This window comes from Cryptomeria japonica, chromosome 3 (genome assembly GCF_030272615.1).
Source record: "Cryptomeria japonica chromosome 3, Sugi_1.0, whole genome shotgun sequence".
Taxonomy (NCBI): domain Eukaryota; kingdom Viridiplantae; phylum Streptophyta; class Pinopsida; order Cupressales; family Cupressaceae; genus Cryptomeria; species Cryptomeria japonica.
Genome location: NC_081407.1, coordinates 156,956,421 through 157,100,599, shown reverse-complemented (window position 1 = coordinate 157,100,599; position 144,179 = coordinate 156,956,421). Strand labels below are relative to the sequence as shown.

The 144,179-nt window shown below is 36.3% G+C and overlaps 2 protein-coding genes across 2 annotated transcripts; one reads left to right on the top strand and one right to left on the bottom strand.

Moving 5' to 3' along the window:
• Positions 1-10,711: 10,711 nt before the first annotated feature.
• On the bottom strand, positions 10,712-11,263 carry LOC131031008 (uncharacterized). Its single transcript, XM_057962006.1, has one exon. It carries the CDS (start codon positions 11,261-11,263, stop codon positions 10,712-10,714), a length of 552 nt encoding a protein of 183 aa, XP_057817989.1.
• Positions 11,264-43,506: 32,243 nt separating this feature from the next.
• On the top strand, positions 43,507-133,826 carry LOC131874015 (laccase-12-like). Its single transcript, XM_059217220.1, has 6 exons — positions 43,507-43,590; positions 131,484-131,576; positions 131,675-131,856; positions 132,494-132,738; positions 133,259-133,336; positions 133,462-133,826. Exons 1-6 carry the CDS (start codon positions 43,507-43,509, stop codon positions 133,824-133,826), a joined length of 1,047 nt encoding a protein of 348 aa, XP_059073203.1.
• Positions 133,827-144,179: the final 10,353 nt, after the last annotated feature.

Sequence of the window (144,179 nt, the reverse complement as noted above, 5' to 3'; positions counted from 1 at the left end):
ACCTGCATTATCTTGAATGACGTGGAAACAAGCTCATCAGTTGCCCAAAAGAGAGAAATTGGAGAAAAGCAGAGGAAATTGTTAAAGAGTGATAAATACATAGAGAGTATGCAATACAAACAAACAATGTCTAGAGATGTATTTATCACTCTTTAACAATTTCCTCTTCTTTTCTCCAATTGCTCTCTTCTGGGCAGCTGATGAGCTTGTTTCCATGTGTCGCAAGGGGCCTTAAGTGGTCCTAAGGGGTCACTCATGTGTTCTAACACATACGCGACCCCTTAGGACCACACATGACCCCTTGTGACACCATTTGGTCCTATGTGGTCCTAATAGGTCCTAAGGGGTGTACATGTGTCGCAAGGGGTCTTAAGTGGTCCTAAGGGGTCATGCATGTGTTAGAACACATGTGTGACCCCTTAGGACCACATATGACTCCTTACGACACCATTTGGTCTTTTGTGGTCCTAATAGGTCCTGGGTGTACATGTGTCGCAAGGGGCCTTAAGTGGTCCTAAGGGGTCACACATGTGTTAGAACACATCCGTGACCCCTTAGGACCACATATGACCCCTTGCGACACCATTTGGTCTTATGTGGTCCTTGTTGGAACCCTAAATTTTGCAATTTTTAGAATTCCAGATTCCAAGACAAGGAACAAGAAATTATATATATATATATATATATATATATATATATATATATATATATATATATATATATATATATATATATATATATATATATATATATATATATATATATATATATATATATATATAAATAAAATAGGTACAAGTAATATGTTTTATATTTGTTGCACAATATGAAACCATAACATAAACACAATAATGGGCATAAAAAATGGATTGTGAAGCACCAAAGGGGGTATTTACATCATTTAAAGACCATTTATCCATTATATACCCATAAAATAGCCTTAAAACACCTCTAATATGCCTAAACAACTTGTAAAGTGACAATTAATTACATAAACTAAGGCAATTTCGGGATTTGGAATTATTTTTATTTAAAAGGGGGGTGTCTTTTCACCCAAAGGGGTATGAAAACCCTTCAACCACATATATATGTGTGATGTAAAATGTAAAGAGGGGAGAATAGAGATACAAGAGGTGGAGGCAATTTTGTACTTTTAAACTTTTTATCAAAAATAAATAGTTGCATTTTCTTTCTCATATGTGTTGAGAGTTAACATATTTTTAGAAGGCAGTTGCTTGTGATATTATCTAAAGGAGATAAGGTTATTTGTGTTCTTCCAGTGAAATTATGTGTTTCATATTGTAGATTTGGATCAAAAAGGTTTACTTGTGAATTGTAATTGTTCCCTGTATTTCTTCCTTGGATGGTCTCTTAAAGTTGGGGTTAAATTCATTCAAGTGGTTTACAATATAGACATTGAAGTAGAGCTCATAAGAAATAATAACTGATAGACTCGCCGAGAGGGGGTGGGTTTAAAAACTGTCTCATAAGTTTACACAATAAGTCCTGAAGAAATATAATACTTTGTAGCCCAAATAAGAGGAAAGGCACAGATCATTTGTAAACAAACCCTTTAACCATACCAATCACCCTTTACTTTTAAGCATTAGGATTAGTAGAGTAGGTATAGTAGGTAATTTAGCCAAAGTGTAACATATATACTTTTGTAAGATACATAGATCAATACACACATCTGAAATCAGTTTGTTTAAGAAACTTATGCCATTTTGAGACTAGGAGATATCAGATTAAGACACTAAATCTGCTATAAAAATCATTAGCTAAAGGAACAACTAGTGAGTAGGTATACCCGCCTAGGTCCTGCAGAGCCTAAAGTGAGAGAGTTAGTAACCAAATAGGTTCACTCTATAAGTTGGCCAAGTCAATTGGAGGGTTTGATCATAGGAGTTGGCATTTCCTTAGAACCTATCGAATCTGTTGATTTGAGACCCAACAGTCCTAATAGGTCCTAAGGGGTGCACATGTGTTGCAAGGGGTCTTAAGTGGTCCTAAGGGGTCACACATGCGTGACCCCTTAGGACCACATATGACCCCTTGCGACACCATTTGGTCCTATGTGGTCCTAATAGGTCCTAAGGGGTGCACATGTGTCGCAAGGGGCCTTAAGTGGTCCTAAGGGGTCACACATGTGTTCTAACACATGCGTGACCCCTTAGGACCACATAAGCCACCCTGCGACAACATTTCGTCTTATGTGGTCCTAATAGGTCCTAAGGGGTGCACATGTGTCACAAGGGGCCTTAAGTGGTCCTAAGGGGTCACACATGTGTTCTAACACATGCATGACCCCTTAGGACCACATATGACCCCTTGTGAGAACATTTGGTCTTTTGTAGTCCTCATGGGTGCACATGTGTCGCAAGGGGCCTTAAGTGGTCCTAAGGGGTCACACGTGTTCTAACACATGCATGACCTCTTAGGACCACATATGACCCCTTGTGACAACATTTGGTCTTTTGTGGTCCTAATAGGTCTTAAGGAGTGCACATGTGTCGCAAGGGGCCTTAAGTGGTCCTAAGGGGTCACACATGTGTTTTAACACATGCGTGACCCCTTAGGACCACATATGATCCCTTGCGACAACATTTGGTCTTTTGTGGTCCTAATAAATCCTAAGGTGTACACATGTGTCACAATGGACCTTAAGTGGTCCTAAGGGGTCACACATGTGTTCTAACACATGCGTGACCCCTTAAAACCGCAAATTGTTTAATAATTAAAAATAAATAAATGCATCCCTATTAATGAGCTATTAGAGTCCATTTTTCCATAAATATTAGGATGGAGTCAAATGGAACTTCCTCTATGGACACTTTTATATTGGGAGACTAATGTTTTCCCTAGGCTCCTTTCAATTAATTTGCCCCTCGACAATCGTGCATTCATCATTTAAGTTATTGTTTTAAGAAAGTTGCTATTAAATTTTATTTTTCTGTGGTCATTGCTAATTTCTGATTAGTTGCGGGGCTTTTCCCAGTGGTCTTTTCTTTTCCCATCGTATGAGCTCGCTGCAAGTATTACTTGCACCCGGCTCAGAAATTCCCATGTCCATTGCAGTGTAATAAAAAAAAAAAAACTGCTCTTTTTCAAACAAAACTACTATTCGCAGGCAGGTTTTGACTGAGGAAAAGAAGACATTTTCTGGGCAATCTCCAAGAGAACTAAGTCCATAGCTTCAACGCCTCCCATTAATAATCATTGTGCTCCATGAGAAAATAGACCTATCTATGCTTCCACATTTTGCATTCACGTTTTTTGGGTGGTCGCATAATAAAAATGCACTGTTAGATAGAATGCAAGAGCTGGAATTGTTTGATATAATGCCTTAGTTGAATGTTCAAAATGAGAAAATGCAGATAGTAGTGTTCATATCGTTAGACTTTTGTTTGATTTGTGCAACAATTTCATGTCCTGCTTCTACGACTAAAGTGTCCATTCAGTTGATGAAGCAAAATGGTTTAGTTGCACCTTTCAACCTTGCAAAAAACACTTCCATTGAAATAAAATGCTTTAGTTGCTTTAGTATCCCTCTACAGTCATTGAATATAATCTTGTTGAAACTGTTCGCAACTATGGAACAACCTGCACAGATGAAACGTTTAAGATTAGATTTTAGTTTTTATCTTTATTTGCAAATTTACAGGCATGACTTTTAATTGGAAAGACAGATCAATTGAATCTCTACTAGTCTGTTATTTCTATTTTAGATGGTCTCAATTGGATTAGTTTCCAATGTTCCTGTAAAAGGCTAAATTAATCCTATGCATTTTGTATTCCTGCAATGATGAGAAGTTGAGTCTGTCAAGTGAGAAATAAAAGAATAAAGTTTGCCTTGGAAAATATCTGACTTGAAAATGTCAAAACATTTTAGAGAAAACCCCTATGCAAGGTCAAAGTGGCATTTGATCATTGATATTACAGAAGTTTTTCAAAAAGTGTTATACACACATCTCACTCTGTAAGTATGTTTCTATAGCCAAATCTAGTGAAAAGATTTTTCCAAAAAGTGTTATACACATTTCACTCTAAGTATATTTCCATGGCCAAATCTAGTGAAAACATTTTGCTGATTAGTGCAAAACATATTCCTTGACTGCAAATATGGCAGTGATTTTGCAAGGTCATGTAAAGGCCTCTGAGCACCCCAACTGGCCAGTAGAGTTTCTTACAAAATATCAAAAACATGAATTCCTGGATTTTTCTAGTTTAAATAGAATTTATTGTCAGCCATTACTTGACCAATGCACGCTTTTCAATGATTTACACAGTTGTCTCGCCTAAAGTAAAATTTGTAAGCAGCTTCATAGAGCTGAGAATAAATAAGCTAAATTCTTAAATTATTCTGTGGTGAAACTTTATTTTCCCTCTGAATCAGGATGCCATAGAATTTGGAATTTGTAGAAATCTTGAAAGATTCCCTGCCAAGTGTGCTATAGTCTAGCAAATTTGCAAATGCAAGTCTTAAAAAGGTTCCTTATATAGTTATATACGACATAACCTGTAGATACTCTTGGCAGGGTTTAAGTATTGCTAATATACCCATTGTTTAGAATTATAATAGCAATCAGCTCGAACCCATTTTCCTAGGAAATAGCTTATATATGTGTCTGAAATCTTTTGCAATGCCACACTTTTATCCACTGATTGCTTCTAGATCTTCTAATACAAATGTGTTTTTGGCCATGTTCAACCATAGTCGGTTTGTAGGCATCAAAGATCTTTTGTGGTTCACATCTATTGGTAACGTCTACACCTCTTAAATACAAATCTGTTTTATTGTCATCTTCAGCCCTGGTCATCTATTTCCATCCAGTTGTACCTCATCTATCTCCTTGGGTTCGCTTTGATCCCTTTTTAGTGTCTCTAGATTTCCTTGGTCTTTTGTATTTCATGATCTTCCCCCCTTCATTTTCCTTTAGAAGAAGAGGAGAGTTACTTATGAGCAAGTGATCCCTGAAGCAATCCAGCTCTAATCCGCTGAGCAACATTACGAACTACACCAGGTCCATGGGGTATGAAGACTGATAAAGACTTAGAAAGTTAGAATGTGCTCCAATTTCTTTCATTGTGCCAAAATACTGTATCGCCAACACCATTTCCATCACATAGTTTGCAGTTGTTCAAGGCACATTCCCTTAAAAATCAAGTACACTCTCTCTCATCCCATGGACAATTGTTTGTCTTTAAGGAGCAATGAAAACAACTAAGAGGCAACACAAAAAAGGAGCAATCATTGTGATTGTGACTGCAGCTAGATAAAGTGCAAAGGCAAAAGACAGTCCTCTTAATAGAGGACAGTCAAAATTATTGAGAACAGTGAGTAAACCATACATGGACAATGACAATATGAATACATAATAAGGGAAATTGAGTGCATGTATTTAGAAATAAAAATATACAAGCTGAATTAACCAAACACAATGCAGAAAAAATAACTTTGATATAATTTTCTCTCACAATTTTTTGAGACTATCAAACATTCATACTTTCTTTGAAGGAAATAGAGTGACAATGCGCTAAACCTTAAAGTCTTTTTTCACAATGTGCTGTAATCAAGCCAATGAGGTCTAGAAAATTTTAGACATCCAATTGCAATGCTCTGCTTATCAATTTTACAGAAAAGCCAAACTAATGAAAATATTTAAAAAGAAACTGGAACAATGCTATGCTTATCAATTTAAAAAAAAAACCAAACTAATGAAAAGTGTTAAAAACAATCTAGAACACTATCACTTGCTGCAAAAAGGAACAGACTAAGGCATGGATTACAAAGCTTGAAAAATGCAATGCTCTGCTTGTGAATTTGACAAAAAAAGCCAAACTAATAAAAACATTAAAAACAAACTGGACCAATATCACAGCAGTAACTACCACATTCTCCATGAATTATCAAATAAGTTAGCACTTGGCCTAGAATCAATTAGAAGTGTATGAGAAGATGACCTATATTTGTCTATTTGACACCAAAATTATTAATTTCTTAAAACAAAGTCAACTGTAAACCAGAATATCAGACATGCCCACAAGGCCAAACCAGAATTAATGTAAACACACATTCAGCAAGACTTAATCAGCATAAGGTGAAGCAGAAGACATACAAGATCAAGTAATGATCCAAAGGATGTTCCCCTTTCATTTCTTCTTTTGCCTTGGCAAATCGATCACGAGCATGTCTGAGATCTTGCGTACTGATACTTACGCTCCCTAATCTTAAAATTGGCTTCCTTTGGACTGTTGCTGTTTTTCTAGAAGAGTAATGAGCCTTTGAAGATCATTAGTTTCTTGTCCATAGTCGCACACCATCTCATGCAAAGTGGTCCTCTGTGATATTGCCTTCTTCATAAGACCAACATTAAGATAAAAACAAAAACGATAAAATCTTGCATGCATTACATGGACATGAAGCCAACTTTACCTTATTTTGCTTTCCAAAGAAGGTGAAATATAATTCAAAGACCTAGTCTGGTAGAGGAAAAAAATAATAGCCTATGAAACTCATTAGTAAATTGCTAAATTGTGCATTGGCAAAAATTTCTGCAAAGTAGAGTCTCTTTAACATTTTTTATATTACTAGTCTGTTGTGTATCCCTTTAACTCTTTTTTTTTTGCCCCAAAAGCTCACTAATTTTAATCTTGCTAATTTTGCAGGGTTTTAAATGCAAAATCTCAAAGCAATCAAGAGTTACACAGCGAAGCTGATTCAGCAAATGCTATGCTGAGCATAACCAAATGAAATTAGACAAGTCCCTTAAAATTTGATATTTTGTCAGTTCTCATCTCTCCTAAAATATTAAGCGTATAAAAATTTTCAGAACCTTATCTTACAATTCGTAAGCTCTACATCAACTAAGACATATGAATATAAAACACCTCACATTTTTGTTGTCACAAAAAATCTCTATCATGCTAGCTGCAAAATACTCCTTGATATTATAATTTGAAATTTCTCTACTGCATGTTATGGATTCAAAGTTTGCAAAATTATTCTGACCAAAAAAGTGTTGGTAGCATTTTTTACACCATTATTTCTATACTCCTTTCGTGTATGTTATTCTAATTTTCCTAGGAGTTTCTAAAGAAATAAAGAGACGGTTTCCATTTCATTTCAAACTTTCTATTGGTAATTGATGCAATAGAATTTGCATGAAATAAACAAGAACAGTTTAATCTATTTTTAGAAGGCTACCAAATTGTTTGTATCCTGTGAAATATTATATAGCAGCCACACCGGTACTACTTTATGCAGGCGAGAATAAAGTCCATGTGTATTAACAAATCATTTGATTTTGTATCAATGTGATCTACTCCAATCTCTTCGATGATGTTTTTTCACAGTTTTGCCACCTGAACCAATCATAATATTCGATTTTCCAAGCTAGATCCTTAAATAATAGATAATAGGAGCATACATAGAGAACCTTCTTGAAAGAGCTAGAGAACGTTTGGACATTTCAAAAAGAATATGGCATATTCTCTTTCTTTCTTGGACAAGAGTTTGCTTCATTATTGGTACTATAATCTCTATCGTCTTTAAGCCCATTTGAAATGAGACGATACCTGTCTCCTTACCAACAACCTTGAAATCCATATCACCCAATGCATCTTCAGAGCTTATAAAGTCAGAATGAGTGGTGTACCATGTACCTTGCAATCCATATCACCCAATGCATCTTCAGAGCTTATAAAGTCAGAATGAGTGGTGTACCATGTCCCGAATGAGTGGTGTATAAAGTCAGAATGAGTGGTGTACCATGTACCTTGAAATCCATATCACTCAATGCATCTTCAGAGCTTATAAAGTCAGAATGAGTGGTGTACCATGTCCCGAATGATGTGGTTGTCTTAGTGGTACTTGTAACAGGTTCGTATTCTTTCCATTTTGAAGCATCCAGGAGAATATCAAACATTTCTTAACCCATTGTTGAGTTGATGTGAAGGAGCTCTGAGCCCATTGAACTTATAGGAAAGAAACACAAAATGTTGCAAATAGCTGGTAACACATTATGCCAAATAGTTCATGTTCGCTGTCTATGTGTCATATTTTGCTTATGTATCTACCAAGGTAGTTGCAACTATAGAAACTGACAAAATCTATTTCATAATACTTTGATGGATTTTCATACTCTCTATTCCAAAGCCTCCATTTTGACACAGGCGTGTAGAGGCCAAGGATTTTGGCTTTCAACCCATCATTCATGGTTCTCTATTACAACAAATGTGCCCTCATACAAGCTCGTTGCTGAAGCTGTTCATACAGCACAATGTAATGTTGTCTATGCTTATTCTGAGCAATATAAATTAATATGTTTCTTTCTTCTTTAATTTCTGCTCCCCCTATTTCCTACAACTGATATACCTTATTATGCAAATACAAGTTAGTGTAAGAGCATGAACTAAGTGGTTCATGATTCTCTGGACCACACTCCCACCAACCCCTACAACTGCAACTATAAACCTACCTTGTTACAAATCTCAATTTCTTTGCAAATGGCAGGGACTCGAGCTGCAACGCAACCCTTGTATAATTAGAAATTTTGAGTGGAAATTTGTGGGAGCTGCGTAAAAAAATCATAGAAGGAACCAATATGAAGCATAAGTACATGCTTTATTGTTTAGGTTACATGTGTATGCTCGTTACTATGTCAAGAAAGTGCAAATTGAAAGAGATTCAATACTGCTAATAAGCACAATTAGAAACATGAACTCACCTGCTTGGAAAATCAATAAGATTTTGTTGTAAATTTGATCGTTGTTGGACACCTTGATATATGTCACCATCAAACATATTTATAGGGAAGATAATATAGCTACACATTTCCTTCCAAACCATAGAATAATAATGCATGAGGATCAAACAGCAAGTGATTCACTTTGGTAGGGGAAAGCTATTGAAAGGGTAACATGATTTAATCTCCTTGTTGAAGAAGATTTCCCCATCCTCATACTTTGCTGAAGGTAGTGACAGTAATAAATGTGATCTATCATTTAGAAAAAATAATACACATACTGAAAGTAAAAGTGAGTATAATCACTCTTAAAATCCATACAGAACCACTTTAAGAATCCCATGCAAAATTAATCTTCCGATGCCCCATTGAGTACAAAATAGTTCTGTTAATAATTTATACAATGTTAGTTATATCTTGGCTTTTGGGATCATTCATCCCTAATTTCTAGATGGACACGATGGTACTTAAAGAGATATTAAGTAGCCTTCATAGGTGGTATATCTGATTTGTTCATTAATGTGTTAAAAACCAGCACTATGATTATTGTGTATACCATCAAGCTGGTTTTGGGTGAGCCGTTTTTTTGTAACAAAGCATAGGTACAGAGTCAACACTAACATTTCTTCCATGTTCTCTGCAGTTCTCATGGATGGGAGAGAGATGGAGATCGTCAGATCAATGACTCTAGCAATAATCAAACTGAAATGGCACTTGGAACCAAGCCAGGATGGGACTAATTTCTTCAAATGTGCCTCAAAGATTGCTCCTTCAGACAGGCCTGACTAGTCTTTTGCAATTCCAGAGGATTATAGTTTTTTATTGAAAGGAAATAGAGTTCATTCTAGAAATTTGGAGTTTAGTTTTTTATAACCTCTTTAAGTTATGTACAATAGATCCTTATTCATAGTGCGGGAAAATTAAAAGTTGAACACATGATTTGAATGGTCTCAAAGGAAAGTCATAATAGAATGTGCTAACTGCATTCTATAGTTTGGGCCAATCTTTTATTTCCTTTTGTTAAATATTGGCAATCACTTTAGAAATTTTTAAAAATGTATCTAGACTCTTGGAATTTTCTTCAATTACATATTTTGTAGGGTTTTTTTTTGGGACAATCTTTTATATTTTAAATTTTTTGATATTTTTGATCTGGTTATTTAGACTATTTTTATTGATAAAAAAAAAAAAATTGTTAGAAATTCTAATGTTAACTTGGAATTCAAAAGAACTTGAAAAACCCTTAATGATGATCTAAAATCCAAAAAAATTAAAAGATACTGAATTTTAATTCTGACTTGAATTTCAATGGAAAAATCCTAATGTTAATTTAAAAGCTACTTTTTTTTTGAAGCAGTCTTGTACATTTTAAAGCTTTTGATATTTTGGGTTTGGTTATTTTGTCTATTTTTATCGATAGAAGATAAATAAATTGTTGGAAATCTTAATGCTTATCTGAAATTGAAAGGAATTTGAAAAAGCTCTAATGCTAATCTAAATACAAAAGAATTTGAAGATACTACATCCTAATGCTACACTGAAATTCAAAAGATCCTGAAGAATGCCCTAATGCTAATCTAAAATCTTAAAGAATTTACATGTAAGATGTAAATTTGATGGCCATATAACCATATTCAACATTTTTGTGATGAAATAAAATTAAAATATTAAGAAAATTATCTCATTTAAATTTTTTTTTTGAATAGACCACCAAATTTCTAATAACAAAATAATATTTTAACATTTAAAAAATAAAATTACATAAATAATAATAAAAAGAAAACTGATCAACTGCTTGCATCTACTCTACTATACTACCACAAATTCTAAAAATCAAATAACCAACAATAATCTTATACTTCATATAAATCAAATATAATGATTAATGATTCTATTATTTCCATCTTTAATCATTAAACTAGGTTAAAATGGGTTAAATTGGGTGAACACAAGATGAACTATAATTAATCTAGCCCGTACAGCACATTGCTAGCACCGAGAGCATTGTCGATCATTTTCCCAAGATTTCTAGATCTAGCCTCAACCAGAGGAGCTAATTGTGAAGCCAGCTTCTTTACCTCATCATTACACATACCTACAAACGTTAAAGCCCCACTTTGTAAACCGTTTACAAGACCTGGGTCTTCTCCCATTGGATTTCTCAGAACCGATAACGAATTAAGAAGATCAGACACCGCTTCTTCATAAAAAACTACGCATTCCTTAAGGGGTACAGAGGAAACGCTGCCATTTTTCTGGCCTTCACTTCCGTTGAGACCCAAAATAAACTGCTCAACATTTATCGATTCATTGTACGATATGTTTGCAGTTATCACAGCCAGCTGAGAGATGTTTGCATTGAGAGCCCCTGGATAGCCAGTTAACGATGCAAGGCAGAAGTTTTGATCCAATGTGCTCTTGCAAACCTGACGAATAGTAGAGATTGAGGAAGCAACAAACGTGAAAGTGGTCACCATGATCACCATTAGAATCACAGATTTAGCAATGGAAGCCATTGTTGATAAAAACTAGCAGAGAAGTGGGGCAAAATCTGTGTAGCTGTGTAAGGCATTGTGAGTGGTCGATTTCATTTATAGCAGGTGGTGAACGGTTACCATGAAACAACTTTTGGCGCTGATGAGTTAAATTTCCTGTAACTGGCATACGTTATGAACTCTATTTTGAGCAAACATATATGATTGAGGTCTTGACAGTGCATTATTATCGGACTTATCCGTACTAGATAGTTAGTGATTGCTAATCTTAGCAGCAGATGTTTCTTGGCCCCCATTGTGATTGCTAATCTTAACGGCAGATGTTTCTTGGCCCCCATTTTTAGGTCTAATTGCTTCTAGATTTTTATGCAGATATCATTTTTTTTAGCTGGGAAGGTTTGGATATTTATGTCAAGTTTTAATTAGTTTTGGATTTATTTTGATAGTATAAAGTTGGATTTATTTATTTTATTGGGAAAATAGTATATATTGTTATTTCTAGTATCTCCCTTCGTTTAGGGTGTGAACTTGTTTGCATTCAATTTTTTTTTTTTTTTTTGGTATGTATGTCTATTATTAAATGTCAATAGAATCTGACACACTTATTTTTTTGGTGAATTGTACTATTAAATATTAATAAAATTTAGAATTTAATACACTATTTTTTTAAAAATGTAGGAGATTCTAAGAGGCACTTCCAAGTCAAGAAGCTTGAAAATAACAATTTGCGTTTGAATACAAATACAATTAATTTGAGGACTAAATCAACTAAGATAGATGAAAGAACTAGTTTTAGAGCTAAAGTAGGAGGCACTTCCAAGTCAAGAAGCTTGAAAATAACAATTTGGGTTTGAATGCAAATACAATTAATTTGAGGACTAAATCATCTAAGATAGCTGAAAGAACTAGTTCTAGAGCCAAAGTTGGATTTATTATGTGGTTTTATATGTATTAAGAAGTTTAATGTTATATCATGAACATAAATCTAAAACAAAATCCATATATGTATATAGGTTATCTATACTAATGCTATCTCTATTATTATATATTCTCGCACATTCATAATTTATTTTCTTTTAAAAAAAGAAAAAAAGAAAAAAAGAAAAAAAGATCAATATATGCATTTGAGATTGTATAAGGAAGAACTTATCATTATTTAATCAAAATAATGGGAAACCGCCAAGTCTAATCTAATTAGTTAAAATCCGTAACATTAATGAAAGTATGCTTAAAAAATTCAACAAGAAAACAAGTTGGAAATATTAGAAACCCCCTATTGAATTTATGCATGTCGTGCTTCCATTGTTCTTTTGCTTCTTGCATAATGTTGGCTCTCAGAGTCGCACTAGAAAACCTACAGAATATGGACACAAGAATTCAAAGACAATGGTTGTTGAAATAGGGAAATTGATACTAAATTTATAGATTCTGGAAAGTCTAATTGGATGGATGAGATTAGATCGAGAACTGAATCACTTAACGACTAAGATTTTATGTGATAGGTTGGTGGGAGAGAATTGCTCATGCTGATTGAGCTTGATTGATAGATCAATTGGCTTGATGGAGGATATATTTGGTTTGATTGGGATTTAGACAAAATTGATTGACCGGTCAAGAAATTTGATTGAATAGTTAATAGGATTGATTGACTAGATGACTAAATTGATTGAATTGTTAATTGAATTGATTGGTTAGTTAGTAGCAGTTAGATTTTTGGCATGTGTTGTAGGAAATTAGCATGAAATGTAATTTAATTTGAATTTTGATTTTCAAAAATGTTAAATGAAATGAAAATTAATAAGAAATGAAATTAATTTTAATTTAGAAAAAAATTGAATTGATTTGAAATGAAGGGAAATTAAATTAAACAAATTTTTGTAATTTATTTAATTTGGAGGACATAATTAGATAATTAAATAATATAAAGAAATTAGATAATTATGAGAAAATAAAAATTAAACTTAATTAAATAATAAAAAACCATTTAATTAAGGTAAACAATCATAATTAATTAAATAATAAAATTATTTAATCAATTTTAGAGAGAAAAGGTTAATTGATTAAATGTTTTGAATGAAAATTGAATAATTAGTTTATGATAAAAAGGATGAATATTAATTTAGAAGAATAAAATTAGATTAATTAAATAATTTAAAATTATTCAACTAATATGGAGGAATAATTAGCGATGTTAGGAATGGGACAATTTTACATGTCTACATTTTGTCCTTTGAAACAATGTTCAAAGGAATTTTGTTTCAAAGAAAAAGTGATAAACTCTACCCCAGTATGCCCCACCGATGGTAGGGTATAATTATGGCCCCTTGGAAATATGGTTGATTTTTTTGAATTGAAGACCAATTTAATGATAATATGACCATGATTACATGTTTTTAGTTTGGTTAAGTTTTAAGCTCGTTTGACTAACCTATAAGGCATTCAAAGTTGATTTTAACCGAGACCATAAAGGGTGGAAAACCTAATTTTGGCTCCAAATTGGCTATAAATAGGAATTTTGAGGTTCATTTTGCTCATTTGCATTCTAGGAGCTTGGAGAATTCAGAGTGAATTTTGAGCATTCTAAGAGCGATGGTGGGTATTGAAGTGCGACAACACTTGTCCAAGAAGGTTCGATCGTTCATCCGACCAGAGCACATGGGTGGTATGGTAGGTACTCTGACTCGACTTGTCAAATTTTCCCCTAATTTGTGTTTCAAAATTATTTTGTCTTATTTTTTAATCTTTACTATTTTGCATTTTGCATTTGAAATTTTTGCATACATTTTTATTCCAAATTTCTTATTGACATTTTGCATCCGTTAATTGTTTTGCATTTGACTATTGCATTTCATATTTGCATCGCTATGATTTTTCATGTGTTGTAACAATGTCACATTCATTTGTATGGTTTCACAATGTGCTAACAATTTCACATGTTTTAAGCATTTTGCATATGTCATAACTTTTTTGCATTTGTCTGTTGTAATTGCATTGAATTTTGTAATTGTTGTCTGTGTAATTTTTTTTTTAATCATAGTGAGTAATTTTGACATGTACATTAGACATTTGAGGATTTTAGGGGTATCTTGTTCTATAATTACATGTTTTTATAGGCTATGCTTCTTGTTCTTGGTATGCACGAGAATAAGCCTAACGGCCTTACATTGCACCATCAGTTAGATGATGAGGAGCGAGCCTTCTTTTTATGTGTCAATTTATCACATTCTTTACATGCTCAAGGTTACAACCAACAGGGGCTTGGTCACTACTCTTGTAGAGAGAGGGCATTCAAAGACATGTTCTTTCCATTTGCCGACTGGGGAGGCCTTTGTGACACTTGAGGATGTGTGGATTATGCACATTCCTATTCATGAGGAGAGAGTTACCTATGATCATCGATTAGGGATAGCCACCTTATGTGAGTTTGTGAGTGTTAGATGCATGAACTTAGGATGGAGGCAATGTATGAGATTGGATGGGATCACATGATGAGAGAGTATGATGATGTGAGTATTGAGTTATGTAGTTTTATTGTAGGTACTTTGGTTCCAGATCAATGAAATCGTGGATTCCTAGTGGGTTTGGGGAGGGTATTGATAGGGATGATAGGAGAGAGTCAAGTTTATGCTTGGGGCCCATGTGTTGAGGATGCTTTATTATCAGATGCATATAGTCACTTATTTGGGTGCTCAACTAGTTAGTTGTGGCATTATGCTCCTCCAAGTATGCGCATGGGAGCACAAAGCTATTTTTAGGTTAGTGGTACATGTTGAGTTAAACGCTAAGGATCTGTATGCATATTGATGCACTGCAAAATGGGAGATTGTTAGACAAAAACTTGTGGTTGTATAACACATAAGAAGCACAAGAAACAAAGAGAAATGTTAGTGTTAATCAACCAAAGACTAATCTAAGCAGGCATACCAAGAGAGACACTAAAAACATAATGAAGCATTTAACTATGAAAATAAATGAAAGAAGACATCTCCAAATGCCTTCCACCATGCTTGTAGCTCCTCCTCCCTTGTTCCTCTCCTCTTCAAGTTCCAAATTAGTGTAGCTCTTAGCAACTTTTTGCACTATGGATGCCTTATGGAGGTTCAAGATTGAAATGCTTTAACTATGCTATGCAAGTGTAAAACAAACTAGTTATGATATGCTATGAAATGAACTAAGATTTATTTTAATCCAAAATGATAATATATTAGTGATTTATGCTAAATGCTCTTCTCTAAAATTGGCTATAAGTTAAATGCATACAAGTTTTCAGGATCTGGATTATGAAGAAATGAGCTCTATTTATAGGAAAAATGGAGCAATAGATGGTTGAGATTGAGTAATCTCAACAAGGGTCAGGATTGAATGGTTTAAGATCCATGTGAGGGCTTTCAATCCAATCCCAGGATGACAAGTGTCAACATGAGATGGGTTGACAGGAGAGGGAAGAAGCATTAAATGCTTGACATGACCTGAGGGTTAACTTGGGAGGTAAGGTTAAGGTTGAGTTGAATGGATAAATTTATTATCCAAAGAATAATGCTTTTATCCAATGGATAAACTCTTGTGCAAGAGTTAGTGAGGATAACCATGGTCAAAGCAATAAATGCTTGAGAAGACACATGGGTCACATGAGGGTTGAGTTAGGGGTCAAAGTCTCTAACCATGGGTGTAAGTGGATTTAACCATAAATGGTCATGTAAGAGCCATTAGTGGTTTGGAAGACTTTAGAGGTTAGCTTGTTGGACACATAAAGCATTTAATGCTTTTCAAAGACTTTAGAGTCTTTGAGAAGTGACTCCAAGTTGCTTAGGAATGCGACAATAATTAGGGGATGAATTAGGCTAATTAGGAAGGGGTTTAGAAGAATCTATCTAAGGGGTTTAGGATTGCAAGTGGGTTTGGTGGGTGAGGGAAAATAGGATTTTTATTAAAATTAAATTCATTTATTTCAACAAATAGGTGCAACTTGCATTTTTAGGAGAATGCAAGTGGGGGGGATTAAATGATTTAAATAAATGTTTTATTTAATTTATTTAAAAGAGGAAAGAGGGTTAAATTGAATAAATAGAATTTATTCATTTTAATTGATTGTGAATTTGGTTTAGTGAATTAATTAAAATAAATTGAATAATTTATTTAATTAATAGGATAATGTTTGAAGATTAATTAATTAAATATTAATTTAATTAACTGATGGCTAGTTGGTTTTTAATCAAATAAATAAAAAATATTCATTTAATTAAAATGGACAGATTTATGTGACTACATTTGCCCCTCTTTGAGATGGTGCAGTTTATCGCATCGTTTCAAAGAAAGAAAAATAGGTGTGAAGAAATATGCCCCATAAAATGTTAATTTAATGGGTGGTATGCCCCCTCGAGAGATGGGCTGAAAATTTTGAAAAATCAAGTAATCTCTTGAAAAAAGAATGAAAATTGGCGAGGTGGCAGAAGAGAAGAATTTAGCAATATTGGTGAAAAAATAGAAGAAATCGGAGATAAAATGGAGAAATGAGAGGCTCTGGAAGTTCACGGGGACCACGGTGGTGAGCGGGGTAAAATTAGGGCTACGACGAAGGGTATATATGGGGGTGAAGGGGTAAAAACATGGTCATTTGCATTCGTCTCCATAGTGATTTTTGAGCTTTGATAGTGACCGTTTTGAAAGAGCAAGCAACAGTTAAGATGCTGGTACTGATAGCAGATCATCGACTAGAGCGAGTTCGTCGATTCCAGCGGCTAGATGACTACGGACCAACGATATGTGAATTTGAAATTTTAATTTTTATGCATTTTTGAATTTTTTTTTAGCTTGTCCAATTTGAGTCAAAACAATAGCGCTAAAACTATGTTTTGACGTTGTTGTCAATTTAATTAGCGCTATTGTGCCACTATAGCACTATTGCATAGTGTTTTTAGCGCATTTGCAAAGTGTAGCGCTATTGCATAGTTGATTTAGTGCTTTTGTATGTTTAGCGCTATTGAGCATGGCTTGTAGCGCTTTTGTTTTTATGTGGCGCTTTTGTATAGTTGTTATAGCACTATTGGTGGTTGAGTGCTATTGTGTAGTTGGTTTAGCACGGTTGTCAGCATATTAGCGCTATTGTTTGCAAAGTAGCGCTATTGTATAGTTGTTATAGCGCTATTGTTTGTTGAGTGCTATTGTGTAGTTGGTTTAGCACGGTTGTCAGCATATTAGCGCTATTGTTTGCAAAGTAGCGCTATTCTTAGGAAAATAGATGCCCCAGTGTGTTTGAAAGAGAATCTCCTGATGCCAATGATGGATGAATGGAGATGTGAGTTGTTTTGAACTATAGCAGCTCTGTTGAGACTTAGGTCATTAGGATAAATGCCTGTTGTAGTCTAGGTGTGCCATGATTGCTTACCTGTTGAGACCCAAAGATACTTGATCAAAGTATTTGTTGATAGTCTAGGTTTAAACTTAAGAAAGTTTGAAACAAAACAACTGATGATGATGATTGATGCACATGTGTAGGAGGAGCTTTGCGTCTTACAGATGCGAGAGAGGCATCTAGCCACACAGGTGTTGCAGGATCGATTGATAGAGGTCGAGGTTCATTGCATTGCAGTGACAGGCCTATATGATGTTACATATATGCCCATGATTTGGACGAATCGCGATTTGATCACAGCATTGGCACAGTGGTGGCATAGTGAGACATGTACGTTTCACTTAGTGTAGGGGGAGATGATGGTTACACTAGAGGATGTATGGCGCATTCTACACATTCCCATTCAAGGAGAAATGGTGATGTATGATTGAGCTTGGGGGACAGCAACAGTGCAGAGATTTTTTGATGAGGATGCATTTATTGATGATGGCTCAGTAGCATGGGAGGATATAGCTGCATTGTATGAGCCACTACCATCTATGTTATTAGGGATTGTTGGGGGACTGCTATGCCCAGATCGAGGGTCACATGGACTGGCCGTTGGGTGGGGCAAGGTTATAGAGCAGATGATGACTAAGGGGACCCGCTTTGCATGGGGACCATGCATTCTGTTGCACTTATATCGGGAGCTACATGAGGTAGTATACCGAGAGGTGAGCTCATTGGGAGTGGGGATCACTCTTCTTCATATTTGGGCGTGGGAGCACCTTCCTATGACTCGACCAATGAGTCTGAGATTTAGGGCAGTAGACCAGCCCTATGTATATATGTATGGCGGTATGATGAGTCAACCCCACATGGGGAAGTTAGAGTGGTGGCGACGGGCACTGGACGATTTAGATACAGTGATCTGGAGGTCGTATATTGAGTGCGAGCCCTATGAGGATGATGCAGAGGCCTTGCCATATGTGTTTATGAAATGATACCTCATTGGTAGGACAACCTACAATGTGGAGAGATAGGTACCTGGGAGAGTGCTGAGACAGTTTGGACGGAGGCAGGTGTTGCCGAGTGGATCTGGAGAGTATGCACGGGTGGTCCAAGAGAGGTTTCAGTGGGGGCCAGTATTACCCTATGATTAAGCATTGGTAGATTTTCAAACTCTACAGGCAAGACCATGGCAGATGAGGTCGGGGATGGTAGATGCAGGGGTGTCAGATGAGTACACTCAGTACATTGCGGCACATCCGATTCCTCGGATATCAGATCCAGCAGAGCCTATTCCATATTTCGAGGAGGAGAGTAGACAAAGATGGAGGAGGAGAGGAGGTCACGTAGGTTGACGAGGGAGAGAGGATGGAGGTGGCGGAGATGGAGGAGGAGGTGATGGAGGAGGAGGTGGTGGATTCAGAGGTGGAGGTGGGGTGGTGGATGGTTACAGTGGAGAGGGAGAGGTGGGTAGCCTTTGTGGTTATCACAGGGACCTTTGATGTAGGGAGGCATGAGATTAGGTGTTAGGGATGCAGGGGAGAGACAAGCACCTATGGATACAGGGGAGGGAGCCATTGGAGAGGCACCTATGGATACAAGGGAGGCAGCTACTGGAGGAGATCTGCGAGATCATATGATATTAGTTTTGCAAACATGGCTAGAGGATATGGAGGCGGAGGTGGCAGCTAGAGATTTGCAACTTTTTGCATGAGAGTCAGAGCTGACTGTAGTGCCGCGGTAGAGAGATTAGGTCGTTGACAGGGTTATCTAGTTACAGGAGAGAGTTCGAGCCTTGGAGGGAGTATAGGGACATGGGCCATTGACTAATTCCCTGGTGAGAGAGTTGCGGAGAGCAGGTGCAGAGGTTGATTACTGGCAGGGCTTGTATGAGTAGGAGGTGCCATCTAGTCAGTGGACACTGAGTTATTCACAAATGTGTTGGGAGAGATCAGAGTGGTCTCAGAGGATGTAGAGTCCTCCACAATGAGGTAGTGCAAGTGGTGCAAGGGGTAGTGGGGGAGCAGGTGGTGATGGTGGTGCAACATTTGGTTAGAGTGGCATTTGAGAGAGCATTTATGTATGTTTTTACATTGTCATTTTGGACTGTATCTTGGATGGCTCTTGGTAGTCGATATTTTGGACTTCATTGTACTCTAATACATGTATGTTTTTGCGATATGAGATGATATATGAGGAGATCCCATACTTTGTGATGATATGCATGTTGATGATATGTATGGATTTTATGTAGGATGATGATCTATGATGTATGCTTAGATGGATATTTGTGCTTTCTATATGTATGCTTTTTATGAGATGATTTATTTATGCATGGTTTATGATGATTTAGTTAATTTCTATATGCATGTTTTATGAATGTGATGCTAACATGTGGATGCAGGTTGATATTCATGATTTATTGGTGCAATGCCTTATGTATATAATGCCATGATGATGATGTATGCATAATGAAATGATATATAAATAATACTTGTGCTTTTATGTTGATAAGATGATGATATGCAGTGATGTTTGATGTAATGTATAAATGATTTATGTAAATGCATTTAGATGGTTAAAATGAATGCAATATGGATAAACAAATGTAAAGTACAAATGTTTATATGATGATTTCTAAATGAAGGCATATGAAAAATGTATAAACTAATGTTGAGACAAATGGTTTTGTTATGATTTGAAATTTTGATAAAATATGACTAAGAAAAATGATAATGTGATGATAATGTAACTCATGAATAATTGCACCTTAATGCAATTAAAAGGATAATGAATGCATTCTAATGAATCCTAAATGAAATTTGTTGCAAGATGAAAATGAATGAGTATAAGAATATACGAGATGGATAAATGAATGCACTTAACTCATGGATAGATAAATAAATGCACGCAACTACAGAAATCGACACAAATGTATGGTAAACAAGTTTAAATGATGATAAATGATGAGTGTAAATGATACTAAATGAATGCACAGTAATGGCTAATAATGGTAATAAATATAATGATGATAATTTTTCAAAATGAATCTAAATGTCATGAGTTTGCAATGATGAAATGATGTAATGATACTAATGCAAGTACATGATAATGAACTATATGTATTTAAATGCGACTAAATGATATGAAATGCGCTCTAATGAATGGCTAAAAATAAAGTTAATAAACCTACATGCAAGCATATGATAATGAACTAGGTGTGTTTAAATGCAACTAAATGTAATGAAATGATGATGTGGTCATGATAGATGAATGCAAGGTTGTTCAGACTTTGCATGATGCATTGATGATGTATCAGAGAACTCTGTCATGATTGTATCCAAGACCAATTCATTTTTCAAATAACTTCTCATTATTAATCTTGTTCACACTTGCATACAAAAACCATTCATATGAATGATGAATGATTAAATGGATGGGTGATATGCAACGAAATGCAATATAAACAGATGAGATGTAATGACGATCCATAGTGCTTTATTTTCATCATTGAGAATGGTAGTATCAATCTTGGACGAGGTAGTAGGAACCAAGGATGGAGCATTGTACCTACAAACAAACAACATAAATAAAGAATAAAGAATATGGACCCTCCATAATGGTTCATGCTCATATGGTCGAGGTATATGCTATAGTCAGCAAGCCGTAGTGATCCATGATTGTATTTTGCATAAGATCACGTAGCTTAGTGAACTTCCCACGTAGACACCATTAGTACATGCCCCAAAATTTCATTGGAATAATTCGCAGAAGATACACAAACAAAAGTGATACTTAGGAACCATCCCGACCACTCTAATCACTTGTGGATATCCTGGAGTAGCATAGGAACCTAATATAAATGAATAAATAACCTACAAATCAATAAAGTATTTGATAGCTTTAAACAAAATTTTCTTGTCAAAGAAAATGTGATCTTGTCTTTGTTTTGGTAAGGAAGGATGCATCCTTGTTAAGACAGTGTGCATGTCGATGTTGATTGTTTGGTTGATGCAATAAGTGGTCATTTGTTGGAGTATTTCATAGTGTTTATTTGGTATCTGCTTGGATGCGTATGTACAATGCGTTGCCATATTTTTGATTGATTTTTGATGCTTTATCATGTTTTTGGATTTTGTGAGTGTTTTTTGAATGTTTTTGGTAAGTTTGTGATTGTTTTTCGAATGTTTTTGGTATTTTGTGAGACAGTTTTGAATGAAGAACTCAATGAATCACAAGTAATGCAGAATCCACTTCCATCAATAGGCTAAGGGAATTTCCCCTAGTTTAGACATGACTATGAAAAAGTGGGATGCAAGACGTATGAAGTACTATCCTTGATTGCAGATCAATAACAAGCTATGGTTTGAATGATGGATGAGTGAATGCAATGAATGTGATCACAACAAGTCTGGAATACAATGGAGCCATAGCCTTTACGAGTGACACCATTTTGCCAGGTTTTCACCATCGCACTTACCCAAGGTGCCACTGGAGTGGTTTGTTCATTGTTTGGATGCATGATTTTTCTTTACTATTTTGATTTTTTTGTATTTTCTTCAGGACATTTATCTGAATATTTTTGGTGTTTTTCTGGTATGTAAGGGAGCCTGATGCTTTGTACAACTTATGTATAAAACCGTTTGAGGTGCATGCTATTGATTGGATCTGCTAGTGGTTCTCCTTTTGAAGTAGCCAACTGATATGCCCCAGACCCAAATATGACAGTGATAACATATGGACCCAACCAGTTTGATTCAAACTTTCCCTAATGTTTTATGTTTGGTTGGTTACAAGGATTCTCTCAAAGAACAAGATCACCTACCTCAAATGTGTGAGGTCTAACTCGATGATTGTAGCTTCTGCTCATGCGCTGCTGATAGGCTTTGAGGTGATTGTATGCAGCTTGTAATTTCTCATCAAGTAGCTCTAAATCTTGGAGACGTGAGACTCTGTATGCATCATCATCTATGAAATTATGCAAGGAAACCTATACAGATGGTATCTCAACCTCAATAGGAAGGATGGCTTTTGCACCATAGACCAGTGAGTAAGGAGTTGTGCCTATAGGGGCTCGAATGCTAGTTCGATAGGCCCATAGTGCTAGATTTAATTGAACATGCCAACACAACCGACATCATTGACTGTCTTCTTGAGGACTCTCAATATATTCTTGTTCGATGCTTCGGTCTGACCATCTTGATTTTTGAAAGGAAGACCATTATCTGTAATGACGAATATGGGTACACCATATTGGTAAATGATGTAATTAAGGATGAATGAGGCGATCTGCTTGTCAGTGACTTGGGTAAGTGGAACAACTTTGACCCACTTTGTGAAGTATTCAATGGGGGTAATAATGAATTTATGGCTGTTGGATGAAGATGGATGAATCTTACCCACAAGGACAAGTTCCCATTGACAAAAAGGCCATGGTGTTGTGATTGGTTGCAATTCCTGTGCTGGTGCATGTATCAGGTCTCCATGAACTTGGCACTTCTTGCATTTTCTAACAAAATAATAGGAGTCTTTTTCCATGGACGACCAATAGTATCCAGCGTGTATGATCTTTTTTGCTAGGGATGGGCCGCTTGCATGAGTTCCATAAATTCCTTCATGTACCTCTTCCAAAGCCTTTGTTATCTCATCCTGTTATAGACATCAAAGGAGAGTACCATCAAGACTGCGTCGGTATAGGGTTTTAGCAATGATGGTATATCGAGCAGTTTGGTGAATGAAGGTTTTATGTTGGTTATTTGATTGGTTAGGAGGAAGTGTGTGATTGCGAAGGTAGGTGTATAACTCACCATACCATGGGGATTCAGAACCGACAAGGTGACATATCATCTTGGATTCAGGGATATCATAAGCGGGAATCCAAAGCTGTTCCACCAAGAACTCGTAGCGTGTTGAATTCTGTGGAAGATCTAGGAGAGATGAGATGGTAGCCATAGCATCAACAGCTCGATTCTGATCTCGAGGTATCTGCTCAAAGGTGATAGTAGTAAATGATGCCTTTAAACTATCCACCATTTGTTTGTACGACATGAGTTTGTCATCCTTGGTCTGATATTCATCTGTTACTTGTCAGATGACCAATTAGGAGTCACCATATATTTGTAGCTCTTTTAACTTCAATTGGATAGCTAGTCAGAGTCATGTGATGAAGGCCTCATACTCAGCTATGTTGTTCGTGCATGGAAATGTGAGCTTGTAAGACTTTGGGATGCTGTCACCTTGAGGTGTGATAAACAGAATGCCTGCCCCCGAGCCATGCCTAGTGTATGAACCATCAAAGTATAGTTTCCATGGTGGTGCTTCTGTGATCATGAATATCTCTTCATCTAGAAAATTGGAAATGAGAGGATGATCACCTCTGAGGGGAGCATCGACCAACTGATCTGCAATAACTTTACCCTTGATAGCCTTACGGTCCACACACTCGATGGCAAATTCACTTAGAATCATCACTCATTTAGCCAAGCGGCCTATCAATGTTGCTTTGCTGAGAAAGTACTTTAGTGGATCAATCTTGGCAATGAGTTGTACTTTATGTGTTAAGAGATAGTGCCTTAGTTTAGTGGCTACCAAGATTACTGCTAGGCAAGCTCACTCAATAGGTGTGTAATTGAGTTCATAGCCGACCAATGTGCAAGAGATGTAGTAAACAACACACTCTTTCCCTTCTGCATTATGTTGTGCCAGTAGTACACCCAATGCTGTATTTGTTGCTGAAATATAGAGCAATAGAGGTCTATTCAGATCTAGTGGGATCAATAGTGGTGTATTCATGAGATAGTCTTTAAGCATCTGGAATGCTTGATGGCATCTGGTATCCCATTGAAAGCAAATGTTCTTGTGTAATAAGTGTGTAAAGGGATGACACTTATTTGCCAGTTGTGCAATGAATCATTCGATGGATTGTAGCCACACTTGGAGTGTCCTTAACTGACTGATATTCTTTGGAGGTGGCATGTCCATGATTGCTTTGACCTTTGCTGGGTCAACCTCAATGCCTTTGCTTGAGACAATGTATCCTAGAAGCTTCCCTGAGGTTACTCCAAAGACACATTTCTTTGGGTTGAGGCGAACATGATATTGTTCCAGTCTATCAAAGATTTTATCTAATATTTCCAAATGACCTTCTCTTGTGAGTGATTTTGCTAGTAAGTCATCAACATAATCTTCCATTATGGTATGCATCATATCATGAAAGATGGTTGTCATTTCTCTTTGATAGGTCGCTCCTGCATTCTTTAGACTAAAAGGCATTACATTCCAGCAATATGTTTCCCATGGACATGTGAAGGCTATCTTATGTTGATCCTCTAGTGTGATCTTTATCTAGTTGTACCCTGAAAAGCCATCCATGAGAGAAAGCATGGCACATCCTGCTGTTAGGTCTACGATTATGTCGATGTTTGGTAGGGGAAGTCATCCTTAGGACATGCCTTGTTTAGATCTTTGAAATCTGTATAGATACGGATGCCCCCATTCGGTTTGTTGATAGGTACAGTATTGGATATCCAATTTGCATAATCAATTGGTCTAATGAAACCAACATCTAGAAGTTTCTTAAGTTCTGCTTTGACTAGTACCGCAATCTGTGGGTGCATCTTGCAAAGCTTTTGTTTGATAGGCTTAGCTCCTTCTTCTACGGTGAGATGATGCATGACCAAATCAAGATCAAGCCCAGGCATGTCTGCATATGACCATGTAAAGTTGATCTGACGCTTCTGGAAGAATTCGACAAACTTAGGCTATTCCTCTGGAGTTAAAAGAGATGCCAGATGTATGTGGTGATGAGTTTTAGGAGTCCCTACGTTGAATTATTTTGTCTCTTCAATAAGGATTGTTGATCGTTCCTACTATGTACTAGAAGGGAGAATGTCAAACCTTTCATCCTTAGGCACCTTAGAGAGGTTTTCACTCTTGGATACGCTCTTTCTTTTTACTTTTGTGGGATCAAACAGTGCCATAGTGTGGTTTTCACTGGAAGATCCATGTTTTATTGTTATATTTTTGCACCTGAAAGGTTTGGCATCTGCCCCAAAGTATGCTGCGCTATTAAGTTCAATGGAAAATCGAACTTTGTGATCCCCGCTTGGTATGTTATCTCGTAATTCCAAAAAGTCAATGATTGCCTCATCATTTTGGAAATGGTCAAGACATGGGGGATTAGGTTGGTTCCATTCAATGAGTTAAGGATGGATAATGGGCATTACCTCATCAATCAAGTTAAGTTCATGAGATTTTTCAGTGAGGGTCAAGACGTTATGGTGAAGGTCGTTGATGGTACTGTCCCTGTCAGAATCAAGCATAGGATGTGACGTAGGGTCTATGGAAGATGTTTCCAATTCAGGAATCCAAGAGGTCTTTATTTGTGCTTCTCCGTAAATAGGGATGTCTTTGCAAGTTGGAGGTAGTGATGTGTCTTCCTCATATGAAGTATTAGGCTGGATGGAATCAAATTCCCACTCATGTGAGTCGGTCTTTGAGTCACTTTCTAGTATCCGATTACTATACCATACTGGGATGTCCTTTGAGTTAAACACTATATGTGTGATCAGTTAATGTACCATTGTAGATGAAACGATTGATGCTATAGGAAGGATTATGGGGATCAATGAATTCGATACGAGGAGTATCAGTGTTGTTGAATTTGCTGCTTCTACTAGAATTGCTAGTGTTGTCGATACTGTTGGGGGTTCTGATACTGCTAATGGTGTTGCTGATGTGGTTGTTGCTATTGATGGAGTTGTTGGTTTGATTGGTGGGATGATTGGTGCTGCGGATGATATTGTTGGGATCTTTAGCCTCAGTGGGGCAGTTGGTATGGTGCTTGGTGCTACTAATATAATCAAAGGCGACCTCTTTAGAGTTTTAGGTTGATATAGAGGTTTGCTGGGTTTCCCTTTGAATCTGAGCTTAGGAAGGATCTCCTTTTGAAAGCCTAATCCCATGTTATCTTTGGGATTTAACTCTGGCTACAACGGGTCATGTCATCCTTGCTTGCGAGGTCCCAAGGCACTCTAACCATCATAGCCCATTCTGCATAATGAGAAGGCCTTTTCCATATTGATCTATGGGAAGCTTAGCTTGTGGGATGTTTGTGGTGATAGGATCTTTATAGATCCATTCTGTTAAGTCTTCATCTCTGGTCTCTTCTTCTTGATTCTTTTCGAGGATGAAAGGCGTTAAAGTGCATACTGGCTTGACCAGTGGCATTTGAAGTAACCTTTGAGGTTTACCATGAGTTCTAGGAGAAGTGGGTAGTTTCCCAACACAAAAGAGTTGGCTGAGATTGTATTCCCCAGGACCTTCCTCTGCCATTTTCATTTTGAGCTTCTCTTGCTTGGGTATAGTGGTGTTTGAACTAGAAAGAGAAGCTGGACTTACATATGATGTGGATGGGATAACTTCTCTGTTGTTGGGAATGGTAATCTCTGGTTGATGGTTGATATTGTTACAATATGCAAATGGATTTGCATCACCCAGGATTGTAATTTCTACACCATTATGAGGAAACTTCATACATTGGTGGTAGGTCAGGGATGGAACGACTTGCATGGCGTGTATCTAAGGTCTTCTTAACAACAAATTATATGGTAGAGGAAGGTCTAGAACTTGACATATGATGTGCTTCATCACGGGGCCCACTCGGATTGGTAACACCACTGCTCCTTTGGATGAATGCTCAACATCATCATAAGCTTTTATGGTTATCTTTTTGCGGGGATCCATTGATTCAACTGCATACCCCAATGCGGTGACCAATTATAGTGTACAGATATTTAGGCTTGCTCCATTGTCGATCAAGACTCGCTTGATCCGATGTTGGTTGATAAATCCTTCAATATGGAGTGAGGCATTATGAGGTTGCTGGAGGGATGTATTGTCACTTTCAGAGAAAGTTTGACATGGTGATGACCTTAGATTTCCAACCATAGCTTGGAATTGATCTGTATTTAGATTTGCAGGGACTGACGCCTGTTGGAGAGCTTGATCCAAGATTGTTTTATGAGATGGGGATAGGCACAAAATCTCTGAGATGGAGATAAGTGTAGACATCTTATCTAATTGTTCTACAAGGTTATACTGCTTTGGGATGGAAGGTGTGCCTTGTGGAGTTGCTTTGATGGTGATCTTGTTGCGATGCATAACAACATTGTAGGTAGAGTTTGGATTTTTGATGGTAATGGTTGCAATTTGTTCATTGACATCATATAGGTGGTTCACATTGTAATTATAGGTGGCTCACGTATAATCAGTGGTATCTGTGTTTCGCCCTGAAGTGGAAGGACCCCTTTGATCTTGTGATGGAAGTGGATTTTTAAACATAAGATGATCATTGTTTTCTTTTTTTGAGTCATGGCCTTTAATTTCAATCTCACCTCGGTCAATGAGATCCTGAATAAGATCTTTCAATCTGTGACAATTGCTTGTTTTATGCCCTTTCCCTTGATGGAAGTTGCAGTGCTCATTATCCCTCCACCATGAAGGTTTGACCTGGGGTTTGTAATTGGATGTTTTTGGTAAAGTCACCAGATTTGAAGAGACCAACTAACATAACATTGTTTCAATAGGTTCCCCTAAGGGAGTGTACATTCGTTTTTGTTTATAATTTTGCTGGCATTGTCTTGGTTCTTCTTGCGGTATATTGTGTCCTTGATTTGGTGGGGGAGGAACCATGTTGGTCTTAGGAGGGGGGTTTTGCCCTGCAAAGCGGACCATAGGTTGTGCACTTTTAATAGTTCTTGCATCTACAACCCCATCATTGACAATGTTCTTGTTTTTATTCCAGAAGTTAGGTTTATCACTGTTGAATCGCGAGCGAGGTGCATCTTTGGGTTCATTGTATATTTTGATAAGCCCCTTTTTGATGAGGGCCCTTTCACATTTTAAACCTCGTGTGATCATGTCGTTGAAAGACTCTGTACCTTTCATGTCTAAATGAAATTCCATTTTTTTGTTCAAGTTGGAAATAAAGATTTCCACTAGATCTCTTTTAGGTAGCTGAAGGGAACGTCTGCTAGACATTTGTTGCCATCGTTGCAGGAAAGCTGAAAATAGCTCCCTTGGTTTTTGCTTAGTGTTACATAGATCGGCCATGGTGATATCACGTAAAATGTTATGTGAGTAATGTGTAATGAATTTCTGGACCAGTTCTTTGAATGTCCTAATGCTGCCTGTTAGTCAGGAGGGAAAACCATTGCGTGGTTGTCCCTGCCATACTTTGGGGAAAGAATCACATTAGGTATGTGTCCTCGTATGCCACTTATAGGCATGCTGAATGAAATTCTCTAACATGATTGCGAGGGTCTCCTTTTCCTCGATACTTTTTGAACTTAGGTGTTTCAAACCCTTGTGGAAAAGGTGGCATATGCAGATTCCTTTCAAAGGGATAGGGACAAATATCATTAAGTGAAAACTGGTTTGTTTTCACACCACTATGGAGTTGTTGGGCTAAATTCTTGACTTGTTGCCGCAACATGTCTATGTCATTTGGAGGAGGAGGAGGTGGGGGATTTCCTTGATGAAGGTTGTATCTGATATGATCTCGACCTCTTCATCCTCATTACGACTTTGGCATTCCGATACTTGCCTTACATGTGCAATATCGAAATCAGAGGGTAGTTTGGCTCCCCCTTGGGCAAGTCATAAAAAGTGAGCATCAGCGTTGCTCAAGTATTTCATCAAAAAGTTGATTGAAGAGAGGGTTGTGTTGCGCCCTTTCTATTGCTGCAGGAGTAGGAGTACTTGGATTTTCATCATTTGCATTTCCTCCAAGGGCATCTTGGAATTCATTGAGATTTTCCTCCTCTTCCTCTTCAATTTCTAGTTGTCTAGACCTTGATCTGGTTTGAGCCATTTTGTTTACAAGTTTTTGTTGAAGTTTGGTGAAAATGATGATGAGTTGGTGATGGAATGAAAGATAGCACTAAAGGTAGATGCTACCAAAGTCCTTCCTTGAATTGCTTGTTGTGTTTTGTTGATAATGTTTGATATGATAAGGTTTAGAGAGATTTGAGATGTGTTATAGACCCAACTACCTAGTAATGAGAGGATTCACTCATAGACTAGTTTTAACCTGTGTAGAAATGCCTCTTAGGATGAGTTTATCCTAGATGTAGAGACACTCCAAAAAGTGATGTATTGTGTTTGATTCAAGCAATATCGAAAGAGAACTTAGGACAAAACCTTTTGATGTTTTGAGAGTTGGAATGGATTGATGATGTGTGAATGTGAGAATGGATGAAATGTTAACTTCAATAGAAACTCTGTGTCACAAAAGGAACAAACTTTTCCTCTTCTCTTTCGGGGGTTGGTGGTTCTTCCCTAGCTAAGTTATATGTGATGCAAATGTCTGGAAATAAGGCATTATTGATTTTGTCTCCCTTGTTTTGATGATAGCTCAAAGCTCTATATTGAGTAAAAGCTTTGTGGTTTAAAGACGCTTGATCAAATTCATTAGATTTTCCTTGAAGATATAGACGCATGTGACATAAGAAGGTTCTATGTGAGACAAAGATTTTTCGATTAAGATAGAAGAATTTTCTTCTTTTGATGAAAGCCTTTGAGCTCAATGGTCTTTTCTTCAAATTGATGTGTTGATGAAGATTCTTCTTTCTCAAGATGTGAAGAATGGTCATATAGTTTGATACTTTTGTTGTTTGTACTTTGTTTTTGATCTTTGTTGGTATTTTGAAAAATGTTTTGAAATTTTTTGTGTTGGATGAATACTTGTTTTGGAATTGGATTTTTGATTTTTCTTTGACAAGAAAACAAAGCAAGCACACAAACACAAGAATGTTGCCCCAAAGGGCACAAGTAAGGGTGGGTCTAGATCAACCCAATCTTTGGACTTTTATGACCCTTTCCTTCCAAATGTTTTTGAGTATGTTTTTCCAAAAAGCCTAAAGTCGGCTCAGTTTATCACTGGTCTTGACACAAAACGAAGATACTTCAAACACACTTTATTCCTAAGGTCAAATGGCTAGTTACGATAATTTCAGCCCACATATTGATATTTCATCAACTTTGGTACTACATACCTTATGAATCTTGTTGTGGCAGGTAAGGATGTGATAAACTAAGTCTTGCATGAGCATAACAAATAGATGATCTCTATGATGGGGGATTCACCACTTTTATTAGGCTACAAGTAACCTTTCAAAAAGCTATGTTTCTACTAAAGGAAATATGTATGGTGAGTATCTTGGTAGCAAAACCTTCTATGCTCTTGCACTGAATTTATCACAAATATCCTCAATCAATAGAACGGGTGGGCTACTACATAAAGGTGTTTAGTAATTTTTGATGTCTTTGGACATAAGTTCATTCTGCAGTGACTCACTTAAGAGCCTTGTAACTTATGGTGGGGCCCATTTGTCCTTTCGACAAGTTACACTGTAGGAACAACTATACCCAAGGCTACAACTTTCGCTCACACCTGGTTTCTATAGCGGCTTGAAGGATTTACTGCGCGAGGTCATTCCCAAGAGTGATGTGTCTCTTAGTAGGCCTCTCTTAAAAAGATAAACTTTGAGTGTTACTAACACTTTTCTCTTGCACCTAGGACCACGAAAGCCAAGGGAGAGGATAGTGTGTGTTAGAAGTAGGACCACTCGACAAACTTTTTGCACAAGTGTGCCAAACACAAGATACACTTGTTCTTTTTAACTTATCATTGCAATGGTGATCTAACTATTTGGAGATGTTGCTCCAACATTCATGGTGTTCTTTTTCTCCTTCAAAGGCAATATGTTGAGTAAACTAGGAAAATTAAATCTTGGTCAACTGAATGAAAAGCAAGTTTTCTTGAAGTAAATCGCTTTGAAAAACAAAACAAGTTGATTATTATTTTTATTTGCCCAAAACAAAGTGTGGATTGTGAATTTTAGCTTGAGTTGATGCAAGAAAATCAAAATTTGTTTTGTTGAGTTTTAAACACCAAAATAAGATTTGAGTTCCCTAACTTGCAAGAAAATCAAAGTTTGTTGTGAATTTTAAAGCACCAAATGAAATTTGAGTTGATTTTAACTTGCAATAAAATCAAAGTTTGTTGTGAGTTTTAAAGCACCAAAATGAAGTGTTTCAAAATGATTTTAACTTGCAAAAGAAAAGTGAATTTCTAAAATCTTAAGAAATAAAATGGGTTAGTTCAAACCTGCACAAGAAATAAAAAGTCAGTAAAATCCACATACATGGTGGGCCTCTTCAAGCCTAAAAAGTTTCGATTTTTCGGTTACAAGGCATTTTTTACAACACTTTGTTACAATAGCGCTACTCTGTGTGAGAATAGAAGTGCTATTTAACACAAAAGCGCAACAACAAGTACAAAAGCGCTAAACTAAATTATTACACAGAGAGCCAAAAATGCTAATATTGGAACAAAAGCGCTACTTAAGGGTCAATAGCGCTATACTATAAACAAAAGTGCTAATTTTGGGACAATAGCACTATTGGGGAAACAATAGCGTTAAAAGACCAAATTGCGATAGCGCTAAAGCGTGAACAAAAGCACCAAAGCGTGACCTGTGTGTCAATTAAAACAGTCAAAAAAATTAGTAGTTTAAGAAGGTTGGTCTTCGATTCACGCTGGGTTCACCAAATGATGCATTGCAAAATGTGAGATTGTTAGACAAAAACCTGTGGTCGTATAACACATAAGAAGCACAAGAAACAAAGAGAAATGTTAGTGTTAATCAAGCAAAGACTAATCTAAGCAGGCATACCAAGAGAGACACTAAAAACATAATGAAGCATTTAACTATGAAAATAAATGCAAGAAGGCATCTCCAAATGCCTTCCACCATGATTGTAGCTCCTCCTCCCTTGTTCCTCTCCTCTCCAAGTTCCAAATTAGTGTATCTCTCAGTAGCTTTTTGCACTATGGATGCCTTATGGAGGTTCAAGATTGAAATGCTTTAACTGTGCTATGCAAGTATAAAACAAACTAGTTATGATATGATATGAAATGAACTAAGATTTATTTTAATCCAAAATGATAATATATTAGGGATTTATGCTAAATGCTATTCTCTAAAATTGGCTATAAGTTAAATGCATACAAGTTTTTAGGATCTGGATTATGAAGAAATGAGCTCTATTTATAGGAAAAATGGAGCAATGGATGGTTGAGATTGAGTAATCTCAACAAGGGCTAGGATTTAATGGTTTAAGATCCATGTGAGGGCTTTCAATCCAATCCAAGGATGACAAGTGTCAACATGAGATGGGTTGATGGTGTAGGAGCACCTAGTTGAGTAAAACTCCCATTTTTGAGTATTTAATGCTTTCATATTTATAATGTCTTGTGTTAGGTTTATTATATTGTTTTAGGTTGTTATGTGTCATGTTTAGTGGTTTTTATCTCATTTTGGGCTCAAGAGATCAAGTTTTGCCTTTCAGGCTTTGAGTTGACAATTTTTGGCAAAAATGTGCAAAATTGCCAAAAAGGTCTTCTAATGCTTTCCAAAGCATTGAAACATGTTTGATAAGTGTTTTTAGGCATATAAAAGTTGTTTAGACAAGTTGACAAGGTTAGATTGTCAAAAATGCGTTTTAGAGCAAGAAATGTTGTCATTTGGCTTGAAAAGTTGTCAAAATTGTCATTTTCTTGCAAAATGAAGTTATGAAAGCCTCATGTCCATACTAAGGCTTGATAACCAACTGGAAAAACTATAAAAGGCCTCCCTTTTCCTTGGAAAGGGTTGGTGATTGTATGAGCAAGAGATTTTTAATGAAATCATGAAATTTTGGCTTTTATGACTGGTTTTTGCTTCCTTTATGAAATAGTCTGTATTGTAGCTCCATAGTCTGTATTGTACCTTTGGAAAGTGCACATAATAGTTATATAATTCTCTCTAGTTTATTTTTGTATTGGTTTCTCTTGTAAATGGGATTGTACACAATTATTTGCAATCTGTGTGCTTGCTGCCTTGTTAAGGGTTTGAAGTTCTAAAATGTCACCACTTGACTAATCCAGGTTTGGGATCCCACATAATGGATTTAATCAAGTTGGAATCCATTTATATACTGTACATATGCTCTATTTTGTGCCAAAAGTGTGGTTGGAAGAAGGACTTGAGTGGATACTAGGCAAGTGTGGATTGCTTGGCTAGTAGCATGAACAAAAACTCAAGATTTGCACCCAAAAGCAATTTGGAGTGAACAAATGAATGGGACAGAGGTTTGGAAATATGGCCAAGGATGTTAAACATCATCTTTATGTGTTAGAATATCTTGTTCCACTTAATCATTCTCTTCTTGTAAGCAAAACAGTGAGTTCACTATTTTTGTGAATTGTATTTGTCAAATGCTCACGGAGTGCTTAAAAGCATGATCCAAGCCTTGTAACTATAAAGGCTATGTAATAGGAGAGTTTATAAATGTTTTACAAACCTCATGGAAGTATACTTTCAAGTTCAAACTCCTTTTCATGCAGGACCAAAGAGGTAGTAGCAGATTGACTGGTAAAGGGACATTTTTCACTGTGACAATGATAATTTTACTGATTTTTCACTTGTTTGCCAAGTGTTTGGAAAAATGCTTGGATGGAAGAGGTAGGGGAAACATGTTGAAGACATGTCAGAGGTCTTAGGAAGATATAGGCACTTTTAGTGGTGCATAAGAATGCAAACCTAGTGTTTACACTTCCAAAACCTCCAAAATCCTACAAATATGCCACAAATAGTGGACAGTCCTTATTTTGCACTATCAGAGGCCTAAACCATGAAAATATGTTAGAAAATACCTCCAAACCACTATCCAAACCAATTTAGTAGAATGTTTTGACCATCATTGAGTAGGACAAGCAAAAAAAGTGGCAATTACCCCTCCACGGGCTAGTAGCCCTTTTGACTGCATAACACACAAATGACTATTTTTGACAAAATGATCAAACCCGATTGTAACGAGGAGTTGGGGGATTATGAAATGTTAGGAGAACAATCCAACATAGTGAGATAAGTTTCATATGGAACCTTGGATAGTGCATAGCTTTAGTTGGAGATTTTGACCTTGTGGTTGGTGCATTTGAGCAAGCCAAAGGCTATGAGCCTAAAACTAAGTTGGACTATCAAACCTTGAACAAAAATTTGCTACCCCACATGTCCATGTTGGAGTCTCCTAGTGCACTCTGAAACAGTGTGTTGAATGTCAAAAGAGCAGGGTTTGAGAATGAGTAGTTGGGTGGAGTGAGCAATTTGAGTAGATTTGAGCATGGGTGTGAGCCATCACCAAAAGGGGAGTTTGATAGGGAAGTGATACATGAAGTGCTTGGCACTATAACCACAAGAATGATTTTGTAAACACATACAATAGCCTGAAACAAGTTTTTTGGGTAACAAATTGAACCTCTTGACCAAAACTGGCCTTTTGAGCACTTACCTAGCAACCTCCATATCATAGTGGTATCAGAGCCAACAAAAGATTCAGGAGGAAAGGAACATCGGGGAAAATGTGGTGACTAATGCAGAGTTAGCCAAGAAGGTTGAGGATCAAGAAGAGGAAAATAGGGCACTCAAAGAAAGATTAGATCAACTAGCAGTGAAACTAGCTGAAGTAGAAGTCAAAACTGAAGAAGTCCATGATAATGTTGAAGATCAGGGTAAAATGATGGCAATAGAGGATGAGGTCCCCATGCTTGACCCTGTCATTGATCAAGAACCATTCTTGAAAGCCTTGAGAGATATGAGTGGTAAAACCTTAGAAGGAGTGGCTCTTTTAAGTGGGAAGATGGATCCAAATGCTCTTATAGAGTGGATTGAAGGTCTAGAAAACCATTTTGAATGTGATGGAGTAACTGAAGCACAAAAGGTTAAGGTAGCAAAATCAAGGCCGAGAGGGGTAGCCTTAACTTGGTGGAAGTTCATCCAAGAGGAAAGGGTGAAAAGAGGTAAGCAACCAATAGCCACCTGGAAAGCAATGGTAGCCAAAATAAAAGAAACCTACCTTCCAGAAGATTATGAAATATAACTTCATAGGAAAAGACAAAATTTGAGACAAAAATGCCTAGATGTCAGTAGCTACACTGAGCAGTTTCAAAAAATGTGCATGAGATTTAGAGTAGTAGAGGATGAGAGTATAAAAGTGGCAAGGTACTTGAATGGGTTAAGATGGAACATCCAGGAAGAGATGAGCTTGTTATGCCCACAAATAGTACACAAGTGCTATCAATTGGCACTTAAGGTGGAAGAGAAAAGTAGGAGAAAGCAAGAACAAAACAATAGAGGAAGAGGTAGGGGAAGAGATGGTAGAGGCCATAGAGGTAGTTTTGGGGGAAGGAGAATAGGTCAACGATCCTAAGGAGAGTCTAAACTTCTAGAGCAAAGTGGGGATTCTTAGAGAAAACCCAACTATAGGGGTAGGGGATCAAGCAACCCAAGTAGAGGTAGATCTAATGGACCAGGGAGAGGGTCCTACTTCTCAACTATGAAGTGCTATAACTACCAAAAGTGGGCCACCCTGCCTATAGATGCTCAAAGAAGCCTAGTTCATCCTATGGTGGTGAGAAGAGGGTAAACTATTTTCAGGAAGATGGAGGTAATACCAGAACTTTAGCATTGAACCACCTAGCTTCAGAAGATGGTGAGAGTTTAATGATCACAAGGGTGTTAATGAAGAAGCCACACAGTACAAAGGTCTCACAAAGAAGAGCATTGTTCAGGATTAAGTGTAAAATCATGGGAAAAGTGTGTAAGGTTATCATAGACTCAGGGTCCACAAATAACATCATATCAGAGGAAGCAGTGAGTAAATTAAAACTAACTAGGATGTAACACAAGGAGCCATACAAAGTCACATGGTTAAATAAGGGACAACATGTGTTAGTAGTAAATGAGCAAGCCTGGGAATATTTCTACATAGGTGGATATATAGATAGGATCCTATGTGACATCCTTCCTATGGATGCTTGCCACCTACTATTGGGTAGACCATGGCAGTTTGACCGAAAAACACACCATGATGGGGAAAGAAACTCCTACTCATTTCAGAAAGATGGAGTAACCTAAAAGATTCAATCCCTCATTGAAGAAGGAGAGAGCAGCAACAAAGTACCTAACATCTTGTTAGTGAATGAGAAAGAGTTCATAAAAACACTAGAAGAAGGTGAAGGAGTAGGATTTGCACTCATAGTGAAACCCAAAGAAGAAAAGGTAGAAAAGAAAGTTGAGATACCATATGAGGTGCATCAAATCCTTGATAACTTCAAAGCAATAATCAGTGATGGTACACCTACAACTTTACCACCTCCTAGAGCCATTAGCCATCAAATTGACTTCATACCTGGAGCCTCTTTGTCAAATAAGGTAGCCTATAAGATGACCCCTGAACAAAACAAAGAGTTAGCAAGACAAATACAAGAGCTCTCAGACCAAGGGCTGATTAGGAAAAGCATTAGTCCTTGTGTAGTACCTACAGTGTTGGCACCTAAGAAGGGTGGAACATGGAGACTTTGTACAAATTATAGAGCCATCAACAAGATCACCATTAGATATTGAATTCCCATACCCAGGGTAGAGGATTTGATGGATTGTTTGGGGGGTGCACAATATTTCAGTAAGATTGACTTGAAGAGTGGTTACCGTAAGATAAGAATCAAAGAGGGGGATGAATGGAAGAAAACTTTCAAAACAAATGAGGGTCTCTATGAGTGGCTTGTCATGCCTTTTGGACTCTCTAATGCTCCCGGCACATTCATGAGACTCATGAATGAAGTTTTATATGATTTCATTGGCAAGTTTGTTGTTGTGTATTTAGATGATATTCTTATTTTCAGTAAGACTAAGGAAGAGAATTTGAAGCATTTAGATATTGTTTTGAGACAATTATCTGATGAACAACTAACCATTAATCTAGAAAAATGTGATTTCTTGAAGCAAGAATTGGTCTATCTTGGTTTTGTTGTATCAAGAGGCAATCTGAAAATGGATCAGTCTAAAGTTGTAGCAATAACCAGTTGGCCAACTCCTAGGACAACCAGTGATGTTAGAAGCTTCCATTGTTTGGCACAGTTTTACAGAAAATTCATCAGGGGATTCAGTGAGATTTGTGCTCCAATGTTAGAAACCATCAAAGGGGGTGTAAAGGTAAAATTTCAGTGGACAAGTGCAGGCAATAAGGGGTTTGAATTATTGAAAACTAAAGTAGCTACTCAACCAGTGCTCATTTTACCTAGTTTTGATAAGCTTTTTACTATTGAATGTGATGCTAGTAATATTGCTATAGGAGCTATTTTAAGTCAGGAAAATAGACCAGTTGCATTCTTTAGTGAGAAGTTGAATGATGCAAAGAAAAATTACTCTTCCTATGATTTAGAGCTTTATGCATTAGTACAAGCACTTAGGAGATGGAGACATTATCTTCTTCCTAAAGAGTTTGTTGTATACATAGACAATTAGGCACTAAGTTTCTTGAACTCACAGGATAAATTGAATCATAGGAATGTTAAATGGGTAGAATACTTGCAAGCTTACACTTTTACGCTTAAGCATAAGAAGGGTTAGTTGAATAAAGTAGAAGATGCTTTGAGTAGAAGGTTGTTAACTATTCATGAGATTCAAGTTCAGAGCATTGGTATTGATAGTTTCAAAGACATGTATCCTACTGATGATGATTTTGCTGAAGCTTATAAAGTTTGTCAAGATTTTGAGAATAATTTCCATGGTGCATATGCTAATTTCACTTTGCAGGATGGTTTATTATTCAGGGGAGGACATTTGTGTGTTCCAAAAGGTTCTATGAGAGAGAACCTCATTCAAGAGAAGCACAATGGGTGCTTAAGTGGAAATTTCAGTCTCAACAAGACCTTAGAGCTGGTTCAAAGGTTCTATTATTGGCCTAAGATGCAGAGAGACATCAGGAGGTATGTTGAGTAGTGCTTGGTATGTCAGAAAGAAAAAGGTAATTCCTCTAATGTTGGTTTATATCAGCCTCTTCCCATTCCACATAGGCCTTGGGATTGCATTAGTATGAATTTTGTGGTAGGATTACCTAGAACTCAAGTAAGATTTGATAGCATCTTTGTAGTAGTTGACAGGTTTAGAAAAATGGCTCATTTTATTCCTTGCAAGACAACACATGATGCAAGTCATATTGCTTATTTATTTTTCAAAGAAGTTGTTAGGATTCATGGTTTGCCTACTAGAATTGTTTCAGATAGGGATGTTAAGTTTCTTGGTCATTTCTGGAAAACATTGTGGAAGAGATTGGGTACTAATCTCTCTTTTGGTTCATCTTATCATCCACAAACTGATGGCCAAACTGAAGTTGTGAACAGGTCTCTTGGAACATGCTTAGGTGTTTGACAAAGGAATATGGGCAGAGTTGGGATCAACTCATTCATCAAGCAGAATATGCCTACAATGATAGTGTCAACGGTCTACAGGTAAAAGCCCTTTTGAAGTTTTTTATGGTATGCATCCAAGGGGTATAATGGAGCTGATGGATATCACTAATTTTCAGCATAAGAGTGGAACATCAGATGACATGGCACAATCCATGAAGGAGGTTCATGAGCAAGTGAGAAAAGCTCTCCAAGAAACCTCCCAAAAAGTCAAGGCAAAAGTGGATGCTACAAAGAGAGATGTTCAATTTTCCATAGGTGATTATGTGATGGTTCATTTGAACAAGGCAAGGCTACAAAAGGGAGTTCCAAGCAAACTCTAGATAAGGAGGATAGGCCCTTGCAAGATCTTGGCTAAGTATGCGTCTAATGCTTACAAAGTTGATTTGCCTACTAATGTTTCTTTGTCTCCCATTTTTAATGTTGTAGATCTGATTGCTTTCAAAGGGCAGCCACCTAAGGAGATTCAAAGAGTTTCAGATGTTTCACAATCCATTTCTGATCTATCTCTCCCTTCTCTTTCTTTTCCCCAAGTATAACACCTTCTAGACTCCTGGATTCTCCAAAAGACAAGGAATCACACCTACATGGAGCATCTAATCAAATGGAAGGACAAGCCAATCTCAGAGGCCACATGGATACCTAAAGTTTACTTTTAGAAAGTTGTAATACATTCTTCTTTTCTGCCTCAAGGAGTCACATGACTTCTTTGTTTTTGGGGGAGTATGGTGCAGGAGCACCTAGTTGAGTAAAACTCCCATTTTTGAGTATTTAATTCTTTCATTTTTTTAATGTCTTGTTTTAGGTTGAGTATGTTGTTTTAGGTTGTTATGTGTCATTTTTAGTGGTTTTGATCTCATTTTGGGCTCAAGAGATCAAGTTTTGCCTTTCAGGCTTTGAGTTGACAATTTTTGGCAAAAATGTCCAAAATTGCCAAAAAGGTCTTCTAATGCTTTACACAGAATTGAAACATGTTTTATAAGTGTTTTTAGGCATATAAAAGTTTTTTAGACAAGTTGACAAGGTTAGATTGTCAAAAATGCATTTTGGAGCAAGAAATGTTGTCATTTGGCTTGAAAAGTTGTCAAAATTGTCATTTTCTTGCACAATGAAGTTATGAAAGCCTCCTATCCATACTAAGGCTTGATAAACAACTAGAAACATTATAAAAGGCCTCCCTTTTCCTTGTAAAGGGTTGGTGATTGTATGAGCAAGAGATTTTTATTGAAATCATGAAATTTTGGCTTTTATGACTGGTTTTTCCTTCCTTTATGGAATAGTCCGTATTGTAGCTCTATAGTCCATACTGTACCTTTGGGAAGTGTGCATAATAGTTTTATAATTCTCTCTATTTGATTGTTGTATTGGTTTCTCTTGTAAATTGGATTGTACAAAATTATTTGCAATTTGTGTGCTCGTTGCCCTGTCAAGGGTTTGAAGTTCTAAAATGTCACCACTTGACTAATCCAGTTCTGGGATCCCACATAATGGATTTAGTCAAGTTGTAATCCATGTATATACTGTACATATGATCTATTTTGTGCCAAAACTATGGTTGGAAGAAGGACTTGAGCAAATACTAGGCAAGTGTGGATTGCTTGGCTAGTAGCATGAACAAAAACTCAAGATTTGCACCCAAAAGCAAATTGGAGTGAACAAATGAATGGGATAGAGGTCTGGAAATATGGCCAAGGATGTTAAAAATCATCTTGATGTGTTATAATATCTTGTTCCACTTAATCATTCTCTTCTTGTAAGCAAAACAATGAGTTCACTGTTTTGTGAATTGTATTTGTCAAATGCTCATGGAGTGCTTAAAAGAATGATCCAAGCCTTGTAACTATAAAGGCTATGTAATAGGTGAGTTTATCGATGTTTTAAAGACCTCATGGAAGTATACTTTTTAGTTCAAACTCCTTTTCATGCAGGACCAAAGAGGTAGCAACAGATTGATTGGTAAAGGGACAGTTTTCACTGTGACAGTGATAATTTTACTAATTTTTCACTTGTTTGCCAAGTGTTTGGCAAAATGCTTGTATGGAAGAGGTAGGGGAAACATGTTGAAGACATGTTAGAGGTCTTATGAAGATCTAGGCTCTTGTAGTGGTGCATAAGAATGCAAACCCAGTGTTTACACTTCCAAACCCTCAAAAACCCTACAAATATGCCACAAATAGTGGACATTCCTCATTTTGCACTATCAAAGGCCTAAACCATGAAAATATTTTAGAAAATACCTCCAAACCACTATCCAAACCAATTTTGTAGAATTTTTTAACCATCATTGAGCAGGACAAGCAAAAAAAGTGGCAATTACCCCTCCACGGGCTAGTAGCCCTTTTGACTGCATAACACACAAATGACTGTTTTTGACAAAATGCTCAAACCTGATTGTAACGAGGAGTTGGGGGCTTATGAAACCTTAGGAGAACAATCCAAAATAGTGAGATAAGTGTCAGATGGAACCTTGGACAGTGCATAGCCTTAGTTGGAGATTTTGACCTTGTGGTTTTTGCATTTGAGCAAGCCAAAGGCCATGAGCCTAAAACTAAGTTGGACTATCAAACCTTGAACAAAACTTTTCTGCCCATGTACATGTTGGAGTCTCCTAGTGCACTCTAAAATAGTGTGTTGAATGCCAAAAGAGTAGGGTTTGAGAATGAGTAGTTGGATGGAGTGAGCAATTTGAGTAGATTTGAGCATGGGTGTGAGCCATCACCAAAAGGGGAGTTTGTTAGGGAAGTGATACATGAAGTGCTTGGCACTATAAGCACAAGAATGATTTTGTAAACACATACTGAAGCCTCAAACAAGTTTTTGGGTAACAAATTGAACCTCTTGACCAAAACTGGCCTTTTGAGCACTTACCTAGCAACCTCCTTATCAGTTGAGAGGAGAGGGAAGAAACATTAAATGCTTGACATGAACTAAGGGTTAACTTGAGAGGTAAGGTTAAGGTCGAGTTGAATGGATAAATTCATTATCCAATGGATAAACTCTTGTGCAAGAGTTAGTGAGGATAACCATGGTCAAAGCAATAAATGCTTGAGAAGACACATGGGTCACATGAGGGTTGAGTTAGGGGTCAAAGTCTCTAACCATGGGTGCAAGTGGATTTAACCAAAAATGGTCATGTAAGAGCCATTAATGGTCATGTAAGAGCCATTAGTGGTTTGGAAGACTTTAGAGGTTAGATTGTTGGACACATAAAGCATTAATGCTTTTCAAAGACTTTGGAGTCTTTGAGAAGTGACTCCAAGTTTCTTAGGAATGTGACAATAATTAGGGGATGGATTAGGCTAATTAAGAAGGGGTTTAGAAGAATCTAGAAGGGGATTAGGATTGCAAGTGGGTTTGGTGGGTGAGGGAAAATAGGATTTTATTAAAATAAAATTCATTTATTTCAACAAATAGGTGCAACTTGCATTTTTAGGAGAATGCAAGTGGGGGGGATTTAATGATTTAAATAAATATTTTATTTAATTTATTTAAAAGAGGAAAGGGGATTAAATTGAATAAATAGGATTTATTCATTTTAATTGATTGTGAATTTGGTTTAGTGAATTAATTAAAATAAATTGAATAATTTATTTAATTAATAGGAGAATGTTTGAAGATGAATTAATTAAATATTAATTTAATTAATTGATGGCTTGTGGGTTTTTAATCAAATAAATAGAAAATATTCATTTAATTAAAATGGACAGATTTATGTGACTACACATACAAATACACATGTAGTTCGACAAAAGTGCATGGGATACACCTTAAATATTGGTGGCATACTATTGATTATTGCAACACTTTACATGTTGGTCATATCTTGGTTGTCTAGGTTGGACTGATGATGCACAACACCTCCCATATTATAGACAACATAGGTACTTGATAGGGTAGACAATGAGTTCATAATAGATCATAGATGTACATCTTCCTGACCATGTATTGAGACAGTTTGGGGAGGTGCATGTAGATTGTTCCTAAGAGTACAACATATTTTTCTAGATTAGCTCGAGAGATCTCAAACTTGGGACCTTGTATCAATGCGCATGTGGCATACATAGAGTTTGATAGTCTCCAACCAATATAGTGGGGATGGAGTGCAAGTGGGGTCGATCTAGGGATGTCAACTCAATATGATATGGTGGAGAGCTCATTGGCCTACTCCTTTGACTGATCCTACTATTCCCATTGTTGGAGGGATTGGGAAACATATGAGGTAGAGACAGGGGGCTTAGGGTGATGATGGATGTGGTGACAAAGGAGAGGGGGGATGGAGATGGAGGAGGTGATAGGGGTGGTAGGAGAGGAGGGAGGATTGGACAAGGGAGATTTGGAGGGAGGAGAGGAGGAAAGAGAGGAGGTATTGGTGATGAGGGTGGTGAAGATGATGTTAGAGGACATGCCCTAGTGGTACGACCTAGAGGGGAGGGTGATGAGGGGATGGATGTTGATATTGAGGAGATTAGTGAGTCAAAGGAGGATAATGATTATTCCACTTTTGGGTCATTGAGCACTAAGGATGATGATGATGATGATGATGATGATGATGATGATGATGATGATGAGAAGATGGTAGCTATAGAGGAGGGATTAGTTGGTAGGGCTAGTGATACAGGTGGTGACATGAGCGAGGCAATTGGTGATCATGCCGAGGTAGGTGGGGGTAATGATCAAATGCCAAAGCTATAGGATATTCCTGTGGGTGAGGATGTACTATAGATTCGTGATCCTCATAACATTAGAGGGTATATACAGGCTCCTGAGACTCAGGCTCAAGATTTACAAATAGCATTGTCCACTTCATGTTGTCACTGAGCTTAGGATAGAGCTTCATTTATGTAGGAATGGGAGGCTTGGACATAGGAGAAAGATGTCCTCATTGCTAAGGGATCAAATCAAGATTGAGTAGGACCTTGTCGTTGCAAAGAGAGACTTATATCACTGAGAGAGGGATGATGTTCTGAGGTGGGCTCATTTTTGTGATGATTCTTATTAGTGATATTTTGCAGAAGGCATAGATGCATGAGAGATGGTAGATCACTTATTTGAGGTTGGGTATGAGATAGCTTACTAGTGCAGGCACTATGAGGCCATTGTTTCTAAGGGTCAGAGGGTATCAAGTTATCGGTCAACTAGATCACATAACAGATCACAAAGTTGAGCTATCGATAGTGGTGGCGTTATGGGTCCACCTCCGCCACTTCCAGGTCATCCGTGGGAAAGATCGAGTGGGCAGGCTCGAGATGTTCCTACAAAGGATAGAGGGAGTATAGGTTGATGTTTTGATAGACACTTTATTAAGTCCTCGGTCCTTTAGTGATGTGTTTGGGCCAATTGGTTAATATTCTTCATTGCTTTTCTACACATTATGTTTGATGTTAACTTTGGAGGAAGTGTTAGCATGTGCAATTCATTTAAATCACCTTAGGAAGATATGTTGTGATATATTTTGGTCTTCTTTATCTCTTGGAATGGACCACATTGTATTTTTTTGGTCTATATGGCCAACTTTATGTATATTTTATCTATGGCCAACCTAGTTGAGGGTTTCAATGTATAACCTTGTATAAATGGAAGTGATGATGTGCGAATTGATTTGTGGATTGTTGTGAATTGTATGTGAATGATATGCAAGCATTTTTGAAGAAGCAAAATTGCAAATTTTAGTTTGTGACGAGAGTTGATGATCATATCTTTAGTGCACCAATTTTTTTGAGATAGCAAATGAAGTGAGATGCGTTTACCATGATATCATTTGCTTGATGGTGGTTCAAGGATAGTTTCATGATTAGGAGGTATTGTTTATTTCAATTCATAATTTCCCTATACTTTCCAGAAGATAGTGAGTCCTTTGGCAGCCTGTGCAATATTTATATCTTGCCTTGAGATTATGCATATGAGTAATGCAAGTTCCTTGTATCTTTCCCTAAGGTTGTGTGCCTTAGTTTCACAAGTCCAATTAGGTGCAGTGGGATTTCCTGCCCTTGCGCCTAAAATATTTTACTCATTTATTCATATTGTGAGCATGATTCTCACCATGGTTTTACCAAAAACCACAACCATACCTACCTAATCTACTTGCTCCATTCCCTAGTAAACAACAAAACAATTATAATATTAACCCCTAGACACCATATGACCCCTAACAAGGAAACTTGTTGTAGTATGGGAAGGATCCAAAGCAAGGAGAAATCATAACATATAAGGAAGGTGGTGTCATAAGGGGTCATGTCGTGTATTAGGATGTTAAAAGGGGTCATATGGTGTCCTAAGGGGTCATATAATTATATGATATATGTATGATAAGGTATTAGGCTTCTCTTAGGGTTATTTAAATTAAATGTATAATATAACTAGGCCTACCAAGTTATTATGACATATATAATTATAATAATTAATTAGGAATAAGAATAAAACATAGAGCATTCCATTTCCACATGGCCTACTTTTGTCACTATCGGTTTCGATACGGCGATTTATTATTACCTAGCCTAAGAACATAAATCCTCATTAGATTATATCATTTTAAACTAAAGATATATGTTCTTACTACAACTAATTGTCCTTTAGATAACTAATTATTTTGCAATGGTCCTTCACATAGTTCTAATGCCAGTTGTAAGAAGAACAAAACATAGCACCCTATAACTGAGGAATGATTTTGTGTCTATAGTGTTCTCTATTTTGTTCTTCTTATTGCTATGTGTAATAATTAAATTCCTCTAAAATTATTTTAAAATAAGGATATATGTTCTTACTACAACTAATTGTCCTTTAGACTAGTGGTATTAAGAGGTAACTTGATTAGTGTCTGTCTCCAAAATCATTAGTTAATAACTAAAGGATAATTAGTTGTTGTATAAAGTATGTGAAACTATAGAAGATTCGGTAGTAGTATATTATAATTTTTTCTATTTTTATATGTGAAGCAAGAATAAACCCTCGTTATCCAAATAAGGAGGTTTATCATTTCAGAGTACTCTTACAAAATATTATTCCCTACCTCTCCCTTTATGTTTCATTGCACATATTTCTCACTCCCTCTCTATCTCTCTCACCTCTATGTCTTTGTCCTCTCCAAGTCTCTCCCTCCCTCCCTCTGTACTTCTCTACCCCTCCCTCCTTATCTAAATACACTCATCTCTCTCTCTCTCTCTCTCTCTCTCTCTCTCTCTCTCTCTCTCTCTCTCTCTCTCTCTCTCTCTCTCTCTCTCTCTCCCTCTCTATCATTAAGTAGAGAGTGAAGGAGAGAAAGAGAGGTGAGATATAGACAAATAAATATGGAAGGAGGGATGAAGAGCTATGTAGATACATAGAGTATGGGGGAGTGAGGAAGAGGTAGGTAGATAAAGATAAGTAGAAAGAAAGGGAAAGATAGAGAGGTAGATAAATAGGTAGGGAGGGAGTGTGAGGTAGGTTGAGTCTTCAACGTAAATATGGTGAAAATTCTCGCGTGTTTTGTGCTTTATTGTTTCATGTTTCATAAATGCATAAATAAGCTAATTATGATTTGAAGTTTAAAGGATTATAACTAATTTGTTTTAAGGTTTTAATTGATTCACCCCACATCTTAGTCCTATGGTGTGTTCAACAAAGGAGCCACTTTGATGAGTTTGGCCAACCACCACCACCACTAGTCGATATCTAACCACTACCATGAATAATAGATGGCCTTGCTTCACTTTAAGTAAAATCATCTACACAAGAGAGAGGTATAGCACCGCCAAGAGAAGCCACTCCTATCACTAGAGCAAAGGTGAGGATTCTAGGAACTGGAGGACTGAGAATGCTAAGTAAAAAAGTTCTAATCATGCTTGCAGTTGCAAGGTGGATAATGATTGTGAGAAGTAGAATTGTTTAGTGGAACCTTGGACTCAGTACAAGGAGAATCACACAATGATTAAGAAGCTCTTGGAGATGGGTTTCCTCTAGTGCGACTTTATTTTCTTGAACTTGAATCTAAAGCATAACATTATTACAAATAGAAGCTTTAGTAAAAAAAAAACTAGAAGTATCAATAGAGCTACGAGAAAAAAATAATAACATTCCTATCTTTCCATAAAGAAAAAATAATATCCACCCTAAAAGAATGCTAGATATGGGTATACTTTAAGGGAAGGTGAGGCTAATACACTATAAAAACCATGTGCCAAGAAAAAGGTTCTAGTTGAATGTAGAAAAAAAGTCATGAATCCAACTCCATAAATGTTGAATATTGAAAAAAACTAGAAGAGGTGTCTGAAATACTTTGGTTGGCCGTAGAATAGACAATGAGGGTCCAAAGTACCCATATGATAAAGGTAGGAGCCCATAGGAAATCCCTGGAAAAGAATACACCAAGCAAAGTCCCCAAGTTTAGGCTCAACAACCACCATTGCCAAACAAATAGAGGAGACTACAAATGCCACCGTAAATTCAAAGACATCACCATAGGAAGGTGTGGAGAGAGAGGCAATGATAGCCTAAATGCAACTCATAATTGTAGAAAGAAATGTAGGGAGATCAAGACAAATATTTCCACCAAGGTTTGATTGTGTGAATGCCAATTTTGTGTAGCATTTGTGAGGAAGAGCTGACACAATAGTGTCAAATGTCTATCAATCTAGCCATACAAGTTGGTATTGGACTTTCAAATATTCCCAAGAACAAAGATTCATAGAAGCTCTAAAAATAATAATCTTGGGTGTATAAATACTTTTTTTATGGAACCACAAGGCATGAACCCAAGGAAAATGAGCTAATGGAAGACCTTGATACTTAATAAATGGAGACCACTAGTGGTTGTGTTGGTTAAAAGATAACCAATCTCAAAAGCTATATCCATACCAACAAAGCTAGGGCTTAAGAGCTTCCCAAGCACACTAGATATACTTTTAGCAACAAAATTTTCCTTGATATGGATCATATCTTTCATAACTAGAAGGGTTTAAAAACCAATTTCCTTTCAAGAAGGCCAACTGGATAAAAAACCAAAAGAAATACAATATCAAAGGATAATATTTCAGGCCTCATTGCTAGAAATAGCACACACAATCTATTTAGCACATAGATCCTACCTTGCCTCCAAGTGGAAAGAAGCCCAAGACTGCCAAAGTCATGTAGTAGGCCAAAAGAATTCCTAGACGATTTGGTGAAAGCCCTTGTGGTGTTTAGAAGAGGCCCACAAAAATTAATGAAGAAGATTTTTTAGCTTCATGTAAGAGGCTTTAAAAGGGGCCTAAGAGGAACAATAACACACATGAGTGGCCATTAGAAATTTAGAGAAAACCTAAAATTTACTAGCCAATGAAAGTGGCTTGGTAATCCAATAAGAAAACTTTTTCTCCATTTTGGCAACCACATTCCAAATGTCCACAAGATTAGCCTCAAAGGAAAAGGGAATTCCCAAAAAACAAATAATTTTCCCATGGCCAATCAACTTCAAGCCAGAGATAGGAAGCCATGGAGGCGTGGAAAGGAAGGATTGAGGATAAAATTGAGTTTTATGCCACTGGATACTAGAATCAGACTAGACAAAAAGTGTTGAGGCATTGAAGGGCCTTTTTGATATTCTACTCCTCTTCAATGAGTGACAAAAGAGTCATCCACAAAATTCTCATTAACCAACTAGTTAGATGACTCAAAAAGTGAAATTTCTCTAACCTTTCCCAAGGTAATAGAGTTTCCAAATCCTTTAGCAACAAGAAGATACACAGATGGAGAAAGAGGACAACCTTGGTGGATAGGATGATGAAGCCCAAAATATTGAGATTGGCAACCATTAATGGTGATGCAAGTAGAGGCATCCCCAAAGAACATTTTCACTAATTAAATAAAGTGAGGGCCAAACCTAAGAACACCCACCATATCTAGAATTAAGGGCCATTCGGTGTTGTCATAAGGCTTGTTAAAGTCAATTTTTAGAAACAAGACTTGTTGCTTTGAATTTCCCCCCCATTACATGCCTTTCCAAATTGAAATTTTATTATCTAGAATGAATGTAGACTTAATGAAACTACTTTATTAAGATGAATAATTTGGGGAATTAGATGAAGGATCTTCAAAGATAAATCCTTGGCAATAATCTTGTATGAAACATTGATTAGCATAATCATCTGCCACTTAAAAATGTCTTTCAAATCTCTTAGTTTACCCGTATGAATTTGATGTTGCATTTTATTAATCAATTTAACTAAGGACTAGTTATGAAAAGCTTCAACACATACCTTATGAATATTAGAACCCACACAAGGCCATAAGGCTTTGTAGAATTCATAGAGAGAACTATCATAAGCAAGAGCTTTTTTCATTTTTCATAGAATATAAATCCTCCTTTAGGTCCTCAATTGAGAGCATTTTCTTGTAGAAGGCATGCTGGCCTTAGAAATATGACGTGGGATAACACAGAGGCAATCATAAAGAGCTTTATCTCACTTAGTTGAAGCATCTTGAGTAGTGACTAATTTATCATAACAATGGATAAATGATTGAAGAATGTTTGATAGCTTAGAGAGCACCATTTAACCTTATTTTTTTTATGCCTGGTGAAGAGGATAAGCATGAAAAGATAAAAAAATTACTTAGAGGCTTGGTCACCCACTTTGAACTAGTGCAATTTGGCCTTGATCTAAACCCCTTTGGTAGCATAGTTGTCAACAATTTTATTTTGATGACAAATTTGAGCCTCTTAGAATTGAAAACTTGGGTAGTGAGGTTTGGTGGAAAGAAATTTTGTGGCATGAAAGAGATCTCAGGTAGTAGCCTCATAAGATCACTCTCAAAACAACATGTTGGTGGTCAAAAATGCAAAGGAAGTGGAATATGCATTGAATAGAATAGTTACACCAAAAATCCACCTATACTATTGAGCATGATGATACTCAAGGTTCTAAACCTTATAAATGGGTAAGTGCACAAAGATGGTGGTAAAAAAGGGGAGTATAAGTGGACACTTTTTTTTTTCTTTTCTGAAATCAGGTGAACCTGAACTTGGAGGTAAAATTTGAAAGTCATCCACTCAAGATATTAAGATAATAAAAGAACAAATATTGTAGTACTCTGAATCTAGTTTCCAAACTACTAAACTTTTTCAAAATTGGATAAGATTAAGGGGGTCAAATCCTTCGCTCATGAAAAACAAACCCTAATTTTTTCTGAAAAACATAACATATAGTCTGACGTGTGCATCAAAGAAGTCATAGTTATATTTAGTATTTTGACAAATCCTTTGGCAGAAAGATAGTTAAGAGGTAGCACTAGAAGATGTGTATTTTTTTGTAATTTTTTGTTTAGTATTTGTTTTTTTTTATGATTTTTCCAATCGAGCACATCCTGAAAATTAGGTACCTGGTCGTGCGCGAAGCATAAGTTGAACTAAACAAATACAAAATACAATTTTTAAAACTTTTTTGTAAATAATCAAGTGAACTACAATAATATATAAAGTTTTTTAAATTTAGATAAGTATATCAAAAGTTATTAAAAAAATGGTGCACCTATGTTTGTGAGAACCATGGAGACACTGGTAAAAGAAATTCAATAATTATATGTTATTGTTGTTGAAATTTTTTAAAAAATTATATGGTAAGAAAGCTCAAAAGATGGGTGAAAATATGATGGAAATTTTAGAAATACCCACTTGATGAAGTCTAAACCTGATGATGACAAAGTCGAGAAAACAAGTTGATAAAATAAAACACGTCAAAAAGGAGGGAAATGGAGGGAAATCAAACTTCCAAACCGTAGCTTTATCATCCAGGCCTATTTCCAAGACTAAACAGTCAAAAGTGCGTATGGGGTACCTATGGTATAAAAAAGCATGTATAGGGTAATTATGGTGTAAAAAGCGCGTACACTCTATCTTAACTAAAAACAGTGCATACGTGCTATTTTTACTATAAAAAGTGCATATGCGCTACGTTTGTTTAAATTTGGGGATTGTGTATAATATGATATTGTATAGAAAATATATGTATATACATATAATATATAATATATTAAGCATATATATACACACATATAAGTGTATTGTCTCCCCCTCTCAAGCGCGTACAAAAAAATAGGACACCATATGACCCTTAGAACATAATACGACCCCTAACAATATCTAAGGGGTCATAGGGTGTCCTAAGGGGTCATAGGAACAAAATAGGAGAGAGAGAGAGAGAGAGAGAGAGAGAGAGAGAGAGAGAGAGAGAGAGAGAGAGAGAGAGAGAGAGAGAGAGAGAGAGAGAGAGAGAGAGAGAGAGAGAGAAATAGGACACCATACGACCCATAATGATGCCATATGGAGTCCTAAGGGGTCAAAATAGTGTCCTAAGGGGTCGTAGGAGACCATATGACCCCTTAGCATACCATATGGTGTTGTTATGGGTTGTATGGTGTCCTAAGGGGTCATATGGTCTCCTACAACCCCTTAGAACACCATTTCACCCCTTAGGAATCCATATGATGTTGTTATGGTCGTATGGTGTCCTAAGAGGTCATATAGTGTTCTATGACCCCTTAGGACACAATTTGGTGTCATTATGGGTCGTATGGTGTGCTAAGGGGTCATATGCTAATGATAAAGGGAGAGAGGGAGGGGAGGAGAGAGGGAGAGAATGAGAGAGATACAATTGAGAGAAGGGGAGAGTGAGATAAAGAGATAGAGGATGAGAGGGAGAGACTTTAGAGAGAGAGAGAGAGAGAGAGTTAAGTGAAAAATAGAGACTTAATTCTCTCCCCTTCTCTCTTGCTCCATACCCCTTGTTCTCTTCCTCCATACCCCTTCTTCTCTCCCTCTCTCCCTCCCCCCTCCTTATCTCTCCCTCCCCCCTTCTCTTCCCCCCTTCCCCCTCTCTCTCTCTCTCTCTCTCTTTGAGTCCCCTTCTTCGTGTCGCTCTCTATCTCTCCCTCTCTCTCTCTCTCATTTATCTCTTGTCTCTCCCTCTCAGTCTCTATCTATCTATCTCACTCTCCTCCTCTCTTAGGTGTATCTCTCTCCCATTCCATCCCTCTCCTCCCCCTCTCTCCATCTTCTCCACACCCCTTCTTCTGTCCATCCCTCCCTCCCCCCTCCTTATCTCTCCCTCCCCCTTCTCTCTCTCTCTCTCTCTCTCTCTCTCTCTCTCTCCCCTTCTCCCTTCCTCCACACCCCTTCTTCTCTCCCTCTCTCCCTCTCAGTCTCTATCTATCTATCTCACTCTCCTCCTCTCTTAGGTGTATCTCTCTCCCATTCTATCCCTCTCCTCCCCCTCTCTCCCTCTCCTCCATATCCCTTCTTGTCTCCATCCCTCCCCCCTCCCCCCTCCGCCTCTCTCTCTCTCTCTCTCTCTACCTTTCTCTCCCTCTCTCCCCTTCTCCCTTTGTCCATACCCCTTCTTCTCTCCCCCCTCCCCCCTCCCTCTCTCTCTCTCTCTCTCTCTCTCTCTCTCTCCCTTTTCCTTCACATTTTCTTTAATACAAATAGCATGTATGGGGTACTGAGCCTATTAGTTCGCTACCCTTCCATAACATTTTTAAGGTGTAGGAGCATGTCCATGCTACTTATTACTTGTAGTAGTATTTGCTGACAAAAATGAGAGTGATAGTATTAGTATTTGAAGATTTGATGACCTTGTATGATGATGACCCAAGATTTTGAAGAACCTTGGAAAGCATGTAGAGAATCGATTATGGTAGATAGAAGCAAGTGGCTGGATTACTTCATTCAGGATGGGATGTCATTCAAAGGAGTTCAGTTGTGCGTACCTAAGAGTTATATGATGGAGAATATGATAAAGGAGAAACACAATGGAGGTTTAGCTGGACATTTTGGTATTGACAAAAAAATAGCATTGGTGAGTGAGCAATACTTTTGGCCTTAGATTCATAAGGATGTTAAGAGATATGTGCAGAGTTGTAGAGTTTATCAAGTTGCAAAGGGTAGTAGTTAGAATGTGATATTGTATAAACCTTTGACAGTACCGGTAAGACCTTGGGAGGATATAAGCATGGATTTTGTACTTGGATTTCCTAAAACACTGAGAGGGAATGATTTTACATTTGTGGTAGTGGATAGATTCTCGAAGATGGCTCATTTCATACCTTGCAAGAAGACATCAGATGCATTACATGTAGCAAACCTATTTTTCAAGGAAGTGGTGAGATTGCATGGATTACCTAAGAGCATTGTTTCAGATAGAGACACTAAGTTTGTTGGCTATTTTTGGAGAACACTTTGGAAGAAGATGAAGGAAGATTTGAAGTTTAGCTTCACTTTTCATCCACAGACTGATGGATAGACGGAAGTAGTTAACCAGAGTTTGGGAAATTTGTTGAGATGTTTAGGGGGAGATAAAATCGGAAGTTGGGATTTGATCCTTGCACAAGTAGAGTTTGTCTACAACAATTCAGTGACTAGGAGTACCAAAAGAACACCTTTTGAGATTGTTATCGAAGTGCATCCTAGAGGTGTATCAGAATTGAGAGACATTAGCAGTGATGACTGGAGAAGTTCAAAAGTAGAAGACTTTGTAGATCACATAGAAGCCTTGGATATTCAGGTCAAGCAACATTTGGAAGACATGAACAACAAGTATAAGGAGAAGGAAGATGGGAAGAGGAGACCTAAGGAATTTGAAGTTGGCAATGAAGTGATTGTATATCTAAGAAAAGAGAGATTCCTGGTTGGAACTTATAACAAATTGCAGATGAATAAATTTGGACCTTGCAGGATTTTGAGGAAGTTCAGTTTTGGAAATGCATATGAAGTGGAGTTACCGGATAGTTTGAGTATTTCACTCATGTTTAACATTGTAGATCTTCATGAGTATCATGAAACATAATTCAACAAGGACAATATTATAGACTTAGAGAAACAGTTGCCCCAGAAGGAATCATATCAGATTGCAAAAATTTTAGATAGTAGGATTGGGCGTAGTACCCAAAGCAGTCAATATAAGGAGTATCTTGTGAAGTGGAAGGACATACCAGTTGAAGAATCATCTTGGATTTCTCAAGAAGAGGTAGGCTGGCTTGGTTTTCCTCTGACCCCAGCAAAGTGAGAGGCTCACTTTTTCAATAACCCCGGATGTCTGATGCAGGAGCATCCTGAGATCATAGCAATCTTGCATCAACCAAAAAAACATTTTGCTTTCTGTTTTGCTCTTTGTTTTTTAGTTTCAGATTATCTTTCTGTGTGTCTTATTTTTGGCTCACTGGATTCCATGGAGTTGGATTCTACTTGAAGACTTGATCATCTTTCTTATTTCTAGACTGCATTGCATTTGTATCATTTTCTGGCAAGATATCGCTATCGGTTTCCTTGATAGTTTCCTGTTACCGGTTGACAGTTCTTGTTATTGGTTGCCTGGACTTAGTTTAGTGATCTACCGGAACCCCTTTCAAAGCTTGCAGAGCCTTGGGCATTGATTGTGATGTTCCTTGGCATGGGGCTGATCTTTTCCCCTGATCTACGTTCCATCCTTTAGATTTTATAGAGGAATCTCTTGGCATAGGCCGACCTTGTTTTACACGTTAGGTCTTCTTCTTCGAGTTTTGAACCCTTTTGGGGCCGACTGGATCTTTTAGATCATATATAATTGTGATTGCGCATTAGAATGCAATCAATCAAAGAATCAAGTAGCGAGATTGTGCTTAAAAGATAGATCTTAAGATTGAAGGTCCTGGTTGTGACCTATTTTGTATGTTCTACCAGGCCTATGAGCTAGTTATTCTGTAACCCGGTTGCTACCGGTTGGTTGTAATCAAATTTCATGAAATAAAACAATCTGTTCTGCATTGCCTCCATCATATCTTTGTGTTTTCATTATGTTACTCTTGTTGACCGGTTTGGATTGACCTCTCTGAGGTCCCTCCTCGCCGGTGACTGCTTTAGGTAGGGTCATAAAGACCCAATTTATTATACATGTAGAACAATGCCTCTCATTTTGCATCTGTTGAATGAAAAGGAAAGGATTGTTTTTTATCAAACTATATAAGAACCACATTGAAATCCCCACACAAAATTCCAGTGGTGGGATGCATTAAATCCACAATCTATCACCAGAGGGAAAATATTTCAATAGCATTATTAAGAGCATAATTACTAATGATCCTAAAAGAATGATTATCAATGGACATGAGGATCTAAATAAGTTGTTGAGTAGGATGTGAACCATAATCAATCATGTAAGAATACCACCATGGTGCAAGAAGAGTAACAACCCCTCCATAGCCAACCCCATGTTTGGTGGTGAAAACCATGCCAATAAGATAAATAACTTGACATGATGCAAAAAGGGTGAAATGAGAAATTTTAATTTCCTAAAGACATAACACATTAATACTAGGACAATTTTGTTGAGTATCCCACAATGTATACTTCCTAGTGATGTTAGTGAGACCTCAGACATTCCATGAGAAGAAATTAATTATTGAAAGTTGTGCATACCATCCTCATCCTTAAGAAAGGAGAAACAATTCTACTAGAGGTCTAAAGCCTTTTAAAAACTAGGCAACCCATTCCTTCATTTTTGAAGGACAATCTTGCCCTCCTCAATGCATCTAGAAGAGGTGCGAGAGTGGTGGGAGATATACGTTTGAGTAGTAATCACTGAAGTTGACGAAGGAGTTTGCACAATAGCTGGATGAATAGAAGCCTCAAGAGCTACAAAATTAATATTATCTTTCCCTTTCTCAAAAGAGTGGGAAACTTGGGTAGTGGCTATATAACAATAGGTTCGTGGGGTTTGTTTTGCATACTTCTAGATGAGGCTAACTTCTTGTTGCAAATTATCGTCATCCATTTCTCTTTTGATTTAGAAACTTCTATAGCACATAAAGGGTATGGAACCCTGGGAAGGGTTTTAGCCCTTGAAAATTAGTGAAAAATCCTTAATTTTGTGCTTGAAAGACTAACAACAAAAGCACATTTTTGGTATATTGAGATAGAGCACATGCTAGGTGTGACAAAGACCTCCAATCTGAATGCCAATCCTATCCTTGATGTCACTAGATAAATCCACTTCAGCGTAGACCCATTTTTAGGGTTGATCATGATAAAAAGGTTTTGGTTCAACACAAATGACTTTCCCAAGGGAAGAAGCAATAGTAGAAAGAAAATGTTAGCATGGTAACAAAATGCCCAAAAACTCTAGATCTAGACAAGAACATAGAGTTACTTGCCATCAGAGACAAAAACATCTTGAGAACAAGGCTGAAACACAAGTAAAGATGACCTAACATATCATGAGCCATTCTAAAAAATAGCCTAACCATGTTTGACCTAAGCAAAATAGAAAAGGAAAGTCTTTGGTAAGGTTTTAGACATCATCAAGATGAATGCCATGAGGGGTCCATGCCTTTGTGACTCAATCTTTGAGCATGCTTTCAATGGGAATCTCATGACAAAATATCCTATAGTGTGTGCTACTCTAACCATTGACATGAATCAAATTCTAAAATGGGTAAAATCACATTCGTGGGGTTATCAAAAGGCATACCTCATGGAAAACTTTTTGGTGCAAATTCCTACAGATGCTTGTTTGGAGGAGCCATTAATAATAGATGCAAAAATATCAACACCAACATTAACTATTGAGTTGAAGCTAATTGAGGGTAAATAAAATATTTAAAACCCTAGTAGATCCCGTTTCCCCTTAATTCCACTTCCACTATCATATGTGAAAATTTGAAAAAAAAACAAACTATTAAATAATATATTTTTAAATATAAAGTAATATTTTTAAGCTCTTACATATAATAAAAGATTATTATAATTTAAATCTTTATATTTATTATGAAGTTTTTAAAATTTTTAACTACTAAAATACGAAAAAAAACCAACAAAAATAAATAAATAATTATAATTAGATTTACTTTTTTGGTCAACAAGACTGCTTGTAAACGGATTGATTTTCAAACCCTTCTTATCATGAAAGATGGTGTTGGCATTGAAGGCACTTCTGGTGCCTAAAGCATATGACGTGCCTAGGAAGCCATTAGGTTGTGGCTTAGATGGAATGGTTTTGGTTTTTGTGATGGTATTTCTTTCAACCAACATAATCTTTGGTGGTTGCCCCTCATTCAAATTCAAGGTCTTCTCCTGGATAAAGTCATTAGGGTGAGAGCTTTACGCTTTCACAAGCATGGCATTTGTAGTCCCAAACATCTCTTTTCCAGAGCTTCCATGAGCATTCACTCTTGGGAAGATTTACGAATGCAGTATCAGCTCATTCGGCCAGATCGACAGACATTTGATAGTGTCTTATTGGCTCTATCTGTGGAGATGCTTCACAAGTTGGGCATCCACTTTGTGAGGTCATGGTGGAAAGATTGGTTGTGGCACCCTCAGACATTGTTTTCCTGATACAAACCCTCTTTGGGTTGCATATGGCTCTCTCTACATCTTTCTATGGTGCTAACTTTGAACATGCGGTGGCACTTGCAATTGACTACTACCACTTGGCGACATAGATTTATTGGCATCTGATCTGCCATTGTGGAGCCAAAAATTGCCCACTTTGCCTAGTGTATTCTTTTCCAAGGCTTTCCTATTGGCTCTCACTTGCGGCACATGGGGGTTTTGGATCCCCACTACCCTTTTTGTGGGCAACCCAAGTCTTTTATGCATCTTTTTTGGTATTGTTGTTAGACTTAGACTTTTTGGAGATGGATTCATGATTTCTTCAAATCTTTCAGGCTTGATCCTTTCTCTTTGCACTTGGCCTTGCTCGGGGACCCTCCTGGCTTCTCTCATTCCTTCACCCAGATATGGCATCCTTTAAGGAATAAAATTATCTTTGCCTTATGGAAAGATAAAAATACTATTTTATTTTTTCATAGTTGTATTCATACACAGGTTTCGTTTTATGCTAAAGCTTGAATATGTAATAATGTTATGTTATAGATCTAGGTGCAAGCCAACAAGGTCACCCTTGAGGTGGCCCACCTTCATGAGCTTCTAGAGAATTGGGGAAACACCCCTTGTATGGTTGCCATATTGCCTCCTGATCATCCCCCTTTAAGGGGTCAATCACCACCTCGTGAGCCACGTTGCGACTGTAGTTCTTCTTCCTTCCGCTCTCAGACCCCATGGTCTCAAGCCTACCGCTAGTCTAGTAGCCAAGATTTTACCATCGACATTCCTCTTCACCTGCTCTCGATGAATGGGGTTCTGGAGGTTTTGTACCTCCCACTATTGGTGGTAGTGGGTGGCTCACTAGAGATGATAGTACTTGGCCCAGTATGTCCAAGGCTCTTCCTTGCCTAGCTTTGGCCATTTCCCTCGCACCTCAAGAGGAGAATGCTGAGGAGGTTGTTGCTGCTGATGAGGGTTGGACCCTCCCAGATGATATCTTAGACCCCACTGACGTATGGGGTCCTAAAGATGATAAAGATCCACCTCCACCTCCCATTGAGATTGCTTTAGGTACCTAGTGGCCGTTATTATGTAATTTTTTGTAATGTTTTTGGGCACTACTCGCGTTTGCTGGATTTTCTGCATTCTGCCCATTTGAACTCTGATGGGTGATCTCGTATCCCCCTACTTTTTTTTGTGAATAGTGTATCATATTTCTTAATTAATAGAATTTGAACTACCTATTCATCAAAAAAATTTACTTTTCAATTTATAGACAATCTTTTTATTTCACTCTCTCGTCACTCACCCCATTTGTATTTGTTTGTATTTTTTAAATTGAGGTAAAAAAGCCATGAGACATATAAATATTTAATAAGGAAGAGCTTGGAAATTCTTATCATATTGTTAATGTAAAATTCACCATTCCTTACCACCCTTTTTGTTTTCCCTTGGTTATCACCCTCTTTGTTAAATGCACGCAAGCGAATACATTTGCTAAGGAAAATGTATGATAAGGATATTCCTCTGGCTAACACCCTCTTTGTTGGATGCATGTAAGTGAGTACATTTCAATAGAAATGATTTATTTTTTTCCCTTTTATTTTGCTTTAAATAGCCATTATGTTTGTTTGGATGAAAAATAAAATATATTCACGTTTCTCATTATTTGAATGAAAACTAAATTATAGCCACAATGTTTAAATTAAAGAGATTGATGAAAATAAAAGATCAAGGTCATTTGATTTTGATCATATGTATATATTTTAAGTTTTTAAGTCATTTGATTTTTAATTTATTTTTTCTAACAACAAAGAAGTCAGAAATTGACAAGGTGCAAAAACATATCTCAATGAGCTTTCTAGAAAATAAATAAAAAATAAAAACAAAAACAAAAAACAAACCAGAAAAAAGACAACTAACAACTACCCGGGGGCTAAATTTGAAAATATCTTGTTCTAGATCCTAGAACTTCTTCAGGAAGTTCATTTGAGAAACCTAAATGTATGGAAAAGAGAATGGAATTTTTTTTGGAAAACCAGGATTATGAAGGGTGATCTAAGTATATCTTGAGGAAGAGAAAAAATACACCAATTTTGCTGAGGGTAACACTCAAATGTGTTTGAAGAAATGAGCAATTGGTATTGATAAGAAACTTTCAAATATCAAATAGCATAATAAACATCGATGATCAGGGTTGAAAACTATAGTCTATACCTACATTCATGGAGAATAAAGTATTATGTGATCTCTAATCAAAACACAACTAGAATTAAAATAGACTTTACAAATTCATAAGCTAAACAAAGATGCCACCATTTCAAGCGCACAACTTTTCAATTACTTTTTCTCAAAGAAGGAATTAGTGTTTAGAAAACATAGCTTACCTATACTTGATTCTTGAGTTAATGCAATGTTTTAAGACGCTAATGTGGATAGTTTTAGATTTTCTTCCACTAGTTAGCAGGAGTAAATTCCCCTATGCTATTTATGTTTAGATATCTTTTGACAAGAGAATAATTGATACATAAATGTTGGAAACTAATTTCTCCCACCATCTTTTTTCACCATCCACAACCTTATCTAGTTAACGTTATCTTCCACAACCTTATCTAGTTAATTTTATCTTTTTGATAACAGACCATTCTGATGCTTATCTGATATTTATTTGTCTTATCCATATCAACCACCATTGAGCTATTGACTATAAATAAACAAGTCTAGTAAATCTTTACTCATCCCAGAACATAGATATCTGGAGATCTTTATAGAATGTGAAATGAGAATATTAGTATATTTATATTTAAAAAATATATGTAAAATATGTTGAGAGATATCTTATAATAAAAGAGAATCATCTGTTTTTTAAAATACTAAACATCTAGAATACAAATCTATTAAAATCCTGCATGCAAAAAGCTGCGAATCTAGCTGGAGACAAGTGGCTAGGGTTCTATTTTATTTAGAGTAATAAAATAACACCTCCACAAAAGCTGAAACATGGTATATTTCATGCATTTACATGTCATTTAAATGTCAAATTGTTCAAAAATAGATTATTGTTTATGGACATTTTGATGTTATTGTAGATACCTCTCAGCATAACAAGGTAGATAACTCTTATTGTAAAAACTCTGCAGAGTTCTATATCTGCATAGATGTACTCTCATTTTAATCGATGAGATTATTCAATTAATTTATTATGTTGTAGCATATATTGTAGATACCTCTCAGCATAACAAGATAGATAACTCTTAGTAGATAACTCTTATTGTAAGAACTCTGCAGAGTTCATATATTTGCATAGATGTATTACCATTTTAATCAATGAGATTAGTCAATTAGTTTATTATGTTGTAGCATATATTGGTTTGTGAAAATACAGTTTATGCTCTATGTTTTATGTTTAGAATCTTGTGATTGATCCATCCATCCACCTCCAACAAAGTGGTATCAGAGCCAATGGTAGATGATCCTAGAAAGTTAGAAGAATATGGAGAAGTGTTATGCCCGTGCCAATAGTGTTTAAAGCTGTGTTGAAGCTAGATAATTGCTGTTGTTTTCTATAGTCGAATCCTAGTTAGAAGGGATTGCTGAGCGGTACAAAGAAAGAAGAGGATGCGCAGAAAGATTGCTAGAAAGGTGATTGCAGCTGTAGCTGTTAAGGAGATCTTGAAGTCTCCCCTGTCCTTCCATTGTCAAAGAGTTTGTAGAAAATTTTAGCCGCTGTCAGAGCTGCCAAAGGAGGAGAGGAGATATAGTGTTTTGTATCTGGTGTGTAAAGAAAGAGCAGATAGTTGCAAGCTGACAGAAGGACAGGAAGTTGATAAAAAGAAGTGTTTAAGAGCTCCTGTAAATTAGCAAAAAATTACAGCACTCTTCACAAACAACCGAAGAAAAGTCAAGATGAAGCCATAGCTTCCAAAGATCGCAGCCTTGTATTAGGAAAAACAGCACACCAGAGATCTGTAAGGTAAGTGATCATGTTTTGGTATGTTTGCAATTGTCCACGAAGATCAAAATTGTTGTTAGGAAACTACCCGTAAGTGAAATAAGGTACATAACGTCCGAACAATTATAAGAAAGTGGTGCTCAATTTGAAAAAAGATGCCAGACAGTATAATTTTTTTGTGTCGAGATAGATATAAGGAGACTGTAGTCCCCACATCAAAGAAGCCACAACATAAATAAAAATTGTTGTAGAAAGCAAAGAATAAAGCCGCAGATAGAGTATTAAAGATGCAAAGATTCTGCAAAACAGATTTAGAATGAAAAATGAAATTGTTTCTGTTTGAAATAAGGGACACAGAGGCATAGGAAGTAACTCCAGTCAGCCACTAGCTGAAGACCATATTAAGTAGGGAGTTAAATGAGCTCGTAGTTGAATTGTGAGAAATTTGACGCCGTCAAGGCACCGTGTGCAGTAGAAACTGCTATCATCAAAGTTGGTTATATAAAATGGTAAGTTAAAATCGTAGAGTTTTGTTGTTGCTTTGAATATAGAATTTATTGCTGGTAATAGTAAAGACAAATGTGTCAAGCCACTAAGTGGTCAGAAAAGATAAACAAATAAGATTGTTTTATATAAAGAGGAAATCGTAGCCAAAGAAAAGCGGCACAAGAAATCGATAGAAGGAAGAACTAGCCACTGGGAAAAGAGAAAGGGTTGTCTTAAAAGAAAATCATTGTGTAGTAAGATGTCTACATGAGAAAGTGAAGTTGTACGAAGTTCTAAATTCAAAGTTTTAAAGATTTAAAAATGAATGATTTGAGAGTGTCACAACAGTTGCAAGAAGTAAAAAAGAAAAAGCATCATCAAATCAAAGAGATGGTTTGAATCTATCAAGCAAGAAAATAACTTGAATAAGTCTGAAGACTTAAAAAAGAAAAGAAGATAACAGTTGACGAATGCTGAAGCATATATGATCGAAATTAGGGGAAGTATTGGAAACTAATTTCTCCCACCGTCTCAAGCTGCCGATTTACTCTGACCGTCTTTTTCACCAGCCACAACCTTATCTAGTTAACCTTATCTTTTTGATAACCGACCATTCTGATGCTTATTTGATATTTATTTCCTTCTTATCCATATTAACCTCCATTGAGCTATTGCCTATAAATAACAAGCCTAGTAAATCTTTACTCATGCCAGATCATAGATATCTAGAGATCATTATAGAATATGTGTCTAATGAGAATACAATGCAGAAAATCTTATTGTAAGAACTCTGCAGAGTTCTATATCTCCATAGATTCATTTGTATTTGAATCAATGAGATTAGTTTATTATGCTGTAGCATATGTTGGTCTGTGAAAATACAGTTTATACTCTGTGTTTTATGTTTAGATCTTGTGATTGATCCATCCATCCACCTCCAGCAATAAATTAGAGGAACGAAATATAGTTTTTGGTTTTTTTTTTTGGGTCGGAGTGGACATACCTTTGTTATTTTTCTTGACATATATAGGAAAATTTTATACTAATGTTACTCTGTATTTTTGTGAATGAGGAGCATGAAATAATGCAAGTCTTGGTATCAGCAATGGATTGATGTTAGTGACGGCCAGATGCTAGGCCTTCAATGAAACAAGTACGTGATTGACTAGTCAAGATGAAGCCAAAAGAAAAAGAATAGGCAGAGGGGAAGCAGAAAACAAAAGGAAGCAATTTGAATTATGAGTTACTTATTCACATTGTTTTTCCACACATTTCATCATGAATGGTGAAACCAAATTATTTCCAACGTAGCTCAAGAGTGTTTTAAATGGATAAGTTAAAATGTAAAACTAATTTGTTTTCCCTCGTTAGATTACAGATGTTCAACCTGAGTTGATTACCTATTACTTTATGAATAAGACTCGTAATTTCTACCGCTTGGGGAAAAATTGTATTATCCTTGAGACACCAAACTAACAACCTTCAAGTTACTATTGAAGATTCACATGCACATTTCCAATTATGGTAGGGAGTTTTCTTTATTATGTTTAAAGACATAAGCATCTTTTCTCAAAATCCTGTTTGAGTTGTCTATAATTTATAGGCTCCATAAACAAATTTGTTCACATCCATCTATAGTTATGTTATATTGGTAGTTGTAGTATGACTATCCAGTTCTTTTGTAAACTGACCAAGAAGTTGTTATGGATCTTATGATTCCCAATTAGAAATAATATACATTAGTGGTCATCTTGAACAGAATTTATATTAGTTGTTCTTATTAATTATTATTATTGATATTTTATATGTTTTATTAAATGTTAAAAAATCTAGAAATTTTGGCTTGAGCATTTAAGGTAGATCGTTGCAAAAATAAAATAGATTTATTACTATTATTACTGACGAAATAGTTGGCTATTTATCTATTTTAGATTATTAGTTGATTAATCATTTTCCCTCTTATGGTTTGTTCTACAAAGAAATTATCATAATTTTCAACAAAATTCAATTTAAATTGGATCTAGTTAGAAGGAAACCTAGAAATAAGTAAAAAGTGTGAGCTTCACTATAAAAAAATTATTCTATATATGTCATATAGGATGAACTTAAATGATCAGTTATTGAAACTCAATTAATCCACCACTTGTCAAATTACGATGACTATAAAATATGCCTTAAATATTCTAGTTTCATTTCACCTATTCCAAAAAAGAGCATTTCAATTTAACCATTTGAGGAAACATCTTGTTGAAATTAGATCTAATTGGAGTGAAACTAGAAATAAACATAAATATTGAGCTTCACAATAAAAAAATATTCTATTAAATATCATGTTTGCCCTCCATACCATCTTTGCCCAAATAATTGTCCTGTCGACATGTCATGTTAACAGGCACAACAAGATTGATTTTAATTAATTTTTTTCAAAATAATTGTAGTTGACAATAAAATTAACTATACTATTGCTTGTCAAATTGTGGTGCAAAAGAACAAAATTGTGATTGTAATGTGTGTTGTAAACACTGAGCTCTCCAAGATTACAAGATTCATAACAACTTTTAATCTATAAAACATCTAACATTCATAAGAGAACCTCAAATTCAAAGCCTCATGATACACGTGAAATAACATAATTGAGTAAAATATGATAGCCATAATCTACATTTTTCCAACTAATATAGAATATGCATGACATGCAAGTAATAAAAAATTACAACAAGAAGATTTGAACCTTCCTATACTCTTATGCATGCTTTAAGTATCAACAAGTAAGGATGCAGGGCATCAAAATTTAGAAAATTTGCAAGCCACCAAACCTATTTCATAGCAATGCAAGCCATACCTTTACTCCCATACCACCCACCTTATTAAACCCTAAGTGATGAATAAAAAGGATGCTTTAATAGTAGTAGCAATGCAAATAATGGCATGTACAAGTAGCATTTGGGTATCTAATTATGTTAAGAAATAAGTCTTGTCTTAACATGAATTAATAACATTTCAACTCTAGAGGTTAGTTATGAAAATAACATATATGAATTAAAACCCAAACCTAAATACTTTAGAGCCAAAAATCATAAAATATAAAGGATGTATAAAGAAGAATAAATAGAAGGCAAAACAAAATTGTAGGAAAGGTTGGAGTATTTGCTTACAATGGAAGTGCACAAGTCCAATGTTGATAAATTGATAGATCAACCACTATAGATCTCCCTGTCTTTATTAATTCTAGGAAAGATTAAGATACGATTAGTTTCTCGTTGATGGGAAAAAAAACATTGCAATAACATTGAAAAACAAATAGGTCAATTCACAAGTTTATCCTTTCTTTTTTTTTTGGATGAATTGAACAATACTAATTGTCCATATCAGTTGAAATATTTCAACCAATAAAAATGCATATAATTAACTATTTTAAAATTATTGGTAAAAAATTGATATCTATAAATTAATTAAGACAAATATTTTTGAAATAATAAAACATATCTTAATTATAATTTGCTAAAAAAGGTAATTTTTAATAACAAGTTAAATACAACCCCTTGCATCTTTGGACATTTGGTGTCACAATAGAAACACTTCATTGGTGAGGCAGCCACCAAGGTAGAAACCACTATTGGGATAATGAGCTTGCAAGCCTTTTTCCTTCATTGGGCTATTGAGATTGCAAGTCTAGGCAAAAGAAGTGCGGGGAATGATGGCCCTCTAGAAGTGGCCTCATGGAAATAAATATTTTGCAAGTGGTCTTTCTAGGATCTCACTAAGCTAATAACTCTTGAGTTCCCCAAACAAAAAGAAAGCCCATTTCTTATAGTTTTATGATAAAAACAAATAATAAAACAAAAATTGTACTCCAATAATTAAATTGTTGGAAGAAATTAATTTCTCCTAGTCCACGCTTGCACTAGTTGTAACTAAATTATAAGATATGTTCAAGTATGGTTTTCACAATTCCTAAATTTGTATTTGATTTTCCTCCACATTCCTTCACTTATTGTCCACATCTTCAATCTGGTGAGTTATAGTTGTGATTGTGAAAAATTAGGGATCCCACCATTAGATGTAATAAAACCACTAATTTTTACTTGGGGACCATTAAATAAGGGAAAAATAGGAATTAGATAGATCTAAACCAAATAGATCTAAATTATGATCTAATTCCAAGGGTGTTGAATGTGCCTTTTCTTTCCCTTGAGTTTTTGAATGTGCCTTTTCTTTCCCTTGAGTTGAATTGAATTGTTAAAGTTGTTGAAATTAGGGTAAATGTGTTGGAAATTGATGTAAAAATGCATGAATAGTAAGATACAGTGTCAAATTGAGCCACAAACTTGGATATGAGGATTGTAAGAGGATTCAGACCTTTTCCTAGAAGGAACTCCTGATTTCTCAGGATTGGTGCGACAATCGCTCTTGTCCTTTGAAATTTTTGCACTCCAATGGGGGATTGATTCGTCATTCTAAATAAAGCTTATCTTTAAGATCGTAGCTCTGTGCCTACTTCCTACACACATAAAGAAGGGGAAATAGGTTGGAAATAGGGGTTTTCCTAGTCAAACCCCAATTTAGTAATTAACCTTGAATGAAATATTGCAAATACTGAAATAAATAATGGAAAGGTATACGTTAGATTTGCAATGACTGATAATGGTTCTTTTTTTTTTTAATGTAATCACATATGTTGTATGAAATGACATGGACATGATAAAACCCTAATCACACACACATGCTTGCATATGAATGTTGTAACTTTCTCCACAATTGTTGAATGAAGAATACACATCCTTGAAGACCTTTGAAAATGCTTGATGGTGAACACTTCAAAGCTTGAATGCTTGATTGCTTGATAATTCTTGTTGTTAGGATTGAAATGAATTGATTAATGCCTTTATATATGAGCATCTGGGTAAATTTACTTATTAGGCCAACCTCCAATGGTCACATAGAGCCACCAAATTCATTTCCCATCAGAGAGATGGGTCTCATCCCTCCCTTGAAAATTGGTCCCCATAGAGGGGGACCAAGGTGCTGGTGGCACCCTGGTCCTCCTCTATCATGTACCAAAATTAGGGTCTAGGGAGTGTTGATCAGGTTGAAAGCACCAGAATAATGAGAGGGGGGGTGAATCAATATTCCCACAGATTCAAAAACAATAATTTTTTTACCAATTATAACTATTATCAAACAAACTTTACTGATATAGAGCAGTTAATGCAGAATAGACACGAAGAACACAACTGCAACATAAACACCAGATTTTAGAGGTGGAAAACCCAAATGGGAAAAACCACGGAGAGTGTTAAATCTCAGGAGAATATAACTAGTTATAGTTTGAGTTTACAAAGGGGTGGCTCACTGTCAGATTACAAAAATGGCTCACTGTCAAACTGCTCATTGTAGATATAAAAAAGATGGCTAATTATCAGAATGCTCATTGCAACTGGAAAGGTTGAAATGAAAAGGTTTGCATCTCCAAATGTATTGGATCAGCTCCATGTTTAATTCTAGATTACAAATATCAAACTCTACAACATATCTAGTTAGAGATCTCTACACAACTGTCCTGCAACAGGTCTGGTAAAGGACTATTGCACTACTGCAACATTGATTGCCTTTGCTGTCCACAACTCACACTTCACACACTCTTCTATCTTCGTTGCTAACTTTCTTTTGCACATTACTTGACTTCACATTCACACTCACTTGTTTGATCTCGCATTCCACTATATATGTATATATATACTGGAGGGTATAGATACAAAATAGTGTGTCGACCAAGCCCAACACATTACCAATATGCTCATGTTGGCCTCCACAAGATTTTTACACGCTTCCTTTTCATACTCCAATTATCAATGCATATAATAGGATTACCAAAAAGGGGCAGGGTAATCCAGAATCAAGAATACCAACCCATTATCTCAAGATGAAGCCCAATATTTCCGAAAAGGTAGACTCCACATGAACCAAGGAAACTGCAACACAAAACTCAAAGAGATACTTCTGATAATTACCAAAGCTACTAACACTGAGACACATAACTGATACTAGGATCAATTAGAACTCCTAACATTGGGATACTAGGATCAATGAGAACTCAATGAATCCACAAAAATCATCATCTAGAGATATCCATGCTACATAATAACTTCTGACCAAAACCACAACATCTAAACTGTACATACATACTACATACAATATTATAACATCTATAACATCCATAATATCCAAACTAATATCTGGGCCTCAAAAAAAAGTCCAATCCAAAACTAGATGACTGGTTTGACATCAATGACAACATTATTCATACAAGTCTAACAATCTCCCTCTTTGTCATTGGTGGCAAAACATATTCAAAACATAATTGCACAACTCCTCCTTACTCATGCAATTCCTCAAGACCGCATTCCTTGAATTCCTTTCTCCCCCTTTTGACATCAAGGACAAAGAATGCCTTTGATGAAAAAGAAAAGAACAAATATATACAAAATTGTCAAAAAAATGAACCTTACACAAAGAAACTTTCAGCTGCTCTTCTTCGGAAATATAAGCTTGTACTTTTCCTTCAGGTCAGGAAGAAGAACTTTCCAATAATGTATAGCCAATTTGATACTCACTGGAATACTTCTACACTCAACCAAGAGATCAACCAAATTTGAGAAATTATTCGGAGCAGTTGGATTCTGCTCATACTCAATTGCGTTCTCAAGCAATGCTGAAAGTTCTCTAGCTTAGCTTTAACCTTCCAAAACATACTCACAAAATCTTCTTTCTACCTTTGCAATAGAAGGAGCTCAACTTGAAGAGAATTGACTCTTTTCCTCTACTCACCATCCTTATCATTTAGAAAATCAAAAGACTTGCCTAGACTTGTCAATTCATCTTCAATGGCATCAATCTTACCTTTGTGCTTCATAGCAGCTGTCGGCCAAGAGATACAATATCTGTAAACTCTGCTAGCACTGTGGATACAATCTCTCAATTCCTCTATACATGTTGACAAGTTATTGTCTGCATCAATGCATTCATTCAACAAAATTTGCATATCTAGGCCTTTTTCCTTCACATACATTCTTTCTTGTAGGACCTCATTCAAAGACTCTGAAAGTAGATTATTGATATCTTCTAGACTAACATTGTTCCAGATCAAATGCTTCATCAGAATTCTCTCAATGCTATTTGACTCAATTGAGGTCAGCCATTTCAAACCAATCTTCTGAATTATATCTACACTGTCAACTAATTTTAGCAAATCAGACTCATCATCTCAGTCTCCAGCTTCCTTCTCACTAGATTTCAGAACTCCTTTAGCTGCAGGGGATTCTGGATCTTCAATTACCATGACATTCTCCATCTTTCTTCTCTTTGGCTTTGAAACACTAGTAGGAATATATTGTCTCCTTTTCTTCTTTTTGGAGGACAAATCTCTAGAACTGAAAGAGAAAGACATAGAAACCGGGCCAACTCGCTATATATCCACAAATAATTTGAAATGACCATTGAAAAATTTCTCTTTGTTAGCCAAACTATTCAAATATCTAAATATCTATCTTGCAATAGGAACACCAAACTCCCAATTGATATTATCTTTTGCAGGAAGGGATTCTAAATAGTACATAACCAAACTCACAAGCAATGACCCAAACCAGAAAGCATAATTCTTTTCTTTTGTCATCTTAATATTTTCAAACAATAATTCTTTTAGCAATTCACATAAGTTTAATGATCTATTCTCCATTACAAGCATATGTATCACATATACCACAATAGTCGAGGTGGCTCCTTCCCTATTTTGGAAATAGATTTTATAAGAGATGCTATAGGCAACATACCTCACCATAGGGTTGATGATTGTGTTAATGATTAGAGCTCGTTGATCACCCTTTATGCTAGTTAGGTCTTCCACTTCTTTGTTCAAGTTTGAATTCTTTTCTGAAACTTCTCCACTATCACACAAGCCGGTGACCCTAGAAATGATTTCCTTCATGATTGGATAGGGTTTGTCCATACGGTGCTTTTATCTCACACACAACTAATAATTACCTTGACAATCTCTGCATTATCGAACCAAGGGAATTCAATCATAGATTCAAACCTTTTCCTTCCAACTCTTTGACCTTTTGCAATTCATCATCCTTCAAATGTTCTTCAACAACTCTGACCTTCTGTGGGCTAAACTTGTCTAGGAGCACGTTGTCCACATATTGAAATTTCTTGCTGCTAGAATCTCTAACAATCAATTTTCCTTCCATGATTTTTTGTTTCTAATCACTCTACTACTGCTCTACTATTCTTAGTATTCTCAAGCAAGTAAGTGATGTGTGAGAAATGAAATAAAAAAATAATACGTATCTTGCTATAGATACTTCATTAGGGGTTTTCCGCCAAGAACTATACTTTTGATGATGTTGTCAAGATTCCTTTGATTACCGAATACCACTCAAGCAGTGTCATGCTAGATTAGTGACATGATCCATTCAAATGGGGAGGATATATGAGTCTTCTTTTAGATCAAAAACTCCCCCTAACCCAAAGCTCTAGGCTTAATTACTGGAGGAAGGGGTGCCTACACCAAATTTTGGTACTTGAAGCTCACTTCCTTTGTTCTCACTCTTATTTATCCAGACTAAATTTTCCTTCTTCTTTGATTGATCATTCTTCATCAAATTATTCTCAACAAATTTTTCCTCATTTTCATTCTTGTATTGATTAGCATAATTTATGATCTTCTTGCATTTTAAACAACCAACAATCTTCCTCTTAGATTTTACGAGGTGTGGTTTGTGTCTACATTGACTGGCCTTATGTCCATAGTTATTGCAAATATAATAGTATCCACAAAAGTTGTAACTCTTCTTGTTTGCAACAATCGGATTATAATTTTGATTCACAACAGGATTCCTACAAAGACTTGCTTTATGCCCAAACATCTTGCAACCTAACACTGAATGCTTCTATGGTTAACTGCCTTGTGTCCAAATTTATTACATTTAAAACAATATCCATTAAAAGATGGGTTACACCTTTGTGCATTAGGCTATCGAACTGGTGGTCTTCTTGCATTTGATTTTTGATTTTGGGATTTCTTCTCATCTTCTGGATTCTTCTCTACTTCATCTTTGACTTCTTTATTTTCTTCTTTATCATTCTGATTAGGGCACATATCAGTTTGGAAACCTAGTCTGATTTTATTTGAATCACCTTTTTGCATACTGATCAGATCTTCCAAGAGTTTTCTATGGTCAAAGATCTTATTCTCTGCCTTCAGGTTCTTCACCTCTTGTTCAAGCTTTTCACTTTATTCAGACTTCAACTTTAATGTCTCTTTCACGAGTTTCTCTATCTTATCCTTTTCCTCAATCTTTAGCATTAGATATTTGATAGTCTCATTCACCTATTTCAACTAATTGTTAACCTCCTTATGTCTCAACTTGAACTTCCAGATTTTCTCTCTCAACTTTTGCACACATTCATTTTCTATCTTCATATTTTCCTTCAATTAATCATTCTCTGATTCAATGCTTTCCAAATATTTATGAGCTATCTTCAAATCTTCATCCATCTAAAAATATTCTCCTAAGCATATAGGTGCCATGACTCAACCAATATGGATCTCCCTTAAGCGATTAAGAGTGAACTCACAAAGCTGGTTCTCACTTTTTGGTACGACCTGATTTTTGCTGAAATCGTACATTTAAAAAAAATAATAACGATTTAAGCTTTAAGAGGTCCCATTTTAAGTAATTAATTGAAGAGAGTTAAATCAAAGGCTCTTAGATCAAAATTTGTTGGATAGAACCTTTCTACTTCTAAATCATACTTGCAATGGAGTCTCCTTTGCATCTATCAAATGCTGATAAAAAACCAATTTTACATTAGCTTTTGGGGGGTCAAATTAATTCATTTAAAAGTTTTAAAAAAAAAAGTATTTAGTCCTTATTATAAGATTTCCAAGTAGTATAACAATTAATATATTTAATTTCATTAAAATATTTTTATTTTATTTCTAATGAATGTAGGTTTTTCACCGAACATGAACTTCTTTGTTCAATGCATTGGGAAAAATAGTAAACTTATTCAAATAAATTCTAAAAAATATCTATGCACTAGGTATTGATGTTTTCTTTCTAACAAAAAAAAGAAAATTGAATTTTGATATATATAGAACAAGTTATGTGTTCAAACATACACCTATATCTAAATTATAATTAGTTGAACTTCAAAACTTAATAAAATAAAAAATATTCAACATATCACTATCAAACCAACTGCATGCCCTGGGAATTGATGTTACAAACCAAAATTCAAAAGAATTAATCTTTTATCATTTATAGAAAAAAAATTATGCATTTCGGGATACACATCACTATTAAAAAATGTTGTTTATGTAAAAAACTACTTTTTGAGGGAGATGGAAAAATCAATAAAATTTTATTCAAACAAATTTGAAAAAAATATATTTAGAATCTACAAAAAAGATGTTAAAAATCACTAGTTTATATCATCTTCAAATTCTTAACGGTTTAAAAGTTATAGGTGTCAGAAAGTGAAGGTTTTTGTCAAAATATTCATATAAGTGTCAAAAGTGGTCAAAAAGTGGGAACCAGTATTGTGAGTTCACCCTTAAGCTTTCCACACAAGGGACCAAAGCTCTGATAACAATTGTTGATCAAGTTGAAAGCATCAGAATACTGAGAGGGGGAGTGGGGTGAATTAGTATTTCCACAGATTCAAAAACAATAATTTTTTTACAAATTATAATGGTTATTAAACACACTTGACTGATATAGAGCAGTTAATACATAATAGACATGCATAACACAACCACAAGATAAACACCAGATTTTATACGTGGAAAACTCAAATGGGAAAATCCACGGAGAGTGTTAAATATTAGGAGAATATAACTAGTTATAGTTATAGTTTACAAATGGGTGGTTCACTACCGAACTTCTCACTACATATATACAAAAGATGGCTAACTACCAGAATGCTCACTGTAACTAGAAAGGTTGAACTAAAAAGGTTTGCATCTCCAAATGTCTGGGATCAATTCCAAGTTTAATCTCAGATTAACATCTCAAACTCTATAGTAGATCTAGTTAGACATCTCTGTACAACTATCCTATAGCAGGTCCGATAAATGACTATTGCAACATTGATTGTGTTCTTTATCCGTAACTCACACTTCACACACTCTACTATCTTTGCTGCCAACTATATTTCGCACATTACTCACCTACACATTCATACTCACTTGTTTGATCTCACATGCCACTATATATATATATATATATATATATACCGAAGGGTATAGATTTGAAATGTGTTCTAGCACAGAAGGTGGTAGAATTTCTTGGGAATGTGCAAAGTGCTTAGCAAAATGTTCTAAGGGTTTGACTTCTGTATAGATCAAATTTTTGTGATGGGTTATGAATAATCAATGGCTGATATTGCATTGTAATTTGTTGTAATGATCTATATATTGATCTTCTATGATCTTTATTGTAAATTCATGATGTAATTAGGTTTTATGGCCGACTTAGTTGTTATGGCTATTTAGGGTGACACAATTGATGTTTTATGTGTTGGTGGAATTTGGAGAACGAGTTAAGCCCTTCCAGAGAAGATAGAGATTTGTCTAAGTGTTGTAGAGTGTGAGGCAAAACTGGATCTGATTTAGCAAGAGCTAAAAGTGCAAAGTGATAGATCATTTTTCACTATTATTCCCTAACAGTTACAACAACTTAAATCCCTTAACTAGGTAGGTCCTAACAGGCCTTTGTCATTTAAATTCCCCTAACAGGGAAACTCACAAAAGAATGTTTAAATCATCTAACCAAGTTGATCCCAATGGATCATTAAGCTCCTAGAAGGAGTGATAGGCAAATCCCTTAACTAGGTGACTCCTAATAGGGTCTTCTCTTAATCGGGTGTATTTTAAGATCTTAACCGGGCTAAGCTCTTAACAGGGTGTACTTAAAAAGAGTACAAATTATTGTGGGTACCAATTCCCACCGTGGTTTTTTACCATTTGGGTTTCCATGTCAAAAATCTTGGTGTTTATGTGTGGAATGTCTTTTTATGATGTTTATTTTTACATGCATTATTTTTGAGATACCAGTTATGATATGTTATTTATAGTTTATCAGAGATTACCAGTGTTGATATGAAATGATTAAGGATTTGATTTGATTGATAAGATTGATTGGTTGAATGATCAAATTGGTATGACTGATTAATAGATAAAGATGTTGACAATCATGATAATTTTTTTTTGTAAATCTTATTGAAAGGTTGTTAGATTTGATTGTAGAAGCGAGGATATTTGTTAAGAAGTTTCAGATCTAATTTTAGTTGGATTTGGATTCAAAGTTTAAGTTATTGTTAAGACTGATTAACCCTCCTCTCAGTATTAATCAGATCTTCATTGGATTAACAATTAGTATCAGAGCCTTGGTCCTTTGTGTGCATAAAAGCTTAACTGCTTGATGAAAATATTCTGAGTAAGGCAAGATGATGAAGAAAGAGGGTCCAAAATTCAACAAGGATAACTATAACATCTGGAAAGACAGAATGAAGATATATCTCAAAGGTCTTGGCATTCAATACCAAAAACATGTTGAAACAACATATGTGGCTCCTACTACTGCTCCCTTGACACCAGATGAACTTAAAGATCAGTAGGAGAACATGCAAGCCCTTGAAGCTATTGTAAGTACTTTATTTGATTCTGAATATATTGATGTTCAAGGATTGGAAACCGCACATGAGGTTTGGGAAAAATTAGAAACAATTCATGGAGGATATGAGCATGTACAAAGAGAAAAGGAGGAAAGATTGAGAGGAAAAATTGATGTCGAAAATGCAAGGAGGAGAAACTATTGCACAATATGGTCAGAGAATTAAAGAAGTTGTTGGTGGTATAAAAGGTGCTGGTGGTAAAATTGATGATGATGTAGTGGTAAGTAAAATGCTCAGAACTCTCCAACTTCAGTATTCTATTAGAGTATCGGCAATCCAAGAACTGAGATCCATTTCAAAGGATAAGGTAACTTTTGACTCTTTGATTGGTAAACTTACAACCTTTGAGCTAATTAGTTATGAAAATAGTGTGGCAAAATCTACTGAATATGCTTTTAAAACTTTTGTTACTGGTTCATCTACAAGAAAAGGAAAGAATATATGTCTAAGTCATGAGTGTAGATCTAGTCATGGAGGTAACCGGGAGAGTGAAGACAATGAAGATCAAGTAATGGAACTTGAAGCACTGCTAGCAAAGAGATTTCCAAGAGGCACTGGTAAGTATAAAGGAAAGCTACCTTTAAAGTGTTTCTCTTGTAGTAAGATTGGTCATATTTCTGCTAACTGCCCTAAAACTTGTTAGACACAATGCACCACTAAGAGGGGGGTGAATCAGTGGTTCTCAAAATTTTCCCTTTAACTGCCCTATGTGTGTATATCGGTTATCAGATCTAAATTAATGTAGACTTACCGATAAGAGGGGAGACTACTCACAAATGCATTCACACATAAAGGGACATCACATAACACTAGCATAAACGAGGAAAATCCAAGATGGGAAAAACCTCAGTGAGAAATGCTGCTGGAGACTACTGCTCCAATCCAGCCTCACAATGAATCTTTGATTACAATGTTTAGGAAACCAAACCAAGGAGCACCAACCCATGATTTAGGGAACCAACCCAAGGAGAAGCAACCCAAGGAGCTACAACCCTTGATTTAGGGCACCAACCCAAGGAGCACCAACCCCTGCATCGAGCTCCAACTCAGTGATCTTCAATAAACATAATCTATTACAAAAGTAGTAGCCTTGTTACAAATGAACTTTGTAACCATTCTGCAAATCACTCTACTGGATCTTCTATCCATTTCACTATTGGTTCTCTCCTCACCCACTCACTACTGTAGCCTTATCTTCTATTGTAATCTTACCGGTTCAACCTATTCTCCTTCTCTACTGGTTCTCTCTTTGCTACACTGTTGCTATCCACCATCGGTATTGATAACTCAGTCAAATATCTACCATCTGATTCCTATCGGTTCTCAGCTTGCCTTCTTTGCAATCTTCTATGACTCTTCTCTACCGGTTTGGTCACCACTAGTTTAATCCTCTGTCAGACTTAATGGCCATCTACCGGTTGCCTCACTATTTCTGGTTGAAATCTTCAACCCATTTCTCACTCACACACTCAGTCTCTTTTATGATTCTCATTGAGTACTTGACTAATTTTCTCTCTCATGCAACAACAACACTCTATTATTCAACAACATAAACCATATCTTTGGCTCACATACTTATTGCCAGACTTTCCCGTCAAGATGTGATTTTGAACATTGGCACAGTTAGGGTTTCCACCATGCACTGAATCTACATTTGATCTGATCTCTAATCATCATGACATATCAAATCCAATCTAATATCATGTCCTTGATTGATGTTCAACACTCAATCAATGAGCATCACCCATCTGTCTACCCTACAAAACACGTCTTCTCTCTTTAGCCGACTAATACATTTGGACTAGATTTCTGACAGAGGTTTCCGTTGGAGAAGGTATATTGTGGCCAAATTTGATTTTTTTTGAAAAAATGCCCGCATTCATCGTAATTCTGATGGAAATTTGCCATTTGGTTTCGACGAAGAAAGCATTAGCAATGAGAATTTTCTTTTTTTCAAAAAAGTGCTAGAGTTCGTCGTAATTCCGACGACAATGACCATTACTTAAGAAAAAAGAAGAGGGGAATTCATTTGTGCATTGCAATCCTACGTAGGTTTCCGTGGTGACTTCAACCCCCAAGAACATCAAACCTATGTCAAAGGCATTTGTGGCATTGCTTGCAATCCCGCGCAGGAGGTAGATTCAAATTCCCCTAGTTTTTAATTTCATGTTGCAAAAAATATACATGTTGTGGTTAATTTCCCTAGTTTAATCTCGTAAAACCATAGAACTGTGATTGAGGAGTGAGCGTTCAATTTTGTAGCAGCAATCCCTTCCTCCCATATACGCGCGTGTTGATTGTTCATATGAGATCACATCTCTTTGCAGCATCATATCAAACAATTCACGAGCCTTGTCCATGTTTCCACATTTTGCATTCATGTCAAGCAGGGCATTTGCAAGTACAACACCTAACAAAATTCCTCTATCTATTATGCTTTGATGGATGCCCATACCCTGTTCCAAAGCTCCCATTTTTGCATAGGCAGGGAGGATGCTAGCAAAGGTTGTGGAATTTGGCTTTATGCCTTCCAATTTCATTTGCTTGAAAGTGTCTAAAGCCTTTTCAACAAATCCATTTTGTGCATATACATCAATCATTGCAGTCCATGAGACGACATTTCTTTCAGGCATTCTATCAAACAGTTCACGTGCCTTGTCTATGCTTCCACATTTTGCATACATGTCTACTAGGGCAGTTGCAACTACAACATCTGATAAAATTCCTCTATCCTTTATGCTTCAATGAATGTCCATACCCTGTTCCAAATCTCCCATTTTGGCACAGGCAGGGAGGATAGTAGCAATGGTCATGGAATTTGGCTTTACACCTGCCGATTGTATTTGCTTGAAAGTTTCTAAAGCCTTCTCAACAAATCCATTTTGTGCATATCAGGAAACCATTGCAGTCCAGGAAATCACATTTCTTTGAGGCAATCTGTCAAACAATTCCCGTGCCTTGTCTATGCTTCCACATTTTGCATACATGCTAATAGAGCAGTTGCCACTACATCTGACAAAATTTCTCTATCTTTTATGCTTTGATGGATGTAACTAAAGAAATGCAATGATCAGCTCCAAAGACATCAAACCACTACTAACAAAACTGAGAGTCTAAAATATGATAGGAAATAGTGTGAGCTGTCCTGAAATAAAATATTTTATTTTTAATTTCAACTAAAACGTAATTACTCAACCATTTAATGTTATTAATAAGTGTTTAATTTATGAAAGAGATAAATGGTTTGCCACAAGTACATGAGTTACTAAATGCACACAAATAAGTGAATTTGATATTCAAAACTATCTACAATGAATTCAATTTTTGTCCATTAGTCATTTATGTTTGCAATAAGCATCTTTGTTTGTTTTTCTTAATCTTTATTCATAGTTATGTGCATATTTCACATTCTATAATTAGGATATCAATTGCTATGGTTGAACACTAGCATGATGTTTGTGTTGTGGTATAGATGCATGGAAACATAATTATGGGATTGTTATATTATAGAGATCATAAATCTAGATATCGCATATTAGTTCTAGCTCTTCTTGGATTGAGTCTAAAGTTGACATACAGTCATAAAGCCATTATTAGCAGATCTATCCATTTCTAGTAAAGACAATTGAGAAAGTCATTTTGATATTGAGAGTTTCTTATCTATTTACCTATTGATCATTATTAAGCCATAATATTTATGTCTATTTATCTCTCTTGCAAAACCTTTGTAAGTGTCCTAGATTGTCCCTACTACTCACTCTTCAATGAAATAGTGGAGTTCTAAAGATTTGTTGCACAAGATGGTGTTGAACGTATCAATAAGGCTAGCATGGAAGGCATGTTCAAGCTTCCACTTGTACAACTTACAACAAATGATTTGTTGATAGAAGAAATTCTTGAAATAGGGATACAATCGAAAGACAAGTAAGTACATACAAACCTCCTTTGTGTATAAAAAGAGTACATTGAATACCAATCCATAAACACAATAGAGATACTGATGGAGACTTAATTGGATGTAGCATGTCGCACCAAAGTTGTTAGAGTATGCTAAGCTAGTAGATAATGTTTCCTAAAGCCACATTAGTATTTTACCTAGATCATCATCTACCAAAACTAACTATAGTAATCCTTTTGAGGATTCATTTCATGGTGCTAGATCTTCATTTAGTTCCACTTCTTGTTGGAGAAAAGAACTATTATTTCTTGAGGTAGATGAATACCCCATCAACAAAGGACAAGACCCTTTCTAGAATATAACAAATTTCTTGATGGGTTTATGTACATAAATAAGCATGAAATAAGTGGTAAAGGGGCTTCTGGAAATAAGAGGGACATAGAGGCAGTGGAAGTGAAAAATTCTGGTGTTGTGTCTGCTCCATCTCAGAATGGGAATGGCGAAGGTGCTGTAAGAGGAGCTGAGAAGGGTGTTGGAAGAAGTGGGGGCGTTTACATTCCCCCAATTAAGTTGGCTCAAATGATGAAAGATGTGGAAGACACGAGCAGTGTGGAATACTAGCGCATGACATGGGATGCTCTTCAGAAGAGTATCAATGTGTTAGTAAACAAGGTAAATGCATCTAACATCAAGAACATCATTCCAGAGTTGTTTGCAGAGAATCTCATCCGTGGGAGGGGTCTATTTTGTAGGTCTTGTATGAAATCCCAAATTGCATCCCCTAGATTTATAGATGTTTTTGCTATGTTGGTTGCTATGGTAAATACAAAATTTCCCAAAGTGGGCAATCTGCTTTTGTGAAGAATTATTTTGCAGCTTAAGAGGGCATACAAATGCAATGAAAAGCACATGTTGATAGCAGCAGCCAAATTCATAGCTCATTTAGTGAATGAACAAGTTGCACATGAGATCATTTCCTTGGAACTTCTCACCCTTTTACTAGAGAACACCACAGATGACAATGTAGAGGTTGTTGTTGGGTTCGTGAAAGAATGTGGATCTTTATTGCAAGACCATTCACCCAAAGGTCTCTATAGGATTTTTTAAAGATTTAGAGGTATTCCCCATGAGGGGGAAATTGACAAACGAGTACAATTTTTAATTGAAGGCCTTTTTGCAATTCACAAAGCTAATTTTGAGGGTCATCCAGCTGTGCATCCAGATCAGTTAACACATGAAGTTTTCCTATAGGATGAACTTGATCAATAAGCTGGTTTGGATGTTTTCAAGCTAGATCCTGATTTCTTAGAGCATGAGACAACCTATGAAAAACTGAAGAAAGATATCCTTGGAGATGCTTCTTCAGATGAAGTAGAAGGGGAGAATGATTCAGGTGATGATTCAAATGATGATGATGAAGAGGAAGGTGAGGAAGCACTGAGAATACAGGATGAGACAGAGACAAACTTGGTCAATTTAAGATGTACAATTTATTTGACAATCATGTCAAGTGTTGATTTTGAGGAAGCTGGTCATAAGATACTAAAGATCAAGCTTGAACCTGGTCAAGAGAGAACATACCTTCGTTATTATGGTCTTCTTGGGAAAAGATTCTGTATGATCAATAAAATTTATGAGGAATTTTTTGATAAGTGTTTTGTACAACAGTATTCTATGATACACAGACTAGAAACAAATAAACTGCATAATGTTGCAAAGTTTTTTGCCCACTTACTTGGCACATATGCTCTTCCATGACATTGTCTTGCTTATATACATTTGATAGAGGAAGATACTACTTCCTCTTCCCATATTTTTATAATTATTCTCTTGCAGGAGTTGGCAGAGTAGCTTGGTATATTGTTGCTTAATGAAAGGTTGAATGATCCAACAATGCATGAGTCTTTTGATTTAATTTCTCCAAAGGACAATCCCAAAAATTCATGGTTTGCTATCAATTTATTTACTTCTATTGGTCTTGGTGGTATCACTGAGAGTTTACGTGAGTATTTGAAGAATATGCCAAGGCTTGTAATGCAATAGCAAAAATCTATTCCTGAGTCAGATGAATCTACCTCTAATGATGATTCTTCTTGTTCATCAGATTCATCAGATTTTGATACATCAGACTCAGATTCTGAGAGTGAAACTGACAATGAGAGCAGTAAGGAGTCACCAAGAAAGAAAAATAATTCAAAGCATGAAAATGAGTATGAGAAAACAAGAAGAAAGAAAAGGGCGAGGGCATTTGACTCGGAGGATGGAAGTGACGGTGAAAAAATCAGAAGGAAAAAGAAAAGGAATTAAAAATCTTTCTAGTCAGTTATTCAAGGCTCCAATAGACACTATTTTCCTGGATCGTGACAAGAAAAAGAATCACTCCCAAGTGCTTTGGTTTTATAACAGATGATTATAAGATGCTACAATGTTGTCTTATGTATTTTAATAGCCACGGGTTTTAGAGTTCTGTACTTGACAGGTAATGGATAAACAGTGTTAGGAGGAAAAAATATTGAAGGCCAAGTGTAGATTGTGATAATACTAGATCAATGAATCCTGTTATTTATTGAGTATTTCTTGTTTTCCATGTTGTGTGATGTACCATAAGCAAACTAGAAATCTAAATTCAATAATATGCTTTGTTCAATGATGATAATTTCTATTTTCAAGTTGTTTGATGATGATAATTTCTATTTTCAAGTAATTTGATGATGACAATTTCTATTTTCAAGTAATTTGATTTGGTATATTAAATTGAAACTTGATTTCATAACTAACATTTCAACGAACAACAAAATAAGGAGACAATTGCTAGATTGTGGTCTAACTTGAAAAGAAAAGGTGATGGAAAATGTTATTGTCCATGCAAAATTTGTAAGGGGTTAAAGACTAGAAGACTTATAATCAAAACAACAAAGAAAAATTGTAGGCTGCATGGTCACATTGAAGGTGGACATGATTATCATCCATTGGTAAGTTTTTCATTATATCATGTTGACAATTTATATACATAATAAATCATGTGATGATGAGATCATGATCACGGTTTATTTATGTTTATCAATTTTATATAGGTCGAGCACCCTGAAGAACATGGTATGGATCAACACAACCTTGAGAATATGGTTTTCGAAGTGGACGAACATGGAGGTGTGAATATCGAAGTTGAAGATAATGATCCCATGGAAGATGACGATCATGAGCCAGAAAACACAATTGAAGATGATGGTACAAATACATTGATCCATGACTCATTTCGTACTCGCGCAGCTGATCATGATGATGAAGATGACCTTGATGTTGTTCATGACATCCCTCTACTTGAGAAGGCATCTGAGGCCCTTTATGAAGGCTCGCAGGCAACTCTCTTCTCTCCTTTGTATTGTTGTTGGTGAACTTGAAGGTTATGAATGGTTTATCCAACATAACAATGTCACGTATGTTAAGGTATGTCATATATGTCATAATAAACTGTGAATCATGTTGTACCATTAATATTATTTATTATAACAAATTATATTTTTTTTCTATAGATTGATAGGTGAGTTTTTGTTACCACCATCAAATATTCTACCTCGCTCATACTGAGAATTATCTGTCATTATGAAAGATATTGGAATGGAGTATCAAGCAATAGATGCTTGTCCCAATTATCATATTATATATCACAAATAACATGAATTTTGAACTGAATGTCCTGAATGTCATATCAGTAGATATCGAACAAATCAAATAACAAAAAGGGTTCCTCGCAAGGTTCTTCGCTATATTCCCATTACTCCACGTATGCAACGATTATTCAAGTGAACTAGCTTGGCACAATTTATGGATTACCATGCACACAATAGAAGTCGAGATGACATTATTGGAAAGCCTGCGGATGGTTCAGCATTTATGGACATAGAGGAAAAGTGGCCACACTTTAAAGAAGAACCTTGTAATCTCAGGCTTTCATTGGCGGCAGATGGTGTCAATCCATTTGGAGGGATGAGATTTGTTTACTCAGTGTGGCCTGTTTTTTTTATCAACAATAACATTCCTCCATGGATGTCAATAAAGAGGGAGCACATAATGTTGGCAATGATTGTTCCAAGTATTTTATCATTTAAATATAGTCATCTAAATTTAATTATAAATATTGCAGTAAAATGGTCATAATAATTATGTAATGTTTTTGTTCATTCGATTAGGTAAGTACCAAGTTAAACATATGAATGTATATATTGAGCCTCTTATCGATGAATTGCTGGAGTTATGGAATGGTGTCACTATGTATGACATCTCTAGATCAATAGGACAAAGACAATTTCAATTCCATGCGATGCTTCTATGGAAAATACACGATGCCCCGGGGCTAACACATTTTTGTGGTATGTTATAGTGTTTAAGTTGTGCATGAACATTATAATTCAAAAAATTATCATATTTAATCCAATTATACATTATCTTGTAGGTCTTCAAACAAAGGGAAAATTTGCATGTCCTATTTGTGGTCCAGAGATGAAATCTCATCATTCAAAAAGTTTACAAAAGCAGGTGTTTGATGAGTATAGGCACTTTCTCCAAAAAAATCATAAATATCGAAATATTGATTTCAATGGGAAAGAAGAGAATACATCAAAGCCACGAAGAATGATACCTCACCTATGAAAGTTGGAATAAAATAGAATTAATCATCAAGGTAATGCCATTCCATCTATTGGTTTGTCTATTTTATTTTGTTTATTGATGATGTGATTGATGATCATGAAGGTCGTGAAGGCATAAATGATCACCTTCCTAAGGGACTAAAAAGTTATCCCCGACAATTTAGTAGGTTGCCCTACTATGAGCAGTTACAAATTGTTCATTTGTTTGATAGTATGCATATTGAAAAGAATATAACATAGACAATATGGAAAATATTGGATGGAAGGCGTGACAAAGAAAAAATTGTCAAAATATGTAGTGACATTGAGGATTCCAATCATGCAATGATAAATGTCATTCAATCAAATAGCCATGGAGACCAGATTAATATTAGTGAGCTTCCTTGGTTATTAGCGGACCAACAAAGCAATGCTATAAAAGAAGTCATACGAAAAATTTGATTTCCCACAGGATTTGCTGTGAACATAAACAATCTCATATCAAAGAAAAGTGAATTTGGGCCAGGGATGAAAATGCATGATTGGCATACCTTCATTAAGGTAATTCATGCTCTTGTGTTTTTAATATGTATTTAAGTACTGCACGTACGTGTACTTTTCATTATGTTACAAAAAAATGAAAAGATAATTTTATAATTGTTGCAGTACGTTCTACCTCTATCTCTCCCAGACGACTTTGACAATAATGTCAAGCAAGTCATATATGATCTTGGAAAATACATGAGGTAAGTAGTGATATTTGTTTAGTTAGTTGTATAGATATTATATTTGCGATTTGTTTTACTTGTTATGTAATATATTTTTTTGCATCTTGAATACCTTGTAGGTGGTTGTCATGTAAAGAAATCCATAAAGATGATATAAAATATAGGAAGAGAAAAATTCCTCATTTAATGTGTGAAATGCAAAAGTTTCTACCTCTAGCTTTTTTCAATGCACAAGAACATTACCTCATACACCAAGTTGAGGAGATTGAATTGTGTGGACTTGTACACATTAGGTCAATGTGGATGGTTGAGAGGCATTTGAAATTTTTGAAGGCTTTGGTTCAGCAAAGAGCACATCTTGAGGGTTCTATGGTGGAGGGATATATGGTATACCAGACTATGGTGTGCATTTCTGAATATCTTCCTAAGTTTGCAGCAAAGATCCACATGGATCGCATTTGGGATCCCAACACCATTAACAAATTCGAAGGGGAGTAATTTATGGGGAAAGGTAGATTGAGGAAAGTGAGAGGTAATTATAAGATGTTATTGTAGTTAATTAATTCTTAATCTTCAAAATAAATTGATTGTAAGACGTCTATTTATTTTTTGTACAGTTGGTCGAGAGTGGGATGCACTACATTTGTATATTGCAAACAATCTTGATTGGATGATGGTATGGATTGAACATTGTTAACATTCTAGACGCACGTTAACATGGGAAGGTGTGGCTTCATTGGTTAAAGAAGCACATTGTAATGGAGATTCCAATGTTATGCAAAGGGAAATTGATTTAGCATATGGTTTAAGAGATAAACAGGTACGTATAAATTTATTAATCACCCATATGTTTATCAACTCACAATGCAATAAATATTACATGTTTGACATATCGTAGGTCAAACACCACAACGCTATGTGCTATAATGGTCATAAATTTCGCATAAAAAAGTTGGATGACACGAAGAAAACTTCTGATTCTGGCATCACTGCAGTCTTTGAGGTGACAAATATTTCATCGAGAAATGACATACATCCTCAACAGTCTCAAAATTGATACTATGGCATTTTGGATGATATACTTGAGTGTGACTTTAATTCCTTGAAATTAGTTTTGTTCATCATCAAATGGTACGGGCTACGATTGAATACAAATGATACTGATAGAACTATTATTCAACATGATAATGGTTTTATAATGCTAAATACAAGGTCATTTGAACCAGTTAGTGATGAGCCCTATGTTCTTCCAAGCCAATGTGAGCAAGTATTTTACTCAGAGGTTCCACATAAACCAGGTTGGTCACTTGTTGTTAGACATGATCCAAGAGGAAGGCCGATAAAGTATAATGTGATGGAAAAAGAAGATACCGAAGAAGTAGAAGATGAAGTGGATGATGATCGCGATCGACAGTTTCTCAATGATGAAGAAGAAGAAGAAGAAGAAGAAGAAGAAGAAGAAGAAGAAGAAGAAGAAGAAGAAGAAGAAGAAGAAGAAGAAGAAGAAGAAGAATATGGTGATGGTGATGATGGCGAAGACGTTGATGATGATGATGATGACAACACTGATGATGATGATGATGATGATGATGATGATGATGATGATGATGTTGGCAATGATGACCTTGATGTTCATGATGATGAAGAATGAAATGTATGAGGTATGTGATTAGTATATTATCTATTTAATATTGACTTCTCGATAGAATTTTTTTGTACATAATTAATTCATTATGTTTTAAATTCTAATGCCATTACATAATTAATTCATGATACACCTTTTAATATGGAGATGGAGATAGGGAGAGTGACTATTTATGTGACAATTTTTAAACTGTGTTTATTTATGGAAATTGGATTGTTTATTAGCCATGTGATGGATGTTGATTTAAAATACATATGTGATGGATCACATATTTATGATGATGCATGTGACATTTTTTGAACTTTGTGTTTATTTATAGAACATGGATTGTTTATTACCTATGTGATGGATGATGATTTATGATACATATGTGATGGATTGCATGTTTATGATGACACATGATATGTGATGCTAATTGTGATGCTCAATTACATATATGATGACACATCATGTGATGCTTCTGATGCTTATGATACGTATGTATTTATTGTTTATCAACTTACAAATGTAGTAATGCTTATGATGCTCAATTGATGGTGTTGATTTCAGGTATAGTCCCTGTGTGATGCTGTCACCCTTGGTGGGAACAGGTCATTGACTACAGACATCGTCAACCATTTAGTTGAGGATCTTGCATAGTCTACATAAAGTAAAGGTAAGGAATTAAAAAATTTACAATGATTTTGATGACAACATCTTTTTATTATTTAATACTCTTTTTTTCTACAAAGTTCATGTTGTGTACTATGTAATTTTTAGCTAACATAAGATAATTGAATCATATTGTACAAGACCCTGAACCCCTTTGACGAGGATCTTGCACAGTCTCATGGATGGACAGGTATAACTAGTCAATACACCCTATAGAAACAATTTATTTTTTAAAAATTACTTGGAAAACAAACTTCCTCAGTTTTTCAAACCTTGACATTAGCAACAAATCTAATACAGTTATCAACACTTGAGGCCCCGGTTGGACTTATTCCAATTTTCATCCCAAAATCAAATTTAGGGCTGACTTCTTCATCAACATTACCCTCATTTGCAAAATTTCTCTCTCATTACCAATTAACTATCTCATTTCATGGAGTGCAGGTACCCCCAAATAGGTATTTGTCAGATCTGAGGAAAATGCAGTAATAGAAAATGAAAGTGACACATGTAGTAGGTCTATAATAGGGAGATCAACAAGAGGTCAAAAGATTAGAAGAAAATTCAATAAACACATGAAATTTTTCCTTGCTCAAGGGGGGTCATGTTCTTATGATGATGAGACCAAAAGCAACATTGAGGTGCCACTAAGGTACATACATCTACAGAAACAATGGGTGCCCAAGGAACTTCCTCCAATAAACACCAATTTTTGTGTTAATGATAGGATATATCTCATAGCAGCTTCATCGTTACATCGTTTAGGCTTATTTTCCATGGACGACATAAATGTCTGTTATAATAGAGTTGCAGAATTGATGGAGTTTGTTGGACCTTGTTACAAATACAATCATTGGATGCAGATTGTTAAATATAAAAAAAAGTATGCGTAGGTATGCACTGTCAGCAAATTATATACAATAGAAAGATAATGATCAAAGTAAACGAGTGGCTGTATACATTGATGGTCAGCGAAAAGAAAGAAGGAATATTGTAGGTTTAATAAATAGTACGCAACCTGGGTCAACTAATAAACAACCCAATTGCATATTTGAGGCATGCAAGGGAAATCATGTATTTGTATGTGTGATAAAATCAATAAGTGTAGGCAAAGAGCTTCTAATCGATTATAGTTTGAATCGTATAGATACAAACAAAGTTAATATCATGGGGGTGGTACGTACTATATACCATTTAAATTAACCAACCTCCAATTAATGAATCCAATATACCATTTTATTATGAAGTTTTTTTGCTAAGTCTATTGGTTTAATTTCGCTAACGCTTTTTATATTTTTTCTTTGTCACAAGCCGACATGGATCCATCACATGTTGCAGACAGAGATGTAGCTTGCGACACTTCTATCGAGCAGGTAAACCTCATTGTAATTGTACAAATTAGATAGAAGAAAACTGTTACATTATTATGTTTTTTTTTTAGTGATTTATACTAATTTTGTAATTGTTAATGATATTCTTGACATAGACGAATGTTCGGGGAAAGGGAAAGGGAGTTGCAGTACCTGAGCACCTTTCTAGGGATGTGGAATCATTAGGGTTAAGCGATGATGACCCTGAAGATCCCACACACCTTATGAAATTCTTTAAAATGCCTCTTATGAAAATTAGAAAAGAGATTGTTGCTTTGGCAACCATGCATCCAATCACTGCTGAGATATGAGAGAGGGTGGAATTATTGCTTCGGATAGCAGAAAAATTGCAAGTAAGAAGTAATGAAAGCTTTAATTATAATAAAAGTTCAATAATGATTTATATTTTATTCTCTTTTATGTCATTAACTAAAATATGTACGTATTGTTTTTACAACAATTTATCCGCCCGCATCAAAGTCGTTCCCATGATCAGGGTGTTGCAGGATCTTCAGGCGATGACGATTTTCTTGTATTATCACTTGCTTGGCTTATCACTCTGAGTACCCAAAACACATCATACTTGATACTGTCAATTTTCAAAATAAAGATTCATCCTTGTTTACAATTCTTGCACTTTTCATATATTTAATGTTTGATATATTTAATGTATTATTCTTTAGGTGTTGTCAATGTTACTATGCAAATATCGCCGCTACCTCCCCTGTATTGCCGACTGCAATGTCGACAACACGTAGCATGTAGACATCCTTTAGTGCATGTCATATTGGCCCACCCACTGTTGGTAGATCCCTCTTTTGCTCTATCTTCTGTCATGTGTTTATTTCCCTTCAAGCATTCTTTCTTGAATTCTAATGCCATTTCATAGTGGATTCATTTTTTGTAGGAGGAGATGCACATGAGGATGTGCTAGAGGCGGCTACTGCTGATAACATACCATCATTTCCTGGATCTTCTTGTATTGCTGGTACGGGAACGTTGTAGGCCACATTGGTGGTGAGCGACGAAGAAATGATTCCCTCAAAGACACAAAAGGTTCTAGGTAGTTTAAAATTATTATTATATATACTCTAATTGTAATTTACTTTATGATCACTCATTTTGGACTAATGATCCCATGAATTTTTTGCAGGCAATGACATTTTCTATAAACATCTTAGTGACATTGCATTCAAGATATTTGGGCCCACCATACATAAAAGGTGGTACATCATATGTGAACTAACCCTAATCCACTTTTGATTTCATATCATTTCTAGAATAGTTTTCCTTTGATCCATTTCTTCAAGTGTAATAAATGTAGCTTCAGTTCATTTCTGAATCTAACAAGTTTGTTTTTGTTTTAAAAGGTGGAATGGCCAAGAAAAAAGGTTAAAAGATGAATTGACAAACCAAATGGTTGAGTGGTTTGGAAATGACACCTTTGACAAAAACCAGCTCCTTGAAAAAGCTGGCACATATCTAAAGTATGTGAGGGACCAATATAGGACCCATTTGGAGAGGAACCTAAAGTATGAGCGTCCCCCCATGATTCCAGAGAGGGAGTGGAAGGACTTGATTTTGGATGCCAAGGAGAGAATTGAAAGGAAAAAAGGAAATACACCACTAGATACCAGAAGAAGGTACAGGATACTATTAAGAATGTAATTATGTACTAATTAATTACTCTTTATATTTATATAATCTAACACATTTCAAACTTTTTATAGATTGAGTGACACGTCAAAGGCAACCAAGGCAAGGCAAGAAAAGCATGGGCAACACAAACTTGGCTCTGGTGGTTACATGGAACTTGCTGCATGAATTGTAAGTATCTCATGTAAACGAAATATTGTATCAAAATATTAATAAATTGCAAACATTTTTTTTTTATCGAACAATGCAAGCAAAATTCACGGTACCAAGAAAAAATGCAGGGCTCTGAATTCAATAGAGCACCCATAAAAGATGACAAGAGAATTTCCTACCAGCAAGGCTATTCAGTTGTGGCTGATCAAGTATGAGAATTGAGTGGGCATACACAACATTTGAGTGCATCCGTCACACAGGTAAACATGCTAAATGGTCGTTGTTTCAAATTGAATACTTTACCAATAATCTAATTAATGTTGAGTTCCAACATAAAGTGACTATATTTGTTTTAAATAAGCAAGCAATGATAACAATGTGCATGTCATTGGAATGCAACTTGCTAATTGTGAAACACCACCTACACATGAAGGTCTGGATGTGCATCCCAGTAGTGGAGGTATTCATTTGCTATTCAAATTTATTTATTTAGCTATTAATATAATTAAACATCTTAATTTGTAATTAGAGTAGTAATTAATGTAACCTTTTTTGTTAATATTTTAGAGCATGTAGTCGGTGGTGAGCAAGTGGAGCATGATCTGGGTACACAACATCAAGAACGTGATGTTCCCCACTCAGCTAAAGAGGACCACTATTATTGCTTAAACAAATATAATTGCAATTGGTTTTCAACATTAATGTAACCTTTAGTATTTCAACTCTAGATGATCTAGAGGGTGTTCAACATATTGAGGTTGAGGCTACACAAAATGATGTGGCCCCATCAGGTAAAGAGCACAATAATTATGTTCTCTAAATTCATGAAATACTTGTAACAATAATAATTTTTTTTGAATTTAACCCATTTATTTGTTATTGCAGAGGACCCCCCTTCGCTTCAGTGTCCTTGTCCTTAGTATAGGACTAGGCATACATCAAGATCATGAGCAGTTGGCGGAACATCTACAGAGGGGGGAAAAGATGAAGAAACCGATGTTCCACTTATTCTTTTCATATCTTCAAATAAAAAACAAAGAAATAAATGATTGTAATCTAACTTATTTGATAATGACTAATTTTTATGTGTTAGTGAATGTAATTATGTGCTAATTAATAGTTATGGATGATATGTGTTAATTAATATTGATGAATGTTGCATGTTAATAAATGTTAATCAATGTTATGTGTTAATGAACATTATGTGATATTAATGAGTGAACGCTATATTTTATTAATGGTAGAAAGAATGAATGAATGTTATAAGATGTTAACGGGGAATTTAGAGTGATGTTAGGGGGGGGGGGGAGGGGCCAAATGAGCTTCCACCTTCATGTGGGTGGCCCTGTTAAGTAGAGAATATTAAACTATTCTTGAAACCAAGCGAGGCTCAACAAGATAACAAACTTTTCAATATTTAATTGTGTTGCACAGTTAATCTTATTGAATAATGTATATTGAATCTTAATTGCAGGGTCCAACAAAGCCAACACAAACAACAACACCACAAGTTGCTGGGTATAATGAACTCCCATATTGTCTTGTCTGTACACGAACAATATGAGTTGCTTCTAGTGTTGATATCCAAGGTGGGACTGCAAAATTTATGAATATGCCTCATCCTTGTAAGTTTTTTTATTGCTTGTAAGTAATGAATATGCCTCATCCTTGTAAGTTTTTTTATTACTTGTAAGTCATGAATATTTCTCTTTAGTTGATTAAAATTAAATGAAAATCTTTAATGAATACACAAAACTATATACATATGTAGGCACACCATGGTTGAGATGGTCTAACTCCCTAGTCTCACTCTACGACTAAGTTCATGGCATATCTAAATCAAAGACATCTCAAATACATCATCGATGGAAAGCTGCAAAATGCCATTTTCATACATAAGCAAGACATACACAATTGGGCACAATCACCAAGAGAATGGTAAAAAGTGTGTTTGAGATTGTATCATGGATGCTTTTAAGGATTGTATCATGGATGCAAAAAATATCTTCATTAATCCTTGACTCATGATTGCTATAATACTTCTTTAGACTTCTCATGTCATTTGTTGCACTTCTTCACTATTTTGGACTGAGTTTCAACCATGTATTTGCCTTGACTTATGACTGTACCTAGCTTTGTCCTATCTTTGTAAGCTTCCTCTTTGAATTGTGGTTGTAGCTTTGATAATACCTTTTTAATGTTGCACTATTTGTAAGGAGGACAACTCCTAATGCATGTTACAAATTGTGTTCTAGTGATTGAGACTAACCTTTTGGTACTTGATGTTTTTGACTAGTTATCATAACCTTAGACTTTGATGCTTGTGCCTTAATAGAACTAGATGTTTCTTGTATGCATACTTGGTCAAGGACTGCATTATGATGCTATAGGGCTACAAACTAAGATTATTTATTGTATTGAGTTGCACATTTGACATGAGTTGCCCTATGTCTGCTATACCTCTTGAGGTTATAAGGTGTTGTTCTTGTCAAGTTTTGACAATGCTGCAACAATAACATGTTATTTGTTGTTAAGGTTTGAAAAGACCTTTTAGAAACTTATACCTTGCTCTTTTTCACTCAGCAGACTTGATTACTATCATTTTATTTGGTACTAGGTATGGCTACCTACTGGCTTTACTGTAGACTGCAATCTCTCTAGACTATATTTTTTGAGTGTTGTTGTTCTATACTTGACCATCTATTAGGAAACCATAGCTTGAAATGTCCAAAACAATTACTGAATGACTGCACTATCACCAATCTATCTTGAAGATTTGACTACTCTTTAGATTATGATTATGACTGTCATGATATTGCATGAGACTTCTCTATCCCCATATGAAACCCTTTGTTCCCACAAATCAATGCTTTGAACCTGACTGCAACTTTATAGTGATCACTATCTTTGTACAATAAGCTTGCTACTTTCTCAACTTTTGATATATTGGAGGCTCCTAGGATGGTTTCTATCTTAAAGTCACAATACCTTGCTATAATTTGTATTTCAGATCACTGCTCAATGAGCATATGATGTCTTTGTCTTTTGAATTTGACTCTCGAGCTTGCTCTATTCTTGACCTTTTGAATAATTTTGGGCCACTATTCATTACTTTTATTACCCTATATGTAAAAGACCTTGCTCACTGCTTCCCGTACTTGATCTTTATCTGGTTTGTGTCAATCCTACTATTGCACCTTTTCTATTTATGATTGAGATTTGTTTTGGGATTAAAAACTCTTGATGATTTCACTAAATGACTTTTGCATGACTGTACTTTCTAAGCTATCCTAGGGAACAAAAGAGACCTAGGGATTTGCTCACTTCAAGGAAAAAGAAAATCTAGCAAGACAATCAACCCTTTTAAATAATATGTGGAACCCTTATGGTGAGCAAGAAAGCATTGACAAACTTATAGATGTTGTCATAACACAAAGCTGAAACTACATTATTTTTTATAGATAATCAAATTTCTCCTTTAACCTGACTTTTGCTTAAATCATTACTGTAGGCATATCCAATGCATGATTTAAACAATAAGATACTAAAAATTCTAAAATAGGGTTCTGAAAACCCTACCTCCAAATGTGGATATCTACTGTTATGACTATGACAATTTCTCTCCAGAAGCTTTGATGATAACTTCTATCACGCCTAAACTCTGCATGTGGTTTGCATGGTGTTGGCATGAGGTGCTTTGTAAATGTCCTTATGGATTCTCTTCATATTTTTATGGAACTCCTTCATCGAAGAGGCAAACCTCTCATTCAAACTTTGAAGTAACCCTTTGACTATTGCATGTAGTCCTTTTCTTATAAACCTTCCTCCTTGCAGTGACGTGCTAGGACATAAACTGAAGGTGTCACTTGTGGAACCCTAGCACAACTTCTAAAAACTGGCTATAAATGGTTCTTTTCATTTGAAACAAAATGAAAACCCTAAAATCACATGAAAGCTTATACTTTTAGCTTTCTATTTCCCTCCAAGCTATGCATGAAATTGATTTTTTTGATAATCACATGGAAGGAGGCCTTTAGAAAACTTTTGTGAATAAATAAAGAATTTTATTTGTCTTTACATCTTTTGAATTAAAATGCCTTTTCAAGTGAATTATTTTCCCTCCAAACCTTGCATTGTGAAATCTCATCCTTTTAAATAAGCTCAACCTTATAGACATCTTCAAGGTATTTAATAAATCCTTTCTCTAAGAATTCCTAAATTCATGATAAGACATGAGGTATATAATAATTTTATTTTTTATCTCTTAAAGTCAAAAAATTGGTAACAAAGTCACGCCTTCAAACCTTAATTTTTAGATAGTTAAATGTCCATTTTACATTTCTAAAAATAATGGAGGTCTTATGATATTACACGTGATGGCTACATGTTGACAAAGTTACCCCTCACAACTACTGGTCTCTCTCCCTAATAGGGTATTTGCATGAAAACCCAAGTCCAACTATGTCAAACCCGAGTTTGACTCTTTCAGACTCAAGTTAATCATTGGTCACATGTAGAACATGCATTTGAAGACTTGAATGACCTTCCCTCTAAAGTATTTTCTTTTGGAAAATTTTTTTGCTTTCTTGAAGTCACATGAATGTGCTTCTTTTCTAGAGTTTTTACAATGTAATCATAAGAATATAGCCCTTCTTTTCATTTATAAGGTAAATTTGAAACGTTTTGGAGCCTTTTAATGAGATTTCCAAAACAACAAGGACCTAGGACCTTAGAAAAGACTAGAATAAGCTTCAGGATATTAAAATTTAGACTCAAAGCATGAAGATCCTAACAACAAACAAACCCCTATTAAATGCAATTGACATATAAATGAGAATTGGATAACAAAAATAAATAGGGATATAACATTTGGTATTATAATAATATCATATATGAAAACAACCAATAATAAAATCAAACCAAATGATATATAGGATTTGGTCATATATGTATATGTAGATATATAGATATATACATAATATGTATATGTATATGATGCTCTGCAAAAAGAAGGATAGTTAGAAAAACCTGTTTGATTGCTACACACACAAAGAGAAGCACAAGAAACAAATGTTAGTCATTAGGGTTAGCAAATCAAAGATTAAACACTATCCTAATCAAGCATATCAAGAAAGACACTACACAACAAATAAAAAGCTTAATGAATCTAAGAAAAGTTGAACTCTGTGGTCTAACTACCAGAGATAGCAAGAAACTCTCCAATCAAAGTAGGGGAGACAAAACCAACAATCTCTCCTTAGGGAGGAGCTCTAGACCCCAAATCTAAAGAAAGAAATAGAGCTAAAGTAAGTGAATTGGATAACAACAAGAATGTAAAGTGCACCCCTGATTTGCTAACCAAAATGCTCAAAATTAAATGAAAATCTTTAATGAATACACAAAACTATATACATATGCAGGCGCACCATGGTTGAGATGGTCCAACTCCCTAGTCTCACTCTACGACTAAGCTCATGCCATATCTAAATCAAAGACATCTCAAATACATCATTGGTGGAAAGCTGCAAAATGCCATTTTCATACATAAGCAAGACATAAACAATTGGGCACAATCACCAAGAGAACAAAGTGTGTTTGAGATCATTGTCCTAATTGTGGTGTGGTCACGAAGAGGTTGACAAATTTACGGTGATCTCTTCATGACCACACCACAATTAGGACAATGATCTCAAACACACTTTTTACCGTTCTCTTGGTGATTGTGCCCAATTGTTTATGTCTTTCTTATGTATGAAAATGGCATTTTGCAGTTTTCCACCGATGATGTATTTGAGATGTCTTTGATTTAGATATGGCATGAGCTTATTCATAGAGTGAGACTAGGGAGTTGGACCATCTCAACCATGGTGCGCCTGATCATATTAGCTTGAAACCATGTGCCTCATATTAGCCTCAAACCTATGCCCCTACTGGTAGGTGGTGGGGATAGAATATCATTTGCTGTACACATCAATGACTGGATAATAATTTTTTTTGATAAAAATTATCATCGTCAGAATTACGACGAATACCAAGCTTTTGACCGACGATGTAATTGGCGGACATACAACGTTCTCGTCGGTGAAATGTTTTGGAGTCGTTGCACTTCCAAATCAAACCACACAAACATCCAATGAGGATGATGTACGTGCGACAACACTTCGTAGTTGGACGGTCGTCGATGTCTTCGAATGGACCAACAACACAAGTGTCAGACAAACAACATCACTATCGGTGTGAAGTTCTAAATCGCTGTCGGCTTTGTGATGAAATCTACTAAGTTCGATGACTTCTTTGATCATCGACAGAGTCCATTAGATTGTCGTATTTCCGACGAGCATGGCATCGTCGACCAATCTAACACCGAGTTTTCAATGGCTGATGAAAATTAGTCACAAATCTGACGAACGGGCGTTGGAAATCAACTCCGAATGTACTAGTGGCCGTTTGTAGCATGTTTGTTGTGAGTACTCTGATGAAAATTAGTCACAAATCTGACGAACGGGCGTTGGAAATCAACTCCGAATGTACTAGTGGCCGTTTGTAGCATGTTTTTTGGCCTTTTGTTTGATCGATCACGTGAGTGATGCGGTTTACTTCACCCTCTTCGATCTGCAAGATCAACCTTTTCTGGATCTTTGTTGTTTCCTTTATCTCGAGCTGCAATCCTCTTCTTTTTTTCCTCGAGCCTCGTAGTCGTCATAAATGTTGGACCAGTCACTAACGACCTCACTGACACATCAAAATGACCTGTGCATGCATGCCACTTCATCTCGACATGGCCCCTTTGTCAACATCCACCTTTTCTAGGTTGATTATGTCAGTTTAGACAAGATCACCCACCAACCACTCAACTGGGTTCATCTACCGATTCACAGACCGTGTCGGTTATACCCTAACTGGCATGCCTTCAACCTTACACTCTGCTTCTCTCCTAGTGGAACATCAAAACCTGGTCGACATATTTTCCAACTTACCTCATGCACATCATCAATAATTGGGAGCCTTCTACATTTGCACTTTCATAACATTACCTGTGGACATACTTACCGGTAAACCCCTTGATGACACCATGTCATCAATCTTCAACTGCTTCCATTTGTCTGCATTTGTGATAACACCTTTCTTCACCACTGGATTGGTTCTACTATAAATATGTTTGCCAAAGTGACAACCATATCCTTCAATCTCTATACTAGCAACTCAATATGTCTACCTGGTTGATCCGATGTATATCCCTGATCTCATGCACCTAAGGCAACTTAGTGTTTCACCATTTCATTTGGTGTGAGCATTTAATCACCTGCCTTTAACCTTTTGTCTTATCTCAGAGGACTATGATGCATTCCATGCATAATAGGAGATAAGCTCCACTTACTGGTGATAGTGAGTCCTTGTCATCTGCATCTTGTAATGCACTCATGTGGCTAACCTATTTATGAAACATATCTTCAAATAGGCACATGTGATCCGGTGTGGGAACATTCATTGTCAGTCATCTCTTCACATGGTGACTACATCTTTATCTAGTGGGAGTTATGTTGTTTTGCATCCACACAGTATACCAGTGACCTGTACATGCTTCTCCTCTAGTGTTGATGTGATTTAGGTAACATTCCGCCTCTTCATCACAAATAATAGCTCAAGCAACTTGCTCATCCTGCTTGTATATTGGTCATAAGCTTGTTGGTTGACAACCACTCACTTGGTTGATTTATCTTCTCCATGTCAACACATCACTTACCACTTGACATACTCTCCTTAGAAGTTAAAGAATGTACCGATAACCTTTCCATTTAATTTACATAAGTCAAACACTAACTTTTGTACCAGTGACTCCAATGGTCATTCCTTTGAATGCCATTCTCTTCTTTACCAGTGACTTGCAACACTAGTTGACATCAATGACTATATGTCAACAATACTCCCATACTGGTTATCCTTCTATACTGGTTGACATCAATGACAACACAATGCCAACAATCTGCCCCTTGGGCATTGATGTCAACACATGTAGTATGCGACATAGTACATAGTCTCTCTTCCCCTTTGTGTAATCCATGTTGGTTCTCACATATGTAGTATGAGGTATACTACATAATATTTCTGCCCCTTTGACAACAATGGGAAAGGGCACTGTCAGGATATCACTACTCCTTGTATCTCCTGGGAATCGACATAAATTTTTCTCCCCTTTTCCTCTTTACTGGATGTATCTCCTCTTTTGATACCATCATCTAACACCAATTGAGCATGCAAAACTGATACTAATTGTTAAAGTTCTTAATTTGCAGAAGGGTGTGTCAGTGAATACTAGTTACTTGCTGGTTAGACTGCATCACCTCTCATTTGATCCCAAATTTCTTTAGAATCAAGTGTGATTGTACTATGAATACAACCAACCAAATGAAACATAGATACCCTTAACCATGAAATTCTCCTGGGTATTCCTACAACCATTTCCATCATCTGTAGTTTAGGCTGTCAGTACACTTACAAGTTCAAGCATACCGGCTCTACTTCATAAGCACCTGATCTCCCCCTGAGCCATACATCTCACATCCTCATTGCCTATCAGGTCCAATATCGGGGTCATCTTTCCTTTTAAACCAGTTGAGCTGTGCATATGTGATCATCCTATGATCTTTCAACTCCATTACATTCAAAACAACCTATGACATGATCCTCGATGTACACAATGCCATACAGTGTCATCATAATGCCATAAATTAAACTGGTTAGCCCCAAAACATGCATGCCTTCATGATCAACAACCAGGCCAAAATGTGTCTTTTAGGTCTTCATCAACACCACCTGAGACATAAAATCCTCATTCCATGCTACCGGGGATAATGCAATGATCTCTAACCTCATTGTCTTACATAACTTGCAAGTATCTGTTGCATAATACTGGTAACATCCTGCACATACCGGTTTCCTATATCGGTCTATCATCACTACTGGAGCACCTTCCTATAACTCCTGACATTTTGTGTCACTTTGCATATGATTCCAATTGTTAACTTATCATCCATTGACACAGTAGTAGTGATCCAACTCTGATCTGTAGGTGTGTAGCCAAGGCCGCCACTACACACACTTATCTTCTCATTTCCATCCTTCATATCGACAACAGTTTGTTCTTCCATGTGTCCTCTTCCACTGAGGGGGTGAATGATATAGTCAGTGTATTACTCCCCTAAGGTCTTACATCTCCTTTAAGAATTAGGAGATATTACTTGTGCATTGAATGCATAGTACCGGTCCATGGTTGCATCCTCTTGCTTCTTCCTCCATTCCTGCTTGGTCTCATTCTTCTTCCCATTTTCAGTCTTGGGAGTAGGTCTTGCCTTCTTCTACTGATTGGTCCTTACATTCCAGATTCTACATCATAACCAAAAGTAGTGCTATAGTAGCACACAACATCCATGCCAATATCATGATTGGGGAACCTCTTAACATGTTGGTTTGACCATCTTCTTCCAGTCTTGGTATTGTAACTAACTATCGGAACCGGTGGTCCTCTTGATCCTACAGGGACATTTCTCCTTTGGTTCCTTGCAGGTCTCTGAATTCCATATGCTTTGTATCCATTTCTATATTGAGCATAGCTACTATACTGGCTTCCATGAAACTGCAAGTTCCTCTTCCCGCATTCAAACTCTCTATGGCCAAATCCATTGCAGTTATAGCAAACACTATATGCATAACTGAGAGAGGAATTATGCATGTTTCTACTCTTGATATATTTTTCTCATATGTATGATTTTTATGAGATCCTATATTGTTCCTTCTAGATCCCTTTCTACATTCTTCTACCCTATGGCCATGACCATTACATGCAAAGCAATAACCAGTAAAGGATGGCATATGACTTACAAATTTATTTTGCCATGCATGTGGAGAGCTTACCGGTTTGGTATCTCCATTCTTACTTCTCCGAGGATGGATCCTGGATTGTCCACCTTTTGCATTTCCTCCATCTGGTCCTTTCATCTCCCACACTTGTCTTGTCATGTGGGAAGTAGAATTTATTTGTCCTCCACCGGTAGGAGGTCTTCTTTGCTATCTTCTCATGTTCCTACTTCCGGTGAAGCTGTCTTCTCCCATCTTCCCTTTTCCTTTGTGATCTTCAGTGTTCCTTCTTCTTGCAACACCGGTCCTCATCCTTGTCTGCATGTCTTCACCAGTTGTGGTTGGATCAACCTTCTTCTGGGAAAAATTTCTAACTGTGAAGGTCTGACCCTTGTTCTCACCATTTGAGGAGAAAAACAAAATGTTGTTGTGGGGGGCATTTTTTGCCGGTGGAACATTCATTGACACCACTACCTAATCCTTCGGTGTCCTTGGCATACTTTTGTTTCTTTAGCATTTTGTCCAAGGCATCACTGCTGCCATCAAATCAGATTCTCACCTTGAGCTCATCTTGACATTTCTGAAGGTCATTTAATAGAATCTCCATTTCTCCAACCTGCTTATGATATTTTTATCTTGTACTTCTAGCTTAGATGCTAGACAACTACACCGACGCTCATTGGTGTATTCTTGTTGAGTCTTTAATTTTGAGACACATTTCTCAAATTCTTCAAGGCATTTGATCAACCAGTTCTTCTCCACAATAGCATCATTATTGAATATCTTGTATTCATTTCTTACTCTACAGAGTTCTTCAAGTGCATTTACAAGCTCTCCTTCAAGATCAACTTCTTCTTCCTCTTCTTCTTCACCTTCACTATCACTTCCATTACATCTTGCTAGTAGGAGTGATCTGCATGATCATTCTCAGATGTGTGCCTCTCATCTTCTGATTCTTGATCCATGAAGTGGTGGGTTCCTTCTTCATCAATGCTGCAGTTGCTAGCAGATCTACCTTCATCATTTGCAGATACATAAGATACATTTATTATTCTATCTTCACAAACCGGTTTTACAGTGGTAGGCTCATTTCCATAGAGCTTCTTCAGTCTATCCCATAAGCTTTTTGCCGATCTGCATCTGTCCACCTATGAGGAAACATCATCAGATAGACTACAAAGTATAGACTTAATTGCTGCATTATTACACTGGTTTCTTTTCTCTACATCAGAATCAATGGGAGGATTGACTTTAGTGGGCTAGCCATTTACAACAGACATCCACACATCAAACCCTAGGGATGACAAGTAGGCTTCCATTCGGCAACTCCAAATGGAATAGTTTGAACTATCAAATCTAGAGTAGGGATTAACACTAAGTAGACCATTGTATCCTTAAGCCAAAATCTACCCAAGCTAGAGAAATCTTATCAACTAGGAACCTAGGGCTCTGATACCAATTGTTAGACACAATGCACCACTGAGAGGGGGGCGAATCAGTGGTTCTCAAATTTTTCCCTTTAACTGCCCTATGTATGTATACCAGTTATTAGATCTAACTCAATAAAAACTTACTAGTTAGAGGAGAGACTAATCACAAATGCATTCACACATAAAGGGACATCACATAACACCAACATATATGAGGAAAACCCAAGATGGGAAAAACCTCATTAAGAAATGTTGTTGGAGACTACTGCTCCAATCCAGCCTGACAATGAATCACTACTTATAATGTTTAGGGCAACAAGCCAAGGAGCACCAACCACTGATTTAGGGCACCAACCCAAGGAGTTACAACCCCTAATTTAGGGCACCAACCCAAGGAGCACCAACCCCTGCATCGAGATCCAACTCAGTGATCTTCAATAAATATAATCTATTACAAAAGTAGTAGCCTTGTTACAAATGAACTTTGCAACCTTTCTGCAAATCACTCTACTAGATCTTCTATCTAGTTCACTATCAGTTCTCTCCTCACCCACTCACTGCTGCAACCTTATCTCCTACTACAATCTTACCGGTTCAGCCTCTTCTCCTTCTTTGGTTGTTCTCTCTTTGGCAGTTCTCTCTCTATCACACTACTACTATTCACCACCGATCTTGATAACTCAATCAAATATCTACCATATGATTCTTTCTGGTTCTCAACTTGCCTTCTCTGCAATCTTCTATGACTCTTCTCTATTGGTTTGGTCACCACCAATTTACTCCTTTGTCAGACTCAATGGCCATCAACCGGTTGCCTCACTGTTTCCGGTTGAACTCTTCAACCTGTTTCTTACTCACACACTTAGTCTCTTTTATGATTCTCATTGAGTACTTGATTAATTTTCTCTCTCATGTAGCAACAACACTCTATCATTCAACAACATAAAGAATATCCTTAGCTTGCATACTTATCACTAGACTTTCCCACCAAGATGTGAGTTTGAACATTGTCACACACCGGATCTAACTCAATGTGTGTATAATGGTTATCAGATCTAACTCAATGCAGAGTTGCCATTTAGAGGGGAGACTAATTACAAATGCATTCACACATAAAGGGACATCACATAACACCAACATATACGAGGAAAACCCAAGATGGGAAAAATCTCAGTGAGAAATGTTGTTGGAGACTACTGCTCCATTCCAACCTCATAATGAATCTCTGATTACAATGTTTAGGGCACCAAACCAAGGAGCACCAACCCCTGATTTAGGACACCAACCTAAGGAGAACCAACCCCTGATTTAGGGCACCAAACCAAGGAGCACCAACCCTTGCACCGAGCTCCAACTCAGTGATCTTTAATAAACATAATCTATTACAAAAGTAGTAGCCTTGTTACAAATGAGCTTTGTAACCCTTCTACAAATTACTCTACTAGATCTTCTATCTAGTTCACTGTCGGTTCTTTCCTCACCCACTCACTATTGCAACCTTATCTCATACTGTAATCTTACCAGTTCAACATCTTCTCCTTCTCTGGCGGTTCTCTCTCTATCACACTACTGCTATCCACTACCAGTCTTGATAACTCGGTCAGATATCTACCATTTGATTCCTGTCAGTTCTCAACTTGCCTTCTCTACAATCTTCTATGACACTTCTTTACCAGTTTGGTCACCACCGATTTACTCCTCTGTCAAACTCAATGGCCATCTACCAGTTGCCTCATTATTTCCGGTTGAACTCTTCAACCCGTTTCTCATTCACACACCCAATCTCTTTTATGATTCTCATTGAGTACTTGACTAATTTTCTTTCTCATGCAACAACAACACTCTATCATTCAGCAACATAAACAATATCTTTGGCTTGCGTACTTATCGCTAGACTTTCGAGCCAAGACCCGAGTTTGAATATTGGCACGGTTAGGGTTTCTACCATGCACTGAATCTACATCTGATCTAATCTCTAATCATTAAGACATATCAAATATAATATGATATCATGTCCTTGATCGATGTTCAACACTCAATCAATGAGCATCGCCCCTCTATCTACCCTGCGAAACATGCCTTCTCTCTTTAGCCATCTGTAGCATATTTTTGGCCTTTTGTTTGATCGATCACGTGACTGGTGTGGTTTCCTTCACCCTCTTCGATCTGCAATATCAACCTTTTTTGGATCTCTGTTGTTTCCTTCATCTCAAGCTGCAATCCTCTACTTTTCTTCCCCAAGCCTCGCAGTCATCATAAATGCTAGAGCAGTCACCAGAGATCTCACCGACACATCACACTGACCTGTGCATGCATGCCACTTCACCTCCACATGGCCCCTTTGTCGGCATCCTCCTTTGCTAGGTTGGTTATGTCAGTTTAGACAATATCATTAACCAACCACTCAATTGGGTTCATCTACCGGTTCACAGAGCCTGTCAGTTATACCCTAACCAGTTTGCCTTCAACCTTGCACTCTGCTTCTCTTGTGGTGGAACACCAAAACCTAGTTGGCACATTTTAGAACTTACCTCATGCACATCATCAATAGTTAGGAGCCTTCTACATCTGCACTTTGACAACATTATCGATGGACATACTTATCGGTAAACCCCTTGATGACACGATGTCATCAATCTTCAACTGCCTCCATCTGTCTGCATCTGTGATAACACCTTTCTTCACCACTGGACCAGTTCTGTTATTAACATGTTTATCAAAGTGACAACCATATCCTTCAATCTCTGTACCAGAAACTCAACATGTCTACCAGGATGATCTGGTGCATATCCCTGATCTCATGCATCTAAGGTAGCTTAGTGTTTCACTAGTTCATTCGGTGTGAGCCTTCAATCACCCGCCTTTAACCTTTTATCTTATCTTGGAGGAATATAATGCATTCAATGCATAATAGGAGATAAGCTCCATTTATTGGTGATAGTGAATCCTTGTCATCTATATCTTGTAATGCACTCATGTGGCTTCCCTCTTTGTGCAACATATTTTCAAACAGGCACATGTGATCCGGTGTGGGCACATTCATTGTGAGTCATCTCTTCACATGGTGACTACATTTTTATCTGGTCGGAGTCCTGCTGTTTTGCATCCACATAATATACCGGTGACCTATACATCCTTCTCCTCTAGTGTTGATGCGATGTAGGTAACATTCCACCTCTTCATCACAAACAACAGCTCAAGCACCTCGGTCATCCTGCTTGTATATTGGTCATAATATTGTCGGTTGACAGCCACTCACTCGGTTGATTTATCTTCTCCATGTCAATACATCACTTACTAGCTGACATACTCTCCTTACTGGTGAAAGACTGTACCAGTAACCTATCCATTTAATTCACACAAGTCAAACACTAACTTGTGTACCAGTGACTCCAGTGGTCATTCCTCTGAATGACATTCTCTTCTTTACCGATGACCTGCAACACTAGTTGACATCAATGACTATATGTCAACAATACTCCCATACAATTTATCCTTCTATACCAGTTGACATCAATGACAACACAAGGCCAACAACATCGATAAGAAAAATAAGTTCAAGAAATTCAAAGGGAAAGGTAGAAAACACTGTTATGTTGCAGTAAATGAAGGGGTGACCGATAAAAAATATGAAGATAAAGATGGCAATGAAGAGATTGTGTTTGTAGATATAAAGGAGGAATTGTCTGATTAGAAGGCACTGGTTTCTCATGTATAAAATAGTAATGAATGGATTATAGATATTGGTTGTTCACATCACATGACCTGAGACAAGAGTAAGTTCTTAACTCTTAATTGATTTGATGGAGGTGTTGTTAGATTTGGTAATGACTCTCCTTGCATGGTGAAAGGTAAAGGTTCTATTTCTTTGAATGGGAAGAATAATACTGATGATGTATTTTGGGTTAATGGTCTGAAACATAATCTATTAAGTGTTGGAAAAATCAATGATAAAGGTTATTTGCTTGAGTTTAATGGTGGAATCTGCATAATTCTTGGAGGAAATGGTGAATTGATTGCTATAGGAAAACAAACAAGAGGTAACCTATTTAATTTAAATGCTAATGTCTCTAGTTGTCTAGTTGCAAAATTGGAAGATAGCTGGTTATGGCACAAGAGATGTTGTCATATGAATTTTGATAACTTGCTGAAGGTAAGCAAGTCTAGTGTTGTGAGAGGATTACCATATATTGTTAAGCCGGATAATGTGATATGTAAAGACTGCCAAAATGGTTAAACAACCTTTATTTCATTTAAGAGAAAGAAATGTTCATCTGAAAAATATTTTGGATTTGGTTCATATTGATCTCTATGGTCCTATGAGAACAAAAATCTATTTTGGTGATAGATATTTAATGTTTTTTACTAATGATTATTCTAAGATGATGTGGGTTACATTCCTAAAGGGGAAATATGAAGCCTTAAGTAAGTTTAAAGCATTTAAAGCTCTAGTTGAGATTGAGAATGGGAAAAACTTGAAATGTTTAAGATCTAATCGAGGAGGAGAATTCACATCTGATGAATTTGTCAAGTATTGTGATGAATAGGGTATCAAGATACAAATGTCTATTCTAAGGATACCACAACAAAATGGTGTAGCAGAAAGGATGAACAGAACAATTGTTGATGTTGCTAGAACAATGCTATTACAAGGTAATCTGCCTAAGATGTTTTGGAGAGAAGCAGTCAGTACTACTATCTACACATTAAACCAGATGCTTATAAATAAGGACAACGATAAGAAACCTTATGAGCTATGGTATGATAAAACTCCCTGTGTTAGTTTTTTCAAAATCTTTGGAAGTCAATGTTTTATTAAAAAGGATAACTACACTGGAAAATTTGATGCAAAATCTGATAAATGATTATTTCTTGGTTATTCTTCTAAGAGAAAAGCATATAAATGCTATAATAAGATAACTAATAAAATTGTTGAAAGTGTTAATGTAAAGGTGGATGATTTGTCAAGGAAATCTAAAAGATCAAGTAGGTCTAAACCTGAAAAAGATGATAATAAAGAAAGATTGGTGATCTTTGAACCGGAAGCACAAAATAATGATCAACTTGCAAATGTAGTATTAGGTGCTCAACTAGTAAGAGAGAACAATGATGAAGGAAGTAGTGATTTGACTAGTGAGTCAAATGAGGAAGATGCAAAACCTACACTGGCTAGACCTAGATATGTGAGATTGAATCACTCTCAGGATCAGATAATTGGTGATAAGAATGCAGGTGTGCAGACCAGGAGGAAGATTAGAGAAAATTCCTATTTGATCTCTATAATGACCCCAAAATAGTTAAGGAAGCACTCAAGGACGATGACCAGGTGAAAGCAATGAATGAGGAATTAGATCAAATAGAGAAAAATTAGACATGGTCACTTGTTTCTAGACTAGAAGACAAGAATGTGATAGGAACTAAATGGATCTTCAGGAATAAGTTAAATGAAGATGGAAAAGTGGTAAGAAATAAGGCAAGGTTAGTCTACAAAGGATATGTGCAAGAAGAAGGTGAAGACTATGGTGAAAATTTTGCATTGGTTGCAAGATTGGAAGGAGTAAGGATGTTGCTGGCATTTACTGCATATAAGAGATTCAAAGTATACCAAATGGATGTCAAGTCATCCTTTTTGAATGGAATTCTTGAAGAGGAAGTTTACATTGAACAACTAGATAGTTTCTCCTTGACCAATGATAAGGACATGGTATGTAAATTCCATAAAGATTTGTATGGTCTAAAGTAGGCATCAAGAGCATGGTATGAGAGGTTACATGTACATTTGATCAAGATTGGATTCTAGCGTACTAGTGAGGATAGTAATATTTATCTAAAAACTGATGGAGACAAGATGCTAATAGCTAAAGTATTTGTAGATGACATAATTTTTGGTGGAAATGATAATATAAGTATGGATTTTGTTGATGAGATGAAAAAGGAAATCAAGATTTCTCCAATTGGTGAAATAAAGTTCTTTATTGGATTACATATCCGACAATTGGATGGTGGTATATTTATATGTCAAAACAAGTATATTAAAGAGATGCTAAAGACTTTTGGCATGGAAGACTGAAAACCGGTAGGAACACTGATGCTAACAGGTTGCAAGCTGACAAAGCAAGATGATTCACCTAATGTTAGTGAAAAAGAATACAGGTCTATGATTGGTAAACTACATTATGTTGTACATAGAAGACTAAACATTTCTCATGCTGTTGGGTTAGTTGCAAGATTCCAAAAAAGAGCCCAAAGAAAGTCACTTGATGGCTGTTAAGAGGATTTTAAGATATCTTAAAGGAACATTAGATTATGGATAATGGTATCCCTGCAAAGGAGATTTCACTTTGGATGTTTTTACTGATGTAGATTGGACAGACAATGTGGATGATAGGAAAAGCACAACCGGTGGAGCTTTTCTATGTGGAGGAATACTTATAGCATGAACAAGCAAGAAACAAGCTTGTGTTTCTCAATCTACAGCTGGAGCTAAGTATGTTGCTGCATCCATGAATTGCACACAGGCCATATGGATGAGACATGTGCTAGAAGGATTCAAGATATATATGTTTGAACCATTGACTATCTATTGTGACAATGAGAGTGCAATAAATATTTCCAAGAATCTTGTACTTCATGCAAGAACCCAGCATACAGAGTTGAAGTATCATTTCTTGAGGGAAAGAGTTCAGGAAAGACAGGTAAAGATGGAGTATGTGAAAAGTAAAGACCAGTTAGCTGATATCTTTACTAAACCCTTTCCAAAGACTTCTTTTAAGTTTCTCAGAAGTAAATTAGGGGTTAGACACTTACACCGGAAGAACTAAGATGCTGAAGTTGCATTAAACCTGTGGATTTCATGTTTATTTTTCACTAAGGATTGATGAAGATGTGGGATGCTCTGTAGGGGGAGCAACTCTGATATAGTATGATTTGATTTACAACTCTAATCAGATTAAAGTCAAGTGATGCATTTTTGTTTGGCATTACCGTCAAAGGGGGAGAAGAAAAAGAAATAAATAATCAGTTATGAGAGAAGAAAAAGAAATATGATGATCAAGGCTTGAGGAGAAGAAAAGAAAGATAAGATCAACAGATGCAAATGATTGCCATATATGATTGTAAATCTGATTGGTGTTGCCATCAATGCCAAAGGGGGAGATTGTTGGCATGTTTGGTATAACTGATGCAGATGAGTTGATGACTGTACCGATAGAGGAATGATGATGGCATGATCAGTTATTAGTGTTTTCATTGCTTGCAACCTATGTCAATTAATGTTTGATGATGGTTACAAATGATCTTTGATGTCTGACTTGTTCGTTAAGTAATTTGGTCTACTGGATTTAGAATTTGTAAGTTTGTCAGGGTTTACCGGCAGGAATGAGAATTAGGACTTCAACCATTAAAAGAAAAGATTTTGATGGAATCAGTAAATTAGTGATGGTTGGAAACTTGTGGTTTATGACTTAAGATTTTATGATGGATTTGTGTATGTTATGAGAACCGCATCCTATGCTGATTATCGAAAGGCATGTTTTGAATTTCTGATGAAGTTGTCCAAGGTTTTAGTAGGGTTTTAGGACCGGTGATGAATTCACTAAATAGGTAATGATTTTTGATATGACAGTGATTGGTGATGAATCTACATGAAGAATATAACACGACACAACCCGCGTGAATGATTTGAAATGTGTTCTGGTGCGGAAGGTGGTAGAATTTCTTGGGAATGTGCAAAGTTCTTAGCGAAATGTTCTAAGGATTTGACTTCTGTATAGATCAAATTTTTGTGATGGGTTATGAATAATCAACAACTGATATTGCATTGTAATTTGTTGTAATGATCTATATATTGATCTTCTATGATCTTTATTGTAAATTCATGATCTGATTAGGTTTTATGGCCAACTTAGTTGTTATGGCTATTTAGGACGACACAGCTGATGTTTTATGTGTCAGTGGCATTTGGAGATTGAGTTAAGATGTCCTAGAGAAGATAGAGATTTTCTTGAGTGCTGCATAGTGTGAAGCAAACTTGGATCTGATTTAGCAAGCTGAAAGTGAAAAGTGACAAATCATTTTTCATTGTTGTTCCGTAATAGTTACAACATCTTAAATCCCTTAACCGGGCAGGTCCTAATAGGCCTTTGTCATTTAAAGTTCCCTAACAGGGAAGCTCACAAAAGAGTGTTTAAATCCTCTACACAGGTTGATCCTAATAGATCATTAAGCTCTTAGAGGGAGTGACATGCAAATCCCTTAACCGGGTGACTCCTAATAGGGTTTTCTCTTAACTAGGTGTATTGTAAGATCTTAACCGGGCTAAGCTCTTAACATGGAATACTTCAAAAGAGTACAAGTTATTGGGGGTACCAATTCCCACCGTGGTTTTTCCCATTTGGGTTTCCACGTCAAAAATCTTGGTGTTTATGTGTGGAATGTCTTTTTATTATGTTTATGTTTACATGCATCATTTTTGAGATATCGGTTATGATATGTTATTTATAGTTTATCAGAGATTACCGGTACTGATATGCAATGATTAAGGATTTGATCTGATTGATAAGATTGATTGGTTGAATGATCAATCGGTATGACTGATTAAGAGATAAAGATGTTGACAATCATGATAAATGTTTTTTGCAAATCTAATTGAAAGGTTGGTAGATCTAATTGTAGAAGTGAGGATATTTGTTAAGAAGTTTTAGATCTGATATTAGTTGGATTTGGATTCAAAGTTTAAGTTATTATTAATACTGATTCACCCCCCCTCTTAGTATTAACCGGATCTTCATTGGATTAACATATACAAAATAGTGTGTCGACCAAGCCCAACACACTACCAATATGCTCATGTCCGTCTTTGCAATATTTCTACACACTTCCCTTTCATACTTCAATTATCAATTCATATACCAGGATTACTAAAAAGGGGCATGGTCATCCGGACCTTAGAGTACCAATCCATTATCTCAAGAACAAGCCCAATATCTCCAAGAAGGTAGACTTCACACGAACCAAGGAAATCGCAACATAAAACTTGAAGAGATACTTCTTATAATTACCAAAGATGCTAACATCAAGACACATAATTGATACTGGGATCAATAAGAACTCCTAACACCAGGATACTAAGATCAATGAGAACTCAATGAAACCACAAAAAACATCATCTAGGGTTTTTCATGCTACATAATAAATTTTGACCAAAACCGCAACATCTGAATTGCACATACATATTGCATACAATATTATAACATCTATAACATCCATAATATCTAGACTAATATCCAAGCCTCAAAACAAAGTCTGGTCCAAAATCAGATGTCTGTTTTGACAACAATGACAACATTATTTACACAAGTCTAATAGGGAGGAGGACATAGCACCAAGGGATTATTTGGTAGGTGTATAAGGCATAAAATTTGGAATTAAGACACTTAACGGACCCAGATAGAAGATTAGTGGGAGAAACGCTAAAGTAGGGGCACAAACATGAGGTGTAAATTGACCCAGTGATAATTTATGATGCTACATTTAGCCCCCATTTTAATGGGAGTATGAGCCTACACAAATATCTGCAATAAGTAGATAAAAGAGAGATGAAGGAGAGGAGCAATGGAGTACAATTAAAATGAGTATAAGACTTCATTAATTTTGAGGAACAAAGCCCCTAATCTTAAATTTTTTAACTCACTCAAATGCATGCAAGGGCACACACGACAAAATAATAAAACAAAAAGACAAACGAAATGCAAATAAAGATAAGCAAAGACTAAAGGCAAATTACACACAACACAAAAGCCAAAGACTAAAAAAAAAGACCTCAAGTCAACTATTTGAAAAGACCTTGATATCAAAATGTATCAACTAATATCATTCTTGAAAAATGTCATCTCAAGAACACAAACGATCACATAAAAGAGCAAGGAATGCATCATCCATTAACCACCAATAGGAAAATTATGAGCTCTTGATAAGAAGAAAAGATAGAGCACAAATACACACTAGATATGTTTTTCTAGGTGATCCATTTTGGTTGGGGAGGAGAGTAGGAATAGTCTAGCCGTGTTTTTCTAGTTCCACTCATCCTTGTGCATGTGTACAAGTGATGGCTTGTTTCAATTATATAGCACCATGTATAAGATTCTGTTTGCTCTGGTTTCAAGCATACATCAACCTGTTTAAGACACATAATGCAAATGCAAATGCCAAGGGGTGAATGTCTAGTTTCAGGAACATCTCGTATAAGAGTTTGTTAGCTCTAGTTTCAAGAATGTGTAACCCCGTTTAAGAAAAATACATGCCTAGTTTCAAGGAAATCTTGTATAAGAGTTTTTTTTCTCTGGTTTCAGAAATGTTCACGCCGTCTAAGACATATATCAAATGCTGGGTCTGGTTTTAGGCATGAAGCATCTCAAATTAGAGTTTGTTTTCCCTGCTTTTGAGTCTGAACACCCCGTTTAAGACGTGCAAAAATATGGCACAATATAGTACAAAGATGGCGATATGGGTGTCCCCCATTAAAATTTCAACATAGCCCTATGTTGATATCTCAAGGAAGCTAGAAACAAGTATACCCACCTTCAACACCAAGGAGATATCCTTTAGGTAACAATGTCATAAATTCAAGCTAAAGAGGGAATACTCTTACAAGAAAGGATAAGATAATTAAAAAATAGATATCTTGCAACAAGTGTAAAGAGGATCCTTGGAGGGGGAGAGATATTTTCTCAAAAGACATCTACCTCCAAGAGGAGTTTCTTGAACAAACATAACATCTTTTACCAAAAGAAGGCAAGCATAACAAGAATGCATACCTTCCCCCTATTGCTAGGTGAAAGGGATTCTTGATGAAGGATGACACACTTTTGACCCAATGTGAGGGGTAAGTTTATAATAGACATACATTTCCAAGTGAAAAAGAGGTTGTAGTCAAGGATACATACCTCTTGCATAAGAGAGAATCCTCGAGAAAAAAAAAATTCACACAAGGAATGACATCAAATCATAAGAAAACACTACTCAAAAAAGAAAAAGTGAATCCTTAGAAAGGATAGGAGAGAGAAATCATTTCCCCTAAGCGTAGGGACAATGAGAAGGGTTACACAATTTTCAAAGAGATGTATCGTTCCAACAAAGAATAGGTCCTAACCAAAAAACACTCATGTAATCTCATGAAGAATAACTCTATCCAAGAAAGGGTATCACATTATGAAAAATGTAACACAAAAGAAAAGACAATCTTTAAAAATGAGAGAGAAGGAAAATGCCATCATTGCCCCCCCAAGCAAGAGGACAAGGAAAAATTAGGATGAAGGATCACATTTCCTAAGGAGAGATTATTCATCAGAGACGTGTTGTTTTAAACAAGTAATAGGTCCTAACATAGGAACACACATGTACTCATGAAGGATAATTCTATGTTGTTGGACACAACATGCCATTGAGAGAGAGGGTGGGGGGGGGGGGTGTTGAATCAGTGGTTTCCAAACTCTACCCTTTCTAACGTAAGGTACATTTACTGGCTAACAACCTTATACCAATTTTAACCTACCGGTAAGATAAGGAAAGACAACACGATGCAACCACACAGAAAGGGCACATCACATAACATAGGTATATATGAGGAAAACCCCAGATGGGAGAAACCTCGGTGTGAAATGATGTTGGAGACTATTCCTCCAATCCATCCTCACAATGAACAACTGTATTACAATGTTTAGGGCATCAATCCGAGGAGGGCACCAAACTAAGGAGCACTGACCCCTGATTTAGGGTACAAACCCAAGGAGCACCAAGCCCTACACCAAACACCAACTTAGTGATTAAAATAAATGTTATCAAAACAAAACAATAGTAATATTCTTGTTACAAATGAGCTTTGTAACTCTTCTCAAATATCTCTTCACCCGTTCACCTTTGCTCTCCCCTCTATCGGTTCTCTGCTCATCTTCTCTAATCCTTCCTCTACTCTATCTCTATAGGACTACCATTTTCTCTCTCACTCTACTCTCCTCTCCATACTACTGCTGCTACTTCATTGGTTCTGATTCTACCGATTGGATCAACTGTTAGACCTTATAACCGCTACTGGTTACTCCAGCTTACCGGTTGAACCTTGCTTGGTTCTTCGTCTGATTCCACTTCTACTCTGCTTCTATCTTGGGTGATCTCTTCTCACACTGCCTCTTCTCTATTAGTTCACACTCTGCTTCACAACACTATCGTACTCAGTGATAGTTCACCGATCGCCTTCACCTTGCCGGTTAAACCTTAGCTAAACCTTGCATCCAATTGAGTCTCTCCAACACTCTGTCACTATTGTCTTCTCCTATTTTTACTCTGACTGATCTACTCACATGCTCATGTCCTTCTCTCTTGCCTCCAACATCAAAAATCTCTTTCTTGGATGTGCATATTTATAATAGAGCTTTCCCACCAAAATATGAGTTTCAACTTAGCGCCTTAGGGTTTTCTCACCAAAGAATTTGGGATACAAGATCCAGTCAAATCTTATCAGATCATGTCTCAGATATGGTTACTTGCATATCATAGCCATTTTCATACCATGCAATACACACCTTCTATTTTTAGCAACCATGACTCTGTTTGTTGATCTGCTTCTGTCAATCACATTGAATGATCTCACAGTTATCTTCTCCATGGTAACCAACTGATCAGATCTCATAGAACGATCAGTTCATCAAGGGGAATCCTTCAATTTGCCTAGAGCCGTGCACCTCTATAGTTGATCCGTGAAATACACAGTCAACATTAATATCAAACTACCACCAACTACCTCACCGACACACTTCACTGACCTATGCATGTTTGCCACTTCAACTCCACGTGGAACCTCTGTCGGTATCCATCTCAGCTTAGACCTCTATGTTGGTCAAGACATGGTGACCTTCCAACTACACACAATCAGTGCATGCATCATATTACCAGTCCATCTTGCCTACCGGTTCTCTAACCTTTCCGGTATGTCTTGCACTTTTCTTATCTTCTAGTGGAACACTTAAAATGGTCAACACTCTTGCCAACCTACCTCATGCACATCTTCAATAGATGGGAGCCTTTTGCATCTACAATTTGCTAGCTTACCGGTTGCCATTTATACCGGTAGTATCTTTTGCATGTATACTGGTAAAATACCATGCACATCGGTGGCACCAAACTTCATCTACATTCTGACAACATCCTCTATCTGCAACTTCTTAACCTTTTGCCTTCTTCACCATTTGTCCATTTCTCCTCTTAACTGGTTTGTCAAGGTGGCAGACTCATTTGTCTAAGTGACAAACCTCTCACTCTTCATTTGTCCCAGTAGCCCATCACCTTCTTTGTTTGTCCAGTACATATCCTTGATTTCATGCACTTGAGGCATCTTTGTGATTCATCGGTAGATTCAGTGTGAGCCACCAATATCCCGCCTTCAAATTCTTGGCTAGCCTATACTTGAGAGTTATAGTGCATTCTATGCAGGTTTGGGATAAGATCCACTTATCGATGGGAGTGAGTCCTTGAAATCTCATTCTGTTTTTGGCATTGCACTGACATGTCTTAGCTGACATCGAGCATATACATCTTCAATTAGGCACACATGATTCGATTGGGCATGCTCATTGTCAGTCTTCTTTTCATCTAGTGGGAGTCCTGCAGATTGACATCCAATAGCATACCGATGGCTTGCACATACTTCACCTCCAGTGTTTATGTGATTTTAATAACATTCTGCCTCTTTATCACAACCAAAAACCCAATATCTTTCTCTCTTGGTGATTAGCAACAATGTACTGCTAACATGTCACTTACTGGTCTTATACCATACCGGTCTCTAGTGCATGTCTTCAACACAAGTCAACACTAACTTGTGTACTGGTGACTCCAATGGCCATTGCGCTAGATAACATTCTCTTCCTTATTGGTGACCTACTAGGCTAGGTGACATCAAAGACATCACATCTGGTATGCATTAACGACAGTGCTACACATAGATCTCCCACACTAGTTGACATCAATGACAACACAATGCCAACAATATCTCCCTTTGGCATCGATGTCAACACATGTAGTTCCAACATACTATAGATTCTTTCTCCCCCTTTGACAACAATGGCAAAGGGTTTGTCATAGTTTCTCTCCTCCTTGTGTCTACCAGGTACTGACATAGTTTTCTCTCCCCTTTTTCTCTGTCTGATGCTCCTCTACCTTCAACCATCATTTGTTACATCTTCTCAAGTCACAACACTTGAGATGGAGGGCTCAACCATCAAGTGACACTAATTTGCTCAACAACCAAGTGTATATGAAAACTGGAAACACATGCATATAAAGGATTGAAACCAATTAAAGGCACATGTGTTAGTGAATACAACATACCTGCCGGTCAGATTGCATCATCACCCCTTTGATATGAAGAAGCCATTGTGACACCAAAATGCTGACACCAAATGATGAATTTAACATTGATAACAATTGTATCTCTTCCGATACCAAATGCATGTTCTCTTGTGCAGGTAACTCTCCCTGTTTCCAGGTAACACTCCCGGTGGTCCATTGATGATTTCAATTAAATAAGCATTGAAATATCTCACAACCCTGGACACTTCCAAAGGCATAATCATACTATTACAAACATAGACACTTTCACACCCTCTATGTCCAGCAAGTCTGATACAAATAAAAAAACTTGGCTGTCAACTCCCCTTGAGTTATGCATCTCAGGTTAACATTGCCTGTCAGGTTCAAAAATGAAGCTTTAAACTGCACCATATACCAATTGAGCTATGCATATGTGATCATTTAGATGATCTTTGAGCTCCATTATATCCATCATAACATATGACATGACCCTCGATGTACACAATGGCATACAATATCACTATCATCCACATATTCAACCGGTTTGCCCACAAAGGATGTATACATACATGATCAACTACCTGGCCATCATATACCATTCAGGCCATTTCCAATACCACTTGAGACATAAACACCACAATCCATGCTTCTGGAGCTAATGCAATGATCCTCAAACTCATTGTCTTACATAACCTGCAAGAACCTGTTAGCATACATACCGATAACATTCTACACATATTGGTTTCTTGTACTGGTCCATCATCACTACCAGAGCACCTTCCTCTAACTCCTACCTTCTTGTGTCAATTTTCTTATGATTCCAAATGCAAATTATCCATCCATTGACACATACATCAGTCATGCATCTCTCATTTGTAGGTGTGTAGCCAAGGCAACAACTACACACTTTTCCATTTCATTTCCTTCATTTATACCGATAGTAGCTTGTCCTTTCACTTGTCTTCTTCCATTGAGGGGGTGAAAGTGCTACTCCCCCTAAGGTCCCGCATCTTCTTTAATCCTTTGCAAATATAACATGTGCATTAAATGCACAGTGCCAATCAATGGTTGCATCTTCTTGCTTCTTATTCCATACCTGCTTGACTTCACTCTTCTTCCCATTTTTTGTCTTAAGACCAGGTCTTACCTTCTTCTGCTGATTGGTCCTTGGGCTACCAGATTCTGCAACATGACTGGAGACATTGCTATAGTAGAAAAATGCATTCATACCAAGTAGTTGTCTTGAGGACCTTCTATAAAACCGGTGTGACCATCTTCTTCTGGTCAGGCTATTGTGGCTGGCTACCGAAACCGGTGGAAATCTTGATCTTGCAAGAACATATATCCTTTTGCTCCATGTAGGTTTTTGACTCTCATATCCTCCATTACAACTTCCATACTGAACATGATTGGTCCATCAACTGCCATAGGACTGAGAATTCTTCTTCTTGCAATCATGACTTTTATGGCCAAATCTATTATAGTTATAACATATGATATTTTCATGATGAGGAGAGGGGATATGCATGTTTCTACTCTTTGCAACTTTGTACCCCTATGCATGGTGTCTATGAGATCCTAAAATGTTTCTCCTAGATCCATTTCTACATTCTTATGATCTATGGCCATAACAAATACATGCAAAGTAGTAACCGAAGAAGGAGGACTTATTACTTACAAACTTGTTTTGCCAAAAATGAGGTGATCTTGTCGGTTTGACATCTCCATTTTTTATTATTTAGGAATGGATCCTAGGTTATCCCCTTTCTGTTGTTCTACCATATGATCACTTCTACTACCACACTTGTCTTTACTTGGTGCTAGCAGCTCTTCTTTGTCTTCTACCGGTGGAAGATCCTCTAGACTGTCTTCCTTTGTTCTTGCTATCGGTGAAGCCTTCTTCTCTCATCATTCCTTTTCCTTTTGGATCAATATTGATCCTTCTTGTAGCATCAGTATTCATCCTCATCATGTCTTCACCGGTTGTAGTTAGGTCAACCTTCTTCCTTGGAGCATTCTTGACTGTGAAGGTCTAACCCTTGCCATTTCTATTTGAGGAGACGAACTGAATGTCTTTGTGGGAGGTCTCCTTGCTTGAAGAGCATTCACTGATACCACATCCTAGTCCACCAGTATCCTTGTAGTGTTTATGTTGGCTTAACATCTTATCCAAGGCCTTAGTGCTACCATCATACTGGATCCTTACCTTGAGCTCATCTTGACACTTCTCAAGATCTTTCCTGAGTTTCTCCACTTCACCAATTAGATCTGTACATTCCTTGTCCTTGGCCTCCATCTCTGATGATAAATCTTTGCATCTGCATGTCTTGGTTTCCAAGTCAGATTTGGATTGCACATTCATAGGTTCTTATAATTATCCACTTGTGCTTTCAAATTAGCAGTCGCTAACTTTATCTCTTGAAGATAATTAACTAACCAGTTTTGTTCCATAATGGCAACATTCTTGAATATCTTATATTCATTTCTTACCATGCTAAGTTCCTTAAGTGCACTTACAAGTTCAACTTCAAGATCTACCTTAGCTTCATATTCTTCAACACCTTCATCATCACCTCCAAACATATCTTGTCAATGGGATTCATTTGCAATGTCACTTTGAGATGTGTGCATCTCACATTCTGTTTCTTGGGCCATAAAGAGACGAGTTTTCTCATCACCAAAATTGCTGCAGTTGCTGACAGATCTTCCTTTATCATCTGCATAATCATTCTTCTTTCTTTCACTAACTGACCATGCAATTGTAGGCTCCTTTCCATAGAGCTTCTTCAATCTATCCCAAAGACTTTTTGCAGATCTGCACTTGTCCACCTGTGAAGAAACATCACCGGTAAGTCCATTGAATATGGCCTTCATGTCATCAACATTGCACTTAGATCTTCTTTCAGCTTTAGGACCCGTGGGAGGATTGACATGACTAGGGACACCCTTTACAATAGACATCCAAACATCAAACCCTAGGGAGGATAAGTAGATTTCCATCCTATGAATCCATATGAAATAATTTGGCCCATCAAATCCCGAAGCTGGGTTTGACACTAAATAGACCATTGTGTCCAATTAAGCAAAATCTACCCAAGCTAGACAAATCTTATCTACTCGGGAACCTATGCTCTGATACCAATTGTTGGAAACAAGATGCCACTAAGAGGGGGGGCATGTAAATCACTAGTTTCCAAACTTTACCCTTTTAACCTAAGGTGTATTTACTGGTTAATAACCTTATACAGATTTTAACCTGCCGGTAAGATAAGGCAAGACACCACAATGTAACCACACAGAAAAGGCAGATCACGTAACTCTGGTATATACGAGGAAAACCCAAGATGGGAAAAACCTTGGTGAGAAATGATGCTAGAGAGAACTGCTCCAATCCAGCCTCACAATGAACAATTGTATTACAATGTTTAGGGCACCAAACTAAGGAGCACCAACCCCTAATTTAGGGCACCAACCCAAGGAGCACCAACTAGTGATTTAGGGCACCAACCCAAGGAGCACCAAGCCCTACACCAAGCACTAACTAAGTGATTACAATCAATGTTATCAAATAAAACAATAGTAATATCCTTGTTATAAATGAGCTTTGTAACTCTTCTCAAATATCTCTTCACTCATTCAGCTCTGCTTTCCCCTCTGCTGGTTCTCTGCTCATCTTCTCTGATCCTTCCTCTACTCTGTCTCTATAGGACTAACCTTTTCTCACTCTCTCTCTTCTCTCCTCTCCATACTACTGCTTCTACTTCACTGGTTCTGATTCTGCCACTAGGATTGTCAGAATTTACACCTGCTAGTGGTTACTCTAGCTTACCGGTTGAACCTTGCTTGGTTCTCTATTTGATTCTACTTCTGCTCTGTTTCTATCTGGGGTGATCTCTTCTCACATCGCCTCTTCTCTTTCAGTTCATAGTCTGCTTCACAACACTGTCATACTCAGTGATAGTTCACCGGTCGCCTTCACCTTGCCGGTTAAACCTATGCTAAACCTTGCATCCAGTTGAGTCTCTCCAGCACTTCATCACTATTGTCTTCTCCTATTTTTACTCTAACTAATCTACTCACATGCTCAGGTCCTTCTCTGCTACCCCCAACATCACCAATCTCTTTCTTCGACGTGCATATTTATAATATAGATTTCCTGCCAAAATATGAGTTTTAACTTAGAGCCTTAGGGTTTTCTCACTGACCAATTTGGTATACCAGATCTAATCAAATCTTATCAAATCACGTCTTAGATATGGCTACCTACATATCACATTCATTGTAGAGCCTTGAAATACACACCTTCTATTTATAGCAACCACGACCCTGTTTGTCGACCTGCTTCTGTCAATCACATTGAATGATCTTGCAGTTATCTTCTCCAAGTTGACATACTGATCAAATCTCCTGCAACAATCAGTTCATCAAGGGGCATCCTCCAATTTTCCTAGAGCCATGCACCTCTCCAGGTGATCTGTGAAATACGCAGTCGACATTAATATCGACCTACCGCCAACTACCTCACTGATAAACATCATTGACCTATGCATGTTTTTTGCTTCAACTCCATGTGGTACCTCTGTTGGTATCCATCTCAGCTTAGACATCTGTGTTCGTCCAGACAAGGTCACCGTCCAACAACACACAATCGGTGCATGCATCATACTACCGGTCCATCTTGCCTACCGGTTCTCTAACCTTGTCAGTATGTCTTCACCCTTGCACTTTGCTTCTCTTCTGGTGGAACACTTAAACTGGTCAACACTCTTGCCAACCTGCCTCATGCACATCTTCAACAGATGGGAGCCTTCTGCATTTGCACTTTGCCAACTTAGCGGTTGTCATTTATACTGGTAGTATCTTCTGCATGTATACCGGTAAAATACCATGCACATTGGTGTCACCAAACTTCATCTACATTTTGACAACATCCTCTATCTGCAACTTCTCAACCTTTTTCCTTCTTCACCATTTGTCCGGTTCTCTTGTTAACCAGTTTATCAAGGTGACACACTCATTTGTCTAAGTGACAAACCCCTCACTCTTCATCTGTCTTGGTAACCCATCATGCCTTTTTTGTTGGTCCAATGCATATCCTTGATTTCATGCGCTTGAGGCATCTTTGTGATTCACCGGTAGATTTGGTATGAGCCACCAATCTCTTTCCTTCAACTTCTTGGCTAACTTATCCCTAAGAGTTATAGTGCATTCTATGCAGGTTGCGGATAAGCTGCATTTACCAGTGGGAGTGAGTTCTTGACATCTCATTCTGCTTCCGACATCGCACTAATATTTCTTAGCTGACATCAAGCATATACATCTTCAATCACGCACACATGATTCAATTGGGCACACTCATTGTCAGTCTTCTTTTCATCCGATGGGAGTCCTGTAGATTGACATCTAATAGCATACCGGTGGCTTGCACATACTTCACCTCTGGTGTTGATGTGATTTTAATAACATTCCACCTCTTCATCACAACCAACAACCCAACATCTTGCACTCTTGGCGATTGGCAACAATGTACTGCCAACATGTCACTTACTGGTCTTATACCATACTAGTCTCTAGTCCATGTATTTAACACAAGTCAGCACTGACTTGTGTACCGGTGACTCCAATGGTAATTGCGTTGCATAACATTCTCTTCCTTACTGGTGACCTACTAAGCTAGGTGACATCAAACACATCACATCCAGTATGTATTAATGACAATGTTGCACATACATCTCCCATACCGGTTGCCATCTTATACCAGTGGACATCAATGACAACACAATACCAACAATCTCCCCCTTTGGCATTGATGTCAACACATGTAGTATCCAACATACTATAGATTCTTTCTCACCCTTTGACAACAACGGAAAAGGGTTTGTCAGGGTTTCTCTCTTCCTTGTGTCTACTGGGTACTGACAAAGTTTTCGCTCCCCTTTTCACTCCCCTTTTTCTCCACCGGATGCTCCTCCACCTTCAACCATCATTTATTACATCTTCTTAGGTCACAACAATTAAGATGGAGGGCTCAATCATCAAGTGACACCAATTTTCTCAGCAACCAAGTGTATATGCAAACTGGAAACACATGCATATACAAGATTGAAAGCAATTGAAGGCACATGTGTTAGTGAATACAACATACCTGTCGGTCAGATTGCATCATCACCCCTTTCATATGCAGAAGCCATTCTGACACCAAAATGCTGATACCAAATGTTGAAGCTAACACTGATACCAATTGTATCTCTTCAAATACCAAATGCATGTTCTCTTGTCCAGGTAACTCTCCTTTTCAGGTAGCACTCCCAGTGGTCTAGTGGTGATTTCAATTGAATAGGAATTGAAATATCTCACAACCCTAGACACTTCCAAAGGCATAATCATACCGATACAACCATAGACACTTGCACACCCTCTGTGTCCAACAAGTCTAATACAAATCAGAAAACATGGCTGCCAACTCCCCTTGAGTTATGCATCTCAGGTTCTCATTGCCTATCAGGTTAAAAAATGGAGCTTTAAATTGTACCATATACTAGTTGAGGTGTGCATATGTGATCAATCAAATGATCTTTTAGCTCCATTATATCCATCACAAAATATGACATGACCCTAGATGTACGCAATGCCATTCAATATCACTATCATGCCACATATTCAACTGGTTTTCCCACAAAGGATGTATGCATACATGAATAACTACCGGGCCATCATATGCCATTCAAGTCTTTTCCATTACCACCTGAGACATAAACACCACAATCCATGCTACCGAGGCTAATGCAATGATCCTCAAACTCATTGTCATACATAACTTGCAAGAACCTATTAGCATACATACCAGTAACCATTACATGCAAAGAAGTAACCAGAGAAGGAGGACTTATTACTTACAAATTTATTTTTCCAAAAATGAGGTGATCTTACCAGTTTGGCATCTCAATTTTTTCTTCTTCGGGAATGGATCCTAGGTTGTCCCCTTTCTGCAGTTCTACCATCTAATCCCTTCTTCTGGCACACTTGTCTTGACTTGGTGGTAGCAACTCTTCTTTGTCTTCTACTGACAGAAGATCCTTCGGACTGTCTTCCCTTGTTCTTTCTACTGGTGAAGCCTTCTTCTCTCATCATTCCTTTTCTTTTTGGATCAGCATTGATCCTTCTTGCAACATTAGTCTTCATCCTCATCATGTCTTCACGGGTTGTAGTTAGGTCAATCTTCTTCCTTGGAGCATTCTTGACTGTGAAGGTCTAACCCTTGCCATTTTAATTTGAGAAGACAAACTGAATGTCTTTGTGGGAGGTATCCTTGCTTGTAGAGAATTCATTGGTACCACATCCTAGTCCACCAATATCCTTGGAGTGTTTTTGTTGGCTTAACATCTTATCCAAGGTCTCAGTGCAACCATCATACCGGATCCTTATCTTGAGCTCATCTTGACACTTCTCAAGGTCTTTCCTAAGTTTATCCACTTCACCAATTAGATCTTTATATTCCTTGTCCTTGGCCTCCAGCTCTGATGCTAAATCTTTGCATCTACATGTCTTGGTTTCCAAGTTGGATTTGGATTCCACATTCACCTTCTTAGCATTTTCCACTTGTGCTTTCAGATTAGCAATAGCTAACTCTGACTCTTGAAAACAATTAACTAACCAGTTTTGTTCCATAATGGCAACACTCTTGAACATCTTATATTAATTTCTTACTCTGCTAAGCTCCTCAAGTGCACTTACAAGTTCAACTTCAAGATCTACCTTAGCTTCATCTTCTTCAACACCTTCATCACCAATGCCAAACACATCTTGTTGATGGGATTCATCTGCAATGTCACTTTGAGATGTGTGCATCTAACATTCTATCTCTTGGGCCATAAAGAGACGAGTTTCCTCATCACCAAAACTACTGCAACTGCTGACAAATTTAACTTTATCATTTGCACAATCATTCTTCTTGCTCTCACAAACTGACCTTGCAGTTGTAGGCTCATTTCCATAGAGCTTCTTCAATCTATCCCAGAGACTTTTTGCTGATCTGCACTTGTCCACCTGTGAAGAAACATCACCCGTAAGTCCATTGAATATGGCCTTCATGGCATCAACATTGCACATAGATCTTCTTTAAGCTTCAGGACTAGTGGGAGGACTGGCATGACTAGGGAGACCATTTACAATAGACATCCAAACATCAAACCCTAGGGAGGACAAGTAGAATTCCATCCTATGACTCCATATGAAATAATTTGACGCATCAAATATCAGAGCCGGGTTTGACACTAAACAAACCATTGTGTCCAATTATCCAGAATCTACCCAAGCTAGAGAAATATTATCTACCCAGGAACCTATGCTCTGGTACCAATTGTTGGAAACAAGATGCCATTGAGTGGGGGGGTGAATCACTGGTTTCCAAACTTTACCCTTTTTAACCTAAGGTGTATTTATCCGTTAACAACCTTATACCAATTTTAACCTACCGGTAAGATAAGGCAAGACAACATAGTGCAACAACCACGCAGAAAGGGCACATCACATAAAACTGGTATATACGAGGAAAATACCAGATGGGAAAAACCTCAGTGAGAAATGCTGTTGGAGACTACTGCTCCAATCCACTCTCACAATGAACAACTATGTTACAATGTTTAGGGCACCAACCCGAGGAGCACGAACCCCTGACTTAGGGAACCAACCCCTGATTTAGGGCACCAACCCAAGGAGCACCAAGCCCTACACGGAGCACCAACTCAGTGATTACAATAAATGATATCAAAACAAAACAATAGTAATATCCTTGTTACAAATGAGCTTTGTAACTCTTCTCAAATATCTCTTCACTGGTTCACCTATGCTCTCCCCTCTACCAGTTCTCTACTCATCTTCTCTGATCCTTCCTCTACTCTGTCTCTACAGGACTACCCTTTTCTCTCTCTCTCTCTCTCTCTCTCTCTCTCTCTCTCTCTCTCTCTCTCTCTCTCTCTCCTCTCCTCTCCATACTACTGTTGCTACTTCACCAGTTCTGATTCTACTGGTAGGATCAACTGTCAGACCTTACATCTGCTACTGGTTACTCCAGCTAACTGGTTGAACCTTGCTTGGTTATCTATTTGATTCTACTTCTGCTTCGCTTCTATCTTGGGTGATCTCTTCTCACACCGCCTCTTCTCTATCAGTTCACACTCTGCTTCACAATACTGTCATACTCAGTGATAGTTCACCTATCGCCTTCACCTTGCTGGTTAAACCTTAGCTAAACCTTGCATCTAATTGAGTCTCTCCAACACTCTGTCACTATTGTCTTCTCCTATTTTTACTCTGACTAATCTACTCACATGTTCATGTCCTTCTGTCTTGCCTCCAACATCATCAATCTCTTTCTTGGATGTGCATATTTATAATAGAGCTTTCCTGCCAAAATATGATTTTGAACTTAGCGCCTTAGGGTTTTCTCACCGACCAATTTGGGATACAAGATTCAATCAAATCTTATCAGATCATGTCTCATATATGGTTACCTGCATATCACAACCATTGTCGTGCCTTGCATTACACGCCTTCTATTTTTAGAAACCATGACCCTGTTTGTCGACCTGCTTCTATCAATCACATTGAATGAGCTTGTAGTTATCTTCTCCAGGTTGACATACTGATTAGATCTCCTGCAATGATCAGTTCATCAAGGAGCGTCCTTCAATTTTCCTAGAGCCACGCACCTCTGTAGCTGATCAATGAAATATGCAATCGACATTAATGTTGATCTACCACCAAATACCTCACCAACACACTTCACCAACCTGTGCATGTTTACCACTTCAACTCCACATGGAACCTCTATCGGTATCCATCTCATCTTAGACCTCTGTGTTGGTCTGGGAAAGGTCACCGTCCAACAACACACAATTGGTGCATGCATCATACTACTGGTCCATCTTGCCTACTGGTTCTCTAACCCTGTTGGTATGTCTTCACCCTTGCACTTTGCTTCTCTTATGGTGGAACACTTAAACTGGTCAGCACTCTTGCCAACCTACCTCATGCACATCTTCAACATATGGGAGCCTTCTATATCTACACTTTTCCAACTCACCAGTTGTCATTTATACTGGTAGTATCTTCTGCATGTATACTGGTAAAATTCCATGCACACCGGTGGTACCAAACTTCATCTACATTCTGACAACATCCTCTATCTGTAACTGCTCAACCTTTTTCATTCTTCACCATTTGTCTAGTTCTCCTCTTAACCAGTTTGTTAAGGTGGTAGACTCATTTGTCTAAGTGACAGATCCCTCACTCTTCATTTGTCCCGGTAACCCATCATTCCTTTTCTGTCGGTCTAGTGCATATCCTTGATTTCATGCACTTGAGGCATCTTTGTGATTCACTGGTAGATCCAGTGTGAGCCACCAATCTCCTACCTTCAACTTATTGGCTACTTATCCCTGAGAGTGATAATGCATTCTATGTAGGTTGGGGATAAGCTCCACTTACCGGTGGGAGTGAGTCCTTGACATGTCATTCTATTTCTGGCATTGCACTGACATGTCTTAGCTGACATTGAGAATATAAATCTTCAATATGGCACACATGATTTGATTGGGCACACTCATTGTCAGTCTTCTTTGTATCTGATGGGAGTCCTACAAATTGATATCCAATAGAATACCAGTGGCCTGCACATACTTCACCTTCGGTGTTGATGTGATTTTTATAACATTCTGCCTCTTCATCACAACGAACAACCCAACATCTTGCTCTCTTGGTGATTGGCAACAATGTACTGCCAACATGTCACTTACCGGTCTTATACCATACCGGTCTCTAGTCCATGCCTTCAACACAAGTCAACATTGACTTGTGTATCGTTGACTCCAATGGCCATTGCGCTGGATAACATTCTCTTCCTTACCGGTGACCTACTAAGCTAGGTGACATCAAAGACATCATATCTGGTATGCATTAATGACAATGTTGCACATACATCTCCCATATCGGTTGGCATCCTATATTGGTTGACATCAATGACAACACAATGCCAACATATGCCAGAAAAGGCATCAAGTTATGAAGAATGCAATCCATAAAGGAAATAGTGAAACCTTAGAAAGAGAAAAGAAGAATATTCTTGACCCCCAAGAATAGATACAAGAATAAATAGACCATTATGTTGCTCACTAAATATGATTGCACCTGAAATTGTACCACCATGAATGACAACAAGCCCCCAATAGGTAGGCCAACAATGTCACATAGTGAGGAGCAACATAATAGATACTTGAATGTTATTTGAAATTATTATGAGAGATATGCCATTCATTGGCAGATGTTACTTTTATGATACGTTAATCAATATAATGTTGTATTTTGGTTTTCAAAGCTTGACACTCATTAGTAGAATGGCCATGACTTTGATGATACTTGCAAAAAGAAGAATTTTCAAGATGTTGTTTACATTTCCTTCTTCTTTTAGGCCAAAGAATAGAAATTAAATTACCGTGAAGAAGATCGGAAAAAATATTATCTTGTTGTAAGACCATATTGAAATAAGGAGATGTGGATTAACTAGACAATGGAGGTGGGGATGTTGATAAAGGAAGAGGTTGGAAACCTTTCTTTTTATTAGAAAAGTGTGATTTCTCATGACTTTCAAGACTTTCTTGCACACATCCTAAAACTTTCTCATTGTATTCATGTGTAGGATCAAGATAGGGTTCACTCTTAGGTGGAATTGGATTCAAGTTTAAACATGACAAATCAATTTCTAGACATGTGTTAGGAGAGAATTTTTGAGTATCTAATTCATCCATCTTGGATTTTATACAAAAAGAGGGTGTGAAACCTAAGGGCCCCCAATCATCCTCCAAGAGTTCTTCTTTATGAATTTATTTAGTAGGAGATGCTGTATTTGTTTGAATTAGAGAGAGGATTGTAGGAACTAACAAAATATATTGTGCTTCAATTCATATGTTCGCATTAGGTTCCAAAGCAAACACTTCATTATTATATGTGTAAGACATTGTATGTTAATCATGAACAATTTTTGGTTTCCATTGAGGTTGAGAGACATCTTGATCAAGGTGGAAAACAACCTTAGGTTCCTCAATGATATGAATGACATTTATTTGATCTTTGTTAGGCTCTTCATTTTTGGGAGAGAGAGCATTGCAAACATTATAATGATGAGAAGTAGTATCATCCTCTTGATCTAAGGAATCTTTATGATTAAGACAAACTTTAGGAAAGAGACTATTATATATCATTAATGCTTCATGTCTAGGGAGGAGATCATGAAAATAAGGTATGGTATCACTAGGAAAAGTAGCCACAATATCATCCTCTTGCACCAAAAAATCCTTATGGGGAGGTGATTTTTAGGAGACATGGATGAACATAATTCTCTAAAGATTCATCTTTGAAGTAATTGTTCATATTCTCTTTCTGCACCAATGTGCCCTCATTGGTGAGATCAATTTTGGGAGATGGTGAATAATATCTATGAATGAAAGGGAGAACTAAGTTATCATCATATGCATGAAAGGTAACATCATGAACATCTTTAATGTAAATTTAAATTGAACTAGCAAAATAAGATAAGAAATCCATATGCTCTTACGATCAAACAAGAAACTCACATGTCAAAGTACAAAGAAATGTTCACTCAATATATACATGATGGAAAGTTAAATAAAGGAAGGACATTTTGAATTTCAAATTTGAAAATTGTGATTAAACAATGCAAATTGTAAAAGTGATTGATTAACAAATTAATTAAGCAATTTGATTTGTGAATTTGAAAGATAAATGCTTATAAATCATAGCATAACATATCATAAAGATCAAATCTGAAAATGGATTTGAAAAATTATGCGATACTCAAATAAATTTTACCACTAAATTTATGTAATTCAATTTGGAAATGAGATCTAGGAGGGAACATTTGAATTTTAAATTAAATGAATAATGAGATTTGAAATGATTAATCCAAATTAGACAACCCACAAGCTCAATTTTAGAATTTAAAATTAGGGTTTTTGTGAATTAAACCTCTAAATTTATGAAGTTCAATAAAAAAATTAAACTTGTGAATGTAAATTTGAATTATAAATTGCATAAACACTCAAATCTAAGAACATAAATTAAAAATAAAGGTGTAAGGAACTTGGTTCACCAGAATGTAATGGTGAAAAATTAGGGTTTCTATTATTAGATGTATGAAAACTACTAATTTTTACTTGGGGACCATTACATTAGAGAAAGATAGGAATTAAATAGATCTAAACCATATAGATCTAATTCTAGGGGTGTTGAATGTGACTCTTCTTTCCCTTGAGTTGAGTTGAATTTTTCAAGATGATGAAATTAGGGTAAATGTGTTGGAAATTGATGTAAAAATTCATGAATTGTGAGCTACAGTCATCAGATCGATCCATGAGCTTGGATTCAAGGATTGTAAGAGGATTAAGACTTGTTCCAAGAAGGAGCTAATTTTTCAGGACTAGTGTGATGGTCGCTCTAGTCCTCCAAACTTTCTACACTCCAATGGGGGATTGATTCGTCACTATAAATAAAGCTTATCTTGAAGATCACAACTCCATAGCTGCTTCCTACATACAAAAAGAAGGGGAAATAGGTTTGAAATAGGGGTTTTCCTCCATCAAACCCTGGTTTAGGAATTAAAATTGAATGAAATTTTGTAAATACTGAAATAAATAAAGGAAAGGTATATGCCAAATCTAAAATGACTAATAATGGTGCTTTGTTCTTGAATGCTATCACATATGTTGTATGAAATGGCATGGACATGACAAAACCCTAATTATACACACATGCTTGTATATGAATGTTGTAACTTGCTCCACAATGATTGAATGAAGAATACCCAGCCTTGAAGACCTCTAAAAATGCTTGATGATGAACAATTTAATGCTTGAATGCTTGATTGCTTGATAACACTTGTTGTTAGGATTGAAATGAATTGATTAATGCCATTATATATGAGCATCTAGGTCAATTTACTGATTAGGCTGACCTCCAATGGTCACATAGAGCCACCAAATTCATTTACCGTCGAAGAGATGGGTTTCATCCCTCCCTTGAAAATTGGGCCCCATTGAGGGGGACCAAGGCACTAGGCACTCTGATTCAGTTCCCTGATCCAACTCAATTAGAGATAAAAATTAGGGTCCAGGGAGGAGGACATAGCCCTAAGGGATCATTTGGTAGGTGTATGAGGCATAAACATTGGAATTGCAACACTGAATGAACCCAAATATGAGATGAGGGGGAGATGCAATCCAAGGGGGAGACACACTAAAGTAGGGGCACAAAAATGATGTGTAAATTGACTTAGTGACAATTTATGATGCTACAATAGTGTTCCATTTGTATGTGGTTTCCTGAGTTTGATTTTGAGTTTCGTCCTCTATAAATAAAGAGGCAATGTAATATGCTCTAAATTAATCAATAAAATCTATTTTTATTTCTCCTTTATCTTTCAATTTGGTATCAGAGTTGGCCTAGGCCAAACTTCTCACAAGAGGGCCCAGGATTATGAGATTGAAACCAATGAAAGCAAGAAGTAATATGTTGGGGAATGATAGTGCCTTTGAGATTGCTGATTGTGCAAAAGCTTTTGGGTAGGAGAAGAGCCCTGGTGTCCCAATAGAGCAAGGAGAAAGAAATGAAACTCCTAAAATCGCTAAGGGGAATGCTTCTCAAGCCTCCCAGGATGCGACTAAGAAGGGTCATACAACCAAGGACCAAATTGGCTCTATATTCCAACAAGTTGGGGAGAAGGTGAAGGCAATGATGCAAGGAGTAACAAAGACTATGAAGAAGTCCTTATCTAGAGGCAACCAAAATGAGAAGTGTCCAAAATACATTGTTCACTACTAGAGGATGTTTATTGTCTCTTTTAGTGCTATTTATATACTTGTGTGTGTTTTATTTTTCTATTCAATAAAAGTGGACGGTTATTGTCTATAGACAATTCTTGTCAATATGAATCAATCTTTGTCTATCAGTTTGATGTCATATCATTAGTGTCTTGTTTTTTATTCAAAGATAGGAGGTGAAGATGAATCCCAAGTGTGTATGTGTAGCTACTTGTTGATTAAATGATGTTTGTAGATGTTAATGTTTCCTGTAGAAGATTGAAGGAAAGTTGAAAGTGGAATTAGTGTAGAGGAAGACTGAATATTTGTAAAAAATTAATGAGAATGTTGTGTAAGAGATGGGATTACCATTAAGAAGAAATCAATAAATATGATTACTATAGTAGTTGGAAGAAAATAAAAATGTGAAACAAACTAAGAAAGCAATCAGAATTCATAGTTGTGAATTTGTATGTATGAGTTGAAGCTCAATAGATATAAGTTGCACTTGAGTTGCATAAGTCTAAGTGAAGTTGAAAAAGATTCAAATTTTGAAGAGACTAGTAGCAAACAATTGAAGAAATTGAGGGGAGAACAACACTGTTACAACCTCAAAATCAAAGCTCATTGAAGAAAAAAAAAATGTCTGAAGGCCATCAATTAAAATGTCTGAAGGCCATCAATTAAGTGTTTAAAGAGAATTGCTGCAACAGTTGAAAGTTAAGAGAGTGAAAGAAAATTCTAATCACCATAAAGAGGTGAAAGAAGATTGCAAGGTGTTGAAGCAATTTTTGAAGCCAAAGATGTAGAAAGCAGATTATTGAGATCCTGAAGGTGAAGGATTGCTATTTGAAGATAATGAATTGTGGTAGCCAAGGAATGTTGAGATTTGAAGACTAGAGGATGATATTAGTTGTTTGAGCTTGTGAAAATATGAGTGAACGTGTCAATTGATAAGCAAAAGGATTTGGTTAAATGTTGTAACATTTTATTTTCTAATTTTTTTTTAAAGTAATGTTTGAAGCCAGTAGAGCGTACAAAAACCTCTGATCCTCAAACCCCAGTAGGCTGATTCCATTTGAAATATTATCGGAAGAAATAAAGAGACAGTGTTGGAAGAAATTAATTTCTCCCAATCCACATTTGCAGTAGTTACAACTGAAATGCAAGATCCATTCAAATATGGTTCACATTTTCTAAAGTTGTGTTTGATTGTCCTCCACATCGTCAACCTGGTGGGACGTTGTACTATTCCATTCATATTTGGTTTCTTGAGTCTGAGTTTAAGTCCTCTATAAATAAAGAGGCAATGTAATATGTTCTTAATCAATCAATAAAATCTATTTTTATTTCTCCTCTATCTTTAATAAAAACTATGAATAAACCAAATGATAATAAAAATTCATACCAATGAATGCCTAGATGTAATCCATCATTCTTTATTTGGGCACTTCAATTGAAATTGTAACACATTATTGACGCACTTGCACTGAAATCTGAAATATTTTATTCAAAATCTTTGAACAACAGTGCTAGTATACTGCGTCATTTTGCGCAGGATGTAAGGGAACGTGATAAATTAACAGTAATTTCTCCCATGATATGGATAACCGCTTCATCTCCATGGAGACCATGCAAGCCACCTCAATTTCCACAACAACAATTGAGATATGATTCTGTCTTATCCATATTGATATGAATTTCCACAGCAAGCTAATATATCATGAATATCGCTCTTATCATTTCAGTCGTGGTGTATAAATAAGTTCCCCTCCTCCAAATTGTTCTATAGCTTGAAAATCTTAATTTGGCTTGCAGGGAAGAAAAATATCAACCATGGAAGACTTGTCTAGTATGGTAAAGTTAGCTTCTCTTCTTTGTTTGATTTTCATATCACCATGGACAGCTTCTGTAGCTCTTGTCTAGCGCAAATTCACAGTGAGCATTTTTAGCTGAATCCCTTTTAACTTAACCATGTACTGTGGGTTTTCATGTAATGATGATTGCAGGCTGATTTGACTATGTTTACTGTGTTTCAGATTGGAAAACAGAGCATGACTAGATTGCGTAACACGCATACGATTGTAACAGTCAATGGACAGTATCCCGGCCCCACTATATATGTTAACGAAGGAGATAATCTGATTGTTCAAGTGGAAAACAACGAGCCCTATAATGTGACTATACCTTGGTAATAAAGACTAAAGTATGCTCAAAATGTGTTTATTTTAATATGATTGAGATTTTACTAGCATTTCTATTCGCTTAGTTTCTAATTTCTTTCATAGCTTTACTTTCTATTTAGGATTTTGTTTGTTTAGAATTTTTTTTTTTTTTCAATCTGCTTATATAATGTTGTATTGAGGGTTGCTTATATAATAAGCTGTTTTCTTTTTTTTTTTAATCATTTTTTTATAAAATAATATAAACTTTTTTTGTTCTGTTCAATATTGGAACTATGTTGAATATTTTCTGTGTATAAAAATGATTTTGCTTATATTGGAAAGTGATGTGTCACTGATGTACTAGACTGTTCTCTGAAAATAGAATCTTGTAATAGAAACTGGGCTGCGATCCAAAGTAGATACTGGAAGATGCGGTAATGACTAAACAAAACTGGTGAAGATGCTGCAAAGACTAAATAGAACTGCGGATGTAATAGTTAATTTCCAACATCTATATTTTTATATATTTAAAAAAAAAAATCAAAACAGATGAGTAATCTTTGTTTAACAATTATTTGTTCTTTTCTTAAAAATCAAGATAAAAATCTACGCCTATTGATATAATTATGTCTATAATTATTTATTTGTGACTCAACACTGCAGGCATGGAGTAAAGCAGTTGATATCACACTGGGTAGATGGAGCGGCCTACATAACGGAGTGGCCCATTAATGTTCGCAGTATATTTGACTACAACTTCACAATCACAGGGCAGGTAGGGACATTGTGGTGGCATGCAGACATTTCATATGAGAGAGCCACTGTGCATGGAGCATTGGTCATTTTACCTCGTGCTGGAAATGATTATCCATTTCCAAAACCAGACGCTGAGTTTCCTATCATTTTGGGTTAGTAGTTTAGACATCATTTATATTTTTTTTTCTGATATTTTTATAATCTATGTTATAATTCTTTTATTTCTTTTGGATTCAATTCTATGCAAATTTTTATCATCAACATTTCTAATCACATTCATTGATTCATCATTAAGATGAAAATAAATTTATCATCAAGATGAAAATGAATTCCAAAGAGATAAAATTTATTTTCATTCTGATGATGAATCACGAAATATGATTGAAAACTTTGATGATAAAAATTTGCATACACAATCGAATCCAGAATAAATAAGAAAAGTTTAACTTCTGTTTTCTATTTTCTATGTGAAAAAAATTTGCATGCACAATAGAATCCAGAAGAAATAAGAAAATTTTAACTTCTGTTTTCTATTTTCTATGTGAAATTATTTTGTAAATAAATTCCACGTTTCTACGATTAGCCTATGTTATATCCTAATGAAGATTTACATCATTTCCAAAAGCTATTTACTACTTTTATGACTTTTACATTGTGAACTAAATTTGGCAGGAGAATGGTGGAATGCGAATGTGGAAGATATGGTAGCAGGAAGTATACCAAGTGACCTGGACGCATACACCATTAACGGCCAGCCAGGACTCTTTTACCCTTGCTCTGCCAATGATTTGTAAGCTTGTGCATTTATGAACTAAACTTGAAATCAGTAGTAATTTTGAGGAGATGACTAATAAATGGATGAATTATGTATGCAGATACCACCCGGATTTGGGTTGAGAGAGGGAAAACTTATCTTCTGAGGATTATAAATGCTGCGATGATTAATCATTCATCCGTGTTCAAAATTGCGCAGCACAATATGACTGTTGTGGCTGTGGATGTCGTGTATACAAAACCTTACACAACTGACATGCTGGTCATACAGCCAGGTAGCACTATGGATGTGCTCATCACAGCTAACTACATCGGCACCCGCGTACTCAACAGCCAGGCTGTAGGGACTGGGTCCTTCAATACTAGTGCAACAACAATATTGCAATACGAAGGCAACAGTTCTGAATCCTCCTTTCTCCAGCAAAGTCAAGCATTTTCTTTGGTATTCAATTCTGTTGGAAACTAGTGCGTCACTGCCTGCAACCTGCAGTTTCTATTTCCGTTTAAGTTTGCTTTCAGAATTTGTCAAATAAACTTTTCTGTTGCCATAGTAAGTTTCTTACGGTGGAAATGAAACATTTCATTATTGGCAATGTTGTTGGAAAGATTCGTTTCTTGGTCTGTGTAATGTTTTTTAAATGATAAATAATTCGAAAATACAAATTTTATCGCTTGATAATAATGAAGAAAATGGGTTATGATGACAAAGGTCTGGGAAAAGATGGGCGAGGAATTAGAGAGCCGATTCAGTCAATTATGAGGCCAAAGAAAGAAGGCCTCTAACATTATACCGCTTTAATGGTTTTGAGAGTCCAACTCCTATTGATTCTTCCTTCATAGCTCATGTAGAGTTTGTGAGAAAGCTTTGGAATGGACATTTTGGTATGTCAACTATTAGTATCTTTAGCAGATGAGCACTCAGTCTTTGGTGCTTGGCCTACCTTGGATTTCTTGAACTAATGGTGTTTGTTGAGGTTTTGTGCATCACAAGGATTCTTTTCCTTCAAGTAGAGCCCATCATACTACATCACCCTTGGAGTTAGTTCCTAGCAATCTCATGTCCTTTTCGACCCCATCTTTTTTGGGGCCAAGTATATTCTTAAGTTCATTGATGACTTCTCAAGGCATACATGTGTGTACACTCTGAAGTACAAGAGTGATGTATTTGATTTCTTCAAGATGTATAAGGCATTTGTGGAGAAGCAGTCCAGTCTTTCTATTAGGCATATACACACTGATAATGGGGGGAGTATGTCAATTAGATATTTTGGGACTTTTGTATTGATTATGGCATCCTTTATCAACTTACAATTTTTTATACCCATTAATAGTTCATGATGTTATTGAGAGGAAGAACAAAACACTTCGGGGGATGGCTAATTGCTTGATCTAGTCTCAGGATATGGATGGAGATTTTTGGGTTGAGGTAGTGAATTGTACCAATTACATTCAAAATTAGATGCCTCACAAGGAATTGTGACAAATGACTCTCGAGGAGGTTTGGTCCCATGTCAAGCCTAATGTGTCTACATTTATAGTTTTTAAGAGTGTGACTTGGTCATTTATTTTTGATGCATAGAGAAGTGCCATGGAGAGGAAGAACCAATCGTTTATCTTTGTTGGCTACTGTGAGGATTATAAGGCATATAGGTTGTTTGATCCTATTTCCAGAGAGGTCTTGTTTCAGCAAGTGTCCAATTTGATGAGCATTATCCTCTGATGGACTCTCCATCAACAACTTCTCTATTACTTCCTACTGCTCCTTCATTTCTCGAGGATTCTTTTCCTTCTAAGGATGAGGTAGATGCTCCAGTGTAACCCTCAACACTTGTCCCGCCACTTCCTAAGTGGGCTCATGGTACTATTGATGTAGCTAGAGATTGGGCAAGTGATCCTCTAGATTCTTGTCGCACTTGTTCATAGAGTTTTGGGGTCTCTCTCGTTAGTTGGGCTATTTCTATCGGTTCTAAGAAGTTTTTTGATGTGATAGGTATTCTACAGTGTGATTAGGCTATGGCATAGGGGTATTCTTTACTTATGAAGAATCACACTTGGGATCTTGTTCCTCTTCCTAAGGGAAGAAAGTTAGTGTGGTAAAAGTGGGTGTATCATACCAAGTATCATGTAGATGGTTCCATTGATAAGTATAAGGCTAGAGCATCTTATTGCTAAGGAGTTTTCACAAGTTGAGGCCATTGATTATTCTAAGACTTTTTCTCCTATTGCCAAGATGGTTTCTATTAGCCTTGTACTTTCTCTTGTAGCTTGATAGGGATGGTCAGTATATCAAATGAATGTGATTAGAAGATCTATATGGAGCAGCCATAGGGTTTTATGCAGGACCCTTCACTTGTTTGCAGGCTTTGATGTTCATTGTATGGTCTCAAACAGACCCCTCGGGCTTGGTATGAGAAGATGGACACATTCTTACTCTACTAATTTCACACATTGCCATTCTGATCCCATGATCTATACTTAACGAGAGGAGGGAGATCCTTTGATAGTGGTCTTGTAGGTGGATGATTTAATTCTTACAGGCAGTTGTTCTTCCATGATTCAGAGTGTTCAATGAGCATTGATAGAGTAGTTCAACATGATAGATCTTGGTCTTCTGCACGACTTCCTTGGTCTTCAAGTTATTCAATCTTCAAATGGTATTTCTATTTGTTATCAAAAGTATGTTATTGATATGCTTCAAAGATTTGGCATGCTTGATAGCAAGCTTGCCACCACACCATTTAAATCTAAGGTTGTGTTGTCTTCCAATTGTTCTCATTTAAAGCACCGTCTGTTTGAGGCCTTTCTTTTTTTTAACAATTCATGTTTCTTTTCATGCATTGCATCTCTTGCTTTTGGAGAGAGGTTTTCTTCCATGTGTTTTTTCTCCTTTTATCTGCTTAGAGAGACTTCATTGGTTCATACATGGGTACCTAATCAAGACTTTTGTTGTCGGGACCCATTTCTACATTTATGCATTTTGAGTTTTTATGCTCACCCTAAGTTTCACTTAAGGTATGGTGTTAGATCATATCTAGCTATTAGTTATTTTTTTTTACAACTAGCTATGCTTTTTTGCTTAAGTTCACTTAGGAGTGCTTATTTTAGTTGTGCACCTAATTTAGCTTTTATACATCTACCTTAGCTAGAGTTGAGCTTTATTTAGCTCACCATGCTTGCACTTTAGTTCTACTAAATTTAGATTTGTGATTTGTTTATAAACACCTCATTGTACAATTGTAACTCATTTTGTATTCTTTTCTTTTGAGTATTAAAGTACTCATTTGTACAACTCTCGTTTGTGGAAGGTATCCTTGTTTGTTGTTTGATCTTGCAGGTGTTTGTGTTATGAATTTCAACATTATACATGCTTGAAAGTATGCATAAGTAAGGATGTAGGGAATCAAAATTTAGAAAATTTGCAAGACACTAGGTTCAAACCTATTTAATAGAAATGCAAGGTATACCTTTACTCCCATACCACTCACCTTACCAAACCTTAAGAGATGAATAAAAAATATGCTTCAACAATAGTAACATTGCAAATAATGACATGTAAAAGTAGCATTTAGGTGTCTAAGTACATTTAGAAGTTAGTCTCATCCTAACATGAATTTATACCATTTCAACTCCATAGGATAGTTATGAAAATAAAATATATGAATTATAACTCAACTTAAATACTTTAGTGTCAAAACTCATAAAATATAAAGGAGTAAAAAGAAGAATAAATAAAAGGCAAAAGGAAGTTGTAGGAAGGGTTGGAGTATTTTCTTACAAAGGAAGTGCACAAGTTCAATGTTGATATTGATTAATCGACCACTACAAACTTCTGTGTCTTTATCAATTCTTGAAAAGATTAAGATAAGGTTAGTCTGTTGTTGATGGAAAAAATGCATTGTAATAACATTGAAAAAAAAAAGATTGATGCACCAAGTTTATCCTAATTTTGATTTGTTTAAGAGGGTTTTTTTACTAACAAGTTAAATACATCCCCTTGCATCTTCGGAAGTTTAGTGCTACCGTAAGAACACTTTGTTGGTGAGGCGGCTACCAAGGCAGAAACCCCCACTCGACTACTCAACTTGTAGGCCTTTTACCTTTGCTAGACCAGGTTTGGACAAGTGTGGAGAATGATGGCCCTCCAAAAATGACCTCGTGGAGAGAAATCCTCCCTACGTGGTCTGGTCTTTTTGGAATTTGACTAAGCTAAAAATCTAAGTACTCCAAACAAAAAATACAACCCCTTGAATAAAATTCTATAACAGAAACTAATAATAAAACTAAAATTGCACTCCCATAATTAAATACTATGAATAAAACAAATAAGAATAAAAACAAATATCAATGAATGCCTACATGTAATCTGTCATTCTTTCTTTGGCAACTTCAATTGAAACTATAACACATTATTGACGTACTTGCACAAAAATCTGCAATATTTTATTCGAAATCTTTGAACAATAGTGCTTGTATGCTGCCCATACGTCGTTTTGTGCGATATGTAGGGGAAAGTTAGAAATTAACAATAATTTCTCCCATGATATGGATAAATGCCTCATCTCCATGGAGACTATGTAAGCTCCCTCAAATCCACAATAGGAATTGAGATATGATTCTGTCTTATCCATATTGATATCAATTTCCACATCAAGCTAATATACTATGAGCATCACTCTTCTCATTTCAATTGCTGTGTATAAATATGTTCCCCTCCTCTAAATTGCTCCATAGCTTGAAAATATTAACTTGGCTTGCAGGGAAGAAAAATATCAACCATGGAAGACTTGTTTAGTTTGGTGAAGTTAGCTCATCTTCTTTGTTTAATTTTCATATTGTTAGTTTTATGTTAAACTTAACAATCAGATTGACAGTAAAGAATAAGAAAACACAAATGCACACATAACACAGTGATACCCTGGGAAAACCTCCCTCTTGGAGGAAAAACCCAACAACAATAATCTCAGTTCTGATTTGATTAAGTAGATTACAAGTTTACCCTTCTAGGGCATAAATCAACTATAGAAAAACTTATCTTAATATGGAAGTCACAATGATGTGCAGATTGCTGTCAAACTTAGACAACCTTTGGGCAGCCTTGACACGCTCCAACAGACCTAAGGCAAATTCGACAGGCCAGAAGATCTTCGCCCAACCTAGTAGACAAATCACTGACTGATAAGCATTCACTGCCCTAGAGTGCAGCTCCAGATTTGTTGACCATGGATACTAATCAATGAAGGAAATTACAAATCACATACAATAGAATTTCACAAACCTTGCCGAGGTAATTTGCTAAGTGTGTATATGTTGTGTTGACGCTTGCATTTCTTTGAATATCTATGAGCTTTTACATCTTATTTGACTTAGGTCGGCCTTTACAGTAGATTTATAAGGCATCTAAAGTCGACACACAAAATAGGGTCTGACCCATAATAATTACAAGTTACACATTATAGGGTCAGCCCTATCACATCAACAAGTTACATTATATCACCCATTTAGGGCCCATCATGAATCACAAGTTACAATGCCCATTTAGGGCCAGACCCAATTACAAGTTACACAAGTTGAGCACCCAAATAGGGTCTGGCCTTTAAAATTCACAAGCTACATAATATAATCACATAAGTAGGCCCATCAAACATTTACTGAGCTAGGACGACCCAATCAAGGGATACGACCTAGCTATATTTCAACACTCCCTCTTAGCTAGGGAGGATCCCTTGAATAATGACATTACACCATGACCATGCGTCATGGACTCTTTCCATGATATCCATCATGCATTCCCATAGAGGATGGTTCCAAGATGCAACATGGATTCCTTCCATGATATTCACCATGCATGCCCGTAGAGGATGAATTCAATATACATCATGAACTCTTTCATGATACCCATCATGCACACCCACAGAGGATGGATCCACCTTGCATTGTCCGCAGAGGGTGGAAGAGGTCTTACACCTCAAAGAAACTACCAACTTGCACTCCGTAGAGGGTGGTCCCACCTTGCACTCCGCAGAGGATGGTCCCACCTTGCACTCCGCAGAGGGTGGGTCCACCATGCCTACTTGCAGAGGGTGGAATGAGGGCTCTAACCTCAGACTTCTCCCAGAGAAGAATGCCTTAACCGAAGGCTTTCACCTCAATCTTCTCCCAGAATATTGCCTTAACCGAGGGCTTTCACCTCAATCTTCTCCTAAAATATTGCCTTAACTAAGGATATGGCTTCCTCTGAAGCTAAAACAAAAAAAAAGCTCCCTCTGAAGCTGAATACAACAAGCTCCCTTTGAACCTGAACCTGATCATAGTATCACCAACTAAGCTATATCTCTTAGTCTTTAGCCTGTGATGCTTCCTCACAGGATGTCACAAAACCTTTCTCTCTTGAATACAATCACCATCTTTATGCTCCTCAGTTCATCTTGAAAGCATTTAAGAGAGGTTACTAATAGTTCAAGACTATCATACATGATTCACTATCCAATGAATTGATAACAACATGAAAAATTCAAAAAATACTTATCTCTTATAAGTTAGTTTTCAACATAACCATCCACTTAGATCACACTGAATCATCTAATGATGGCTATGCTTGCCATCACTTATAATCCATTCTCATCCATAAGCACTTCATAAATACCCTCGTCACATGAGCATATTGATTCGGTTTGAAGTCTGGACACTGCATGGCATTAGCAATCAATAGTTGTGAATCATTTCTCAGTTTGTATGAGTAGAGCAATAAGCCTGATAGAATTGCATTCATGCTAGTCTTCTTCAACACTTCTTTGTGCTACTTGCTCTGATTTCTCAGTCTGCAAAAAAAGGATACGAGATCTACCTTCAAGCTGTTAGGCTTTATAGAAGGAACCCGCTCTGATACCATGTTAGTTTTATGTTAAACTTAGCAATCAGATTGACAGTAAAGAACAAGAAAATACAAATGCACACATAACACAGTGATACCCTGGGAAAACCTCCCTCTTGGAGGAAAAACCCATCACCAATAATCTCAGATTTGATTTGATTAAGTAGATTACAAGTTTACCCTTCTAAGGCATAAATCAACCATAGAAAAACTTATCTTAATCTGGAAGTCAGGGTGATGTGCAAATCGTTGTCAAACTTAGATAGCCTTTGGGCAGCCTTGACATGCTCCAGCAGACCTAAGGCAAATTTGGCAGCCCAGAAGATCTTCGCCTAGCCTAGTAGACAAATCATTGACTGATAAGCATTCACTGCCCTAGAGTGCAACTCCAGATTTGTTGATCATGGATGCTAATCAATGAAGGAAATTGCAGATCACATACAATAGAAGTTCTCTAACCTTGCAGAGGTAATTCACTAAGTGTGTAGATGTTGTGTTGATGCTTGCATTGCCTTGAATATATATGAGCTCTTACATCTTATTTGACTTAGGTCGGCCTTTACAGTAAATTTATTAGGCATCTAAAGTTGGCACACAAAATAGGGTCTGACCCATAATAATTACAAGTTACACATTATAGGGTCAGCCCTATCACATCAACAAGTTAAATTATATCACCCATTTAGGGCCCAGCATTAATCACAAGTTACAATGCCCATTTAGGGCCAGACCCAATTACAAGTTACACAATTGAGCGCCCAAATAGGGCCTTCCCTTTAACATTCACAAGCTACATAATATAATCACATAAGTAGGCCCATCAAACATTTACCAAGCTAGGTCGTCCCAATCAAGGGATATAACTTAGCTATATTTCAACACATATCACCATGGACGGTTTTTGCAGCTCTTGTCTAGCAAAAATTGACAGTGAGCATTTTTATTAGAATCCCTTTTAATATAAGCATGTTATCTTGATTTTGATGTGCAGTTTAAACTGCCCATGTTTACTGTGTTACAGATTGGAACACAGAGCGTGACTAGATTGTGAAACACAGAGACCATTGTAACAGTGAATGGATAGTATCTTGGCCCCACTATAATTGTTAACGAAGGTGATAATCTGATCGTCCAAGTGCAAAATGATGGGCCGTATAATGTGACTATACATTGGTAAGAAAGACTAAAGTATGCTTGAAATGTGTTTTATAATATGATTGAGATTTTAGTATAAAAAATATCAAAATTTAAAGAGTTTTTCTAAGATCATCTTCTTTTCATTTAAATTTAAAAATTGAAAAAAATCTATATTGCATCAAATTTATTTAGATTTTTAAACGAGTATCATGTAGCGGTGTTTAATTTTATATAATTATATTTGATTGTTTGAATTAATTGATTTGATTTATATAATTAAAAAATAGAAATAGTCAATGTCATTTGAATTATAATTGAAACTTAGAAATATAACATTATATTTATTGTAATTTGATTTTAATTTTGATTTTGAGAAATAAGATTGGATTAGAAATAATAAGATATATTAGAATATTATCTAATTCTATTCCATTTATAAGTAATATAATATTAAATTACATGCAATAATCTTAATTCAATTACAAAAATAATTTTAATATTATAATAAATAATATATTGTTATTCTAGATATTATATTATATTTATTATTTAAAAGTTATTTTTTTTTATTATGGTATTTTTCTTTTATAAATAAAAATTAGGATTTTTTTATTACTGTATTTTAATTATTATATTATTAATATATGGTAATCATATATTAATCAATACATAATATATTAAATACAATTCAGAAAGTAAATTTGGATTATAGTGAAATCAAGTTATGCTTAAAGTTGGTGTTGGGTTAGGCTTAGATTAAATATGGTAAGGTTCATTTAAAGATATGATTATATTTAAAATTAAGTTAAGGGTAGAGTTATGTAGATAAACACTAGGATTCTTATAATATTGTATTTTAAATATTAAATTATTAATATATTATAATATTATTGTATAAATTTTTATATATTTATTATTATTTTGTTCTTATTTATTAATTTATTATTAAAAATATTAGTATTATATTATTAATTTATGTTTTTAAATATAATATATATTTATTTAAAGATATAAAAGATTTAGATACATTGTAAATAATTTATTAAATATTTGTTTGGTGGATATGTAAAATAAATTTGATTAGAAAATTTAAATATACTAAATATTATCTTAATCTTAACTATTAAAAGATTGTCTAAAAAATTCATTGAGATAAAATGGACTCATGAAATCCCATAATAGTAAATTTTACAAATCAATTAGATTTAGATTGAAGAAAAATAATTTCTATAATTTAAAAACAAGTTAGCAAAAACACAACAGATTACAGAAATACTAACTTAATGACAAATACTAATAAAAATGCTCTAGATTTTTGAAAGCCTTGACAGCAGATCAAACCTCACATCTATTGAACCATATACAACTAATGGCCTCTCTGCTTAATACTTCTTACACTGAAACCCATCCTTTCTCAAGTTGGCCACTGGAGAAGATGGGGCACAGAGAAAGGACGAAAGCTTTTTATGCAGGGCAAGACGATCCTGTTCTCTGTAGCATTACCATCAGATGGCCTCGCCACTACCGCAAAAAGCGGAGTCCCACTAAAGAAGGAGAGCAGGCATTCGCGGAAACTTGCCCTACAATCATCACCCAAAGTGCCGTAGCCAGCTTGCTCATCGAGTCAGCAGTTAGGGAGGGCAATGTCTATCCAGTCTTACTGTATTTAATAATTAGTTGGAAAAAAAAAATTCTTTGTATTTTAATTTATAATTATTTAAAACACAGGATCAAATGGTAAATCTGGGTGTTGGATAGACAATGGCGTAGACAATAGCGTCAGGGAGTTTCAAATCAAGATAGAAGAAATTAAATCAATAGTTGCCTTATTAATTCATCTTTTATTGGTATATGATTGATATTACATTATTTATTTCTTTTTAAATTTTCATTGAATTATAGATATTTATAAATTATAATCAGCATTCACTTTTTTAAACTCACAATTTTTAGTACAGTATTACTAAAAATATCACATCAAATCAACAAGTGTTATAATTATTATTGGAACATTTTCAAATATTACATTCTTTTGCATCAAGTTTCTGATCATACTCATCTCTTTTCATTTCGATGATGGATCACTGAGTATGATCCGTTGATGCAAAAAATCATACACAATCTAATCCGGAAGCACTCTAGATTATATCTACTGAATTGCAGAAACTTGATGTCTGTTATTACATTGTTTCTTCTAATTTCTATTGAAAAATAAGAGTAAGAGTTCTAGAAGACTTACATATAATCATTCAATATAGATATTTTAAATACATCTATCTAAAAAATCATACAAACTTTAATTAAATATATTGTTTTCAAATTTAAAATTATTTTAACAAATTTCATGTAATGGTTATATTAGAAATATAATATTTATATTATATTTGTTAAATGTGTAAATAAAGATACAACATGTAATAAAGATTTTTTATTGATTCTACAGATTACATTACATTGCCTCGTTATAGAAGATTTCACTCAACTCAGACTTTAAGACCAAATACAAATAAAACAATATAACTTAACAGTCTAGAATCGTGGACAGCATGTGAGCAGACTGTAGAAACAATCTACCATTTTATTAGCAAACGTAACAGATTTAACAGCTAGAAATAAATAACTTGCAGTTTAGTTATGTGTAGACTGGGAGAAATTAATTTCTTCCAACATAAATTACTGTTAAAAGGTAATCAGATTTCTACAATCCATCAAATTGATCCTATTGTTGATCTAATTGTTTTGCAGTTGAAATCACTTTCTGATCTACCATCAAGATGTCAAAAATATTTTATCAAAGCACTCGCGCAAATT

What these genes read in the sequence shown, in the direction of transcription:
- LOC131874015 (XM_059217220.1), top strand. Translation starts at nt 43,507, where the DNA reads ATGGTAGCTATAGAGGAGGGATTAGTTGGTAGGGCTAGTGATACAGGT. An exon ending in TGAGTTTCCTATCATTTTGG is followed by an intron (nt 132,739 to 133,258) that starts GTTAGTAGTTTA and finishes TAAATTTGGCAG; the next exon opens with GAGAATGGTGGAATGCGAAT. An exon ending in GGACGCATACACCATTAACG is followed by an intron (nt 133,337 to 133,461) that starts GCCAGCCAGGAC and finishes TTATGTATGCAG; the next exon opens with ATACCACCCGGATTTGGGTT.
- LOC131031008 (XM_057962006.1), bottom strand. Translation starts at nt 11,263, where the DNA reads ATGGCTTCCATTGCTAAATCTGTGATTCTAATGGTGATCATGGTGACC.